The sequence below is a fragment of the Chaetodon auriga genome, chromosome 13, assembly GCF_051107435.1.
Source record: "Chaetodon auriga isolate fChaAug3 chromosome 13, fChaAug3.hap1, whole genome shotgun sequence".
NCBI classification, from domain to species: domain Eukaryota; kingdom Metazoa; phylum Chordata; class Actinopteri; order Chaetodontiformes; family Chaetodontidae; genus Chaetodon; species Chaetodon auriga.
Window position 1 is genome coordinate 17,998,310 of NC_135086.1, and position 126,013 is coordinate 18,124,322.

Genomic DNA, 126,013 nt, shown 5'->3' on the forward strand with positions numbered 1-126,013 from the left:
TCACCTGGTAATTAAGAGCACGGCTGTCGATAGGAATGTCACCCAGCCTCTTCCATTCCCCCCTGGTGGGGCTGTAAGCTTTCACCACAGGGATGTCACACACACAGATGATCTGGTCCTGAAACACGCAGGCCTTGTGAAGCTTGTCTCGTCTCAGCGAGCCACAGTGGCGCCAGCGGTTCCTCTTGGGATCATAGCAAAGCATTCTCCTTTTGTTCACCACATACAGGTGGTCATTTAGTGCCACCACCTGCATTTTACCTAAAGAATGAGGCAGAGGAGCCACAAACGTCCACTGGTTCCTCTGCACGCTGTAACACTCGACCTCCTTCAGTCTGGCATCCGTCACTGGATTTCTGCCTCCCAGGAGGTACACATGGCCGTTGAGGTAGCCCATCCCTGAGTGTATCCTCCCTAGAGGTCTCTCTGCCAACTCCTGCCAGCTGTTGAGCACAGGGTTGTACAGCCAGAAGTGTTTAGAGAGGTGGGAGGCCAGGAATAAGTTGTTTTCAGGTGTGGCACAGGCTATTAAAGACTCCATGGTGGAACGTTTGTAATCCTGACTGCTGAGGTCTTCTAAAGGAGGAGCCATGAAATACAGGTCCTCTGAATACGGATCACAGCACATGATGTTGTCGTTGGGTAGGCCGAAGAAGAGGATCATCTCTTTTGCACTGACGCCTATTCTGTGCTTTGGCGCATCCAGAGTGTCAGACATTCCACAGCCGTCCTCTGCGGACCTGTTGAAGAAAGATGCCAGGTATTTTTCAATTGCAGGCCTCGCCATGAGGCCCTCCAGGTAGCATTTGTCCTTCTCTGCAAACAGGTTCCAGCGCACACACTTCAGGGCCTGAAACACATCCTCCCTTTTCTGCGGTGCGTTGGCCTCTATCCACTGCAAAGCGGCTGAGCACACCTTCCTCTCGCAGTCCACATCCAGAGTGTTCAGCGACAGCAGCTCCTTTAACTGCATCAAATCCAGCTCACAGAGCTCCCCTCCACTGCACACCTGGCTGAAGTTCCTGGCTATGAAAGCTTGCGCGTTCTCCTTCAGCTCAGGGTTGTCGTAAGTGTCTGCAAACTTCAGCATCCCCACACAGTTGGAGAGGTCCAGCCTCCTTGTCATGAAGCTGGAGCAGGCCTTCCTGATGTACTCCAGCTGCAGCATGTTGGCCGCCGCGTACAGCCTCTGGACGTTGCTCTCCGTGATGGTCACCCTGCCCGTGTAACAGTAGTCTATGATGACAGACATGGACTCGGCGTCCACCCCGCGGATGACCACTCTCTCCTGCATGCTCTCGTTTAAGCCCCCGGTGAACATGCTTTTGAAGTAAGGGCTGGCGGCGGCGAGGACGTTGCGGCTGCACAGGAAAAGTTGGTCAATGTCACCTCTGGCCGACTCGCAGCTGTGCTCCAGCGACTCCTCCTCATCACACTCGACTCCGATAGTAACGTCTCCGAGCAGCCGACAGTCGTACAGTAGTTTCAACTCTTTCATCAAAGCCCGGGCGTGATTCACGTCCTCCAACACCTCGGGACCACTGAAGCAGCTCAGCGCCGAAGCCATTGCTGCAAGTTCAGCGGGCGATTTGCTGTTTTGCGTCGGTGAAGGTTTCGAATATCCCGCTGTCACGCGGTTAACATGCTCAATCACGAGAAGGGGTCCGTGCGCTGATGATGACACATCCGTTTAGAGAAGAAAATCAGACATATTCGGGGGAAAATACATTACCAGCGATTTAGCAGCTGAACGGTCGCCTGTGTGTCTGAAAGCCAGCAGTCCTCGGTCTGCAAGTGGTCATACTGTCGAGTTTAAATCGGACAAAATCTAAAAATTGTACATCGAGAGTCACTGCGGCAGTAGTGTCAATATATTCTTTGGTCTTTCAAGTCAATGCTGTCATCTGTTTTGAGTGTAGGAGATGGTCAGGGCTCTCGTAAAATAACACTGTCATTTGGCCGGAGTCGGTACTATTTCCGGGAGAAATATACAAAATAAAGCCCTATGTCATGTAAAAGTGATGTATGGATTCCCCTTCGTTTGACTTTATATTCAATTCAATAAAAACACTCCTTATTATTTTGACATCGGTTTTAACGTTTGCCAATTTCAATTTCTTAAATTAGTTGTTTTAACCCAAAATGAAAGAAATGTAATGTTTGACTTTGAAGGCAATCTTGCCTGACTTCCGCTCTGGCTCACTGCTAGCTCACACAACCTTGCTAAGAAAGGCTTCACCTCTTTGATTGGTTAGCGTAACTGGGTCGAACTAGTTTGGTTGATCGAGATAGGTTCAGGTCCGGGGCTGCCAATATTAAACGTGAATTATTATTATTATTATTATTATTATTATTATTATTATTATTATTATTATTATTATTATCATTATTATTATTATTATTATTATTATTATTATTATTATTAGTAGTAGTAGTAGTAGTAATAAACTAAATAATTAACACACCACATCTTGTTTGTTTAATCCACATGAAAACCAAGGTGTAGAAATGACCCATAAATTAACTTCTGTGACTGAAAAGATGAGTTAAACCCATTTGCAATTGATATTCAAGTCTGATGCCACCACCACACCTGGGATCGGTTATTTATTATTTCTCCCCTCTGGCAGACATTATAAGAACACGGTATGCCAAAACAACCAAACAAAAGGATGCCATCATACTCATGAGTAAATCATCCATCTGTCCAGCAATATGAAAAAATTCACTATACTTTTCAATTCTGCTGTAAATGAACATACACATTGCTCAGTAACAATAATGCCCTTTTATTGACAGATGTTTGTTTAAGCAGATTGAGTGAGATAAACTACAAAGAGTAACTTATTACATTAGCTGTACAATACTGATCCTTGTTCTTTGCACTACCAAGCACACCTGCATTACTTGCCTATATAAAGTAACAGGCATACTGGGACCTTACACAATTTACACAAAGAGTTGACTTTCACATACATATTATATATTTGTTGTCCATTGCTTTTATCAAATTTTTTGATACCTACTTGCCTACTTACCTATGTGTCAACATGCTTGGCCAGTAAAGTTGATTAGTAAGTAAAGTTGTTTCTTCATCAACATTTAATACATTTATTTCAAATAACTTACAGTGTGCTCTATCACCTACTATACTGTATGCTTGTAGAGTAACAAATATGGGCATAGCCACAGCTATAAGTATTTTCACCCAGTTTTAAGTATATCTACGGCTGAGGTCGTTGATCCTGCGTAGTGCGTCTTGGTTGCGGATGGTCTTGTGGACTGTGATGAGGAAGGGAAAAGCGGAGGGCAGCTCAACCCTGCGGCTCAGCTTCTGGTGACCCCAGTGGAGGCAGCGCAGCCTCTCAGCCAGGTCCCGTCTTCCTGCTCGCTCCAGTCCGTCTTGCAGCAGCTTGGTCTTATTGACCTTGTCCCATGACTTCTCATACCTGTGAATAAAGATGGACATCTGAGAGGCATTTGAGACTGATGAAGGGATCAGGAGAAAGTCAGTGATAGATACAGCACAATGGAGTTCTATCAGAGTGAGGCAATTTGTAGAAAGTTCAAAAGTCAAAGCCCATTAGAGCTTAAGTCCTGAGTATCTACCTGAAACTATAACATATGCAACTGTTTCAAATGATCCATTAATGTAGGTTTTAAATATAAAATTTTAAGCAAAATTCACAGAATGATGGGACAAACACCCCCATGATGATATCCCTATGTTGATCTTACAATATACAGTATCTGCTGCAGTATCTGACATTGACAAAATCTTACCACATCATCAAGTCAGACACACATGCACACACCCCGTACCAGCTTTCCAACATGCTCCAAGCTTGGACAGTCTTCTCTGTCGATTTGGTGTGAAATCGCCTTATCTCAGTTCTGTTGAAGCCAAGCTCATACGCCACAACCGTCCACTCAAAACCAAGTTGGCTGGAAATCTCCTGCAGCGTCTTCAGGTTAATTACAGCATCCTGAAACAAATGTTAGCGGAATATCTTTGTTGATTTAAAGTACACAAAAGTGAAAATAAAAACAAATTGCACATACCTCCTGGGCTTTGTTGGGCATTATCTCCAAAAGATCAGCAGTGCGAGTCCCACTCCGTAAATGTCTTCATAAACCTGATTTAACAAAGATAAAGATGCACAGATGTCACTGATTGCGGTATAATAAACATACATTTAGACCAAAATTCCAGATAGCAGGTAGAGATGGTCTTGACATACCCAAAGGTGCAGTCTGCTAAAATGAGCGTGGTTTGAGTGTTACTGGGGAGATTCACCATCAACATACTAATCTGTTAAACATTAGTCACTTAAGCTGCAGGAGCTCTGGTGGAGCTAACAACTGTCAGGTTAAACTACCCTCACTTGCTACCAGGTAAACAAATCTACTGTGCTGCAATTACAGACAAGTTATTGCAGTTATATTTTAGAGGACTTAATACAGATTATCAGGAGTTGTTTGCATGGATTTGTACATTTGCAGAGTGGGAGGTGATTCCTGTTGTTTTACCATGAAAGTTACACTGAGACAATTACATACCTTTACAAGGAAGGTCTGTAGCTTCACAGTTGGGCCTACAAGACAATGCGTTTGCTTTTGGAAAAATGCATTTTCAGTTGAGACAAACAGGTGACAAATGTTCTGTCTTTAGTCAAAATAAGAAGCTTCCACATGTACAGCAATGCTTTTTAAAAACACATATGGTTAACATCAATTGTGGCTTTTAAATAAACCAATAAACGCCATTCACTCAAAAAGTACAGTACTTACTTATTGTTACAGAATGTCAGCTGTCACTGTGCACAGTTGGGTAACAATGCATTAGAGTTAAACCCTGTGAGAAATACCTTTATTTTCTTGATACTTTAAACCATTAAGTGAACTATGTTCAAGACAGACAGGGGAAATAGAAAAATATTTTGAAAGGCTTTTATTCACTTTAAAAACTCACCTCCTCTTTAAATTCTTGTCATCCATAAAAAGCATCAGGGCTCTATGTGCAATATCATTGCAGCGTTTATCAAAGAACATTAAAAATCTCAGCTCTTATGTAAACAATAATCAAAAGGAAGTAGCCAAAAGATCATGTGTGCACACTTACTTTAACTGAACGTCGTATGTAAGAAACAAAGCAGATCATTTACTTCAATGTGTTAATCAGAACTCTAATCAAAAGTGCTGCGAGGTCCAGCCAATAAATATAACTGACATGAGTAACACTACTTTAACAGGCACGGGATGTAACAAATGGTTCGACTTCATATCTCACACCACAGTCTGACAAAAAATGCAAAATTAGTCAGATGAACTCATTAAAAGCATGTACAAGAGCGTGGCTTATTCTTTTCTAAGCCTTCAACCAGGGAGAAATGTTCATTCTGTCGAATGAAAGCCTTAACTATCCACAATGAAACTCAAAAAACACATATCAAAGAAGATCCAGTTTACATGTAACAACTGATTATCAGAGTATTGCCAGGTTGAGTCATCGTGGGTCAGTCTGTGTTTCAGCAGGTAGTGAAGTAACGATCCAGCCTGCTGGACCTGTACTCTTCTCAGTCACTACTTCATCCTTCAGCGAAGAGCAGTGCCTTTTACAAATGTTAACAGTCACTCTCTCTTGGGTCGCAGCCCAAGAATGGGCCCTCCTGATGGCAAACTTTTAGATCAGTCGGGTCCCATGCAGCGTTACCCTGTGCACCTCCTCAACGTCTCTTTATTTGGGTTCAGTAGCAGCCGTCTTTCCAGCTGCCATCCCTCAGGGCGCTCAGGGCAGCCAGGCTCTTTGGAGGGGTCAGCAAACTGCAGGCAGAAAGAAACAAGTCAAATGAATACATGAATGAATGAACCAAATCAAAAGATGCATTATCTGTATTTTTTCCAGCTGTGGGTAGCCCCTGCATTTCTATTGACTGTGGGAGAACAGTACATGCAAAGTGAGTGTACTTTACTGTGTCGCTATTCTAGCATGAACACCCTGCATGCTCAAAACTTAGCATAGCTAAAATTAGAATGCAGTGCAGATTTGGGACACAGCTTCAACCCAGTTTTAGAAAGCACCATGTTAAAAAGGTTTTACAGTGCAGACTGCACAGAGTGTATCTGGTCTCACCTGCGTGTGGGTTGGGTGATTTTGCTTGCACGTGGAACTCCACTTGTTCCCACAAAGGAAGATGGGCGAGGAAGGGAGCTGCGAGGGACAGCCGGTGGGTTGGTGCTGAGTTTGAGGGGCTGTGGTACCAAACTGCCGCTGAGTTTGAGGGGCTGAGGCAGCGCAGCACTGCTGGGGATGGAGTGCAGACTGACAGAGGTGGACAGGGAGGTGGAGGTGGGGCCCTGCTGCACTGTGGGGCTTACGTACGCTGTGGCTTTTAGTGGGTGTCGGGGAGTGGTGGGGAAGTTGCCCACGCTCTGGACTCTCTGACTGAGCTGCCCTGGGGAAGGAACTGAAACACAGCAAGCGAATAGTTACTGCAGATGAAAGCAAGTGGAACGTCAGTGACAGAATTACAATTACTGCATTTGGAATAGCATCGCAGTCAGAAAACAGTGCTCGACATTCAGTCATGAATAAAAATGAGCCGCGTGTGCCTGATTTATTCATAGACTTTCAGAAAAGAGTCTTACTGGAGGACTGGAGTCGAGCGAGCCCATTGGATGAGTCAAAGCTCTGGCTGCTCCGCAGGGAGGATATCGTTGGCAAGGAGGAGGGACCGTGGGAGGGTGGGTTGACGGGGGAAGCCAGACATGGAATACTGGGAACACTGGGCATGCTGGGAGCTCGGATCAGGTTGGGCATGCTTCTCCGTAGCTTGTCTACACACAAATATCAACAAACCAGATCAGGTGTTGTCGGCGTCAACTCCATTTGGAGTTTTTCACTTACATTTCCAATATTAAAGGAACAGGTTAACATTTTTGGGGAATATGGAAGTCACTGCTGTCACCAGCCACGAAATAACCCTGCACATAACCTCTTGTAAAAGCAAAACTTGCCATTTTTTTCAATTTGATTTTTGTACAAATTAAACAAACAAGATAATACATGTTAATTAGTGAGCTTGTCTTCATGATAAGCGAAGCTAACAGGATGCTAACTAACTGACTTTGCTAAGAAAGCAAATGAGCATATTTGACAAAATTTCCCAAACTATTCCCATCCCGTCCGACTTCGTTAAAAGAAGTCAAATCAGTGCCATCTCATGCTACTGACAGAAAAGAGTACACTGACACACTGACCCTCACCGAGGATGCTTTTTAAATCCTGTAACCAAGAGCACTCTTTAAATCCTTCTTGGCACATACAGAACTTGTCTGGTCAGAAATTAGGGACGCCTTGAATGTGGGTAATTCTGTTAAGATGCTTTCAGTCTGAATTGGGACATTTATATTCATTCCACTGAAAAAACCTGAAGCCTAGTCACAATGTTTTTCAGGAGGATATTTAGAGATCTCACAACTTCAAGTGAACAAGGAGCTCATTAAGCACTCACCTGTGCTATTCCTGTATGCTGTGTGTGTTTCTGTGGTCAGGCTGGAGGGTCCATGGTACTGGGAGAGTCCACTGAGTGAAAACTGAGGTGCGGCTGAGCTGCGTCTGCAGTCTCTGATACTGGAGAAGGTGTGAGAGTGGGGCAGGCTGCCCCGCTGCATAGACCCTGTGCGGAACAGCCGAGGCTGCGGAGGAGGGAGCTGGTCGTACACCTCGTCCTCCTCGTCCTCCTCCTCCAGATCCATCTCGCTGCGCCTGAGGGAGTGTAAGGAGAAGCTGGAGCTGCGACGGCTGGCTGTGGCTGAGGTAGAGGCGTAGTCCTGTCGGAGACCTGCAGGGCGACAGATCAGTGCTTTGATCCGTGGAAAAAACATCGACCTGAACCTCGTACAGTATATGATACATTTCCACGTGGAGGCGCCCCTCATCCATTATTCAGTCTCTGAATCCGGTTCAGACTGATACAGGAAAGTGTTTTTCTGAAATCTCCTGCATAATTTAACAACAAAACAACACATCTGTGACTGCAAACTGAAGTTCAACTGTTCAAAGGTCAAATATTCATCTTCAGAGCACACAGAGGCCAAATCAGGTTAAAAAAATAAGCAAAATCATTTGAAGCGACTGAATAGTGCATCCTTATTGTGGTCACCTGGTCCCACCTCCTCGAATGTGATTTTTTTTTTCTTCTATGACAGAAAGCAGAATTGTGTTGCAAACAGCACAGCACTGATGAAAAGAAAACTAAGATAATCATATATATTCAATACATACAGGTGGACAAATGCTGTTTATCTGCATGCAAACTACAGCAGCAGAATTTGCAGTGGTGACTTATTCACTTCAAACTTCAGGTCCATTTTCAGGGACGATATATGATATATGTGGTTTTCTCTGCCCCCCGTAGGGCCTTCGAGACATTCAGAAAGTCAACTCACTCTCCTCCTGAAGTCGTGCCATGACCTCCACATCTGTCATGTCCTGCAGTTTGTAACTCATCGAGATGGAGTCGTCCTCCAGCTCTGACACCCCAACCTCACTGTCCAGGGAAGACTGGGGGCTGATCGCTGCGTGCCGGCGACCCACATCTAAAAACACACACACACACACTTTCTATAGCCAAGAAAAACAGGGACGACTGCAGCGATTTGAACAACATGCATCTGATACAAGTTTAAGTGTGTATAAGTGCGGAAATGAATGGCAGAGCAGAGAGGACAGATTGTCGGCGAGGTCTTACTGTGGAGAGCGGAGTTTGATAGGAAGGTGGGCGCTCTGTCACTGAGGCTGCAGCTGGGCCTGAGCGGGAGAGTCGACTGGAGAAAAGACGGACCTGATGGTGGCAATGGGGCTTGGAAGGAGAGACACACAGCAGAGGAGAGCAAAGATTCAATCACTGATGACCAGCCGAACACTCACTTTACGACATTAGTGTTGATATAAAATATGGATGAGCAGGCAGAGGGTTGTTTTCCGGTGGAGCTTGCTTGTCTCCATCTGTCTGAGGCCATGACCTTATAATCTCTTCCCTGGAATTTGCTGTAATCTGACTGTAAACTGCAAGTAACAGGTTGTTTAAGAATCTGGGTTATGTTTATACAGTGAGCTCCGGAAGCATTTTGGAAGCAACAGATGCTTTTGGCTTTGCTGTCTTCTTAATTTGGACGTTAAATGGAGACCACAAGGTTCAAAGAAGGAGTTTAATTGGAGCAGTGAGCAATGAAGACTGTTACATCTAAAGTTTAAGAGACTTCAAATGTCAGGCCAAAATGTGAGCTAATCTGTCTTCATGAGCACATTCTTTGAAAATTTCAGTTATTTTGTTATTTGTCATTATTGTTATGTTGGATTTCAGAATGAGGGCAACAGTGGCCTGAAGGGTGGCACTGCCGGGTTGGATGGCAGGATGAAACTGGATGGGGAAAATGAAAAAGCAGCACTGTTTAGAGGCCAGCAGATCAGACTGAGGTTGTACTGGGCAGTTTCAATGTGTCACTGTGTGTAACTGTGTGAATGTGGAGACGGGCGTTTAAGAAAAGAGAGACTCAGTGAAACTACCCTGGTTCAGTAAAAATGAAAGAGATTATGCCTACTTAGAGTGTCTCTGTGAGGCTATGCTTAGCATGCTAACGTGCTCATAATGGCAATACTAACATGCAGCTCATCGTCTTAGTTTTTGAATACTAGCATGCTAACATTTGCTAATTCGCAAGTACAACTACGGCTCATGGGAATGTCATTAGTTTTGCATGTATTTGTGTACAAACAAATTGAAATTTTGCCCTAAAGACAGCACACACAACTCTGTGCAAATCCATCAAATACGTGTTGAGATATTTTACAGGGTTAGTTCAAAATGTAACCTGCTGATGGCACTGCAGGAAAAAATCAGAGGATCACCTAAAGCCTTAAGGATTCATCCTCTTGGGACCATGTATACCTCTACATCACAATTTCATGGTAATAAATGTATTCATGTTTGACATATTTCAGTCTGGACCAACATAATAAAACACAATAACAGCTTAACACTACTAATAATAACCATTTTGGCTTGAAAAGCAACTGAAATGATCAGTCGGTTGTAATGAGCTGAACTCACTGACCTCTCTTCTGTCAATCGACTAATCAATTCATTGACTCAGTTGATCGTTGCAGCAGTAAAACAAATGCCAAAATCAGCAATATTTTTTCTCTTGCAAAGGTCATCTCAATGAATGATATTGGTTCTCTAAATATTGGCCCTCTCTGATGTGTGTTAAACACACACACGATCTACAGAGACCAAGCAGTTTACTTAAGACCAGTCCGCCTAATTAAGCCACAGAACAGATTAGTGTGTATTATTGATCTGTGTAATCCTCAGAAGCCCATCAGAAGTTAGTGACTCTTAGTGGTTAGCAGGAGTTAAATGCAGGTGTAGGCACATGTTTGTGTTACCTGGGGACTCGGTTAGTGCAGCAGATTTGGTGTAAGGCAGGACGGGGCAGCTGAGGGTGGAGAGCCCCTCTATGCAGCTGTATGGACGGACGGAGGAGAGTCCTCGCCTCCGCTTAGCTAGACACAAGATCGCAGCGAAGGACATGTTAGTCTGGTTTTTTTTTTACCATGCAACACACACACACACACACACACACACACACACATACAGAGTGCATCGATTATATTTCAACACACTCTGGCCAAATGTTAATCTGCTTTTTGCAGATCAGTATTGATGTTTTAAATGATTGGGTCACAGAAGAGGCTGATGCACTAAGACGAGGTTTAGCTTACTGCTGCAGCTTATTGGGCTAAACTACAGATGTTTTTAGAGGGTTCTTAGGATAAGCAGGGATTGTGCATGTAGGCTACAACCCATTCCCAAAATTAGAATGAGATCTACTATGGTCTACTTTGGGGAAGGAAGTCACATTTATGCTGCTTAAATAACTTTTTTTTGTTGTATTAATTTTGTGGTACAACACCGTCATTACATATACTTTATTAAAGGTTTAAAGGTTATAATGGTTAAAACATAATAAAGTCTATAAATCAGTAAACTACTGATATGGAAAGCTTGATATCCTACTGATTTTGGGTTGCCAGGTTTGTCTGTCAGCTCAAATAATGTCCTTTTTAATGGCTTATTAGCAATCAGTAAAGCCTTGATAAATAACAATAAGTCACCACTTACAAACAGTGAACAGAATATGCCTTATTAGAAAGTGGTACTTATCAATGCTGCCTGGCAGTGAGTGAATTTGGTTTGGAGTGACACGACTGACATTAGATAATGTGTGTTCAGTGTGTAAACACCGCGTTCGCCCCCACTGATTGGTAGTCAGAGTGGCACACACCTGTCAGAGAGCAGCATTTGGCATTCCTGACACAATTAGGCTCAACCACTACTGGATAAAACTAGCATTCACAGCAAGTTACACAAACAACGGCTACTGAAGCTCAGAGACAAGGATGTATTCATGACCCAGAGGAGGAGAGCCAACCTTCGCTGAATACAGCTTTAGAGAGAGAAGAGGACCTTGAACCGTACTCACACACAGTAATGAACATCCAAACAAACACTAACAAACACACATTAGTGAATCACAACAGATTCACAATATGAGGATAACTGATCTCTTAACTCGTAAACTCTTCAAACCAAAGCACACACGGGGACATACACACGGTGGAAACCCGTGCATGCAGCAGTACAAGAGTCTCTTGTGCAGGCTGTTTGAGCAGTGAGTGCTGGGCAAATCGGCCTCAAAAACCCAGTTAATGTAAGCATGGTTTCTATGGCAACCATATCCCTGTGCATGAGTGTAGAAACTGTAAAGTACCAAATCTAAAACTGGGTCCAGCAGCAAACGTCCTTCAGAGGCACACTAGTATCTTTGGTAATGAAGGGTCTTTCATGTATCCTGGTTGTGTGTGATGAACATCATCTGAAATGCTGAGACACCGGGATATTGTGATAAAAACTGTATCCAGGTCTGCCATGAGTGAAGAAGCCTCCTTGACTTATAGGTTTAGTCAAATGATGTAACAATAGTCTCCATGCTGAAATGAAAATGAAAGTCTGACGGTGGTATTGCACTGATTAAATTCTATCTTCGCTCTCGTCCTACATTACTGATGATTAGAAAAAAAAAATCCAGCGAAAACCAAATTGGGCTCGTCTTCAACTGTTAAGGTGACTCAGTGAGCAGAGAAATGACAGATCTGTTCGATGTGGATGAGTCAAAGACAGCAACACCACAGGCGATCAGAAAACCTGGGTAATGTTAGAATCATGTATACAGGGAGCTTCATAACCAGGTATTAGTCTGAGCCATGTGAATGTTCAAGTATATTTTAAATATAATCAAAACCAGGACTCTAGTGTGCATGTACAGTGAACATACCCTATAGGAGCCATTTCCTAAAGTGGAGTTGGTGTATTGTTTGTAGCTAGCCAAGTTGTACATGTGGTGTCACCTCTGTGCTGTGAATAGTATAGGATATGGATAGGAACTTCCAAGGAGGTGTCAGGTGTTGCGGGGCAGTTTTGACCGTCACACAGGGTAAATAAGAGGGTGAGATACTGATGAAAATGTTGGCTTTATGATGAAATGACTCCTCTCACGGCTCCTTGCATCAACGGTTGAAAATCTGTCAGCTTTGAGCAATAAATGTACCATGTGAAGGCAGACGGAGGAACGTTTGGACTGTGTTTGTTTCAGCGGACATGCAGTACACTGAGGACACTCGGTTACTACCTCATCTGTGCCGTCAGTGGCTTTAAGTTTAGGCTTTGCCACCACATAGTCACTGAGCACCATATTCGAATGTAGTCCAAAATTTTGGAGAAAACACATATTTGAATTCTTGCTGAGAGTTAGAGAAGAAGATCGATACCACTTTCATGTCTGTCGGATCAGTATGAAGCTGGAGATAGCAGCCGGATATTTTAGCTTAGCATAAAAACAGGAAACAGTTAGCCTGGTCCTGTCAGACAGCAACAAAATCCACCTACCAGCCACTTCAAAAAAAAAAAAAAAAAAAGTAAAGATGACAATTTTTGACTTTAAGGGGGACTACATGGACTATTTAATGGGAGCAGTGGCTTTCTAGACTCTCCACCGGTTACCTGCCAGGCTAGCTGTTACCCCCTGTTTCCAGTCTTGAAGCTAAGCTAAGCTAAGATGCTGCTGGCTTCAGCTACATTTTGAACATACATGTAAGAGCAGTATCTTCTAACTCTGGGCAAGAAAGTGACTAAGCATATGCCTTAAAATATATTCCTTTAATATTTCAAAATCATGAATTTGAATTTAAAATTCAGCTTTCTCAACATTCCTTGAAAAAATTCCTTGAAAGCACGTGTATGCAGAACTACTTGCTGGTGGTGCAGTGTAATGATCATTTCACCACAGCTTTATAAGCCCCTCTGCGCTGTTTCCCACTTAACGCAGTGTAATGCCATCCAGCAGCACAGCACGAGTTCCTCCAAATGGAATGGTTTTCATATCAGCGGATTAACAAATCCCTTAAATCAATCTTAACTGTTCTCTGGAGATACTGATAAGTGTAAATGGGAGTCCTTCCAATTATCACAGAAATAATCACTCCGTGGGAAGGTGGCTGTGGTACTATAAAAGCCATAAATTTAAAGAGAGTGAGTTAAATGGTCAGAAGTTTTGGGAACCATTGAGCTGAGAGCAGAGGAACACTCCCGCCGCTCAGACAGCGCAGCAGAAATCCTGCTGCACGTGGAGACATTTTGTGGCTGAAGTGTGTCACAGCTTATGATCACATGTCAACAGCCGCAGAGACAGATGTCCAGATGTGGCCGCAGATGAAGGCTGTTAATCTGAGAGGAAAATACACTGTACCCTGGTCCAGTCTGTGACAAAGGGTCATCTTAGCCAGCTCCACCTCCGGTCCCGGGTGGTCCAGTACCTGCCTGCACCACTGGAGAGGGCTGAGGACGCTCTCACCCTGCAGCTGGGCTTTGGGACTCACATACAGCCTGGAACGCACAACATAAGCCACAGTTTAGTCCTGACACCTTTACAGCACAGGCCATATTGTTACTTTACAGAGAGATCTGAAGTCAAAGAAGGCAGAGGCTGTTTTACTGTATACCACAGAGATCTGGTGGGACGTGTTTTACAGTGGCAATATTTCTCAGGGCAGCCCATTGAGGTAAGGGCGACTTTATGACAAAGGTAAACCCATGACTGCGTACAGGGAGTCATTTTCATAAAATCCAAGTGCCAATACATCCTAAAAGTTCCTAATTTCCACAGGGAGCAACTGACATTTTACTGGCAACAACATAAACTCAGAAACCAACACTGTAAACAGAAATTCAAGCAGTGACAGCTTCACTCACAGCAGTGATGCACAGGATGTGAGTGCCACAGTGAGAAACAGGAGGGTTTAGGATGTCACCTCCTCTCATTGTGGGTAGTAGAGATTTGTAACACACAGTTAATCAGAAACTATCTGGATGATCGATTCAATGTCTCAGTCTTTTTTCAACAACAAAATGCAAAATATTCCCTGTGGCTTCAGCTTCTTATGTCTGAGGATATGTGTGCCTCAGAGAAATGGATCACTTCAGGAAACTGGACCCCCATTTTATCGGCTGCTTGCTATCAGTGGTACGTACTGTATCTGACCACTGAATGACGCGGGTGAAACAAGCTGTCTGATCTAACGTATAATGATTCTAACGTAAATCAGTAAAGCAAATCTATATGTGTGAGTGGCTGCGTTACACTGGAGTGACACACTCCTAAAATCTGACCTCACTGGGTCGTAAAAAAAAAATGATGTGTCACTCTGCATCCAAGCAGAGGAAGAAGAACCAAGACGACCTGACATTTCACTCGGCTACTGGGCCATGGTGATACGCTGACTTTGGGGTCAATTAGTTACGATAAACGGAGTGAGGGTATACTGACACAGTGGGCGAGTGCTGCGTTCGGCTGTGTGCTACATTTTCCACATCATCACACCAGATTCATAAAGCTGGAGATGGTTCAGTAGGCAGCATGTCAGTGTGTGAGCTACCTAAGTCAGCAGATACAGGCTTCAAAGTAGTTCAGCCTGGGGCTGAACACTACACACAAAGCCGAGCTGTTTGATCGCAGGCTGAAGGGGGTCATTGTTTCTAATTTCATCCTACTGCTGTCTTACTCTGAACAGATACCTATGCTGCATGCACAGTGCATTCTGGGATGCCCATAGCTTGAGTCAAATCTGTTTTTGTTCTTTTTTCCTCCTCTAAGAAGTCTCTGCCTGCCAGGGTCTGCAAGTCTGTCCCACCAGGAGATGGATCGATAGGAATCAATCAATAAGAGGGTAGCATTACACGTAATGTGGCAAAACTGTGGTGGTTGACAATCCTGTGGCCTATGAAGCATCTATCAGGGTCAGAGAAGCACAAGCTTTTCACTGTGAACTCACAAATACGAAGCTGCAATGAAGTGGCTGAGAGAAGCAGAGCAGTTTACCAGCTATCAGGCTCTCCGACAGGGAGCACGATGTTGAGGTCCAAAACATCAACCTCATCCAAAACAGTTGTGGCTCCAGCGGCGCCGCTGTCCTCCCCAGCGGCGTCAGGAGGCAGCGAGCTCGGCTGAAAATAGGCGAACGGCTCCTCCGCTGAACCTCGGGGTCCGGGGGCACACGGATGCGACTGTGTCGGGCTCGGAATGCCATATTTACTGGAGAAATTGTCACCCGGGCACGACGTACCTCCGTTCAGACACGACAACGAGGTCTGGAGATGAGGGCCGATGGAGCAATTGTTTACAGCGTTCGCTCGAGTCCGCAATTGTTCGTTTTGCTTCTCCAATTTTCGGACCAATTCCTGAAGCTTTAATACCTCCAGCTCTGCGTTGGTGATTTTATTGTTGCCATTGACGTCTGCCATCATCTGGGGGTTCAACACCTCTGCTTCCATTTGGTAAAAAGCACATTGAGAGGGGCAAAAAGCACGGCCTGCCTGCAGAGGGTCCTATTCAATCCGGAGAGGGTGTCCAGATTCCCCCGTTTGAGGCTACTATACACACACACTCTCTCTCTCTCTCTCTCTCTCTCTCTCTCTCTCTCTCTCTCTCTCTCTCACACACACACACACACACACACACACACACACACACTGATGCTGCTGCTGCTGCTCCTGGGATGATTGCACAGCCTGCATCTGATTGGTCAGCAGCTTGGAGTTAAACTCCCATCACACCACTGCTGAGGAAGTCCTCGTTATGGACGCTGTCCTCACAGTTTTGAAATACAGTGGATGGAAGCGGTATTTTTGACACTTATCAATCCGCGCCAGAATATATTTGACACCCCCCCCCCCCTTTTTTTTTGTACAAATTAGTAGCCTATGAGTGCAAACTTGAAATTCATTTCGAATATCATTATTTCACTGTAGAAATGCTGAGGTCATGTATCCATGTCCTCCCAGCACTATCCCCCATCACAGAAACCAATGGAGAAGTCTCTAAAATGGTTTGCAAAGTTATATCATTAAAAAAAAAAATCTATTAATGTAATTGTTTAGATGTCATTTCTGCTCTATTTTTCCTGAATTAAAGTCCAAATACTCTTTCAAAGACTCCATACTGTAAGGAATGCATTTCTGCTGCAGGAAAATCTAATTACTTATGAATTCATTTAAGTAACCATAAGGTAGCCTAGTCAAAGTTAGATATCGACTGTATATAGAGTCTAAAAATACTGGGACCAGCCAATAAAATAACAGCCATGTGTAATTTTATGTTGAATGTAGTCTCAACTGCCCCCAGCAGCCACTTGAGCTAGCTCTTTAGAAGTGAAAACTTAGCCCTATTGTAACAGAAGTGTATACTTAGCAAAGATTTACCTATATATATATGCACCAGACAAACATACGTAGAGATTAGTTGTTATGAAAACATTTCTGTCCATTAACCACAACTAACTGACCCTTATGTTGACTTGATGAGGATGAATACTTCTACAGCTGACTTTTTTGTTGTCTTCTTTAATTGTAGCATTTATAAATGACTTTTTTTATAGAATACGTCTAACAACGCGCGATAACACATTCTATAATACAACACTAAACTTGTGTTTTCCTATATTAAATACAATCTATTTAAATTTGAATATATCCCATTTTACTTGGTAGCATAAAGAAATTAAAAATGGTATGATTACTGTAGAATTGTAAGTAAAATTGGGGAAAGAGTTTATATTGTGAAAAAACGTCTTAACACGTGGTCCTCAGTCCTTCCTCCATTTTATACTGCTGTATTTCAATTTGTACATTTTCTGACACTAAAGTGAAAAATATTTCAGATCACCATAATTCATGAATAAAAAATGATGAATGAGTAAACAATATGAACAAAATAAAACAATTTCACTCAATTTCTTGGATAAAGATATATCGATCGCCTTTATTGCACACACAAAAAGCCCCCGGCCCAAAATATTGCAATATTTCTGATCATGTTACACACAAGATCCTCCCTGAAAGCTACAAACTTAAGAGAATATCAGAAATGCTTCCCCATATTTCTGAAATAGATACAGAAACAGCAATATCATGAAGTCAACAATACAGTTACAACTATGTTACCAAACAACTTGACTGTTAATTGTCAGCGCACCCAGATAAAGCTCTGCCAGCTTTAAAACACAGGTATAGTAGAACCCATGTCACCCAAAACACATTGATCAACAGGAATCCATTTTTATCTTTAACCACTTGTCCTCATGTCTCCAACGAAGGTTTGGGAAAACTCAGCGCCGCCACTTATCTGTGGGGGAAAATAGATATATGACCTGTTTAATTGAAGGCGTCTTCACCAAACAAAATTAACAAATACATATAAACATTCATTGGACTGTGACTTTCATGAGGATGAAGAACTGGAAGGAAACTTTTTTTTTTTACCTCTGGTGATCTCAAAGCATCTCTCACAGTGCACCGTGTGTTTGTAGATCCACAGGCTGTCCCCAGCTCTCATATGACCCAGAGTGTTCTTACACACCTGACACTGCCAAACACAAAGAAACACTCGTATGAGGGAAGAGACGCACGCTGAGCAGTCAGCTGCACAGCTGCATTCCACACAGGAGACATTGTGCCTTTTACTCCACTGCATTTATCTGACAGCTGTGGTCACTTGTTACCTTGCAGATTAAAGCCTCTAAACATCCTTACATGTGTTTTCAATGGCTTATTAGACTTTTAGTTTAGGTTCACTGTAAGTAAGGTTATTTCATGAAGGGCGACAGAAGTGAAAACTCCTTTGTAGTTGGATTTTGGGTTTGTGGGGACAGGATGCATTTTTACTGATTTAACTACAGACAGTGTAAGTATTTGCTGTACAATAGCTTGAGCAGCTACAGCAGTAAGATGCTACCTACACTTTAATGCATTAGCGGTAACAAATCAATAATTTACTTTTTTTTAAAATTATTATTCTTGTGTAGTTTTACTTAAGTAATGCATCTGAATACTTCTTTTTCATCCACAGCTTTTGTGGAAGGAGAGACTAAGCTAATCTGCTCACTTTAAAGCAGGAAGCGTGGCAGTTGATCTTCACGTCATCCAGGACCATCTTGGCATCACCGGTGAAGGGCTTACGGCAGGAGGTGCACAGGTCTTTCTCAAGCACCGTCCTGTATGGAACAGAAGTTGATTACAGTATATTAAAAGAACATTGTCATATACTCTACATTCATTAGGAGTTGTAAAGTACTTTTCCCAAGACCAAGAGAGAATGATGTCACACTTTTCCTACCTCTCAGGAGCTGCATAAACACTCTTAATGGAGGAGGTAGTGTAGACTGGATCTGTCAGGATATCATCTGACCTGCATTGAGAGTTACACAGTTATCAGTTTCTACAAGTGACAGAATCTTGCATTACTTTCACGTCATGTTTGTGCACCAATATCAAACCCAGCCATATTTAATATCATCAGATACCTGCTGTTCCTGTATGATGACGTGGTGTAGACAGTGGGACTGGTGACACTGCTGTACTCATAACTGTACAAAATAAAAAGGAACCACACATCACATCACATGAGAATATTTCTCCCTTATTTTACACTCAGAGCTCATGAAAAGAAAAATCATTATGTCTTAGTTTGCTCTGCTTCCTACCTGGAGTTTGGTCTGGAGTAAGAGTAGGGTTTACGGTCGCTGTTGTAGTCCTCACTGTGTGTGTTCAAACACACAACAGATTAGAGGTAATAGAAAGACTGCAGCCGCATTTTCATCTGGTTGGATAGACCGAGACACCCCTGCAAGAGGTGTGTGCTTGAGTGTGAGAGATGTGGATAACAGTTAAATGATTACCTGGGCGTGGTGCTGATGGTGTAGGAGGTGGTGCGAGTGGAGGGAACATCATCAGTGTACGAGCTGTAGCTGTGTGGCCAAGAGGCACAGGAATGAGTTGGACATGCTGGCAACTGAACATTTCTGCTTTATTTATGTATTTATTTGGATGTTTATTATAGTTCAGATATCATGTTATATATAATTCTAATCACAAATAGTATTTTTGTTAGACATTTTCACTATGAAGCCTGTTAAAAATAACAACATGCCCGTCCGCCTCAGCTGTACTTTGCTTTTATTACTAATTAGCGAATGTTATCATGCAAACACACTAGATCATAATTGTGAACATGGTAACATTACACATGCTTAGCATTAGCATATTAGCTTTGTCATCCAGAGCATTTTTGGCATGCTGACGTTAGCATTTAGCTCAAAGCACCATTGTGCCAAAGTCAGACCTGCCAAATCTGCCCAATACATTCAGCACAAAAAAAAAAAAAAAAAATAGTGAAAGACAAGTCAGGCCTAAACCTTTAAAAGCTAAAAAGTAGCCTTGGCCTGCAAATTTTAAAAATGCTCTTGATTAGATAGTATTTTTGTGTACATTATATAATCTGTAGATAGCTAAAATTACTCATTTGTTGGATTTCACAACAGGACTATCATGCTGTTCATACACACATTCCAACACAAAGTATTTTCTCTGTAAATAGACAATGTTCTTCAGGAGGCGTCTTAACCTCATATTATCCTAACTGCCTCTTTTAAAGGTCTGTATTGCCCAGTAATCAGCATGTTTACCTGCTGGTTCTTTTAGTTGAAGTTGGTGATGCCAGAGTTGGGCTTTCTCCTCTAAATGGCACAAAAGACAAAGCCAAAAGAAACTGGGTTAACTATACTGTACATGCAAAGCACTATTGCACAATCTGAGCCAGATTTCTTTCCAGCACTCACCCTTTGCTGCTGTCCACTGTGACTGTCTCTTTCTTTGTGATGCTGGAACTGCTGAGACAATGACAATGTGATGTTTGACTGGCAGGATAATGACACGGTTGTATGTCTTGTTAAAAGTCATTCACTGAGACGTCTCACCTCACAGGAGAAGACAGATTAGACGTAATGGATTTGGGCAGGAGGGTGTCATACAGGTCATCCTCAGCCCTGCAAACACAGCAATATTATGAATATCTGGTGCTTATGAGTGCAATCCTTCTTTTTTAAAATATATTTCTGTTTTAAAAAAAGATTGATATTGGTTTATCTTACGTAGAGGAAGTCCTTGTCGTGGTTATAGTCTTGATACCATCTCTGAATAAATAAAACATGACAAAATGTTGTCATGTGACTGTCTGGCATGCAATGTCACTGTCACTGTGTAAAAGTTGTCCTGCGGTAACTCACCCATCAGTGCTGCTTTTCACTGTCACAGTCTCAGTACTGGAGACAGTTGTTTTGCTGTCAAGAGGAAAACATACTTTATTACAGCACATACTTACTGATCATCCTTATAATTTGCTATCTAGGCTCAATGAATGAAAATATCACCTGTCTGTGGTTGACGAATCATCTCTGACAGACGAGGGGATGAGTGTGTCGAACAGCTTGTCCTCCGCTCTGCACAGCAATACAGTGGGTGCTTTTATTGCTATGAATTCACGGCTTTCAATTAAACTTTTTTTTTTTTCTAAAAAAATGCATTATTTTCGAAAAACAAAACAGAACAAAAAAAAGCAATACTGATAACATTATTGCTTTATTCTAGCTCTCTATTGTTATCCTAGCATATCCTAGAGGCATACTGAGGGGGGCACCAGGCACTGGAAGACCACACTATACACTCAAACACCAGACAGACACCAACAGGCCATCTGGGCCTCCAATCAGCCTACATGTCTCTGGAGGTGGGGATGAAAATTTGTTATGTAAGGGCTCTGTGACATTGTAGTATATATAGTTTATTGTTGAAGTCATAGTTTCAAAGGATAAGGCCAGCATTAGTCTAGATTTTGCTCTTCAGCAACAAATCACATGACACCAACAATATTTTAGTTCACTTCTCAGTAAGTATAACTTCCCAGCCCTGTCTACTCAGCCCCAAGCCATTGGACCCTGCTGAAAATGTAAATATTCATATATATTTAATTTGTTTTAAAAAGGCTCAGTAATAATTATATAATAATTTCCTTAATCAGCTGGGCACTGTAGGTTTTAGTAAACATTACTCAAAAAGGGTAAATGGTGCATTTGTTGGGGACTATTTTCAGTGGTGGACTAATACACATTTGGTACTATACTGTGTATTTATGGCAGCAGGAGGTTTTATGTGGGATTAGAGGCCTTAGCTATTTTACTTTCATCAACTTGCTTACATACTTTATATCCACAATGAAACTCACTTAGTGTCAGCGCTGCTTTGCATCGGCACAGTCTCAGTAGGGGAGAAAGCTGTTTTGCTGTGAAGAAGAAAACATATTTTATTATAGTGTATAATTACTGATTGCCTGGTGTCGTGATCAATACAAATCATTTTCTTGGCTCAGTGAATGAAAATATCACCTCTCTGTGGTTGACGAATCATCTCTGACAGACGAGGGGATGAGTGTGTCGTACAGTTTGTCCTCCGCACTGCTCACAAATACAAGTTAGATTAAAATTAAATTCTACTATGATTAAATACAGAATTTTCGATAATCCAACAATATCTTATCACATATATCCAATATAAGACAATATCTTACTCTGTATTGGTGGGAGCAGTCTCAGTCACTTTGATTGGTTTGGTGGGAGAGTATTGCGAGTATTGCGCCCTGTGCGAAAATCACAAATACATTAATGTGATAAAAGTAAAAGCAGCAGTAACACAGAATGGAAATACTCTTACTTTCAAACCTCTGCTTCACTAAACATGTATAGATATTGGAAAAACTATACATGAAAAGCATGAAAAGTAGAAGTACTTACTAAGCGACATGCTCTCTGTCAGTGTCATATCATATATATTACACCACTGGATAATCATTGCTGATGTATTTACATGTATTAACTATATAATACTGGTGCTGATGCATCAGAATCAACAGTCTAACTATGTGATATGATGATATAACACAGGGGCCATTTTCCTGCAGCATGTGTACTTACTTTTGATACTTCAAGTACATTTTTGAATGTATTGCTTTGTTTGTTAGTGTAGTATTTTTACACAGTACTGGTATGTAAGGAAAGAACTGGTGCTTAAAGAGTTCTGAGTGGTAGTATTTTTTTACCCTTTGCTTGAAGACTTGACCCGCTCAGTGAACGTCTTGGTGGGAGAAGAACTCACAGGGGATCTGCGAGAAAACCCATTTGTCATTAAAGTGACACAGACTCAATGTATGATAAGATGATAACATATTGATGCAGTGATATTCTCTACTTTATGGTTTGGGTGGTGGTGACAGGGGTCCCAGTGGTTCCATTCTTGGTGACCGGACTGGGTGTGGTGCTAAAGGAGGATTAATACAGATCAAATTAATAAATGCTGAGGCGTAGTATTTTCCTTTGTTGGTTTGTTGCAAATATTTGATGTATATCTCATTTTAGGTTCCTCCGTGTCAGTAGTCTTGGATGTGGTGACATGATAAAGAGAAAATTTACATACGTCTTGGGAGAAACTGGTTTCGGGCTTGAGTATGTGCTGCAAAGAAGAGGCAGATTATTGAGACAATTTCCTACAAATGTCACTAAGATATTGTTGCATTTCCTGTGCCATTATGGATATGCACCTTTTGGTGTAGGAGGGTGTCGTCTTGCTGGAAGGGAGGGTGCTGCCAATAGAAGAGTAGCATTAGTAAGCTACAGTGTCTTGACTTGGTTGAAGAATTAGTCAAGATTAAAGAGCGAAATCATCACAGTTCTGTACTGTGTGTCTGCAGAGGACAAAACTATTATACTGCATAAAAACAGTACCAACCTGGTCTTCGGTTCATCAAGACCTCCACTGAATCTGCAGTGACACAAATCACAGTCAAATGTCAGATTTGTATTTTTATTTTTAAGAGATATCAATTCATAAATTTGAGAGAGAACAGAGGGTTAATAAAAATTGTACCTTTTGGTGAGAGCCTGCACTGATGTTGATGTGCGTTGTGCTGGTTTGGTGGTACTTGCTTGTTCAGCCTCTGGACTATGAGCAATAGACAATATATTACAATAAGTAAATGGATTAATGACTCGGACTATTATTGCATTACACCCAGTTGTCACAGTAAACAATAGTTTCCCAACATTTTGTCCTTAATTTGAGGAAAAATTGAAAGGTTTGCCTTACCTCTGAAGATTTTCACTGGATTTGTGGTGGCTTAGAACAAATTTGCCAAAGTTTGGGTCGCGGCTGGAGGAGGGAAAAAGAAAACAAGATTAATTCAATACAACACTACAAGAGATGACTCAACGCTGCGTCTTGCAAAAGGAATGCAGAAGGAGGCTTTTTTTAAACTGAGGGTAAACTGAGATATGAATTACAAGTCACAGTTGTGGCATTTCCTCGATGTGTATGCATGTAAGCTGCTTTGTGTTTCGACCATTACGTTTAGATGACTTACTCGATGTCTTCTTCCTCATCATCCGTTTTTCTGATCCAGCTGTTGTCTTTCAGGAGATTGGTCTTGGTGCTCTTGGCTGCAAACACAACACAGGAAAACCTGAGTGCCTCCAGTTCACACATTCAAAGCAGCAGTTACACATCATTTAACCAGGCAGAGACTTAACTTAGTACAACACAGCCTTTGAAATATGCGCTAATTAACATCTCTGTTCATTTAATAATTACATTCTGTCTATTTTTTTGTGTAAATTTTGATCCTGTGCATTTCTTTATGCGCACAAACCTTTGTAGCACAGCCTCAGGAGTATGCTATTAATTTGTTATGCCTTTTATCTTTTTTACAACTTTTTTTTTTTTAACTTATTTTTTCGTATTATTTCATTTCTCTTTGTGCATTAGTCAAATCGTTTTACAGTCTGCATTTGTACTGTCTTATCATCAGCTTGGCCTGTCATCTGTAAAGCACTTTGAATCGCACTTATCAGAGGATTGGTCTGCCTCTGCTGCTCATATGCAAAGATTAAAAGGTTTTTATTTGTCACATGCTCAAACAATACTGTATGTGCACTGAAATGCAAGGCTGGAATACTCTTATGGCTGTGCTGAAAGATTAGTGTGCAATAAATAATAATGATTAGAACAAGGGGAAATAAGAACTAGAGATGAAAAGAAATCTATAAATATATGCAGTCTAACACAAGTATTACTAAACTGAATGAACATTCTGAGACAAATTTAAGCTTTGAATATCAAATCTGTTTTCTCAAATATCAGCACTACAAGAAATGTTATTCATACTATTTTATTATTTGACATATGATACTTACAGGCTGAATACCTGCTCATTTTGTAATTTCACCTGCAAGTATGAAAGAAGAAACAAAAAACAGCATACATAAAAATGACGCTACAGTTGATTAGCCACTAGATGGCGCTTTAGGCTGAGACCTTTCATACAGTACTACAGTGTGCTGAAGTCCACTCCAAAAGCTGAGTAATCACTGCTTTTCACATGCATTGTATCCTATGTCCTCCTCATACATTCTCATCAGGTTGGTTTTGTCAGTGTGTGTGAAGAAAATCAACTCTGCTCAACCCCAGACTCACTGATTAAGCCCTGAACTGGTTTGTCTTGATCTGTACTGACAAGACACACCTACCCCCTATAACACACCTTCTCCAAACACGCCATTGTCAGCAAAACAGAGGGGCGTACCGGCAACATGCCATGAGCTATTGATGATAAAGACTGTGCCCTTTCAACGACATGCGCGCTCCGGCACAAGTGCTTCCATATCAGAAACCTTAAGGCAGATGTCCAGAGCTGTGAGGGAAGTTATGATGGTAAATGCAACATTTGTCCAGTTATCGGGCACACAATGAGTGCTATTAGTCTCAAAAACAGTGTGTTTGGTGATGGGTTTGTCTGCATTATTTTGGCCTGTATGGAGTAGATTGAGGTAAAGCACTGAAACAGAACTTGTTTGGAGTTTTCTGTTGAGATTGTTGATGATTGTCAAAAATCAAATTGTTCAAGATAGATTAAGCAGAATCTCTTGTTTCTGTGTCTTGGTTCTGTGTTTTTGAGCCTTGTAAGACTGCAAGAGTTCAAAAAATTGCTCTTTAGGATTATATATTAATAATCAAAATGTATTGCCCAAGAGCACACTGCCTCTGATATCAGTTCTTATTTGTATTTCTAAAGGACACAGGCATTTCATTACAATAATAAGCTGTAGCAGATCTAGTTTGGCAGCATGGACTGAAAACTCTGCAAGGCAGACAGTGCTGTTCCAACAGGTTAGCTCTCAGAGATGCAAATTACTCATGTTTGTTACACCCTTAAATAATCCTACTTAACCATATGTTTTTGCTTCTCTTTTTCCAGAACCGTTGTACCTTAGCACAAAGCATCTTGTCTCAGCGTACTCAGTATCACACATAAAACCATTCCATTTCTGTCCAAGCACATGAATCATTACATGAAAATATTAACGTAAACTGCAACCTGACAAAGGACTGGGAAAGAGACAGGGTACGTACCTCCACAGAAAGCTCTGCGACTTCTTGTAAAGATAAGGTAAACTCTCAAGCTCAGGTCTTAACCCCTGTCTGTACGTTCAAATCACACCCTTGTCATTCCCTCTGCTTTTAACCTTAAAGGAGGAGATTCCAAGGCCACCCAAAGGCGTGGCGTCAGACAACAATCAAAGAACAGTCCTACTCTCTCTCTCACTAGATTTTTCTCTGTCAACAGCAGTCGTACCTTATTCATAATTGTTCTGCTATTTGAAGGTTGGAAAAAATGGAATTGGGTGGAGGTGCTGAAGGACCTGCAATTCAACTTAGGTGTCAAGGCAGCACAGCTGCGAAGTGGGTGTGGGATTTGTACTTCTTTATCCTACAGTAGCACTGAACCTAATGTAATATGATTTAATGGAGATCTCAATTTTTAAAGAGTTTAGGCACAATCACTGTGACATAATGCAAGTAGAACTGTAATATATCTCTATAGATCTTTGGTGGAGATACATGATTGATTTGCCACTTTAATTCAACATGAGAAACAGGTCCCTGCAAAGTATTATCCTGCATTATAAATATGTATTAATATCCTGTTGACTTTTTAATACAATACCTGCCTGACGGTGGAGTGAACAAATAACACCTGTATGCTAATAAAAGTAATGATTTTCAGTCTCAGGTTCTAGAATCAATCATCACTTGCTGAGGTCCAGCAAATGTCATAATATCTGAAATAAGGACTTATGGGTCTCACGACAGCCTTAAGTACTGAAACCTTGAATGAATCATTTACTAAATTGCAATTAGGTACATATCATTATTGAGACAAAGCCATTTGATTACCTGTTATATGTCATGGCTACAGCAGTTTAAGGAAATGTGGGACTCTTTGATAAATCATCAGAAGTGCTCATAAAACTTGAGTGACAATCACTCTTGAACTAAACGTCAGTAAATGCTGTTCATTGTCACCGTCTGTGACAGCGAGCTTCATTATAGTGGGAGTGCCGTGTTTTGGATGGCAAAAGGTATGAAAGGTGCATAGCAAGCTGGGGTGTGACAACATGATACTGAGAGGTGAACCCCTCCTAGTCAGGACTGACAGCACGAAAGGAATGCAGACATCTTTTCAATCAGCAAAGTATTAGTGTCACCAGGCCAAGTCTAATATTTAATAGAAAGATACATCAGTATCCACAAGCATGGCTGAATGTCACATTTAAAAGGAGCCAAGTCATAGAAATGAACTTTAAGCAACAAAATAATAACATTCAAGCTCAAGTTTAGCATTCTGCCATTAAGACACAGCTGGGAAGTCTTAAAGTGAAGTAATCAACAATAATCTCCAGCCCCGTTTATGGAGGCATAAATTCAAGTGGAAATGACTAACACTGGGTGGCGATAGAGCTGTACGGAAATGACAATACTGGTTGCACAACTCTATTAAAATAAATAAATAAATAAATAAATAAATAAATAAAACAAGTTGCTCAGGGCAATACATGTCCTGATCATTTGACAGGCAGTTAGTCAAAACAACTGAAATGAGTGTGACCTATTCTATTTTGGTGACTGAAAGAGATAGTAGTGAGTATGAAAGTCACACCGGCTTTGGAAACAATGTGTGTTTCATTCACACGCAGAAAAACAAAGTGACACAATAATTCTGCCCTTAGTTATGAACATCAACACGCCAACCTGTCTGGACTGCCAGTCAGAGGTGTCGTGTCAGGACGACCGATGACTCACTTTCATATCATTCCAAGTTGATCTAGACTTTTACCCCAAGCCCAGTTCCTGGACGTGTGTACACCAACTGGATTTCATCTCGGCCAGTTCAACTCACGTTTGTGACATTCTTGCCTGACCTATGGTGTCATCTTGGCCCAGATATCTCACCCCTCCTCCCTTCATTTGTCCTAACAGGACAGAGCTGAGACAACCAGGGGTGAAATGGCCTCCAGATGTGGCTGCATTTTCAGGTGACACAGTCCAACGGCAAATGTCTTTTTATAACCTTTGACCGAAAGTCCACTAAGAGAAGAAGTCCATTGATGTCAGCAGTTTGTGATCCCGCACCTCTGATTTTACAAGACACTTCAGCTGAGCTGCTTTTCATTTCCAATATTTCATACTGAAATCCCAACAGGGCTGTCCCTCAGTTTTATGTTGATAAATTCCTCTTCGGTCACATGTCATCAGTGATACATGATGGCACTCGGATACTGCGCATGGTAATCTCTGAATGTTTCCTGGGTTGCTATGAGAAGAGACTGTAGACCGACCCCTCTCTTGTCATTGGGCCATTGCAGTGCCTCACAGCCAATAAAGCACCACTAAGGCCTGTGTATATCTCTTTCTCTATTTCCCCCTCTCCCTCAACAAATGTGCACGCACATCCCCAACTACAAAAACCTGTACCACCTTTTTAAAAAGATGACATTAAATAGAAGTTGTACGTTAGGGAGAGATTCAGCAAGATGAAGCAGTTTGGACATTTTTCTTGCAAACAATGTGTTGACGAATGTACTCAGTGTGACATACATGCATGAGTGACATTTCATGCACATGTCTGTGAAGTACCTGCTGCCTCTGCTTTCTGTGTCCACCTTTGCATTGCAGCGTGTTTTGGCCTTTACTGCCATTTTGACTGATGTTAGCAAACACACAGTGACTCCTAGTTTCCCCCTGCAGTCTTCCTGCTCCTCCTGCACCCTAGATCCTGTCAGAAGCTGAAAATGTATGACTGTCATCAAAACCTGCATGTTGCATCACTGAGGCACATCAGTGTGCCTATGCAATTTGACTTTTGGGCCTAAATAAACATGCAGTGCATCTATTATCTGGAGGTAGATGGAGCAGCAAGGGCCTGCTCACTCATGAAGACCACTGTGCCTGTATCATATAACCAAAGGATGGCTGCAATTCTTGTGCAAACTCATAAGTAGTTTTAGCAGGCAATATTTCACAGTTACATAGTGGTCTCTGGAGAGGGAAGCACAGTGCTCACACTGACCATCATCCCAGCTGCTATCCATGGAGCAATACTTACTGGACTGTGAATGATAGCAGATAAGAAACTAGGGAATCAGAGGCCTAAAATAACAGTGTTTTTAAAGGTCAAGTCGGTGTTTCATGCTGATTTCAAAGCACAGAATCGCTTATAAAAGTATGTAAATGTGCCAATTTTAGATCAAACTGGGAGGGGCTCTGGATGGACCTCTATAAATTAAATGTTGAGATGCAAACTGTGGACAGTTTACAACAGCCTCGATGTGTCCGTCTACTATGTGTATTCCATCATTCTCTTCCACGATTGTGTTTAAAAATGAATTGTGTATCGGTATAAGCATACACGGGGAGGAAATTGTTCAAATAAATCAATGATAGCATCGCCCGGTTTTAGTCGTATGAAAATATCCCGGCATGCTAGCGACGCAAGACTCAGGCAGGGAGGGGAGGGATGATGGAGCTAAGATGGCAGCCCAACTGAGGGTGCTGCCTCTCTGGGGTCAAGAAATATTCAAGGAACGAATGAAACCGAAACACGACAAGGCGATCCTTGGAAATTAACGTTGACGATTCTGCTATTGCACAAGAAAATGTGTTATGGCTTGAGGAGCGATGTTTTCAGGAGACGAGCACCGTGTTGACGCTGTGGCCGGATCGGAAGACCATACGCTGTAGCTGCACCACCAGATTGGCTACAATTTGCGTTTCTAATAACCGGGGACCGTGGATGCTATTTGTGGTATTTCTGCGACTTAGAATGGACAAATAATGTGACATGTGGCGGATTTAATGACAAGTGGGTTCCATCTGATGGCTAGATATTATCTAGCTGTGATATCTTTTGTGTGATATATGCATTGTTCTCCAAAACGATGATGTGTGCTGCTGCGGCAGCGGCCGCCGGTGGAGGGATTCTGCCCTCCTCATCGCCGTCGATGGGGCTGGGTGTCAGGGTCATTTCTGGAGCAGGAGCCGATCTCTCCACCATTGGTTCGGGAATGGGTTCTTGTCCGACACCCGGAGCCCAGTCGGATTGTCGGACTCGGTACCAGCTTTTACTCTCAGGGCGAGCTCTGGCCGAAAGATACAGGCGGATTTATACCACCGCCATCAACGATAAAGAGCAAGGGATAAATCAAGGAAGGTGAGTGGCAGACGTGGAAAATATAAATATCGCAGATGCTGGTCTGTCATTTCTGGGGCTAGCTGCGCTAACGTCCGTAAGCTAACATTAACCCCTTACTTAACGGTACGTCTGTGAACATCAGCTAATGTTACACCTAAGTTAATTGTGCTACACGATTCTTGGGTTAGTCGGACTTCTGTAACATAAATCATTGTTTTGACAACAAACAACGAGCCAGGAGCTCCATAATTTGGGTGCATTTTCATGCGGGGGTCAGCTTACTGAATAGCATTTTGGCTTTGACTTCCCTAGCTTATCGGATAGTGCTAAGCTAACGTTACGTTAAGTCCAGTGTTACGCGAGCGGTTTGCGCTCTGGCTGCTCTACGCATTCAGTTATCGTTCAGCGTTGACTTACTGAAATAAAATGAATACCCACTGAGGTCACAACGACCCGAAAAAGCGCATTATTTATATCCAAAACAAGCTAGCTGGCTAACTGTCATGACAGCAGTTTGTCAATTTGTTTAGAGCAATAACGTTAGCTGCTGCCGGAGCCAGCTAAACGTAAACAAACGTGCTCCTCGTGTAATACTGACATTTTTTGTTAAACATCTTTAAACGGACACTGCTTGAGCTGTCGCCATATTTGTATCACCAAGTCTTTTAATATAATTTGTTGTAGTGAGTTGTGTGTATTTAGGCCCAGCGGCGTCACTGTTTCGACAGCTAACTAACGTTAACTGACGTTGAGGAGCATCAGCCCTTCCCCAGGTCACCTGAATGTAAACCAGCCATTTATTTTAAAAGACGCTGGAAGATAATAATGGCCAGACATTCACGTGAACGCATCATAAACACAGCGTATTGCTCTTATACACACAATAGTGGACATGCATGGGTGAGGATGTGTTGGGAGGTGGATGAACTCATTTGCTTTTCTGGCATGAGCGGGCAGTACAGTTACGTCATTCCAGTCAGTCTGTCAGGTTGTAGACTGAGAGCTGGATGATTGCAGCATCCTCCCTCACAAACTGAACTGTTCTTCTCAGCCCTACATTTACGGTGCCCAGCGTTCAGCATGGGCTGTTCAAGTGTCTGACATTACTCTCAGTGCACTCAGCCAACTCCTGAATGCACAGGTCTGTACAAGTGTGCAAGAAGGAATAAAAAAATCAGCTGGTGCATCAAGAGTTTCAATGTTATCATGCTATTTAGAACTAACATCTGATTCCAGTCTGTCTTTGTTTATGTGATAGTGAAGTGTCTTGCAGTTGTTTATGCTTAAGATGCAACTTGCACACACAGATACATACAAGCTGGAGGGAACTGTTTTGGGAGCAAGTGCCAGTCTTTTTTTTCTCTCTCTTATGGGTTTGTTGATATTTTCTTTCTATTGTAAATATCAGTGTTTGTCTGATTTTGTAGCCTGATTAATATCCTGACATCACCGCTTATGAAACAGCTGATCAGCGGCACATTTAAGATGTATTGCTTTTCTGTATTTAGTAGTGAGCAATAATGATTACCAGTTCGTGGACTGCCTTTCTGTTTTTAGGTGTTTGTGGTCCCTAGCAGTTGTCATTGGCAGCCCAATTTGCAAGTAAAATTTGACATTAAAAAGCTCCATGCAAAACACAGATTTCAGAGAGAGTTCAAAAGCATTTATGGATTTTCTGCGAAGTCAAATTACTGAGTAACAGTTTGGTGACAACAGCTACACTCTGACAGTGATAGACGTTGGCTCCTCTGTCGGGGTGAAAAAGTGAAAATGAGATCACCATTAAGACACCAGGAATGGATTTAAACAAATGCAAGGATAAACAGTTAGTTTTTTCCAACATCATGACTGGCTTGAAGAAGAATGTGTTGATGACGAGTATCTTACCTCCCGTTCTCATCACATCATCACATGTATAATGCAGTCAACATGTCTTGAATGTCATGCTGTGTGTATGCCGAAGCGTACAGTGGCCTGTGTATTGCAATACTGAGTGATCACTATGTACTTTCAGGGGAAAGAAGGCCTTGAGTAAGAAGAAACTGAAAAGGCGGCAGAAGGTGAAGTCAAAAGTAAAATCAAGAACAAAGGTAAGAGACCAGCAGCCAATTGTCCCAGAATATTACACGTGTCCTTCTGTGTAATGCTGCTATTGCTGTATTTATATTTGGATGTTGTTAATAGATATGTTCACAGGGGTTGTAAGGACAAGGCTGCATTTTACAATTGCTGTTTTTAAAACATTGCAGTATTTATTAAATTAAATTACCATGGCTCTCGACAAATACATGATACATAATACCACAGAATATATGTCCTTGATTCAAAAAGAAATTAGGATGCTGTGTAAAACATAATACAACAGAATAGGATACTTTGCTAATCCTTTTTGATGTGTACTGAATTGTCAACAGTACAAAGACAATATATTTCATGTTTTTCCTCATCAGCTTTATCGATTTTTGTGAATATCTGCTTATTCTGAATTTAATGCAACGACACGTTTCAAACAAGTTGGGTCAGGAGCAACTAAAGACTGTGAAAGATGTGGAATGCTCCAAAAACACCTGTTTGGAACATTCCACAGGTAATCAGGTTGATTGGTAACAGGTGATAGTATCATGATTGGGTATGAAAGGGGCATCCTGGAAAGACTCAGTCGATCACAAGCAAGGATGGAGAGAGGTTCACCACTTTGTGAACACATGATTGTATGAAGGAGATTACTACATGGACTCAGGAACAGTTTGGTTTTGTTTATTTGCAAATGACTGCATTCTGTTTTTGTATTTATGTTTTACTTGGCATTGCAACTTTTTTCTAATCAAGGTTGTAAATTGTTTATATTAAATGACGAGTAGATGCAATATCTATAGGGGGGCATAGTCGCACCCAACATTATTGGTACTTTTTAAAGCATTTCATAGACATCTTTAAATATCTACTACCTGATGTATTTTACGTTGTCTCTATATATTAATAAGAACAATATGGGTGACAGTTTTAATTTGCTACTGTCAGCTGGTTTGACTCTCTGCTGAATGAGTTTAACAGATTGATGATAGAATTAAGGATAATGTTCGATTCTCTGCAGTCCTGAAGGTGGTGGGCAGAAACCTTATTTTCATTGGCTGGGCTGGTCAGGTGCCAGGAAGCCTATCCACACATGAGGCTGGAGACGTGGATAGGCACAGTGTGAGACACATGGGAGTGGCTCTGGCTTGTGCATGATGGCCTGTTGCCGAGCGACCTAATATGGTCCACATCTCCACGGCAACAGTTGCCTGCCTCCATCTCCTTCATCCAAAGAGGCAACCTAGTCTTTATCAGTGGATGTGGTTGTGTTTTTGCTTGTCCCGCAGGCCTTGCATGGACAACATAGGCTAACTCGTCAATCCTCAAGTTATGGCAGCAAATATAATCCACTCACATTATATTGACTCATGTCTTTGCTGTGTTTCTCTGAGAGTGAGCGAGTAGCCTTCCCTGCGGTTGGGCTGTAAGACTGTTAGATTTAACTATATCATACTGATTTCTGTCCCAGCAGCTTGGCAAGCTAAAGCAAAAGTGATAATTGTAAAAGTAGCAGAGAGGGACAGAGGCCCTGCTGCTCTGTCACCTCAAAACTATGCCAGACAGGAAATTCAATGTACACTGGCCCAGTCGGTTCACTTCTCTTCAGGCTGACTTGGTCAGTGAGCTGATGTCCTGGAAAAGCAGAAGAAACACTAAAGAGACAGAGAGTGGAGTGGTAGGCAAGGCTGGGTGACAGGCAGGCATGATAACGTGGCCAGTTGCATGGGCAGTCATGCTTTATTTGTGTGTGTTGTACTCGTTCTAGTGCCGTCAAGCCTCTCACACCGGCACAGTCGGACAGGAGTGTGCTTTGAAAGGGTCTCTCCTTTTGTCTGCGTCATGTGAAAGTGGAGTCACAACAAAAGGCAATTTGGGTCTCATCATCCCAATAAAGATGGTGATGTAACGTGTTGTGTACGAGCAGTGCCAGGCCTTTACTCTGCAGTCTGTCACGATACCCATATTGTAGTATCTGCAGAACATTATTTGCCTCCTGTTTTTCAGCTAGTTATTCCAATTAGTGAAAGGTTAGGCAGCGAAAACCAGTTAGCTGTGATCATAATTAAAAAAGATGCAAGGACGTACCCATCCACCTTCTGCATATCTTACCTTTTTGTGGTACTGTAGATGTGTCACACTACTTTCTGTATTTAAACTGAATATTGCAGGTCATTTCTAATGCAAAATAGCTGCATGTGAACACAATTTATAGAAGACAAGACATGATTTTGTGTAGTCAAAGGCTGAGTCTGAGTAAAGACAGGCATGGTCTGTCTTTGACATCATGAGGGATCATTGGATGAATATTAAGGGTTTTAATAGTCTCTCATTACGTATTTATTCATTTGATGTGGTCACGCAAACTAGCAATCACTCCGCCTTGAGCTTCTGCTTTGGACGACAGCTTTTATTTTCCCCCCCTCATTTTTCCGCTAAGCCAGCAATCTGAAATGTGTAGCTGTCTAAGTGTGGTCAGGGTTTCTATAGCTCTCCGAAGCTCTTCGATGGCCATTAAACCAGCAGTGAAGTGCAGACCGAAACAGAAAACAGAACATCAGGTGAGCAGCATGTTTGCGTGATGGGTCGGTGCTATAACAAAGTGTGAAGAAAGCACAGAACATCAGCAGCTCATTGCATGTTTCTGTCTGCCTTTGCTAATGTGCATCCTGACGTCGCTTGAAGGTTTCAGCTTTAACGACAAGCTTCTGATGATTTGCTCAGCTTTAAATCGGGAGCTGTCAACTCTCGTTCGACCTGTCCCTTACAGTTTTCACCAGCGGCACGAAGACCTCGTTTCAGCTGCTTCATGTTCCGTTTACAAGATCAGATGTAGCGGAACATATCAGAAATTGTCGATTGTGACGAAAGGGATGTTCACCCAAAATTGAAACATCCATCGCAAACAGTCTGGAGGCGTGGAGCTGGAAAGACTTGGGTGTGTAACAGAGTGTTGAAAGATGCTGTCCAGTTGCATGATGGAAATTGCAAGATCCATCATTTTTGGAGTTAAGAAGTAAAAGTCAGGATATAATTGCTTCAGATAATGTTGTTGATGATGATGATGATAGAATTGGATTCAGCTGTGGCCTTGTGAAGGATTGTATCTGTATATTACGCTTCAAATGAGGAGCACATATCCCAGCAAATTTCTGTCATCATAGGCCTACATACAGTATCATTAATATACATTTATAACATTTTTTTATAGTCAAAGTTATATTTCAGTAAAATGCTGAAAGTGTTGTCAATCATCATCAATCTTTTTGTACATTTACTGATATATGAGGTTGGATCTAAATGTGTATTGTCCTCTCTCTTGTGTAAACATGCAGCCCAAAGTCATTTATTTGTACAAATCTGTAAGATGATTTTACCAGAATGCGTAACTGTTCCACTGCAGCTCTGCACAGTCCGGCTGAGACACTGGATATGTATGGTTAATTTATTGGATATATAACACGTCTGGCATTTGTAACAAACCAAGCCGCTTTACAATCTGTTGAAAATTCAACAAGTTATGATGATTTTAATCCTGGACAGACCTCCTGCCTCAGCATGCATGGCTTCCCCTGTGCTGCGGATCCCTAGGAATTGTGGGAATTGGTGTTGGCTGTATGGATTTTGCACAGCAGGGACATAATTTTTAAGCTCCTGATAGACTTTGTCAACCGAGGAGAATAGCGATGTGCCCTCTATGCACATGCAGGCAAACACACAAACCCCTGCCTCCTACAAACAAGCAGCTCTGACATGAAATACTCAGAATATTCGACAAATCAACCACCACAATCTTATTAGGGACCCTCCTCGTGGGTATGGGCCAGAAAGGCTGAGGTTCCTGTCTCACATGCTCAGCTGCAGCATGCAGTGTTTTGGTCTCTACTCCACCCTTTTGTTTTCCTGTCATCTCCCCAGAAACCCATTATCTCTCCTTTGCTTTATAGGTTTGGGTTATTACAGCATCTCTCTGTTTTAAATCATTTGAAATGCTCTTTCCAGGCGATGTGCCCCTTTGCGAATGCTCTGCAGTCACTTTGTGACAAATGCTGCTCCAGCAGGCAGGCAGGCAGGAGCGCCGTAGACAGTGCTCGTGGATGAGAGGGCAGCTCATATCCTCCCCACTGGTTTGAGCTGAGAATGAGTGACCTCTCTACCCAAATAGATGACATCACCTCTGTGATTGTGATGCCAAAAGCGCAACACTGCAAGAGAGGCACAGTGGATCAATAGGATTCTCTGGAGGTAGCGCAGGACTGTAGTTAAAAATGCCTTGCTCGGTGGGATGGAGAAAGCTTATCAGTTAGCTTATCACGTTTCTCTGTGGAGTGTTGTTTCTCTAATCTTAATGATTATTTGGTTGTAAGTGCTTAAGCTTTGCTGTAATGATTTTATTGTAAATTTTCCCCATCTGACTTGTCCAGCTTATTTATATTTACATGGTGCACTGGCGGTAAAACTCTTCCTCGTAGTATAAAGCAATACAATACAACACCGCCAGTAACTAAAGCCTCCCAAAATGACCATTAAAGTGGCTTTAACCAGCATTTTACAACACTCATGTATGAAATGATGATGTGAAAACAGTGTGGCAGTGCGAGAGGGGTTGCTTGTCGTGTCAAACTCCAGAGAATTATCGCTGAAATTTGCAGCTTTATAGCGAGTCTCAACTCATTGTTTCCAGTGTGAAGGCTGCTGTGAAGTGAAGGTTATTATTATTTATTCACTGAAATAAATAAAACCAAGCGTTGACTGAGTGATGCTTTCAGTTCCTCACATAAATTCACTCCTTTGGCTGAAATACATTGTTCTTTAGCTTTAGTTCTTTAGTTAACTTTGAACTCACTCTCAAATCGTAAAGGCTTTGTCTCTTCTTAGACAACTTTCTGAGACTTCCAGGTAGTAATTGAATTTTTTACTTTGTACTTTTTCGACGCACACATTAAGCAATTACCACAGTGGAGCATTTAGCAGCTAAAGAGCCGGATGTTTCCCTCTGGAGTTGGAAGAGACCAAAAACAGAGCTGAAGGACACTGAATGTTGGACCAGAGTTTGCCAGCTGGCCAGAAAACAGGGCTTCAAATGAAAGCTAATATTTCTCCCTAAGTGCCCAAAATATAAAATAGGCAACAGTCAGCTAATAACGTGATCCTATGTCAATGCTGTGTTCAAGTTTAAGTTGAAAACCGTCTGCAGTGGTTATGTAAAACGTTGGGTAAGCCATGTTGTAACAGCGATGTCTGTGTGGAGCTGATCTCGAAACACTCGCCAAGCTCAGTGTGTACAAAAGTGAGCTTCCTGAGGAGTCAAAGAAAAAGGAGGCGTCATTTCATGTCACGACTGTGTCACTGACTAGACATGAGGACAATGACAGAAACCGATTGCATAAAGCAGAACTGTGTTGAGCCGAGGTTTTACACTCCCAACCCATTGTAGTTATATAATTTTGTTTCAAGACAAACGTAACAGCGAACATCTGCCTCGAGTCCCTTAGGTTTAGATTTGGGAGCTTCTGCCTCAGATGTGATTTTCCTTGCAAAGCCAAAGAAAATCAGATGAAAAATTAGCCTACTTGTTGGGGTCGCTCGGGACTTTCTTCAGTTAGATGTGATATAGAATAGACATTGCTGTTTATAAATGAGAATCCAGCAAAAAAAAAAAAAAATATATATATATCATACTTGTGGTCACCAAGAAAAGGTTTTGCTCATCTTGCTGACCACCCACCACTCTTGTTTTTCCACAGGCTGAGAGTCTGGATGGAGCCCTCTGTGTGCCGGACATCAAGCTGCACAGCAACCCATCTGCATTCAATGTCTACTGCAACGTGCGGCACTGTGTGCTGGACTGGCAGCAGAGAGAGGCCTCCCTAGCGCTGGCTTCCAGGAGCTCGGTGCAGAGCGGCGACTCAGACAGTGAGGAGGAGGAAGAGTACCGCGAGCCAGCCGTGAAGCTGCCAAAGGTGTGAACGGGCTATAGTACTGGCTGCTTGTGTGGTGGTAGTAGTGCACAGTATCAAGGCGAGAGCCAGCCTGTGCTCTTTATCTGCAACAATCCTTCATCTCCCTGGGCTTGTATGTAGGGCACATCCTTTTTATTGTTGTAGTATTTGGAGGCACTTTAACAGAGGTTTGAAACCCCCATCCCCTCCCTCTTCTACTGTGAGCCTACTTGTTTATCTCTATTACTCAGGGCTGTCGGCTTTTATTTGAAAAGTCAACTATTTCTCGTAAAAGGCGACGTCCTTCCTGCAAATCTGAGGAGTCACCTGTTCGCTTGTCATCCAAGTGCAGCAGCAGCAGCGCCGCAAATGAGCTGAACATCAATTGTACAACATAGTTTAGGATTAGGCAACAGTGATGCCTTCACGTTATCTGAATTATGCCCTACTTTTCTTTTTCTGTCATGCACTCTGGAGGCTCACTACAACAGGACAAATGTCTATACAGTGTGACAGCACAGTTATTGTGCAGTTCTGTGTTAGCAGCGTGCATAACAGTTTCAACTTTCTGCTCACTGTCATTGGTCAAGAGGTCACAGATGGATAGGTTTAATTTTGTAAACTAGGAACGCTTTGTCCATTTTATCCTCTAAATTAAATGCCTGCTGCCGATACAATATTTTGGGGTAGTTTAGTTTAAATTTCTGCTTGAATAACACTTGTTAACAAGACATGTGTTGAGATTTTTTGCTGTGTGTGTGTGCGCGTGTACTTGTGTATTTAAAAAAAGTAACACTGACAGAGTGCCTGTAAGCCTTGGCAAAATATAATGTCAGTTACATAAATTGATCAAGCTAGAATAAGTTTTTTAGAATCACTTTTCTGTCTTTTCCAATCGGCATTGGTCTCATCTACTGTTTGTCTCTTCTGTTGTGCTTTTGTCATTGGTTATACACTGATGCTGAGCTTTCATTTCACTGTTCCAAAACAAGTTCTTCGCTGAGACAGGAAGGAACATTAAAGCATTATTTGACTCACTAACGAGCCATACTGAGAGAGAGAACGACATCCTTTTCTAGGCCAAACTCCTTTGCCTGTCTCCCTTCCCCATGCACTCCAGCGGGTCTGTCATTATTCAAAATGTTAATAGTGGATGTTGAAGCGGGAGTAACTGTACATACTGCAGCCCCCCCAGCTAAATGTAGGTTGTTTGATGAGGCCTTGCTATTTAAAGAAATCATCCACTCCAAGAATCAGTTTAGCAGTTGTTTTTCAGTTCGAGTACTACAAGCTGAAAGTAGTGGACAGAAAGTGTTTTTTGTTTTTAAAACTGCTTCTATGCACAATGTCAGTTTGTCTCATCTTCATTTGCCGTGCAAAGTGGTAATCACAGCTTACCGAGCCCGACTTGGACCGCGGTGTGACAGCATGACGTCCATTTGCTCGTAGAAACGTGTCTTTCTGTGTGTGTGCAGATCATCGGCATTGGGCTGTGTGGGGTATTTGAGCTGATTAAGGAGACTCGGTTCTCTCACCCCTCGCTGTGCCTGCGTAGCCTGCAGGCCTTGTTGGACATGCTGCAGGGACAACAGCCCGAGGGCTTTCAGACTGAGCCTCCTGATGTGCTGGGTAAGGCTGAAAAGGCGCACACATAAGAGTTTTTTCGGCACATGTGAACACAATGTATTTTCAAAAATATGTTCTTGCAACCTGATGATCATTTTGAGGCTGTAGTTAGATGCTGGTTTGTATTGGACTGCAGTATATTGTAATTTGTTTCAGATACTTTGTTCATCCTCTTTACAAATGTCTAACCTTCCCTCTGCTTCTATGCGTGCTCAGAGTCTCTTTTCCAGTTGTTGTTGGAGACCACGGTCCGGAGCACAGGACCCAATGACCCGACAGGACAGGCCATCACTGCTCTGTCCTGCGCCTGCCTCTTCAGTCTGGTCGTGGCCTGGGGTGACACCGGCAAAATCCTGCAGGCTGTCTCTGCCATCCTCACCAACAACGGCAGCCACGCCTGCCAGACGATACAGGTGATTAACCAATTTAAATTGGGCTGCATTTGGCGAACTGACTACGCTCTTCATGTTGAACTTTGCATCTCTTGGAGTAAGTTAAATACGAGTCAGCCAGTCCAAACTCTGCTTTGCACTTGGCTTGTTTTGTTATGCTCGGCTTTCCTGGCACGAGTAACTACAGATAATGAGATCTTACCTTTGTACTGACCACCTGTTCACACCACTGACTCACACTGAACAAACGTCTTTATCTCACAAGAGGAATTCCAGGTGACCCTGCTGTTTGTATTCAGTGAAGCACAAGCTGTATTGACATTGTTCTTTTATACGCAATTTGACTTGTCATGTCATCTAAACCACCTCCTTCAAGACATTTGTACCCGTCTATTATCCAAGCTTTTCCTTCAGATTAGTAAAAATGCTTTAGATCACCAAAGTGCATTTTAGAGGGGAAAAATACCCTCTGGCTCCTGCATGCATTCGCTGTGAGCAGAGAGACTCGGGAGTGTCTGGACTGCACAAATTGAGTTTTGGAAAATGTCAGGCCGCTGTTTGATTACATTACCCTTCCTGCATTCTTATGCCAATTAGCTGGTCTTCTGTTTGCTTCGATCTCTGGATCTCTAGCTTGTCCTCTCTCTCTTCTGTCTTTTTTTAAATTTCTCCCTCTTTAAAAACTAAAACTAACCTGCACAGTACATGCTTTCATGTAGGCTTTGCGACCACAAATGGTTTGCCTTTACCTGCATATGGATAAAATTCCTACACTTGACCAGGGCTGCGGAGGGATTTTATAGCCTCACACATTGATCCCCTATAGATGCAGGCCTGTGCGAGTGTGTGAGTGAGTGTGTAAGTGAATGTGTGTGTTTTTCCCGGTTGCTCATCTTTCAGGCATTGACTGGACTGTGAATCATCAGAATGGCAGGTGGGCTGACGGCCTGCACACGCCTCTGTGTTTGTTTGTGTGTGTGTTAATGGTGAGATCAGCCATGTGTGTGTTATACCCGCCATGGAAATGATGTGAGAAATATGTGTGTGTGTGAAAATGCATTCAGGTAAAATGAGAGTAAGGCGAACAGTACAGGACAGTAACTACAGTCTCAGTCAGAGAAGAACGCTCAGTAGCCAGTTCCCATCTGAAAACACACTCCATTATGTCACAGTAGAGGTTTGCCATCCTGCAATCTTCCAGCTCCTCATCTTCCTAAATCTCCCCAGGTGCCCACCATACTGAACGCGCTACAGAGGAGTGTACAGGCTGTCCTGGTGGGAAAGATTCAAATCCAGGACTGGTTTGGGAATGGCATCAAACGCGCAGCCCTGATGAACAAGTGGGTCCTGAAAGAGGTGGTCATTGACGAGGATGAGCGCTGTCTTCTACAGACTGATGGCTCCTTCCTCTACTTGCTCTGCAAGGACGGCCTCTACAAAGTGGGGTCTGGATACAGTGGCACTGTCAGGGTACGTCGCGCTCGAAGCTGCATGTTGGGTCTGCAAGGTTTATCATATAAACTGGCAACTGAGATGTATGTCTGTGTCTGATATATGCAAGAAAGTGGAGTGCTCGCAGCAGCTCTTTATCTACCCAAATGAGACACTGGTTTTAAGCCTTTATTGACTGTTGTGCACGGGATCATGTGACAAAATCAAGTTGAAACACAAAGGCACCGTATAGAGTTTGTGCCAGTTGGAGCTTGTCTGCTAGCAGCAGTAGTTTTGTGTCAGCAGTAGAGAACCATGCTAAAACACAGCCGTGATTCTGCTTTGAAACAGAAAACTCTCTCGCTTTAAAGGGATGAATGACCCGCGTTTGTAGTCGTCTGCTGTTTTTTTCATGTGCCAACACTAAATTAAGCTTTGTCGGTGTTTGTGATGGTCTGCTCATGTGCTATCAATGCCCCGCAGGGCCATGTGTACAACTCCACGTCTCGCATCAGGAATCGAAAGGAGAAGAGATCATGGCTGGGCTTTGCTCAGGTAGGTGGCTTTGAAGAAGCTTTGAGTACGTAAAATGTTCAGGTCACATTTAATCTGACAGTAGGCCTCCATGTGACTTCAGCGATGTTGGTTACTCTTCGTTAGTGGTAACTTTAGTATTGGACTCCTGAGTTTTAACAGCTGAAAACTTTATATTTGAAAGTGCTGACAGTGCGACAGGGAGACGTGTCAGACTATTTGTAACTTGTTTAAATCCAGCGTCATCTTTATCATTATCAACACTATTTTTAAGTCAGCTCTGAGGTTTACATTACAGATTGCAGATCAGCAGCAGTGTTTTTGTTGTGTTTTCAGGGGTACTTGTTGTATCGGGATGCAAGTAACCACACTATGTCAGCCATCAAGATCAACCCTGAGACTCTGGAGCATGAGGGGACTGTCATCATGCCAGGTGCAAAGAAAAAAAAAGCTGATTCAGAAATAGCTCACGGGAGTTAAGTCATCAAAATTCGGGGATATTCACCATTGCTTTGCTTCTCTTTGCAGGTCAACATTCAGACGGACAGAACATCATCTTCACGGATGGAGAGTACATCAACCAGATTGCAGCCTGTAAAGATGTAAGTTTAATGTTCCTGCTAAAGCTCCTCGTCATCGTGACTGTAACATGCATCATCTCTCCTGAGCACTTCACAAGAAGAAAGATTTTAAAGTGAAGTTTGAAAGTGAATCCCTATCAGTGAGGGAAATTCTCAGCATCTTCAGGAGGTCCCCTACGAGTCTAATTGAAGCCAGAAAAAAAATTGCCTATGTCTGCTGGAAAAGCGGTGGAGAGACTGGACTTTATTATGCCTTTATGTGCATTTATAGTCTCATAAGATTGCGGTGCTGTTAAACTCCCCACGGGCACTCAGTTGCACTCAAGAACACTCATTGGCTTGGTCATCCTGAGCTACAGCGGTTAAGTTATGGGCCGATAGAGTCACTTTCAGTCTCAGAGAGGTGTTAGTCACTGAGCTTTTTTTGCCTGTGCGTGGTCATCCCCCTTGTCATCAATTATATATACACACGAGGGCAATCAAACCATTTCCTGCTCCTCATTTCTTACCTTTTTTTTATCTAGTGCAACTGAGTAAGCTATCTTTCAATCTGTGTTGTTCCGCTCATGAAAACCAAATCTTTTGCGAGTTAAAATGAGAGTAGTCGTTCCTCTTGAACTGCCCTGTGAAGCATCTGTCACTTCCCCTGCCGTAGAGGGCCTCATCTCTCTTTGAATGGCCCTCAGCTGATCACCAGCTGTGCCACAGAAGGGGTGTAGCTGTGTCTGTGTTTCTATGCGTGTGTGTTGTGTGTATGTGGGCGTGGCAGTGAGGGCAGTGGCACCAGATGTTGATATTCTCCAGAGAGCTTAATCTCTCAAGCAGTTATCTGCATAAGCACTCCGTAATGTGAGTGGGGGAGGGGGAGATGTGCAATTCATATAGCTGCCATTGGAGCTAGCCTTCCTCCAGGATAGCAGTTTCTAGGCTAATCAAGGATAGTGTGTGTGTGTGTGTGTGTGTGTGTGTGTGTGTGTGGGTGTGGGTGTGTCGGGGGGGGGGGGGTCCTCAGAAGCTACATGCATTTTTAGTGAGCAGTCAGCAAATGCAACCACTGCACAAACCGCTTAACAGTTGAGGTGAACCACCTGAGGCACACAGTGCGGGCGTTTCAGATGCTGTGAAGAAGATGATGTGGGTAAACAATAGGAGGTCAGGGGGAAAGTCAGAGGAAGAAGGTAACATGTAGCGAAGAAAAGTCAGGGAGGTGGGGGGAACAGAGGGGCTTATTTATTGAATTGAGTGACACAAGTGCTCTACAGGGATCAAAAGCACAATAGATGAGTCTGTCATCATTACCACACAGAGGAAACCAGATCATCCCCATGCTGCCCTTCATCCTTTTTTGTGTCCCTGTTGTCTCCCAGTTATTTCATGTTGTGTGTCTCTCTCTACTCTCTTCCTTCCCTGTAAATTGTCCCTCTCAGCCACATCCCCTGTAGTCTGACTAACCCACATCTTTGGCAGTTGTATCATTGGTTATTTGCTCGGTGCTCTGCACTGAGTGCGAGCTGTCCATGGATGTCACATACTTCATGTTGTTGTTAAGCTAAATGGATAGACTTTTATCTGACGTGGCTGGGCTTTTAAGTTGTTGTATTCACTAATTTTAAAAAGTGTTTGCACAGATTTTGTATATGGTTATAATCCAAGCAGTAATCCAAACTGCATCCAGCACATTAGCTTTGAGCCTGTGGGTGGTTGGAATGGTTTACCTCGTTCCCCACCGTACAAAAACAGACACATGCATTTACAGCGTCTCATACATGCGTAGCCAAATGTTTAGAAGTCCATAATATATACGTATAATGTGTATGTCTGAAACTGTTGAACTGTTCCTTTAAGAGCTTGTTTCACTTTGATGATCACATTCAGTCAGGTGGAGTGGGGATACGTTTTCATTAAATCTGGGATTTCTTGTGTCTCAGCGTTGTTAGATGGACTCTAAACAGCACGCTGTAGCAATGTTGAGTCATCAAACTAAACCGCTTTTCCTCCTGTTGGCCCTGACTCCTGCAGGATGGTTTTGTGGTGCGGATCTATACTATGAGTTCAGACCCGGCCCTGCAGCAGGAACTGCAGCTCAAGCTGGCAAGGAAATGTCTGCACGCCTGCGGCATCTCTCTCTTTGACCTCGAGAAGGATCTGCACATCATCAGTAAGTGATACACAATATCACTATGAGGCTGTGGGTAGTGATTTTCATATGCATACATACACCTGCTTATACTGTACGTATGCGTGTCTGTGTGTCAGAGGGCATTCAAAGGAATAAAGAGGACGCATACTTCCAAACCTTGTCTCTCTGTGTATTTGTCTCTAAATAGTATGTTGTTCTCTTAGGCACTGGCTTTGATGAAGAGGCAGCATTGCTTGGAGCGGGCAGGGAGTTTGCTCTGATGAAAACTGCCTCGGGGAAGGTGAGAAGGAACATGTTCTTTGGTGGTGTACCTACAATGTTTGAGAAAAATGAAAGTTGGAACCGTTCCAGCCGCCGGGCTCTAACAGCTTTTGTCTTGCTAATGACAGGCCAGGCACTTTAGAGGGTGAACCTGGGGGAATAGACTCTAAATTAATTGTGTTTCATTGTTCTGTCTTCCTTATATCTTACACTGGTCACATGAATCCCATCGTACAAAATTAACATTCCCGTAGTTCAAAACAGCTGTATGCAGTTAGCTATTGTCAGATTTTCCTACAGTCAGGCTGTACTAAAGCACAAAAATAAGACATGTCTTCTTGTTTTGGAAATATTCAGTGGCCCTCTAAGCTAAACTGTCTTTAAATAATCCAGAATGAGGGAGCTGTGCTTGGATGTCTCATGCTCTTTGCACTGTTTATTGTGCTCTGGACGTAACTCTTGTTAGTGGTTATATGCACCCTGAGCTTATAAAGTGACGTCTGTGCTTAACTAACTGGAAGTGATTAGAGTATTTCACCCAGCTAAGCAGTGGCTCTGGCCTATAGTGTAATGTCCACTTTCAGGAAAACATATAAGGGCTTACTGCAAGTAACGGAGTTTATATAAGAGTAGAAACACAAACTTGGATATACATATTAACACATTTGAATAAAGGTAAATAGTGCAGAGGAATTGGCTCAGTGTTTGACTCTTAGACTGCAGGGTCTTCATGATTGAACCAAGTACGCCTGATCACTGTAGTAGAGCAGTGCTTTGTTGGGAAAGATAGTTCACATTTTTATTCCGACCGTGCCAGTAAGAAGAGAATGCTAACTATGTTGTTTGTTTGGGTGTGTGGAAGGTGTGGCTGGGTGTGTGTCTGCACTGTAGGTGTGGTGCACTGCGCTTCTTTTGTAGATAGTAGTCCCGTGCAGTTGCCTGTGTCTGTGTAGAGGCCTAATCTCACAGCACACTTTATCTGCAGATTACCCGAACCCAGGCCGGCTGGATGAGTAAAAATAGGAGCAGCTGACCTGTGTCTTGGCACAAAGTTCACTCATCACTTGGGCTGGAAATTATGCCAGACATGTGATATTAAGAGAAGATTCAAAGGCCGTCTGTTTATGGCTTACAGGCTTCCATTTCTCCGCATGCAGTGCTGTTTGCGATTGTGTAATTTTCAAAGTGAATGTCAGATGATTGGAGTTATAAAAATTCCCTCACCTCCAGCAGCAGACTTTGAGTGTGTACCATCCCTCTTGTTTGAATGGGTAAAGTACTACACACACAGTCTAAGGCTGTGTTCAGGCTGAAAATAGCATCAGAAAACAGAGGGTCCTCATTAAGAACACCGTTGAACTCTGTAGCAGGGTTGTTGGCTGCTACAGTGGCACCTTAAATAAGCTTTTGCCACAAGTGGACATACTGTAGATCCTTGACTCCTCAAAACTGACCACTATGAGAAGATGAAAAACCATTATTCCTGATCTTTTTTTTTTTTTCATTTTCACTCTGTTTGATCTCCTTCCCTCATCTTTCTCTCGTAGATTTACTACACAGGAAAGTACCAGAGCCTGGGTATAAAACAGGGTGGCCCGTCTGCAGGTAAATGGGTGGAACTGCCTGTTACCAAGTCCCCCAAGATTGCGCAGTTCTCTGTCGGCCATGACGGTTCTCACGCGCTGCTTGTGGCCGAAGACGGAAGTGTGTTCTTTACGGGCTCTGCCAGCAAGGGAGAGGATGGAGAGTCCAGTAAGACAGTCTCAAACTATCTGCAAAAAGTTCAACAATTCACACAGCTTCCGGTTAAAGTTCCGAAGGTCATGTCTATTTTTGTTTTTGTGTTTGTGCCTTTGCAGCTAAAAGCCGCAGACAGCCCAAGCCGTACAAGCCCAAGAAGATGATCAAATTGGAGACGAAGACAGCGGTGTACACAGCGTGTAACAATGGCAGCAGCAGCATTGTCACCAAGGATGGAGAGCTCTACATGTTTGGCAAAGATGCTATTTACAGCGACAGCACCTGTGAGTTAACTGGGACAGGGCTGTTTCAAATCCTCAGCTTCTTGTCAGTTTCTGCATGTGGATAAAGACAGATTAAAGACTTTTTAAGAATAAACATTAAGTTGTCTAAAAATATATCTCCTTTAGAAGCCATGTTATTCACTTTGATCATAATCACTATTTTCTTCTCCATAGGCCAGGTGACAGACCTGAAAGGTCACTTTGTAACTCAGGTTGCCATGGGTAAGGCCCATACGTGTGTTCTGACCAAGAGTGGTGAAGTGTGGACATTTGGCGTGAATAACAAGGGCCAGTGTGGCAGAGACACTGGATCCATGAGCCAAGCAGGGAAAAGTGAGCAGACGGAAAAACACAAACAAATACATATACCCACATGCTGTACATTGCCCTTGTACTATGCTCAATCCTGTCCGTGTGTGCATTTGTTGCAGCGTTCGGTGTGGAGAGCATGGCCACAGCCATGGATGAAGACCTGGAGGACGAGCTGGAAGAGAAGGAAGAGAAGAGCATGATGTGCCAGCCAGGCATGCACAAGTGGAAGCTGGACCAGTGTATGGTCTGCACGGTGTGTGGAGACTGCACTGGCTACGGTGCCAGCTGTGTCAGCAGTGGACGGCCAGACAGAGTACCAGGAGGGTAAGAGGACGCAAAACCTGGGAGAGGGTCACTTGTGTTTATCAGTTAATCCTGTCAGGAATCACAAAATGCTCATCTGACTGGGATGACTGGGGACGATCTTCTCAACTATGGGAATATAATATTTTTTCTACCTGTGTTTGCTCCTGTCTATTCGTCCACCAACCAGCATCTGTGGCTGTGGGTCTGGAGAGTCTGGCTGCTCGGCGTGTGGCTGTTGCAAGGCCTGTGCCAGGGAGCTGGATGGTCAAGAGGCCAGACAGAGAGGTATCTTTGATGCTGTGAAGGAGATGATTCCTCTGGACCTGCTGCTAGGTATGCCAGCTGTCATCCTACACGACGTCATGTTCTCCCTGTTTTGCTGTGTCATTCATACAATATTTACACCTTATCTGTGTCACCGCTCACACTGTTGACATTTCACTACAAATGATCAAGTCACATGCATGTTAAGCTCTCATGCACATACATATGTGATGTGATATTTCCATTTTCGGTTTGCAGTACATTGTATTCAGTCTTCAGCAGGGATGTGTGCAAGCTATATATCCATGTGAGCTATGCCAGCACATCGCTTATGCTCCACATATCATTCTATCTGTTGCATTTGCTTGGAAGCAGTGTTTCGCACACGTCGCTCATCCTTCTGTCTTTGTTGTGCAGAGTCATTGCTTCTCCATCATGTCTCCCCATCACTCATTGATGTGTGTCTTGTTTTGTTCTGCTCTGCTCTGTCTTCCCTCCTCCTCCTCCTCCTCCTCCTCCTGCATCCTGTCTGGGCTGCCTGTACCTGGGGCCTTTTGTGTTTTCAGCTGTGCCTGTCCCTCCCCCTCCAGGAGTAAACATTGAGGAGCACATTCAGATTCGTCAGGAGGAGAAACGACAGAGGATCAACCGCCGCCACAGGCTGGAGGAGGGCAGAGGTACGATCAGGCGAAACAGGATTATGGAAGGGCGGTGTGGGTTTTTTATTTTTCTTTTCTTTTTTTGCTTTATGAAGTTAAGATTTCTTTGATAGAGAATCAAACGCAGGCTCAGGGCGAGCGAGAAGGTGGGAGTGGAGGTTAGCGAATAGAGTGAAGCTACAAACAGTATGTCCACCCCTTTTTTTTAGTTTTGAGTAAGTGCTGAGTGAGCTTGGGTGTCGTGCCTTGGTGACTTCCCCCTTGCTTGTGTCTTACTTATTTTTCAGCGTGTGTGCATTGTTGTGGTGTAGTATTATCATGTGTTCTTTCCCATTTGTGAGCATTTTGCATGCATGTGAAAGTTTCTTTCTCCCCCAGGCCCCCTTGTTTTTCCTGGTCCCATTTTTATGAACCAGCGTGAGCAGGCCCTAGCCAGAATAAGACCCCTTCAGGCACTAAGGCATAAACGGGACAAGCACAAAGGTACTACGGTCTTCACTAACTCAACGGGTGCAGAGACACCCCTTTGACTCGTCTCAAAACCTGGCTGTCCCGCCCACCTCCTCTCTCACTCTCTGACGTCAGGACTCTTAAGTCGTCACCCGGTCTCATGGCAACAAACAGTGTAGCCTGTTGGCAAAGAGGACTCACTGTGACTCACAGTGGGGAAATGACTGTGAAACCTTTAGACCCGGTTAAAGACTAATCTCAGCAGGCTGCTTCCCTTTTGAATTTGATTGATTTTGTGTTGCGTTGATTATGTTAACATAGGAAAATACTGAGCTACAATAGATATTAAGCCCATTATGCTAATTCATTTTCTGGTTTAACAGTCCTAATTTTCCGAGTAGGATGCCTGCTCTGCCCACTGCTGTTGTTTAGACCAAAACAGAAATCAATGTCCTTGTCTAACTGGATTTGCCATCACTCCCATAGCAGCTGATTTGTCACTTTGTGGGTACGACTGCAGCATTACAAGCAGACGAAACGGCAGGCACTGGGGAGAGCAAGCTTTGATGAATGACAAGCTGACAAATATGACACTGAAGGAAGGAGGCAGGGTTGTTAGTTTTAAAATACATGTTTTAAATGTGAAGCATCTCATGGGAATGGCTTAGAAATCACTCACAAACATCTATGAACATGGCAGAACATTGAGCTTGTATGTTCTTAGTCTGGAGCTGACTGTTCAACCAGTGAACGTCTGATATGCAGATTATTAGTATATTTGTAGTTTACTTGTTGCTTGTTTTGTTCCCAGAATCTCAGCCCCCAAGGGTTTTTTTTCTTTCTTTCCTTTCTGAAGTTACTCCAAGGAGGACACACAATGACACTTCTGCCTTCTGAACTCTCCGTCCTGTTAACTGTATTGAGAGCAAAATACATTTTAGCCAACAAAATGTAAAACATAAAATGTCAGACACATATAAACAGTTGTTCCCCGCACAAATATAAAAAACAGCTGGTATTTCTGTTGGTAGCTTGTGCACATCTGCAGTTCTACATCTGCCTGTCAATGCTGCTGCTGCTTTTCCTGCCAATAGATGGTGCAGGTTTCAGTGGAGTTGCAGGTCTGCTGGTGGATGACACTGACTTGGCCTGATTTTGGGGGCCCAGCATTGTGCCCTTGTTGATGCTAAGCATCCATTTAACATGCATACTTTGAAAACCTTCCTTTAGAAAGTCATTGTTAAGGATAAGTGGCTTGTTTTATGTGGAAATAGTGACACCACATTGCGTTCTATTTCTGAGCAGCATTCGTTTCCTCCTTAATGTCACTTAAGAAATTGAGGCTGTTCCAGTGTGCTGAAAAACTTTCCTTTTATGGAACCGTTCATCGTGGCTGATACACAGTTGTAAGGCTAGGTTATTGGGGTACCTCCCCTGAGCATCCCTCTTCATGGTTACTCTCATGAGGACGAGTGGGTGCTCCAAACTCCCCCTCTGATAATACTGATGTTTCTGTGTGTGACTTCCCAACATGCTCCAAGTGTGCTTTGGATGTCCTTAAGAGCACCTCTTTTTTTTCACTGGAGTCCACGAGCTCAACTCGAGCTCAACTTTCTTAAACTTTCTCTTCAGCTTAATCATCCATCCCTTATGTATGTTTGGGCCATGAGCCATTTTCTGTGAAGTTCAAGCATTGGAACAAGCTGGTATCTCATCTGGTTGGCCTCACTTACGGAGGTAAACCACAATGAGCAGGTTCCTGGTCCACAAAGGTATCGACAGTCATTGTGTTTGCTGTAATGCATGGGTCTATCCAACTTTTTCCACTCACACCCACAACTGTGACCTCTTATACAGGGCTCAGGGTAAACCAGATTTCCTCTTACTTATTGAACACAGACAGATGCAAAATTATTTGCGAAACAGTCTGTCCACCTGTACTGGGACTGGTTGCCAAAAGCCTTTCTGTCATAGAGGTGTTGCTCCCTCGGTTCTCTTTCAGCATGCTTTTCCCCTTCCTCCCTGGTTTTCTTTTGAACCCTCTTTTCCCTCCAGCTCCGTTTTCCAGGACTGTGCAGAGCCATCCACCTCTGCGGTCTAACATTGCCACTAAACCTCACCCTCTTTCCCCGTTTTCTGCTCTAATGTTCTGACTGGAGTGTTTGCCTCGTAGATGGCAGCAGTGAGCGTGGAGAGAAGGACGCCAGTAAAATCACCACCTACCCCCCAGGGGCAGTGCGGTTTGACTGCGAGCTGCGAGCTGTGCAGGTCAGCTGCGGTTTTCACCACTCAGGTAAGTTAAGTTCCTTCATAGCTGGTCAGACGCCGGGATATGTTATTTTCAGACCATTTTTAAAACCGCCTAGCAAGAGTGGTTTATCTTGAAGTAGAGAAGGTGAGAAAATAACAGTCATAATAATGCTGCTTTTCAGTGGTGCTGATGGAAAACGGAGATGTCTACACGTTCGGTTACGGCCAACATGGGCAGCTCGGACACGGAGACGTCAACTCCAGGTACATCGTGACTGTTCATGAAAAAATAAAATGCAGTCTTTTATTGTAGTTTCCATGTTAAATAACAGAATGGACAGATAAGTCTAAATGTCAAGTCTGTGGATGCACAACCTAAATTAGATGTTTCTACGTGCTAGGGGTTCTCCAACTCTGGTGCAGGCCCTTCCAGGTCCCAGTGTCCAGGTGACAGCGGGCAGTAACCACACAGCGGTTCTTCTCATGGATGGGCAGGTGTTTACATTTGGCAGCTTCTCGGTAAGAAAATCATTGTCTCTGAATGTGTAATCCCCTGGTCTTTTTTTTGGTTTTTTTTCGTTAGAGGGTGCAGAATTCCCATCTGAAACGTCATGTTTTAGTAATGATGGCAGTACTTTAAATGACTGTTGATTTACACCTGTTTTGACGTAGTAGACCACAAATTGCTCTAGAGAGTGAATATATATCTCCTTGTTATTCAGAAAGGGCAGCTCGGTCGGCCCATCCTGGACATGCCCTACTGGAATGCCAAGCCATCTCCTATGCCCAACATTGGTGCCAAGTATGGACGGAAGGCTACCTGGATCGGTGCCAGCGGAGACCAGACGTTCCTGCGGATCGATGAGGCTCTTATCAACTCCCATGTCCTAGCTACTTCAGAGATCTTTGCCAGCAAACACATCATTGGCCTTGTGCCCTCCTCAGTGTCTGAGCCACCTCCATTTAAATGCTTGCTCATCAACAAAATGGATGGAAGCTGCAGGACCTTCAATGACTCTGAGCAGGAGGACCTGCAGGGATTCGGCCTGTGTCTGGACCCAGTATATGATGTCATATGGAGGTCAGTCCAGGGACTACACAGAGCAATAAACTAACTATTAATTTTGATTAATCTCTATATACATATAATGTACTACTGCTACCACTAAAGATTTAGTTAAAATGGCACACATATAAATTTTATCATCTCCACTTCCCTCATTTGGGCTTTTAGGTTCCTGCCAATCTCAAGAGAGATGCTGTGCTACAACGCAGTAATAGCTGATGCCAGGATGCCCTCTGCTACAGATCTACAGGCACGCTGCAGCATCCTTAGTCCAGAGCTTGCATTGCCCTCAGGATCACATGCCACCACTACTCGCTCTCATGGAGCCCTACACATCCTCGGTAATCCTCAGCCCTTCAGCAAAGTGTCTTTGGCTGTACTGATTTTTAATGAATGTCTCAGTGTCTTGTGAACATGTGCTGTACATGAATGCTGGAGCACCAATGGATGGACAGTGCAGACATGTGTTTCTTCAAAGCAGATGTTACCAGTGTCTAAACCCAAACAATGCACTTTCCATTCTCCCACTCATTCTCTTTCAGTTCTTGGGGAAATTGTTATGAGAGAAAGATTTGCTCCTATATCTGTGATAAAGTATTTGCAGGAATGCGTAGGTTATGAATTTGAATCAAAAAGAGAAACTAAGAGGACGTATTCTGGGTTATCCACTCAGGGTGCCTGGATACACTAGCAGCCATGCAAGAGCTTAAGATGGGTGTAGCCAGTGCAGAGGAAGAAACCCAGGCTGTGATGAAGGTCTACTCTAAGGAGGACTACAGTGTGGTGAACCGCTTTGAGAGTAAGTGGGTTCTTTGTATGGGATACATGGTAAATGATGTATGAAGTTACTGAGAGATACATTTGGCTTTTATGTGTTTTGGTTTGTAATTATATAAAGCTAGGCTAACATTTTACCTTTTAAGTCAAAGCTGCTGAATTTGTGAAACCTAAATATTCGGCTCAGACCAGTTTATCTTTCTCTTTAGTAAACAACCAAAGTGGTTAAAAATGGATAAACAACTTCTGTGTACCTTGCACAGCCTTGTTGATCCTGTGTTTGATGTTCCAGGTCACGGTGGTGGTTGGGGCTACTCGGCCCACTCTGTGGAGGCCATCCGCTTCTGTGCTGATGCAGACATCCTGCTGGGTGGGCTGGGCCTGTTCGGGGGACGAGGGGAGTACACTGCCAAGATCAAGGTGAGCTGCCTTGAGACGTTTGATTAGATTTTTTTTTTTTAGCATATATTCAATTTCAATCATTTCAGGCTTTTTTTTTTTTTTTTAAATTATAGCTGCAATTTTAGCATTAACTTGCTTTACGCCTAGACGGACACTTAATCCATAGCTTGTTCTGCTGCACATTCTCTACACTGGTATCTCAAATGTTAACCCGGTCCTGTTGCAGCTTTTTGAGCTGGGACCTGATGGGGGAGACCACGAGACAGACGGTGACCTGCTGGCTGAGACTGACGTACTGGCCTATGACTGTGCTGCCAGGTAAAGTTTATGGACTCCTTGTTTTTGCCCTTGGTTCTCTAAACAATTTCTTTTAAAGAAGTTATGTAATGATATGATCTCCATATTTGATAGTTATTCATGTTGGTCTGTCCTTTTTTAATTTTTAGGGAGAAATATGCCATGATGTTTGATGAGCCGGTGCTGCTGCAGCTGGGCTGGTGGTATGTGGCATGGGCCCGAGTGTCTGGTCCCAGCAGTGACTGTGGCTCCCATGGACAGGCTACCATTACTACTGATGATGGGTAAAAGCGATTCCACATTTATAAATCCTCGTGTATCATTCTAGCACATTTCATGTTATATAATGTTTGACTTTGAATATTGGTCACAGCCCTTTAATTTGTCTTTTTTCTCGCCCTTTAGTGTGGTCTTTCAGTTCAAAAGCTCCAAGAAGTCAAACAACGGTACGGACGTTAATGCGGGTCAAATACCACAGCTGCTTTACAGGCAAGTAAAGTTCTTTACATTCAATGAACAGTGACACGCGCTCATTTTGTCCATATGCTTGTCAAGTAATAATTTTAACTGCTTCTTCATATTTTATCGTTAGGCTTCCTTCAAATGATGGCAATGCATCGAAAGGGAAACAGCAGACCAGTGAGCCAGTCCACATCCTTAAACGCTCATTCGCTCGCACAGTCTCAGTTGTGAGTACTGTTTGGCCTCTCCTTTGTTTCTACCTGCTGGACACTATATATTTTTTTCTTTTTTACCGCGCTGTGTGACTGCTCTTACTTTGATAGATGTGTCATGCACCAATTCACCAGAAAAAATTCCTAGTATGTGTAAAAGCGTACATGGCAATAAAGCTTTTTCTGATTTTTTTTTTCTGATTCTGACTGTCCTTTCTTTCCTTTCCTTACTTTCTGCAGGAGTGTTTTGAGTCTCTGCTGAGTATCCTTCACTGGAGCTGGACCACCCTGGTTTTGGGTGTGGAGGAGCTGCGAGGCCTGAAGGGCTTCCAGTACACAGCCACCCTACTGGACCTTGAGAGACTGCGCTTTGTTGGCACGTGCTGCCTCCGTCTGCTCAGGGTCTACATCTGTGAGATCTTCCCCATTGCTGGTAGGAGCACATAGAAGTTAACTTCAGTCATGGCAATACAATGGCCCTAGATTCTGTTTATATTTCTCTGATATAAAGTAGTAAACATTTCAGTTGAGCTCCTATTTAGAGTGCAGCCTCTCATAAGATCTCACATTGTTTTCTCTCTCTGTCTTTGATTCCCAGCCAGCACCAAAGCTGTGGTGGAGGAGTCGAGCAAGCTGGCAGAATGCGTGGGAAAGACACGCAGCCTGCTGAAGAAGATCCTGTCAGAAGGCATGGACAACTGCCTGACCAAGCTGGACAACGACCCCCAGGGCTACTTGTCTCAGCCTTTAACCCTGCTGGAAGCTGTACTGCAGGAGTGCCACAACACCTTCACTGCCTGCTTCCACTCTTTCTACCCAACCCCAGCTCTGCAGTGGGCCTGCCTCTGTGACCTGCTCAACTGCCTGGACCAGGTCAGTAACAGCAGACTGTCTCATTGTACTTCTGAATGAGTTTCCTAAACAATCTTGTCTTTGTTGTTAAATGAACATTGTGGAAAGTTTCAGAGGTTGATTCTTGTCCTCCATGTTTTTTTTTTAGGACATTGCCGAAGCCAACTTTCGAACATCCAGCAGCCGTCTGCTGGCGGCCGTAATGTCAGCCCTGTGCAACACCTCGGTCAAGTTGACATCCATCCTGCCCATCGCCTACGACGGGGAAGTGCTGTTGCGTTCGCTGGTCAAACAAGTCAGCACAGAGAATGACTCTGCCCTCGCTCACCGCTTCCCTCTGCTGGTGGCTCACATGGAGAAACTAAGCCATGTGAGTTTTTGCACGTCATGTACTATAAATCAGGTCTCCTCACCTCAAAATGGTGGACATGGGTGCTTATGGGTTTGGTTGGTGACCCAGGAAATGTCTGATGGATGGAGAACATATTGCCATCTTGTTATTGCCATATTGTATTCTCATCTGAATACCTAAAAAACAATCACAAGAGTAATATCATACTAATATCATACATACTTTTGCTGTCTTTTACCCCTATAGACGGAGGAGAACCTCATGGGCATGACCAGTTTCCGAGAGGTGCTGGAGAAGATGCTGGTGATCGTGGTTCTGCCGGTGAGGAAGAGTTTGAGGAAAGAGGTGGAGCTGTTCTCTCCACACCTGGTCTCCAACACCTGTGGTCTGCTGGCCTCCATAGTCTCTGAGCTCACCGCCTCTGCCCTCGGCTCTGAGGTAACCAAACTCACACTCAAGCAGCCAAACAAACACACAGAAGGCATGTATGTGGGACCACAGGACCCATCTTTGGCAAACAAATACCCAAACCCAGCGTCCTTTAAACAGATTGTATTTTAAGAACCTAAGCACAGCTGCCATCTGTAGCGTCTTTTTGCTCACCTCTGTGGTGTCATGTTGTCGTCATTGCCCTCTGTCATGTTCATTTTCCAACAGATTGGATCACAGTCGAATCTGCACCCAATTCTGTCAGAATCATCACAGTTCAGCTTTGCATATTTGTAGTTTAGATCTGGTCATCCTTTGTCTTTCCTCCGTCCTCGTGCCACGTATTGTTGTCAAACTGACTTTTCATAGTTGCTGCCTGTGAGTGGAACAAGGTGTTTTTACTGTTGCCAGAAAACAATAACAGAAAGGGTGGAATTAGAATTAGTTGTTGTTTTTTACGATATGTTGAGTCATTATGTGGGTGGGATAGATACTTTCACACTCTTCATTTAATTAACATCACTCTCTGCTCACACGCGTACCCCGTGTTCTGCAGTCGGGACTTAAAGCTCCCGTTGCCTTGGTAACCAGCACTAGACGGCAGCCCTCGCCGCCACTGTTTTTCTCCCCAGTCTGTTGTCAGGGAAACAACTGTTCCTCCCCAGAGCACCTGGATGGGTCCCTCTGCAGTTGTGTCTGGCTCTCTGTAGTCAGCAGGCTGACATAAATAGTAACAGTTTGTATTACTTAACACACCACAAACACAAGATGTTTTTCTTTCAGTTTATTTCAGACAGCATCTCTTTTAAAGATATTCTGTTTTTGTCTCAAAATAAAATACTTTCTGACCTTCACATTCACATGACGTCCATCACATGTACAGCATTTTATGTAATTAAATACTTTTTTATGTTTATCCTCAATATTGACATAATTCAGTGGAGGATATAGAACATGGTTTTACTGTTTGCTGTAAAACTTTGACGGATTCCTCCTCAAATGTGTTACTCAGTGTGGTTATGCAATCAGTTAGAGATGTTTGGCTGCGTCTCTGATCGTGTACTTACTTTTCAGGTTGATGGACTGAACTCGCTGCATTCCGTTAAAGCGTCTCCCAACCGGTTCACCAAAACGAGCCAGGGCCGGAGCTGGAACACAGGCAATGGCTCTCCAGATGCCATCTGTCTGACGGTGGACAAGCCAGGTGTTGTGCTGGTGGGCGTCTGCGTCTACGGAGGAGGGGGCATCCATGAGTATGAACTGGAGGTGTTGGCAGATGATGTAAGTGATGAGAATTTTTAGCTTTTATTGTATTAGATTTTATGTGTTTTCTGGCGTCGCTGGAGTCATTTTCAGCCGTTTATTTTTGCACCTTTTGTTCCCTCGACCTTCAGGCACAGACAGAGCACCCAGGAGACTCAGCACATTCCCACAGATGGACATCTCTGGAGCTGGTGAAGGGCACCTACAGCACCGATGATTCCCCCAGTGATATTTCTGAGATTCGCCTGGACAAGGCTGTGCCACTCAAGGTACCTGGGATCTAGAGAAATAATACATGCCAATGACTTTCTGTTGAGATACAGATGTTCAGACATGCTGTAACTATTTTCTGACTTCATACACTTGTTTGCTGGTTTTGGTTACAGTGCGCATTGTCTCACTAATGAAGTTATTGTGTTGCAGGAGGGTGTGAAGTATGCTGTCCGATTGCGAAACTACGGCAGCCGGACAGCTAATGGGGATGGAGGGATGACCACAGTGCAGTGCTCTGATGGCGTGTCCTTCACCTTCAGCACCTGCAGCTTGAGTAGCAATGGGACCAACCAGACCAGAGGACAGATCCCACAGATTCTCTATTACAGGTAAACACAGAAGAACATTTTGTAATGTCCCGTCTATGAAGTATTTCTTCTTTTTTTTCCTGATTTGAGTTGTTCTTGTGGCTGAAGGAGTGAGTATGACGGGGATCTCCAGTCTCAGCTACTGAGCAAAGCCAATGAGGAGGACAAGAACTGTAGCAGAGCTCTGTCTGTGGTCAGTGCTGTGGTCAGAGCTGCAAAGGACCTGCTTCACAGAGCTTTTGCTGTCGATGGTAAGCATGACAAACTTGTACCTGGTAGCTGCTATAGAGCCCCTTATATTGAATTTGGATCATATGTGTTTAACCTTTGTCCTTTATGGCCTCCAGTGGATGATATTCCTGAGCTATTAAGTTCCTCCAGCCTATTCTCCATGCTCCTGCCCCTTATCCTGGCCTATATTGGCCCTGTGGCTGCATCTGTCCCCAAGGTGAGAGGTCAAACCAGGATAGCAAACCCTTCATCTTGAGTTATTCAGTCGTCTCTCCTTGTGCTGAAATGCCTCCTCTTTGCTTATCCAGGCTGCTGTTGAGGTCTTTGGACTTGTTCAGGAGCTGTTACCTGCTGTCTCTGCCCTCAACCAAAAATATGCCCCACCCACCTTCAATCCCAACCAGTCAACAGACAGCACGACTGGCAACCAGCCTGAGCAGGGCCTGTCAGCTTGTACCACCTCCAACCACTACTCAGTAATCGAGAGCGACCACCCTTACAAGCAAGCTGGCGTCACACAGTACAGGGTAAGCTGTCCTTAGGCATGCTAACTGTTTTGCAACTAACTTACATCTGAAACAGTAAGAGAAACATATAATTTAAACTAATGTTGCTCTGTCTCACCTTGCCTTAGGTATCGTTCCCAGACTGTGTCCGCTGGACCACCATCGAGTTTGATCCACAGTGTGGCACCGCTCAGCCAGAGGACGTCCTTCGCCTGCTCATCCCCAGCCGCACCCTTCACCTGTCCAGCCTCGGGGGCAAACCTTTGATCCATGATACCATCAACACGTGGACTGAGCTCAAGAAATTCTCAGGCTCCACGGGCTGGCCAACCACTGTCCTTGTGCTGCCAGGTAAGAGAGGGAGAATGAGGAATGATCAGTGAGGTACGAGCAGTGTTGGTTTGACAAGAACAGAATCACAATAACATTCTAATGCATCTAATTCAGTGCATTAATGTGTTACATGTGAGCGCTCCAGCAGTGTTTATGATGAAACATGTAGTGTGGTGTAGCAGTGACAGCAGTCTAAACCCAACAGTTATTCTTGCAACCTAGTTGTAGTTCATTGATCTTAATTGTTCCCACATGTGCTTTCATCACAATCTTAATGACTCTGTACTGAGCCACCTGCCACAGCAGCCAGCCATTAGTTTACCAACGATTACCTTCAGAGCTCTGCTCACCTGTCTCTCTTTTCCTCTTCTGTTTTTCTGTCCTCTTCGCTTTCAGGAAATGAAATTCTGTTCTCACTGGAAACAGCCTCAGACTACGTGAAAGATGAGAAAGCTTGCTTTTATGGCTTCAAGTGTGTGGCTGTGGGATATGAATTCAACCCTGGTCCTGATGAGGTACAGACAGACAGACAGCCCTCCATCTTTCTGTATTGTGTCTTAGCTCTCGTGACTGTGCTGCACTTTGCATGTCATCTTTAAAATGTTAAGTTTGTACTTGGTCTGTGGTGGAAAAAGTCTTGAATGTTACCTTCCTGACAAAGCATTATGGACATTTCAGGGTACCATCCTGCTTGAGAAAGAGTTAGCCTACCTGGGCAGTGTGTGTGCTGCAGCTCTGATGAAAAAAGACCTGGCCCTCCCCATAGGTATGGAAACAGTGAATGAGGGATTTCACTGGTGCTGTTATGAATAATGGACTTTCCTAGTAATTGTATGTAACTGCTGGGAGCAAATTAATGTTGTGTAACATCTTGAGTAAATGATTCATCTGTTACTCCGATCTTTTTTTAATTTGAGGTAATGAATTGGAGGAGGATCTTGAGATTCTTGAGGAAGCGTCTCTTCAGGTGAGGCTTCTCTTTAATTCAGAGATATTCTTTCAGGCTTGTTGTGGTGTCGTGAAAGGGATCTTTTAAAAAATCTCTTGATTTTTATTTCCGTTGACCTTATCCAGGTGTGTAAGTCCCACTCAGGGATCCTGGGGAAGGGTCTGGCCTTGTCTCACTCCCCCACCATCCTGGAGGCCCTGGAGGGAAACCTGCCCCTGCACCTTCAAACCAATGAGCACTCGTTCCTTGAGGACTTCATCACCTGTGTGCAGAACTCAAGTGGAGGACGTCTGGCCAGGTCTGTCTCTGCCAATTTTACTTACCTGACAAGAGCAAAATATGAACTGCGCACTTTCCATTTTGAAATATGTGTTGGTTGTAAATTTCCCATTCATCCCCTCATTCTACATGAATAATTTACCACCCTGTGTCTCTCCTTTCGTTCTTTTTACCCATCCAGGTGGCTGCAGCCAGACTCCTATGCAGACCCCCAGAAGACATCTCTCATCCTGAACAAAGACGACATACGCTGTGGATGGCCAGCGACTGTGGTTGTACAGACCAAAGACCAGTATGGAGATGTGGTGCATGTTCCTAACATGAAGGTCAGGATTATTGATTCATATTTTATTAAACTGAACGTGACAGATATCCAGAGTGTGTCAGTTGTATTCATTATCCTTCCAGTGTAACACACCTCTGACTTGTTTCTTCTCTCTTAAATGTCTAGGTGGAGGTGAAGGCGGTCCCTGTTTCACAGAAGAAGTCGATGCAGCCTGAGAATGTGAAGAAGCTGCAGCGGCTACCTGGAAGCTCCTCACCTTCGTCTTCTGGCCCTGATCTAACCTTTGGTGGTTTGCCGATGCCCAAGCTGGAGGCCACGTACGAGCCCATGATTGTGAAAGAGGCTCGATACATTGCTATTACCATGATGAAGGTTAGTCTCAGAACTCACTTGTTCACATTAAGAAGGCTGCAGATGCTTCACAAGGGGGAGCCATTTGGTCATGATCAGATCCGTTATGTGCCGACCTGTGGCCCCTGTTGGAAATGCAAGCAATGGCAGTTTAGGATTCAGCATTTTTAATAGCTACTGTTTTTTTGTTTTTGCACTTGCATTACATATTTTACCAATGTAGGTAAATTAGAATAATTAAAAGGAAGAATTACAAAATAAAACTACAGTTTTCATTTAGGGAACATCAAAATGCTTCCTGTTTCTGTAATTGTAACTGCACTATATCTTGGTAGACCAGTGTTTTTGTTGTTACCCTCATACTTGTACCCCCTGTCTTTCTCAGGCATATGAAAACTACTCATTTGAAGAGCTGCGCTTTGCTTCCCCCACCCCAAAGAGGTAAGTGAGGTAATGCAGTAACAAAACGCGCCATCCAGTGAGATACAGTCTACTTATTGATCATTTCCCGTCCAGACCCAGTGAAAACATGCTGATTCGTGCCAACACGGATGGAACCTACAGCGCCAACTGGACTCCGGGAGCTGTAGGCCTCTACACAATCCACGTCACCATTGATGGCATTGAAATAGGTATGTCATCAGAGCAGCCTGTTGGTCCTCTGAGTTATTTCCCACTCAGAAAATAGACCTTTACACCCACCAAGTAACGTAAGACAATGCTGCTGCTACACATTGTCATACATATGGAAACTGAAAGGCCTTCAGAGTGGACAGTGAACTGCTGGCTTACAATGCTGAGCTGTTAATGGTCTTTTCTTTTAGATGCTGGTTTGGAGGTGGAAGTCAAAGACCCTCCCAAAGGCATGATACCACCTGGCACTCAGATGGTCAAACCAAAGGCTGAACCTCAGCCTAGCAAGGTGAGCGTTTTGTTTTGATGAACCGACAGGGGCATGAACATGCACATAAACACACCTTTGAACCGCATGCATGCTTTCAATAACCCATCAAATACTACTCAACAGAGACCAGAAACAGTTTGTCCTGTTTTATTTACCTGTCAGTACTAATTGTAGCTATATCCGCTTAAACCAAACTCTTGGACATGATCAGTGAAACCAGGAGCTCCCTGTAATGTGAAAGTGTTGCGAGTATTGTCCGTCCGTTCACCTCTTTGTTTTGGTTTGCTGGTCTGACAAACAAAACAAATGCTGGTCCATAGAAAGCAATGGACACAAAAAGGATCTAATATAAACCAATGAACAAATGTGCACATTTGGCGAGGCAGAGAGCGGCCTTTACATTTGTGATAAGAAAGAAGACTCCAGTGTGATGTTGCTTTACTTGTTGAATGAGCAAATGACCACGTGCTTGTGAATACATTGCACATAATATCACATGGTCGTGTTCTGTATTAAAGCTGATTATTGATAGTTTGTTGTCATATCATTTTTCCACTGCATCTTAGCCTTGTCATCTATTCTTTTTTAAATATGAGTAATAATCACTCAAACAAGTCATTGGCAATTACTTCAGATGCCTCAACCCGTGTTGCTAACGACGTACGACCACTTTCCAAGTTTCCAGGTGGAACTCGCTCGCTTGTGCACTTTGGTTCCGACTTGTGCATCAGTCCACATACCGTGTAGTCTGCATGCAATTGCATGCACCAAACCGTGGCCCCCTCTACGGTGGCGGTTCAGCACGAATACTCAAACAGTTGCAGCTCTGCTCATAATGCATCAAACTGACATTAGGCATGTTGGGCTAAGCCTCATTTTGTGAAACTTATGGTATTTTGGTTTGGAATCCTTAATGGAGAGACACGCTAAAGTCTGTTCCATGGGTTTCCATGCACCAGTATAAATGTAGATAGAGAAAGCAAGTGTAAGGCTAACTTCATCCAGCTGGTGCTGCTGAAAATAGAGCTCCTACAACTCCTCATCTTTCGCCGTTTCTCTGTGTGTACTTGGAAGCAGCCTCTGTGTGGGTTAACGCATGCAGTCTCCCACTGTCAACTTGTCCTGCTTCCTCTTCTTTCTCCTCCTGCTGCACTTCTTGTCTTTTTATTTTTTCTTTCTATTCTTTGCTCCTGCCGCTCACGGTCTCCATCTCCCCTCTGCTTCTCTCAGGTCCGCAAATTTGTGTCCAAGGACAGCGCAGGCCTGCGTGTGCGTAGTCACCCCTCCCTGCAGAGTGAACAGATAGGCATAGTGCATGTCAATGGCACCATCACTTTCATTGACGAGGTAATTGACTCAAGACCAGGTAGAATTATGCTATATAAGTATACTAGCTGGGGCACTATCCACTTTTATTCTATTTCCAGTAAAGATACAATCATAAGCATCGCAATCCTAAACTTTTTTTTTTGTCTAGATTAGTTTTAAGCAGTTTTGAGTCCTCTTTGATGGCTTCTATGTCTTATGTGTTATTACCTCTCTAAATAACTACTTTCTTTCAAAGCTTATGAATTTGTTGCTCTTAGTTTATTTTGCTTCATACTCTTGCAAAGCACTCTGAGGCTACATGAAAGGCTTGAATGCCTGCAGCATAAATCCAAAGGATGTGATGCATTTAAATCCATTATTAATTACAATCATAGCACTCACAGCGTTGACTCAAAGACTGTGCTGTAATGCAACACACTTTTAGTATGTTTGCCAGTCCTGCACAACACCTACATTCCCACCCTGAAGTAACAGCACTAGCAGCGTTTCCTGTATGTCCCACCTGCACTCCGCTGTAACCTCAGTTTACTCTCCTCTAATTAGACTTGAGACTTTCCTGCAGCCTCAGAAGTGTTGTGTGTGTGTGTGTGTGTATGTGTGAAGGCGCTGCCCATCCTGTTTCCATAGTAACAGGACGGCATGGCTCTGCTCTGTTGCTTGTTTTCCCCATAGATCCACAATGATGATGGTGTGTGGCTCAGGCTCAATGATGAAACAGTAAAGAAGTATGTTCCCAGCATGAATGGGTACACTGAAGCCTGGTGCCTGTCTTTTAACCAGCACCTGGGCAGGAGCCTACTGGTCCCAGCCGACGTAAGTAGAAGAAGGCCTGCTGAGCAGTTTGTCTCACTTTAATAACGACAGAGGCTCCTGTGCTGTTCATTTGGGGAAAAGCTCAGAGGTCATCTTTGCTGTTGAACAATAATGTCTCTTTCAAGGACTCTAGTGTTTGGCACCCGCTCCCCAAATGTACTCGAAGCATGGTAAATTGAGAACTTCATCAGAGTATAACTGCTGGGGTGTTCTCTTGCATGAAACACCTTTTTGAGCAACACTGACTATGAATCTTTCACTAACACACTGTGCAGTAGGACAGGAGCTGGGAGCGTGCATGCATTAACTCATGTTGAAAACACGAAAGTTGACCATCATGTGTTTAGTTAGATGCAACACTTGTAAATGCTCACATGCATAGTTAATATGTTTAGTGCATTCAAGTGAACCCCAATGCAGGAATTGACAGACAATGAAAAAGGTAGTAAAGGAGCAATTTCATCCTGTGCTAAAGTTGGTTGGTCTGCACTGTTCAGTCTTCTTTTCCTCATTGCCTCTCACTCACGGTTCATAAACACTCACACACCCAGCATGTGATAATGAAGGGCTCTCTCACATTTTGCTCCATGCCACAAAAACCGCCATAGTATGCAACAGAAGCAAATGAGGAATGTGACCTGGTAGAATTTAAGACGTGAACATTGCAGTAGCTTTCACAAAGTATGTGAACGATCAGATGTTAACTTCCGGGTGGTTTTCTGTCATGAAGCAATCACTGGTCCACAGAAAGTTCCCGTGGGAAGTTGTACCTCTATTGCTCTACAATTCCACCTTTGCATTGGGATGCTTTAGGTGCTAGGAGGCTTTCATGTAAGGTCTCTGTCTGAACAGCATGACACACTACATCATCCAAGTGGGGAATTTTTTTGGAAGTTTCTCCTCCATATGTCTTTCATTTGGTCAGAGATTTGGAAACTGTGGTGTTTGGAGTGAACGTTCAATTATTTTCTGACCCCTGCAAACTGGGTTTTGTATTTTTTTTGATGCATTTGACCCTGACACTTCCTGCAAAGTGTTCAAACATTTGACTGGCTCTGCCTGTATTTGCTGTTCCTCATGGCCCCCTTTTTATCACTAACTGGCCTGTTTGACACCGGACAGATTCTGTCCTCTCTTCTCCACCTTGTCAAGTAACCTGTGGTGCTGGAAAACCAGAGGAGCCAAGCCAGAAACTTTTTTTTTCTTCCAAAAAAATACATGAGCGTCTTCCCCCATCCTGTTCTCTCTCCTCTCTCGAGTTGTCTACTGTTTCTTGACTGTCTCACGATTTGTTGCTCAGAATGTCTTTAACGCTAGCCAAGGAGTCAGGGATATCGGCTTTTTGTCGTGGACCCCCTTAACTATATTCCCGCCACAGGTGAGTTGTATGAAGGAGGGATAAATAGCTTGACTGCCCCATAGGTTATCTGTTACTCTACTTGTCCTCTTGAACCCCTTGTGACTTTGTAGTCTTCTCACAGTGCTACAATCAGGCATAAGAGGTCGAACCACAGTTGCATGGTTGTTTTGTTTAATTTTGACAGTACAGTATAGTCTGTCAGCGGCTACTGTCCCATAGACTCCTGCAGTGATCACATTTTGGATTTTTTTAAAGTAATTGCTGTTCAAGCTTGTGTGTTGCATGGGGTTGAAGATACTAATGTCCAGTCTGTTGCATGAGGTCTTGTTTGAAAGGCTTGTGATCAAAATTCCTGTGTCCTTGTGTGCCATAGCATGCTTCCCTTCAGACTGTGTGAAAATACGTGAACATTCCACTTAATATGAGTTGATCCATGGTCTGTTGGTCATTTATCGACATCACTGCAGTATTGAATGGATGTTGAATTCATATGTTGTATCTACTGCGAGTACCTGGATCTTCAGTTGTATTAAAACCTTTGGAGTGTATGTACACTACATGCATTTTATTTAGTTTTGGAGTATAACGTGCTGTTGTTGAGGATGAAATTCTGTATAGGTTTTCTGTTATCCATGTCACGTGACATCTACAGCTCTGATTTAAAAAACAAAAGGTACGCTGTTGAAAACATAAATAGAAAGGACTGCAGTAACATGCTAATCCTTTGACATATACTCAGTTGAAAATGGCACAAAGACAATATATTTAATGTTGTACCTCATCAGCTTCATTGATTTTTGTAAATATCTGCTTATTCTGAATTTGATGCAGCAACATGTTTCAAACAAGTTGGGACAGGAGCAACTAAAGACTGGGAAAGATGTGGAATGCTCCAAAAACACCTGTTTGGAACATTCCACAGGTAAACAGGTTGATTGGTAACAGGTGATAGTATCATGATTGGGTATGAAAGGGGCATCCTGGAAAGACTCAGTCGATCACAAGCAAGGATGGAGAGAAGTTCACCACTTTGTGAACACATGATTGTATAAAGGAGATTAATACATGGACTCAGGAACACTTTGTTTTCAGTTTGTTTTCAGATTATTGCATTCTGTGTTTATGTTTTACACAGTGTCCCAACTTTTTTGAAATCGGTTTGTGGTGTTCGGCCTGTGGAAGTAGTTTAAAGACAGTATGAATAGTTTTAAGGAAACAAACTTATTTGCTTTCTGCAGAGAGTTAGATTAGACTGATACCACTCTCATGTTTGTCCAGTAAACATATAATACTACACACAGCTGCTGGTTAGCTTAGCTTAGCATAAAGACTGGAAACAGGGACCGCTAGCTTGACTGACGTTTGTAATACAATTCATCTGCCAACATCTGGAAGGTTCACTAATTCACACATTATATCTGTTTTGTGTAAGTCACACAAAACTGAAGTGTGAAAACAGTTAATTTGTCAAAAGCAGTAACAACAAAACTCACAGAACTTTAAACAGCCAGACGGAAAACGTTCTCACTCATCACACCTCTGGAAACTGCAAATGGTTGTTTTCATGTTTAGGTTCTTGAATGATTGAGATCGAGAGAACAATATATAACAGCTGTTTCTAGTCATACCAGCCATATGAGAGTAGTATCAATCGTCTTGTTAAACTCTTGGCAAGAAAGCAAATAGTTCCCAAAGTGCCTGTTGCTTTAAGACTTTGAAGACCACACAGCACATGTCCAGGTGTCCCCTGACTTATAAGTGCCTGATATGAGAAAAAACCAAGGGTCCATAGCATAAAAGCCCCTTTCCACCCTGCGACAGTGCTAACCGTGGCTCTTCACCGTAGTGTTTCAGCACTTGGTAGTCTGAACCTTGTCTTGTGTTTTTTCCAGCCTGTTGTTGTGGTGTTACTGTTCTTCGCCTCTAATCCATGCTCTTACCTCTTGCAGGAGATCAGGGGCCAATCGGAGGAGAACGTAAAGGAGGTGAGCAGCTGCCCTTCCCACGAGGCCCCCATTCGGGTGCAGAACAGGGCAGGGCAGGGCGGCGGCCCGGGGCTTTATAAGGTAGTGAAGACTGGCCCCTCTGGTCACAACATCAGAAGCTGTCCAAACCTTAGGGGTATCCCCATTGGAATGTTAGTTCTTGGCAACAAGGTCAAGGCCATAGGCGAGGTACGCACTCACCCCAAATAATGCAATGTGTTTTTTGTGGCAGGATATGATTAAATCAGTCTGTTTAGATCACGTAATGTAATGTAGCTCTTGTTAGTGGATTTTGGCCTTCATTCTCAGAAGGGATGTGATCTCTCTGTCTAACGGGAATACATCAGGTGCTTCTGGGTGTGGGTGTGTGTCCTGTATCTTTCCGCTCATTGAGGTCTTATCAACTCCTGTGGCTGCAACATTTTTTGCGTGCTTCCTGACTTACTAATTTCAGTTTTATAAATCCATTGCAGTTTCAGGGTGTCATACTCAGCTGCCTCAAGGCCTCCCAGTGGAAGTCTGATCACTCAATGCTGGAGCCTTTCTGTGCCTTGACTGCATCTTTCTTGCACTTTTAACAGTCCTGTCAATAACTTGGTACTTTGAATTGTCTAAATTTCCTCTGGCTTGGTGATGAATGGAGCCTCCACTCTTTTGGATATGACCTGTCGTTGGCTGCTGTGGTGTGTCATGCTGTTCAATAGTTTCCTCTCTGAATCTGTACTGGAATGCCTTGTCTGGATCTGAGGGGTGCAGCCTGCACATACTAATACTTCCATCTATGTCTGTTTTTCCAAAATGATAATATTTCAGGGAATTGAGAAAAAACAACCTCATGCATTTACCTTTCAATAAGCTACCCCTTTCTTATAGTAAGTTTTTTTTTTAATTTTAGCTACATCAGTTTTGTCCCGCAGTGTCTGCTGATACACAAAATCAAATTCATGTGATCTACTGCTGTGGATTTTGTATGTTTCAATCAGATGAATTGAATGTTTGCATGTTAGTGATCTACTGTAGTGGAGTTTGTGTCCTGGTTTTGTCTGTGCATTGATAACGTGGATGGACTGCGGTTGATGGCTGTGACTGTTTTTTCTGATAGATGAGGGTTGACAGAGTGTGTGAATATGCTGTGTGTGTGTGTGTGTGAGACAGGTTTTTAAGTGTGTGAGTATGGATAAAGAGTGTTGTTTGTATATCAGGTGGTCAACTCAGAGGGGACCTGGGTACAGCTGGATAAGAACAGTGTAGTGGAGTTTTGTGAGAGTGATGAAGGAGAGGCCTGGTCACTGGCCAGAGACCGCGGTGGAAATCAGTACCTTCGCCACGATGATGGTAAGCCACGCTCACTGGGGAAAACTTGTGAACCTCAAAATGTGACGAATCGTAAGACAACGTCATTTCATTTGCTCTTCTAGAACAAGCATTGCTTGAGCAGGGGGCCCAGACCCCACCGCCCAGCCCTTTCTCTGTGCAGGCCTTCAACAGAGCCACAACCTCAAATGGAGCGCAGGGCTTTGACTATGGCATCTCCAACAACAAAGGTGAGGTCAGCTTGGTGTACAGTGGGTTTATATCACTTTGCTTTAAACATCCACTCTGTGCTGTCCATTTCCTTTTTAAGTCCTCAGGCTTTTGCCAAAGATAACTGATGTATTCCTCACCTCTGACTTCACTCTGCACCCTTGTCTTGACTACACTCTGTTTGACATCTCCACATGCTTTGGAGACTTTTCTCATCAGCACATTACCCTTTTTAGTTGTTGAAACGTAGACATTTTCACCATCTTTGGTTATGCAGTTGCATCACAATAAGAAGTACATTTTCCCTTTTTATTCAAAAAAAGAGGGAATTTCAAATCACTCCACCTTATACCACTCCAATTTATAGCAGCACATTCACAAGGTATATGTGACCCTGTCTGGCTCAGTCAGTGTCTTTAAAATGTACAGATGCTGTCAGCCACTGATTTGTCATCTCTTTTTATTTCTGCATGCTTATTATTACGTCTACTGTTGTTATTTCATGCCTAACATCTCTGCAATGTCAGGCATATGCCTGTGTGTGTGTCTGTGTGTGTGAGTGTGTGTGTGTGCGCATGGGCCAGTCAATGTGCTTTTGTTCATTTGGATTACTATAGGGTCAGTTTAGTTGGGGCACTGTGGGCTAGCCCGACACCAGTAATTGGCCCTGAACACATGTCTGTGATTTCACTCTTTCACCCGTTGTTGCCTTAGATTAACCTCTTAGAAAACATTTGATCATTTCCATAATTGTTGTTTTCTTAAAGATATGCTTGAATACTGAAAACATCACCTGAATGAACTCCATCAGTTCTGCTCCACCATCAAAGATCGGCTGGCCCCAAATATGTCTGTGTATCTTTCTGCCTGAAAATCACGCTGACGCTGTGTCAATTGTCTTTCAAACGGCTTACCTCTTCCTGCTTGAAAAGGGAGGCTTTACACTTTGTTGGGTGGATCACAAATCTGATTGCCTTTAACTTTCCTCCTGCTGTGCTGAATGTAAATCTGTTTAGGCCTTACTCCAGTCTGGAGGGTGATGGAAATGCACTCTGTTTGCTATGCAGAATGCTAACAAGCCTTCTGTGGCTGCAAATGTTTCTGATGAGAAGAAAGATTCATTCATTGTCACTCTGGCTGCATAAGCACAGGCAAGACCCTGTAAGAGCTGCTTGCACAGGCTGCTTATTGATGTGGTGACACCTGGGAGAATTAAAGTCTCTGTGACATGAAGAGATGGATGTGTTTTTACTTTTTCAGCATTTGGTCTTTTCCCCATCTCCTCTGGAGGTAGATAGAGCAATCAGAAAGCACTTCTGAACTCTCAGATGCTTCTTGGTTGCATTTTCGTTGAATTCTTTTTTTTCACCAGATGACTGATCTGCTCCTAAATGCATAAATTTAAGTATTAGAAGGGTAAACACATGTGTCCTGCAGAGTAACCACTCCAAACAGTGAACTACCACAAGCATGTTTGATGTTTGTGCAGGCCCTTTGATCGCTGCAGGCCTTTGCAACTCCGGGACAACGTGGTCGCCCCTGCTGAACCTCCTACTGGAAGGTTTGGATCTCTGGCCACCTGTGTGATGGATCCATCATGCTGTGAGGCAGCATTACAAATGGATCATCTTCAGACTGGTCAGCTTGATATGGCGGCCTGTGCCAAAAGCTCTTTGAGCAAGTTGGAGAACAGCCTCATTGATAGGTCTCTCAGGCTGCAATGATCAGTCATGGCGGTTGATTTCCCCATCTCAGCTTCACTGAAGCAGCCATTTCTGGCTTTAACAACTGATGAAATGGCAACAAATATAAACTCCAGGCTTCAAAATGTCTCCTCCGAAACCTGCATTGCAGGTTTTCTAGAATCTGTGCTCAAAACTACATAGTGACTGTGTTTTGTATCTGGTTGTGTCGAGTAGAGCTGTAACAATCCATCAGTTAACTATTAAATTAATCGATAACGTCAGCTCGGGTTTAGGGAAACACAGATCAGTGTTTTTCACCATTTTCTGGCATTCTATAGACCAAACAACTCATCGATCGATCGGGTCAACAGTCGGCACATTAATAGACAATAAGTGTCAAGACAGTGGGAGACTTTTGAATGATTACTGATGCAGTGTCAGCTCAATACACAAAATTTCTGGTGAGGAGACCCCTCTCTGCCCCGCCCTCTCCTGCATACATCCTTTCCCCAAATAGAGCTGTGAAATGGGAGGAGCCGCTGGTTCTGGAAGTATTTTTCAACACCCTGTTTGAAAGTTTTATGCTAATGATATTATGAAATTGCCAATACTCTGCAACATAGAACGAAAAAAAAATCCTTTAACGTGCTTTTTAATTTGATTAAAACAAAATCAAATAATGCCACCCTACGCTAAGTTGTCAGCCGATTTAAATGATATGTGAACCTCAGACTGTAGATCATTCTATGAAATTAGATTGCGTTTTTTTGGCTGTTACAGCAGCTTGTCCTGTGTTCTCCTTTGAGAAACAATCAGAAACCAAAAGTGAGAAACTGCAGCACATTAAATGGCATGTCTAAACTTCCCTACAAATGTCACTTCAGTGCAGTTAAATGCTGACGTGGTATTTACTCTTCAATACCACCAGCAGTTTGTTTCCTTTGCGACACTCAGCTGCTGTCAGTGAAACGCTGACGCTCCCCTCCAGCTGATATTTCAGATATTTCCCTAAAGTCCTTTTTTTTCAATTTTAATGATAAAAAACAAGTAACAATAAATAAATAAAAATGTGTTGACGTAATTTTTGTGTACAATGAATATGTGATCATAAATAGTGCAGTATCCCTGAGCTGCAGCTGACATTGCTCTGGAGAAGAAGCCCGTCAGAGCTGTAACCAGTCTTCTAGCATCGTCTATACAGAAAACGAATAAGACTTTAACTTCTGGGACCCCAGTAGCTCAAAATCACTCCTCCCATTTCGTGCATCTGTTGCATTGTGGGAGATGACTGTATGACTGATAGAAAGTAAACTCTTAATGATCCCCACCCCCCTTTGGAAACCTCAAACCATAGCATAAGCTCTAGTTTTTCCCCATCCTCTGTCTCCATGTTTGCAGGTGACCGGTTGAGTGCCATACTGAATTCCATTCAGTCTGGGCCCTTCCTCTCAGCAGCTCCCTCCTCCTCCGTATTTGAGCAAGCCGCCCAACCTCCCTCCTCCTCCTCCCTTGTCCACAGCCCATTTGTGTTTGGACAATCCCCCTCCCAACTGTCTCAGCCACAACCACAGCTTCTGAGTAAGTCTGTCCTGCTTTCTGACAGCGCTTGCTTGCACAGGTGTTGATCCTTTTCCTCCCAGCTTTTTGTTTTCCTGATTTGTTCTTGTTGTGATTTGTTAGGATTTTCTGGGGAGGGCAGGAGCGATGTGTGACACATAACAGTGCAGTTATGTTTTACAGTGCAGAAATATCCTTAACAAGCCAACGTGTCTATTATTCAATGTTTAAATCTTGTTTCCAAAAAACAATCCGAGTTACACCATCGACAGGTATTTTCAATTGTTTTTGAAAACAAGATTTCAAACTTAAATACTAGACTAAACGTCTTGTTAAAAGGTATATTTTTGCCATGTGCTAAGCTAAGCTAATAAGCTGAGTTGCTTATTTTTCTGCTTGCTCTCTTGCTAAGTCGGCTTTTTCTTCTGTTCCTCATCGCCTTCCTTGCTGCTTTCACTTCAGATCTGCATTTTTCCATCCTTTATTAACAACTTGTTTCATTTTCTGACTCAACCAGCCCAGAGCTTCACTGCAGATATAAACAACAGTAGTCTAAATAGCTTTGAGTCTACAAAACTCCTAGAATTTTCAGCCCCATCACATTATTACATATAACACCCACTAATAGCTTGTACTTAAAATACAAAATACTACAATTTAAGATAGAAGATCTTCAACCAGGATCCAGAATATCTGATTGTACCTTTCAGCCTGTATAGCTTTCCTTCTTCCTGTTGGTCTTTTCCTCTCTGTTGCTACTTTCTCTCTACTTGTGGTATTTTTTTTTTTTTTTTGTATGTGGTTGTCTATTCCTTGCGGAGCCCAGGATTGGTCTTGGAGAAAGGAAAAAAAAAAAAAAACAACTCAATTTTGTGTGTGCATGAAATGAAATTGTGCTCTCAAGTTAGCATACAGGTAATTTCTCACCTTCTTGCCATCAGCCTTATTGTCCTTCACACCCACTGTGGATCACTGGGATCTCTTGGTTTGAGATGTGTGGATGTACTTTGGAATTTGGCTGTTAAAAACAATGCTGTGTTATCTTCGAGATATTTTGAACCTAGTTTACAGGATAACAGACTGTTTTGCCATAAACACTTTGATGATAATGAGGATTCTTGGAGCGTTTCATCAGTGTTTTCTTTGTCGTCTTCTTCAAACTTCCTGCTGACTCAATGTGGCCCTTTAAAGTCTGCTGTCCTCCACAAGAACAGTGATATTAGATTGAGAGCACAAACTGCTAGATAATGTGAACAACACCTCCAGGGCTCTGTAATTTCTCTTTTCCTCTTACGTAACTGTTTCTCTCTTCATGTCTCTCAGTTTCTCTACATCTCTGTCGATCTTCCCATCACTTTAACGTGTTGTCCTTTTGCCTCTTTCTATTTCAAGTTCTTGACTTGACCCCATTGCCTCTTTATGCTTTCTTCCTTTCTCTCTGCGGTGGCCCCCTTGCATTCCATGCCCTGTTCGTTTACCTGCTCCACTGTTTTCCGCTGTAGATGGTTCATCACGCAGCCTTGCTTCTCGCGAGCGTGTGCACAAAAGCAGTGTGTCCGTGGCTGGGCATGGTACTGCTCTCTCATCTGTCGCTCTAAGGCAAAAGGGTGGGTAATCACAGCATGCATGCCTCCCTCCGACTCAACAGAGGGTGGGTAGCAGTTCAATAAAAAACACAGTCTGTTCTGTGAGGAGCAAAGGGTTTGATATGTTAGCGTGTGAAAGATATTTTGGTTAGTGTCAACTTTAGAAACTGTGGCCCTAAAGCAGGACATGGCTAAACACAATATTCTAATAAAGAGGAAAAATTGAAGTGGCATAATAAACACATATGAATATTAGTTTAAAGTTGCATTTAAGAATACGTGGACCTTAAATTCTATTAGGTCGCAGGGTGTTTTTCGTTACTGCCACATGGCATATTAAAGTTTCCACTCTTAAGTTATCACTCAGGCTAGATCCAATTAGGAGAGGTCCCAGGACTGGGCTGGAATCCAACTTTCATCAGCTTTTCCATGGTCCACAAGCCATCTTCATCCATATCAGAGTTTGTCTGGTACAGTAATAGACAAACAAAGCTGTGGGAGAAACACCCAGCTAGTAAAGTAAAAGTTTGCTTTTCAGAAAACATCACTCACTGTTGTCATTTGCTTTAAAAGGTATAACATCTTTCACTTTTGAGACTTACATTGTCTGTCTTTCTGCTCTTCATTTCATTTGACCTTATTTTCAACATTACTTTCTTTTTCACTCAGGTCTTGAGCGTTGTGCTTAGAGTTAAATTGTTACACTCTCACCAATGATTTAGTCCTCTTTTGTAGCGTAACTGTGTTTGAATTATTAACATTTAGGTGAGCGAGGGAACCTGATGCCTGGTGCACGCCCGATGTCCCCAGCCTCCAAACACCGCCAGGAGAATCGCTCGCCCAAGCAGGAGAGTCGCGGAAGCCGCTCATTGGAACAGAGCAGGATCAAGACAGGGGAGGGTGGACTCTCAGCCAGTGAGGCCCTCATCCTGCGGTCAGACACAGCCAAACTGAGGTCTGACTCTCACAGCCGCTCTCATTCGCCCAATCACAACACTCTGCAGGCCCTAAAGGCAGATGGGAGAACCCCAGGACTTCGAGCTGAGTCACCGAACCCTGGCTCTCGCTCCTCCTCCCCGAAACAAAAAGGCTCCTCCTCCGGCAGGTCGAGTCCCTCCAGCACCTCCTCCTCCCAGCACTCCTCTTCAACCCACCATGACAAGAACCTCCCTCCTAAAGTTAGCCCTTCCTCCAAAGCCCGGCTGGACCCTCCCAGAGAGAGGTCCAAATCAGATTCGTACACTTTGGACCCAGACACGCTTAGAAAGAAGAAGATTCCGCTCACAGAGCCACTTAGGGGCAGGTCCACCTCTCCCAAACCTAAACTGTCTCCTAAAGATCCAAACAAAGGAGTCATCAGTAATGCAGAGAACCGCGTTCCTTCTCCTCATGTGACCCAAGAGAACCTCCACAGTGAAGTGGTGGAGGTGTGCACCTCCAGTGCTCTCCTCTCCAACGAAGATGCCAATGATGAGAATGCTGAGGTCCGTAATGCCGAGGAGGGATCATGCAAGGTGCACTTTAGCATTGGCAAAGCCCCTGTCAAAGAGGAAATAGAAAGCCGCTCTTCACCCAAAGTCAGTCGCAAAACCTCCAGTCGACACACGCGCCCTAAGAAGGACAAATCTGGGCCTCTGTTTAAAGGTGAGAGTACATCAAGGGTCACAGAGCCTGCCAAACAGGCCATGTCACCCTCTGTGGCTGAATGTGCGCGAGCAGTCTTTGCAGCATTCCTGTGGCATGAGGGTATTGTCCACGATGCCATGGCCTGCTCTTCCTTCCTCAAGTTCAACCCAGACTTAACCAAAGAGCACGCCCCCATCCGCAGCTCCCTGGGGGGACAGGGTGCTGAGGAGAAGGAGAGCAAGTTAAAGAACCGCCACTCCTTAGAGATTTCCTCTGCACTTAACATGTTTAATATTGCTCCACATGGGCCGGACATCTCCAAAATGGGAAGCATCAACAAAAATAAGGTGCTGTCCATGCTGAAAGAGCCTCCACTGCCAGAGAAGTGTGAAGACGGCAAAGGAGATGCCATTTCCTATGAGGCAACTTCTCATCCCTCTATGAGAGCAAAGTCAATCTTACCGTTAACATTACAACATCTGGTGGCATTCTGGGAGGACATCTCTATGGCCACCATCAAGGCAGCCACTCAGAACATGATCTTCCCCAGTCCTGGGTCCAGTGCCATCCTGAAAAAGAAGGAGCATGAGAAAGACAGTAAAAAGTCAAAGAAGGAGAAGAAGAAAAGGGAGAAGGCAGAGGTGCGCCCAAGAGGCAATCTGTTTGGAGAGATGGCACAGCTCGCCATGGGTGGACCAGAGAAAGACACCATCTGTGAACTGTGCGGGGAATCTCACCCTTACCCTGTCACCTACCATATGAGACAGGCTCACCCAGGTAAGAACACAGGGACTTCTGGTTAGAGTTTAGTTTAGTAATTTTTAATAAAGGAATGAGTCATTCAAATAGCCTCTTTGTATGTCAACTTCACAAAACTGTTTGACTTAGAGTTTGTATCAAAATGTACTTTAACGTCGCTCCTTGGTATTCCTGTGGCAGGCTGTGGACGCTATGCTGGAGGCCAGGGCTACAACAGCATTGGCCACTTCTGTGGTGGTTGGGCTGGGAACTGTGGTGATGGAGGCATAGGAGGCAGCACCTGGTATCTGGTGTGTGATCGCTGTCGGGAAAAATACCTGAGAGAGAAACAGACTGCCGCTAGGGAAAAGGTAGCCTACTGCTGCAAGGCTTTAGTGCTGGAATGTGTGTCCATGAGGCATTGTCAGCTTTTTATATCATACTGACTTCAAAACCGGTCTGCATGTTCTTTGCCAGGTGAAGCAATCCAGGAAGAAACCTCTTCAGGTGAAGACTCCAAGGGCACTGCCCACTATGGAGGCCCACCAGGTGATTCGGGCAAACGCTTTGTTCCTGCTGTCCCTCAGCAGTGCTGCAGAGCCCAGCATGCTGTGCCACCACCCTCCCCGGCCCCTGCACTCCCAGCTGCTTCCCAGCCTCAAGGAGGGCGTCTCGGACGAACTCCCCAATAAAATGGGCTGCCTCTACCTTCAGACACTAGCTAGGTAGGTAACAGCTCAGTTGATAACAGGTTATCGTTTATAGTTCAGAAAAACTGAGGGTACCATGTGCTTGTTTAATGATTTGAGTCTCACTACTTCTCTACTCTCATCCCTCAGGCAACACACTGAGAACTTTGGAGCGTACCAAGATGATAACCTCTTCCAAGATGAGATGAGGTATTTGCGCTCAACATCTGTTCCTGCGCCCTACATTTCAGTCACCCCTGACGCCTGCCCCAATGTGTTTGAGGAACCAGAGAGCAACATGAAATCAATGCCCCCCAGGTTTTTAGTTGCTTCCAATTTTCCTTATTAGCCAATACATTTCTATACATTGTTACAGAAAAAAACATGCGTGCTAGCACTTTATTTAAACTCTGAATGGTTGGTATCCATCTACTCTCTTTTAGTCTTGAGACCAGTCCAATCACAGACAGTGACACGGCGAAGCGTACAGTGTTTCAGAGGTCTTACTCAGTCGTAGCATCTGAGTATGACAAGCAGCACTCACCCTCTCCAGCCCGGGTCAAAGCTGTGCCCAGACGCAGGGTCCATAGTGGTGATGCAGGTAATAATACGTAATCATTTGAGAAGTGATGACTGATACGCAAGGCAAAGTGATGCATCATCTGTAACATCAACCTATTCTGTCCTCTATACAGAGGTGGGATCATCCCTGTTGCGGCACCCATCTCCTGAGCTATCGAGGCTGATCTCAGCCCACGGCTCCCTCAGTAAGGGGGAGAGGAACTTCCAATGGCCTGTCCTGGCTTTTGTTATCCAGCACCATGACCTGGAGGGCCTGGAGGTGGCCATGAGGCATGCACTGAGGAAGTCTGCCTGCAGGGTGTTTGCCATGGAGGTACAGATGTTTAGGCTGCAATTGCTCTCTGAACCTCAGAACTTGCATTAATTATTACTACTTCTATTGTGTGACTTGGGGTTAAAGGCATTTAGTTGGTTTGATATTGATAGTTAAACAGGTAGATACTTAACTAGCTGAAGAAAATGCACTACTGACTTAGCATGATCTTCTCTTGATGTCACTTTCAGGCATTCAACTGGCTGCTGTGCAATGTGATCCAGACCACCTCCCTGCACGACATCCTTTGGCATTTTGTAGCATCTCTCACCCCATCACCATTTGAACCTGAGGATGAGGAAGATGATGAGAACAAGGGCAACAAAGAAATTGTGGAACAGGTAATGAGTGCTTAAATGTCTGACAACATACAGCATAACCTTTGCTTTGTTGTTGCATCTTGTAATTAAAACATCTTTCTGCGCCCTACAGGAAAGAGACCTTGGCGTTTGTGAACATCCTCTGTCAGACATTGTCATTGCAGGGGAGGCAGCTCATCCGCTCCCCCACACCTTCCACCGCCTCCTTCAGACCATCTCTGACCTCATGATGTCACTTCCTAGTGGCAGCTCACTTCAGCAGATGGCACTTAGGTACGGTTTCCGAATGACAACAACCCACAAACAAACATTTTTAAATTGTTTCACTTCAAATCATACTGACTCATGGGTAATGTCCTCAATCCTAGTATTGTGCATTGTGGTGTTATTGTCAACATTAAGTTGGCCAACAGTAATTTACATCATACTTGGAATTTTCACGATATTGCATATTATGGGAAAGTAACTTCTTGATTTATTCTTCTAGATGCTGGAGTCTCAAGTTCAAGCAGTCTGACCATCAGTTCCTCCACCAGAGCAACGTTTTCCATCACATCAACAATATCTTGTCCAAGTCAGATGATGGAGACAGTGAGGAGAGCTTCAACATCAGTGTGCAGTCAGGCTACGAAGCGATGAGCCAGGCAAGAACACAACCACTTATTTATTTACTTGCACATCAGGTCTGTCTTCTGTTGGTCAGCACAGATTGAACCAACAGTAAGGGTCCCATTGTTTGTTATGCATCTGTGTTTATGACATGCACTAACCTGGCACTGACATATCTGTGTGTGATAACAGGATCTCTGCCTGGTGACCTGTCTGAAGGATCTGACCAGTGTAGTAGATATCAAGACCTCCAGTCGTCCAGCCATGATTGGCAGCCTGACCGATGGCTCAACAGAGACCTTCTGGGAATCTGGAGATGAGGACAAGAACAAAACCAAGAGCATCACCATCAGTTGTGTGAAAGGCATTAATGCCTCCAATGTGTCTGTTCATGTGGACAACTCCAGAGACATCGGGGTAAGGGAGCAACAGTACACCAGGCATTTATGTGTTTGGGGGATAAAATACTGCTTCTTGTATAATAAATGCATAATTAAGGCCATGATGGTAATGATGATGATAATGTATGTATAAGAGCTGTCTGATGGATTTCAGTGAAATACATTTTTCTTCTGTCACATCCACAGAACAAAGTCACATCAGTGACATTCCTATGTGGAAAAGCAATAGAGGACCTCTGCAGAATCAAGCAGGTATATGACCAGTGTAATATGTGAGATGTTCAATGGGTTATTTTCATGGGGGGCACCTTGGTTGATCTTGAATTACAATACAATACAGATTTACATGCACATGTGGCAGAACAGTGTGAACATCCTGATGTCTTTTCATCCAAGGTTGACCTGGACTCGCGTCACATGGGCTGGGTGACAAGTGAGCTTCCTGGAGGGGATCATCTTGTGATCAAGGTGGAACTGAAAGGTCCGGAGAACACCCTGAGGGTGCGCCAGGTGAAGGTCCTCGGTTGGAAAGAGGGCGAGAGCATCAAGATCCTGGGACAGATCTCAGCCAGCATGGCCCAGCAGAAGAACTGTGAAGCTGAGACTCTCCGAGTGTTTCGCCTCATCACCTCACAGGTCTGTCTAACTGCTCCATGCATGCTGCTATTACTTTTCTGTACTGTATGTTTTGCAAATATTCGGTGCAAATTGCTGGAGCCTCTTGGAAATTTTGTCTTGTTTCTACTTTGTTGTGTAAATTTAGGTCTTTGGAAAACTGATCTGTGGAGATGCAGAGCCGACTCCAGAGCAGGAGGAGAAAAACCTACTTTCCTCACCTGAGGGAGAAGACAAGGTCTGTATTGTCACATTATGACAAATGTTCACATTAATTGACTGAAAAATTCATGACCTTCAGCCTAATATCTAACATTTTTTTGTTTTTTCTGAATAGGTGCCATCTGACGCAGACCTTAAAGAGCACATGGTGGGAATCATTTTCAGCAGGAGCAAACTGACCAACCTCCAGAAGCAGGTAAATAGTCAATTCCTCAAACCATTCACCAAGATGAGATGTTACAAACTCAGCCCTCTGATGCCCTCTAATGGGTGTATTTATTACCAGGTGTGTGCGCACATAGTCCAGGCCATTCGTATGGAAGCCACACGGGTGAGGGAGGAGTGGGAGCACGCCATCTCCAGCAAAGAGAACGCCAACTCGCAGCCCAGTGACGATGACGCCTCCTCAGATGCCTACTGCTTTGAGCTCCTGTCCATGGTTCTGGCTCTGAGTGGCTCCAACGTGGGCCGCCAATACCTAGCTCAGCAGCTTACACTCATGCAAGACCTGTTTTCTCTGCTGCACACGGCTTCCCCAAGAGTACAGAGACAGGTGGGCGAGGGCACACGCATCTAGAGATTCAGTCATGTTGCATTTTGGTGTGTAAAGGAGTTTTCTTGTAAACAAACAGATTTATGTTTGCATTGACTGTGGCCTGTTGCTATGTTTCTTGCCACATTACCGCCACTAACTGTCAGTCAGTGGAATAGGATGAAACTGGCAGCAGTAAAATATTTTGTGTTGCCTGTGCACTCGCATGCATGCATGTGTGTCTGTTTGTTCACCAGACTGATCAGATTGATCTGATTTGATAACCTCTAACCGTCATCTCAGGTCACATCACTGCTACGACGCGTCCTTCCAGAGGTCACACCAGTGCGACTTGCCAGCATCATTGGGGTGAAGGCTCTGCCACCAGCAGACATCAGTGACATCATCCACTCCACAGAAAAGGGTGACTGGAACAAGCTCTGCATCCTTGACATGTTCCTGGGCTGCATCGCAAAAGCCCTCACTGTGCAGCTGAAAGCCAAAGGCACCACCATCTCTGGCACTGCCGGCATGGCTGCTGGCAAAGGGGTCACCACTGTCACGCTGCCCATGATCTTCAACTCCAGGTGAGTTAGTTTCTGCCAGGCCTCCAAAATTTGGGATTTTGACAGTTTGTGGTAAGTGGCAGTTACCTTTGATTTTTATGCTTATGCTCCTCTCTGTTATGCACAGCTACATCCGCAGAGGGGAGAGCCACTGGTGGATGAAAGGCTCCACTCCCCCTCAGATAGCAGAGATCATCATAAAGCTGGTCAAAGACATGGCAGCTGTAAGTTCCTATTGTTTCATTCTATCTGTCCTTTTAACTCTCTGTGGGCCTAATTTCATATGGAACCATCTTCATCCTTTCAACTTAAATTTCATGCTTTCATGTATTGTTGCACTGGGAAAAGCACCTCTAAGATGGTCATTTGCCATTTTTAGGGCCACCTGTCAGATTCTTGGTCCAGAGTCACCAAAAATGCAATAGCTGAGACCATCATAGCACTGACCAAAATGGAGGAGGAGCATCGATCTCCTGTGCGCTGTATTGCCACCACGAGGGTAAGGACTGAAATGTCATTGTACTTACAGTACGTGTCTATGTTTGAAAATACTTGATATTAATTAATCATATACTATTTTCCCTTCTGTTCATTAGCTGTGGCTGGCCTTAGCTTCGCTGTGTGTGCTGGACCAGGACCACGTTGACAGGCTGTCCTCTGGTCGCTGGATGGGCAAAGATGGGCAGCAGAAGCAGATGGTGAGAAAGATTTAAAAGGCTAAGAGCTGCACTGTGTGAAAATATCTGACAGATTATCAAAAGAATGACCAATTAATTTCCTCCTCTTCTGTCCACAGCCTATGTGTGACAACCATGATGATGGTGAGACAGCAGCCATCATCCTGTGTAACATGTGTGGAAACCTATGCACTGACTGCGACCGCTTCCTCCACCTGCACCGACGCACACGCTCTCACCAGAGACAGGTTAGCATGGCGATTCTTCCAGTCGTGTTAGCTGCTGATGAGTTGCATAATATGAAGCATTTTATTAAAGGAATATGGGGTAGAATGAGCTTGTGTTAATCTTGCTTTTATGGTTGCTTTCAGGTGTTCAAGGAGGAAGAGGAGGCCATAAAGGTGGATCTCCATGAAGGCTGCGGGAGGACCAAGCTCTTCTGGCTAATGGCTCTGGCTGACTCTAAGACTATGAAGGCTATGGTGGAGTTCAGAGAGCACACAGGTAATAGAGCATACCACTGTGTTTCTCTTGACTGTGACTATATGACTTGGCCCATCACATATATTTCTGCTCTGATGTCTGATGTGTATTTTTTTTTTTTTTTTGTACAGGTAAACCAGCCTCCAGCAGCTCAGATGCCTGCAGGTTCTGTGGTACGAGGAATGGAACAGAGCTGTCTGCAGTGGGCAGTGTCTGCTCAGACCCAGACTGCCAGGTACTTAGCATCAACTATTAGCAAGAAGACTTGCACACTTATTATCTGGCTGTCTAGGACTCAATATGGTTTTTCTCTAAAAATCGAAAGGATGTGATGTTATGAGTGGTTAATGCAAGCTAATTGATTCAGACTGCCTGGGCTGGTGGCTGGTAAATTGGCTAGCTTGCCATCTGCAAATTACTTTATCAGTGAACGTTACGAAGCAACCAGCGCTAGAGCTTTGCAGTGTAGCAAAGTTACAGCTAGCTGGCTCATCTTAGGTAGCTCACTCGCTAACGTCTCTATAGTACAATGGCTAGTACTGTGGCTCCTAAGCCTCACCAGTTTCTCCTGTTGTCTCCCTCAGGAGTACGCTAAACTGGCCTGCAGTAAAACCCATCCTTGTGGACACCCCTGTGGAGGAGTCAAGAATGAGGACAGCTGCCTTCCATGTCTGCATGGCTGCGACAAGAACACTGGCTGTCTGAAACAGGATGCAGATGACATGTGTATGATCTGCTTCACGGAGGCTCTCTCTGCTGCTCCAGCAGTACAGGTAGCTCTAAATGTCAGTTTCCAGCATTAGCTGAAAGAGTTTCTCTTCAAGATTTTCTCATGTAATGTTTCACTGGTTTTTGTGTCTTCAGCTGGACTGCACTCATGTGTTCCACCTTCAGTGTACTCGTCGTGTGCTTGAAAATCGCTGGCTTGGGCCCCGAATCACGTTTGGGTTCATGTTGTGTCCCATTTGTAAGGTAAGATGTTACGTGAGCCTCTCTGATTGAAGAGATTAACCTAGCAACAAAGAGGCAGACTGTGACTGCTGTCTTTTTTGTGACGTGACACTGACACCATCAGAACCCTCTTTTAGACACAGGCTCGTTTGTTTCATTGTTTCCCTCCAGAACAAAATCAATCACTCGGTGATCAAGGACCTGCTTGACCCAATTAAAGAGCTCTATGAGGATGTGAGGAGAAAGGCTCTGATGAGGCTGGAGTATGAGGGGCTACACAAGAGCGAGGCAATAACTACACCAGGAGCACGTTTCCACAACGACCCTGCAGGCTTTGCCATGAACAGATATGCATACTATGTCTGCTACAAGTGCAAGAAGGTACCATATGAACTATAAAGTCATTGTTTTTTCATTTAAATGTCATTTAGGGATTTGAAAATTAATGGTTGGCTGTATTTTCAGGCCTATTTTGGGGGAGAGGCTCGCTGCGATGCAGAGGCAGGACAAGGAGATGACTACGACCCCAGCGAGCTGATCTGTGGAGCGTGCTCAGATGTCTCAAGGGCTCAGGTGGGTGAACCTGGCGTTACTATGACCAGTTTAAAGGAATAGTTTATCATTTTGGAAAATACACTTATTCTTTTTCCTGCTCAGGCATTGTGCTGTGTGGAATAGAGACATGTGATTTCAAACATATATGATTTAAGAAGTTTTAAATAATATGATAATACTGTTTCTTCAACTTGTTCTTTTGCTTTCTTTTTCTTTGTGAATATTAGAGTCTCTGATCACATAAACCATTCATCCATAGATTAAAGTGCAGACCTTCAGTATGTTCCCTTTTCCTTTGTTTTAAGGTGTGTAGTTTTACCAGCATAAATCCTGTCACTGACCACATTTTCTCTTGGTAGCTCAGCATGACAACATGTCATTGGTGGCAAAGGTTGTGAGTTCAAGACCCAGATACAGAATGAACATCTCCAGCCAACTTAGGCCATTGTGCTGTATGAATTAGACACAGGACTTTATTTTTGGTCCAGGCAGCTCTGCTGATGGACCCTCCTGTATTTCTCATTTGTCTTCCTCCTCCTCCTCCTCTTTATTTCATCTTCTCCTTCTTCCTCCTCAAAATGGCCCCGAGTCACTGCTGCACAGCAGCAATAATTCATGTGTATTTTTCACCAGATGTGCTCCAAGCATGGCACAGACTTCCTGGAGTATAAATGCCGGTACTGCTGCTCTGTGGCTGTTTTCTTCTGCTTTGGCACCACACACTTCTGCAACGCCTGCCATGATGACTTCCAGAGGATGACCAGTGTCCCCAAAGAGGAACTCCCCCATTGTCCTGCAGGTGCTTAGCGATTCTGTTGACTGCACTCTTCTGGAAAATGTTCAATTCTTCAGAGTGCACATGGCTGTCAGGAAATACCAGGCAAAAATAACTGTGTGAAAAAAAACTAAGTGACGTGTTGTTTTTGTCCTTTCTGTCACAGGGCCCAAAGGCAAGCAGCTGGAGGGTACCGAGTGCCCTTTGCATGTGGTTCACCCCCCAACGGGGGAGGAGTTTGCACTGGGCTGTGGCGTGTGCAGAAATGCCCACACCTTCTAAACAACAAGACTTTTACTGAAAACCAGTTTGTCTACTGTGATTTCTGGCTGCTGTTGAAGCCCAGCCGTCAAACTCGGCTCTTGCATTGTCAAGTCTCCTGGACACTGGACCAGGTTTCTGCTCTACGTCAAGAGTCCTCAGGTCCGCTCTTCTACCAACATCAGTATCCAAGCTCTGCTACGAACACGAGCTGCGACTCCTTGGGATTCAGAGTAACCTGAATGGGGGGAAAAGAACAATAGAATTTTAAAAAAGAAGAAAAAAAAGAAAATAACTTGTGACGTGTTTGCATGCGGCCGTTGTATCCCCTCGGCTTCTATAGACGTTGCACACCTCCTGATCACTGAAGTGTAACAGATTAAACATTGAATATGAAATAAATTTGCTTAAAGGCAACTGTGGATCAGCGTGGGTTTAAAAAAAAAAAGGAACAGGCGGTATTTCCAGCTTCCTAACTATAAATTTAAAACATTGTTGTATGTAAACTTTTTTTCGTAATCTTGTACAGTATTCTCCACTGTCAAGTGCATCATGGGTTGACGGACAAAAAAAAAAGATAAGTTGGTGGATAAGACTGTTAAGAATATTATGTTTGGGAGGAAAATAGTGTACGATTTATCTAATCTTGTATATAATGATACTATTCAAAATAGCTGTATTCCGAAGTTGCTACTCTTCACTTCAGTTTTGTTTGATATTCTGGGTTATGTTTTGAGCCAGAACTTTTAATGAAGTGCAATACTGGGTGTGCCTCCTATTTTGCAGCTGTTTAACCTATGGAATGTATGTCAATAAAGCCACTGTACATTTTTATACAGTAGACAGTCGTAATTCCCCCTCTTCTAAGTGTGAAATCTCTTCTGTTGTCTGGAAATAAGAAGGAGGAGCCTGGCGCCTGCAGTGAATAAAGCTGGATGTAAATCCTATTTGTAGCTCTGTCAAAAAAAAAAGTACCAAATCCAACAGTAATACAAAAACAAACAAAAAACCTCGCAGTGAGACTGATTACAGCTGAAAGATTTGAGGGGCCAGTCTTCACACCAAATAAAATTGTGCACCTGTAATGCTTTTCCCTAGTAGGAGGCAGGGGGATTGGGGGTCAGGGGAACAGAGTGTGGAAAAAAAAGCAGCTGCTGTTATATAAAAAAAAGCTTAATACTTGTGAATCTGCTCTGTAATATCTGTGGTGGATGGAGTTGAATGGTAATAAACCAGGTTCTCTGTTTCGCAAAGTACACACGTGTCCTTTTTCAATGAGTGGTGACAGATCAGTTAAATTGTCTACTGCTGACCTCTGATTTGTTTATATTGAAGACATGGCGGTAACCGATCTAGCTAAAGACTTCAATGATTCCTGTGTGCATCATTTCTTTAAATAGAAAAATAAAAAGTTTGAAACTCTTGTGCATTTCAGCAGAGACTGGAAAAATATGAGGATGTCTTACTCTGCCTTTTATTTCTTGGTGTCAACCTGCACAACTAGTCAAGTCTCACTGAATGGCAAAAGAAACTGCTGGCCTATAATATCTGTGTGAGGGCAACATGACGCGTGTACTGTCTGCCGTGTAAACGTCCAGGGCTGTGTTTATTGCGGTTTGTCGTTTACATGGTCATACTCATAATATGTACAAACCAAAATTATTTTACAGGTGAATTTCCACAAACAAACCAAATGAATCTTATTTTATTCTAGACACCTATGTCTCATCTTATTCTTCTTAAAGTGAAACGCTTCAGTCGCGTTAGCAAATAACAAGACAAGATATGTGTATATTTTTTGATCATCGGGTGAGTCATCAGTCGAACAGAGACGATCTTTACCAACAGCCATTTCGCATTGCATTTCCCATGGTGCACCGCTGCTGTCACAACAACACTTCGCCATTTCAGGTGTGGGGGGACCGTATCTCCCGCGAAGGAATTGGGTCATCGGAGCGGAGGAGCCAGGTTCTGGCCGTTTCTTCACTGAAAACATCTCTCACCTAAACGGCTGGGTTATTGTTCTCCGATGCGTGTTATTTGGTTGGTGCGAATGAGTTTTTCCAGCGTGGGCCCGGGCTGAAGTGTCACAGCAGTTGTCGGATTTTCCTGCTAAAAGCTAGCCAGCTAGCTGAGTGTAAACAACAAGGTACGATGGGTGGCCAAGCTTGGCTAGCTGTGTTGTGGTTGAATTAGCAAATATCACAGAATGAAATGTGCTGTGGGTCATTCTGTAAATAAAGACTTGAATATTAACCGCATGGGTAAGATACTATTTGGAGGCAGAGTCCTGCCACGAAGTTGCTTTATTGCTACCGTAGATTACAAAGTAATCTCATCCAACGTGAACTCTAGCTAGCTAAGCTAAGCTAGCCGTAAGTTACCTTACATTGTCACAGTAACTTGGCGAGTAAAGTAAACGATTTCATGTTCACTCGATTTAACCTGAGCGTTGTTGCAACTAGGCATGTTGCACCGTGAGCTGTTAATACAGCTTTTAATATCAATATATCGATGGCTACCTGCTTCAGTTTGGCCTCCAGCTAATGTAGCGTAACGTTGGATCATAACAGACACGTTTCTTCTGAAATAAACAATAACGTCACGTTATTAAATAATCGAATACCAAACAACTATTTGTTGAAGTACAGTCAAATACGTGATGCTGCAATATATTACAATGAAAAAGTACAGTAATATATTTATTGTATAGCAGGATATTAGAATCTTAAAGGGTCTGTGTAATCATTTTGTGACATGAAATCTGTAAAACCCATGTCACACAAAAAGTTTTAACTTGTGTAGTGCTGGATCTATGAAGGTTGGGATCAGTCAGGCTATTCAAGTCCCCTGCCAGAATGAGTACGTGTATCTGTTATAGAAAGTGGGAATAGATTGGTGTTTGGAACAAGCATCCCAAAGCTCAGTGACTGTTCTGCTTTGTGCTTCACGTTTTGTCGAGGTTAAACTGAATGGACTTATTAATCAGTATAATTTTATTGTGTTGTTGAATAGCTGTGTGTTGGGCCGTGCTGCCAGGTAACAAGTTTGTCACTGCCATTGCTCAGGATGAAGAGGATGAAAGGAGGAGAGGAGGGCAGCAACGGCTCCTCCAGTAACAGCCCACCAGAGATTTGCAAGAAGGTGCGGAAGCAGACGAGCGAGGAGTCTGAGGTAGTGGCGGCCAGTGGGTCGCCGGCCAGTGACTGGGCACGACTGCCTCAGGAACTGCTGCTACACATCTTCCAGTACCTTCCGCTGCTGGATCGGGCTTATGCCTCTCAGGTGTGCCGCGGGTGGAACCAGGCTTTCCACATGCCCGAGTTGTGGAGATGTTTTGAGTTTGAGCTTAACCAGCCGGCCAGCTCTTACCTGAAAGCCACACATCCAGACCTCATCAAACAGATCATAAAGAGGCACTCCAACCACCTGCAGTATGTCAGCTTCAAGGTAATGGTGTCAAAATATGTTTCCTGATTAACCGTGTAACAGCATTTGGCTAAAACGTTTCTATGTTCCTGAAATGACATTCGAACTTTGTTTGTACTTGGCAGGTGGACAGTAGTACAGAGTCTGCAGAGGCAGCATGTGACATCCTTTCCCAGTTGGTGAATTGCTCACTGAAGACCTTGGGGCTCATCTCTACAGCCAGGCCCAGTTTCATGGAGGTTCCAAAGGTATAATTCACATAAACAAGAGGGGTCTGGGTCTTTATAGTGTTCTGTTCTTCAGTTTTACAAGGAACATCAAAGGAATTTAACTTGCTAGTGTCTTTCCATATTGCTCTTAAAGCTGAGGCAGAGGATGTCAATAATTGGTGAACAGCATAGATTTGTGTTCTCTTCTCATCTGAGGATCGAGCTGAAAAGCAGTATTTGTTCTCATGCATGGCAAAGGACAAGATTGTAATCAATTCCAAGGCCTCCTAAGGGCACAGGATGTTATTTTTAAGCTTTATGTTTTCGTTCTGAGCGCACACTGAGATTCTTACTATGAACTGATGAAAATGATACTGCCCTGGGAAGCTGTCACCAGTCATCATCACTGAAACTTGAAACCTTCACACACACGTCTACAGTCCTTGTGTCCCCACGTTCTCTATATCCGGGTTTTGACGAATTTTGTTTTAAGGTCAACAGAAACTTTGCATACCTAAGAGACATTGTCTGTCGCTACAGGAAGGAAATAATGAAAGTGCTGTGCTTGCCTTTTCTCACTCGTCCTGCGCAGACGTTTATCTCTTTGGTTGCAAAATTATTAGAAACACTTTTCAGTATAATGCAGGACAGTTAAACAGCATCACAAACTACAGGCTCCAAAGTTACTGTAGAGTTAGGTATGCTCCTCTCTAAAGCAGCTGTAACCAAAACTGACTCACAGTTTTTGTTGCAGTGCTGATATATTAGACTACATTAGGTTTAGCTAGGTGTACATAAGTAGTCTGCAGCCAGATAGAGGTCTGTTGTCAGTTGTTCAGCAGGCAGCCTATACTGGAGGAACCCATTGTCCAAATATTTACATTTACTATGTGTTGTAATCCAGGTACAGCTGAGTGTAAGGTGGATCATGCACTGATCACACTAAAGAGTAATTGTTCAGTTAACAGTTGTTGCCCAGTCTGAGGAGGCAGAGAGTGCGACAGCAAGTGCACCCAGACAATGGGTGCAACACCTTGTAGCACTTCATTCTCACCATGTTTAACTTGTTTGCTTCATTTCCAGATCAGACATGTCTCAAATCATATACTGGTCATGAATTACAGGCTGAACGGGCTTGCATGACAAACAGAGTTTCCCTATTTTTAAACTTGCAGTGCATTAACTTGGAAATGCTATAAATGTATTCATCTAAATGTATTAATGTTAGTCTGTTATTGTTTATTATACTTTGATGAACTAGTGAATCTGAGTCACTCGTTTTTGCTTATATCCATGGCACCAATCTTTGTGTATTTTTGTGTGACTAGAACAAAAATGAATGTGACAGTGCACAGTACATGTATGCACCATCATTCTAAATATATATTATTCAGATATCGCCATCAAAAGCTAAGACCTGTGATCTTCTGGTGACTTCTAAAAAGTTCTCTCTGGCTCTGACAGTGTTCTAATTCATAGTGCCGTCTTTGTCCTTCCACAGTCTCATTTCATCTCAGCTCTGACTGTGGTGTTCGTCAACTCCAAATCACTGTCTTCGCTCAAGATTGACGACACCCCAGTGGATGATCCATCACTGAAGGTGCTGGTGGCCAACAACAGTGACACCCTGAAACTGCTGAAGATGAGCAGCTGCCCTCACGTCTCCCCAGCAGGTACAGTGTTTCAGTGCTTGAGCTGAGAGGAAGTAGCCCTGTCATGTTTTTTTTGTATGTTTGTTTTGCTTGGTTTTTATTGTGGTCATTGAATGACATTCAATGCAAAATACTGTCAAGCATTGCCTATGTTTGCCTTTCAGTCAAATGATTCTGACTTCCTTTTTTGAGTCATAAAGCTGTAAGTGTTTCCATTCAGTCAGCGGTTACTTGGAGCCTGTAATTTTCTTGTCTGCCCTCATTCAGTTTTGTGTTTTTGCCGGACGTAGCATGATGTGTTATGAATGTTTTGTGGTTATCCTGTTTCTCTTTCTTGCGCGCATTTTCCTGGAACTGTTTTTAATTTTTAGCTATGATAGTGATTAAACTGCAACTCATCTGGCAAATACATAGTTTTTATTGCTTATGAGCAATGTTCAATGTGTTTTCAGGAGTTCTTTGCCCTTTTTTAGAAAATTATAATTCTGATCTGTCCATATTTGCAGGGATCCTGTGTGTGGCAGACCAGTGTCATGGGCTGAGAGAGCTAGCCCTTAACTACCACCTCTTGAGTGATGAACTCCTGCTGGCCCTCTCCTCAGAGAAACACGTCCACCTGGAACACTTGCGGATCGACGTGGTGAGTGAGAACCCCGGTCAGCACTTCCACACCATCAAGAAGAGCAGCTGGGACGCCATGGTGCGGCACTCACCCAAATTCAACCTGGTCATGTACTTCTTCCTCTATGAGGACGAGTTCGGCCCTTTCTTTAACGAGGAGATCCCTGTCACGCACCTCTACTTTGGTCGCTCGGTCAGTAAGGAGGTCTTGGGCCGCGTTGGCCTTCACTGCCCTCGTCTAGTGGAGCTGGTGGTGTGCGCCAACGGCCTGCGTCCCCTGGACGAGGAGCTGATCCGCATCGCGAAGCACTGCACCCAGCTGTCAGCCATCGGCTTGGGCGAGTGTGAGGTTTCCTGTAGCGCGTTTGTGGAGTTTGTCAAGATGTGTGGCCGGAGGCTTTCCCAGCTGTCCATCATGGAAGAGGTGCTGATTCCAGATCACAAATACACCCTGGATGAGATCCACTGGGAGGTTTCGAAGCACCTGGGCCGTGTCTGGTTCCCAGACATGATGCCGACCTGGTAAAATGAAGCCAAGGAGGCACACAGAGTTCAGTACGTCAAGTTTGTGGTGTGGAAAATTCATCTCCTCCGTGTTTGCATTGAAAAGCCTTTACATGCTCAACTACAGTGGAGTGTTGGGAGTGGTGTGCAGGGCAGGGATGTCAGCACCTGACGGCTATACAATGTTATCATGGCATGCAAATACCACATAGATGTCTGCCTGTTAGCTTCAGAATGGACAGTGGAATCCTGCTTTGCCTAATCTGCAGACAGACCTCAGCAGGCTGGCTTCTTCACATGTTAAACAGTCAGCACACAGACCAGTGCAGGTGGAATTATTTGACAAAAAAGCAATGTTTTTATAACTGCAAGTAGAGTTATATGGACATTGTCACCTGCTTATGATGATCTGTATGAGAAATGTCTGTGTGTGTGTGTGTGTGTGTGAGTGTGAGTGTGAGTGCGCGTGAGTGTGTGTTTTAATGTTTTTTTTAACATTGTGGAGTAATTTGGGAGGATTAGGTGCACAATTGCATGTCGTTACACTACCACTTGGCCTACTTAAATCCTGTCTGAGATAGCAGCTCTACACTAACAAAATATGGCATTGGAGGTTTCCAAATGGCTGCACTTATATGTACATAGTTTGTGACAGAAGGTGTTAGGGGTAGTCAAGGTGGGGTGGGGGATTCACTTAATTTTGCAGTGGCTGGGTCGTACACCTAACTTTAAACTAATTTAAACATAAACAACAGCAGTAGAGTTGACGTAATTCTTTTCCTCCTGGCCATGCATCTAAAGAGAATCTGTGATCGTGGAAAATGCTAGAAGTCGGCCAGGAGAGAAACCGAAATTTGTACAAAGGTCTCCGCCTTTGAGACATGAAGGTGTACAGTCTTGATCGATGTCAGAGATTTTTTATTTTCTCCGGGTTATGCAGACTTTCTTTCTTTGCTGCATCGCACATCAATTGGCTTGACAATGTAATTCCTCCGTTTTGTATCAAGAAGGTTTCTGTACAGTCATAGATTTCGTAAGCACCTTAGATGAACACCAAATGACAGTTAGGACAAGTCCTACTGTCCTAATGAAAGCAAAGAAACAATCTTTATAACGCTCCAATTTTTCTTAGTTGGACCCAGATTTAATGATGATTATTTACACTGTGCTCGGGCTCTGTTGATTCAGACACCAAGGACGGCATATTGAAGTAATACTGAAGAAAGAAATGGAAACAAGTCTATGTAAATATAGATAGTGCACAGAAATGTCTGAATTTGGAGGTAGATATTGGTGAGTATCTAACCTCCGTGATCAGATTGGTTCATAGCGATTCTGTAGGTTAGTCTCTGCGGCTATTAGCTTGCAATGCACGCTGGGAATGCAGAACTCACCATTTGTGTTTCTCAGGTGTATTAAATGATATTTTTTAAAATAGGTTTCATTTATATCTTCTGCTATTTGCCTGTTTAAGCTCTAAACCTGTCGTGAATATCTGCCCTCTTGTTAGCCCGCGTTTGCTCTGCATCGTGTTGCCACACCGTACACACAGGAGAGGAAGCAATATTCATGTTGTCATTACAGACCCTGTCTTTGCAGATACAGCTAGTGCTCCTGTCCAAAACATCCATTCATTTCAGTCGAGAGAGATTTGGCAAGTCAGATGAGTGAAACAAACTTTTTTTCCTTTAAGAAGGAAGTCAAATGCATCTGTATATAAAACGCTGTGTGTTTGATTATTATGAATAGAAATGTACTTATTTCTTTATTCGCCCTCTGTCAGGGTTTGAAGTTTCCTTAACCAACGGCTCGTGTCTTTTATAAAACCGTAGTGCGAGTTATCCTTTGCTAGATGGATCTTTTTCATACTGTAGTCACTAGAGAAGATGAGCTGTGTAATTTATTGATATGGACTTTGCTTTTGTAATGAACTTGTGTTATTCAGTTATGCAGAAGAAGCAATCATCATAACCAGCAAGCTGACCAGCAGGAGATTAGGTTTTTTTGGTTTGGACACTTTCACCTCTGTCACTATGATTTTGTTGCATGCAGGTGGTCCAAAAGAGGGGTTTTGTCTTAAACTTTCTGGCAGGACAGTGGCACTAAAATCTGGCCTGGCTGTCTCCCTCCATCATTACCAGAGTCCTTCAGCCATCTTTGAGATTTCAGAAATGAAAATGTGAAGGTTAGTTTTACATCAGGAGAAAACTAACTGGGAAGAAAAGATTGTAAAAAATCAGCAGAAACAGCTAGAAGCTTGACCAAACCATGAGAAATTGCTCAAAATCAAACATAAATTGACAAAATGTGTATTTTCATAAAAAAGCTTAAGTTATGTGGTGAAAAAACCTTTGGACGACACTGCATGTCAACAGGATCTGTAGATATCCAGATTTAGAGTTTTTTTTTTTCCCCCCAGACTTCATCCCTGTTGATCACGTCATCTTAGACATAGCACAGACTAAAACTGTCACATTTCATGCAGGAAGTGCAAACGCTTCTTCTCACTATTAGATTGAACTAACATCATCTACTGACAGTCTTGGTCTCTTATCACTGAACTTGATTCCTGTGCTTATAGCCTGTGCTCATGTACATCAGCATCTCACTGGTGCAGCAACATATCTCCTGGTTATGTTTCAGAATTTGTGCAGTGCATCAAACGGTTGCAGTGACAGCAGCTCCAAAGTGAAGGTTGTGTCTCAATACTCTACTGGTTTTAATTATCTTCCTGTTGTGTTTTTTGGAAAATTCAGCTGGTAAATCCATCGATTTGAACCTCATTTGTTGAGAGAGTCCTCCAGTAAGTTCTGTTAGGAGTAAACTGGTGTTGACAGTACTGTCCTTTAGTTCTGCTTCTGTATGGCAAATGCTTTGTCTACTTTGCTTTACTGGTCACCTGTCTTGAAATAAAAATGATTGTTTTAGACATGTGATCCTATACCAGTAATAAAAATTTGTGAATGTACTCTTTGCATGTGTCATTTCATCATTTCCAAACACATACTCTCACCTGTTACCAATGAACCTGCTTACCTGTGGAATGCTCCAAACAGGTGTTTTTGGAGCCCTCTTGCAGCCCCCAGATCATCATGATAAGGTGCCCTCTCTGGTGGCCCAATGTGAAAGGAAACATGATGCAGCCCCCCACCCATATGTTGCTCTTTAAGAGGAGACAACGTGATGCTTCAAGGATGCACACGTGTGTTTTGATGAGAAACACTGAATGTTTGTTTAAAACCCAGCAGGGCACCTTTAACTGAGCAAACTCCATCTGCTTATGAAGATCACGTGACATGATTGAAAGCTCCAGAACATCCAGACACGGCTCTCCCAGCTACATTGTCAGCCCAACTTTGAACTCCAACAACTACTTTGATTATAGATGAATGGTTGAAAACATTTGCTGAGTTTGAATTCAAACAACTGAAGAGTTGCTGCTTTTCTCCGTTTTTTATTGTCTTTGTTAATGTCTTTGTCTTTTGGACAGTCTTTTAATCAAGAAGTAAGAAACAGAAACAAAAACACAATCATTATTAATGAAAAGAATTATTATTTGCAGCCATCGATGAAAACATTGTAGTAAAAGTTTTAGGTTAAGGCAAAGGCACCTCTTCAAATGTGATCTGCACATAAGGAGGCTTCATCGGCAGATGCCAGTACTCAAAGTTGTAGTAGAGGTAGAAGCTCTTATCCAACACCACCTTTTTGTAAGCCTCCAACAGACTGATGGCAAAGTCTATAAATGACTGGTGTGGTCTGAATGTGTGGTAAAATTTATAGATGTCCACTGCCAGGTTCTTCAGAGCAGGCTGTCCAAATATGGCGCTGTCGTTGCCGAGGAAGGTGGGCTCTCCGCTGTACAGGTAGATCTTGGTGTAATTGGTTTGAGTTCTGCTGGACAGTTTGGCTCCCAGCTCAGTCAGTTTCCTGTATGTGCGGTGGACAAACTGGGAACAGTCGTAGGACTCGAACCACACGGTGGCATTGGGGCTGGGATCAGAGCGAACTGTCCATGTCTCATAGTAGATCCCAGTCTCGTTGTCATCCTGGACCCACTGCGCCATGTCATTGAACTGGGTTCCTGGTCAAGGAAAGAATAAAAACATTGAAAGTATAAAATTCTGTTTATATTTTCTGTTGGCCTCTATGAGCAAAGCTCCATGATTACAAGTCTTACCTGTGATCTCTCCCAGTTTCTCCAAGGTGCCATTTTGTGACCAGTGTAAGTCATCGATGCCTTCAAAGAAGCAGGCGGCTCCCTGGTTGCACCAGAAAGGTGCCGGCACCTCCGGTCTGAGGTGAGGGAAGGTGCAGTTACCCAGCTGAAAGAGCTCGTACCACTCCATGGTGTAGTTGGCCCCAGTGTCTGAGCTGCTGAACCCAATGGCATCATGCATGATATGCTGTGAATCAGAGACATTACAGAGGCTCTCTGTCAGTGAAGGGTGTGCAGCTGTGTTTCCATAAATAAAGTCACAAGTTGCACTTCCATTTCAACAGCCTGTGTCAGATATGACCTGTTTTACCATCTGCAGCAACACAGACGTATCATCATCTCAGTTTAAGAGGATATAATTGAATCTAAATATCAACAACACAAAGAAAATCTGTGCTAAAGATGGTATTTAAATCAAGAGGTTTAATGTACTTACAAATTTCCCCAGCAAATCTCCATACTTGAATTCCCACACAGGTGTTTGCAGTCGGTAAACTGAGATGACGTCGCTGTCTCTCATGTAGGGGATGCGTCCATCTCGGTCTCCAGTGGGACAGAATGGGTAGAGAGCTTCACAGTAAGAGTCCGCAGCAGGCCGGTGATCAAACCGTCTGTTGATGACACGAGGAAAGCCGGCCATGTCAGCACAAAAGGAGAGTTTATACCACAGCAAAAGCTTTTCTGTAACACGATTAGCCACCATTAAGTCTCTGTGGTCCCTTTTCAGTTCAGATTAGACCACCTCTTATCCAATAAGGTCTTAAATAATTCCATGAAAATGTTTCAGAAATCTGAAAAATGCCAATAATTAGTCCCTGCAGTCCATATGATGCATTCCAGGTTTGATCAATTCCAGCATTTCATGAAACTTGAACACCCTCAGGAAAGATTTGGAAGTTAAAAAGAGGTGACTTAGGTAAAATGATGTCTCTGTCTCCTCTTAAAATTCATTACATAGATTAAGAAATGTTAACGTGATTTCTGCTGTTCAGTAAAGACTGCACTGTATCAATCAACCAATCATCCTTACTGTCATTACCTTCAAAATAAGAAACAATACTTAGAACTGTGGTCTTTAGTACTGTTGTTGCACAAAATACTACGATATCAAGTTGAAGACTCGGTGCATCTCACGTCTCTAAAATGACATTTGTCATATGTTCATAAAGCGAGATGGTCCAAAGCCCAGAGTTTCCAAAGTCATGTGAACGCACCAGCAATAACTCGGTTAACTGGTTTCAGATCAGCTAAAGGTGCGCTGTTACTGAGTTCGTGAATGTCACTCGTGTTTGAAATTCACACTTCACAGATGAAGTAAAACAAAACATCGACATTTGGCTTGACTTGGAGAGAAACGAAGAAGATAATAAACCATGACACTTTTTATCTCCTATCTGTCACATGACTCCACGCTCCAGAGCAGAATGAGCATGGAGAGTTTACCGTCTTCATACCTGTAGGGGACGGGCCACTGCTGCTGTCCACCATCCCTGAGCTGAGCGACAACATGAAGACAGAGAAGCAGCTTTAAACACACAACAGCCTCCGCGTGAGTCATGCTGCAGATTCAAAAACAGACGAAAAGGCCGAAGATAGGAAGTTACTCTTCGCATGATCCTTCCTCTCTGAACCCACTTCCTCAGTACAGGTCACATGGTTTTGTTGATGATACGCAATCACATGACAAGAGTTACTCGTCAACTTTACGTTGTGCAAAATGTGGAAATAAGTTTAGAAATAAATGTATGTATGTATAAATGAATTAATAAAGAAATAAATCGGAGAAATATACTATATATTTATTCATTCATTTATTTATTTTATCAACATTTTTATTTTAGCAGTTTATTCTTAATTTATCGTGCTTTTGCCTTTTATTTACCTGTTTTTAACTATCTATTTCTCATGTCACTTTTTTTAATAATTAAAAAAAAAAAAATAGATAACAAAAAACAAAGCAAACATACAAAAAAATTATCCCTAATTTGAATTCTGATGAAATGTTTAACTAAGCAAAAGAACTACCTGTCCAAATAAATACAATTTAATTTCATATCAAATTAAATTGATCAATATTTATTGGTTTTATGGATCAGTTCCAACTTATTAAATTACTGCAGAAGTTATACATGTTACATTTTATTCTTTTTGAGCAAGTCACATTTTTTATTTTCATTTTTAGTTTTAAAATCTATTTCAAAAAACCCATCCAACCCACCAAACACAAGAGCCTTTTCAGAATCTGCACCTAAATGATCCCTCTTCATATTATTTGATTTTACAAAGCATGTCACTAGAGCAAATCACATTAAGTTCTGAGAAAACATCAAACGAAAAGCTGAAACTAGAAGAAAGTAGGGAAGAAGAAGAAGAAGAAGAAGAAGAAGAAGAAGAAGAAGAAGAAGAAGAAGAAGAAGAACTTAACGCGGTGAAGCTGCAGTGCTCCTTTGTATACAGTAGATGGCGCCAACGGTCCGAGACGCCTGATTCAAACCACCGTTCAGCCCCGAAGAAGAAGACAGCGTCCGTCCTCTCCGCTGACAGGCCGCCATGCTCACCCTGCTGCACCACTGTGGTCGTAAGTTGGTGACTGTCAGGACAGTTCAGGCATTAAACAAAAGTTACTACACGACGCAGATGGGGAAGCGCGTGGCCGTGGTGTTGGCGGGCTGCGGAGTTTACGATGGCAGTGAGATCCACGAAGCCTCCGCTGTTTTGGTCCACCTGAGCAGAGGAGGTGCAAATGTAAGTTAGACAGCTCTGCTCGGCAGGTGCTGCTGATACTGCGTGCTGTGTCGTGTGTGTGAGAGAAACAGACAGTCTGCAGCCTCTCATCACTGGTGTAATGTGACCATAGAGGAGGACAGTCACTGCTTTACTGTCAAAGAGTTACACACTCATGGTGGCCTGCACACAAACTGCCATCCACACTGATGCACTGATTAAGTTACACATATTTTATGCTTTTCAACGATAAGTTCACATTTTTCCTGTTGGTGTTGAAGCAATACACACATGCCCACATGTACATCAGTCATTGTAATTGTACCTCCTGACCATACTGACCCTGAAGAGTTCCCGTCTCACTGTTATTCCAGTGATGTTACTGTCCTTCTGCCACAGCTCAGCAAGGACACACTTTCCAGGAAAGAGTTTATACTTTCTGTCGCTGTTTTTATGTTCATTTGTTAATTATCTGTCTTTTTTTATGTCAAGGACTTAGTGCAAGTCATTTATTTACTGTAAAACACTTTGAGCTGCAGTGTGAAAGGTGCTATACAAGTAAAGTTTATTATTGTTGTTGTAAAAACTTGAATTGACTAACTGAGAGTGTTGACTCCTCATTTTAGTTCTAGTGCTTAAACGGTAATAGAATTTATCAATTCTGTTGATAGCTTGTTGACTTCAATTGTAATCATTTCTTATTCGTAAGTTATTTATTCAGCAAAAATGCAAAATGTTCTCTGGGTCCAGCTGCTCCAATGAGAGAATTGGCTCCCCCCCACCCCATTTTAAATGTCTTTGTTCATTAGCTAACATGTGATGGCTATTTTTTTCCTCTTAATTCAAATTTTATAGTTTCTAGGAGCTAAAGATCAGTTGTGGTCTGAAAGGGTGTTTGGTATATTTTTTTTATATTCGTGAAATGAGAGTCCTCACCTTTGCTTTTTCCACTGCAGGTGAACATGTTTGCCCCCAACATTGACCAGATGCATGTGGTGAATCACCTGAAAGGCGAGCCGTCTGAGGAGAAGAGAAATGTGTTGGTGGAGAGCGCAAGACTGGCCCGTGGAAACATCCAGGACCTGTCTAAACTCAGTGTCAAGGACCATGACGCCATTATATTCCCAGGTTTGGTCACAACAGCCCCACAGCCTGCTCCCTTACTCATCTCATCTTGTGTTATTGTGTGATTCCTTTGTTGATTCTGTCAGACTGTAACGTTTTTGCTGTGTCTTGTAGGTGGTTTTGGGGCAGCGAAGAACCTCTGTACATGGGCCGTACAGGGGAAGGACTGCTCTGTGAATGACGAGGTCAAGGCCGTGCTGCAGGCGTTCCACGGAGAGGGCAAACCCATCGGCCTCTGCTGCATCTCACCCGTCCTGGCTGCCAAGGTGTTCCCTGGCTGTGAGGTCACCGTCGGCGTCGAGAAGGATGATAAGTGAGTCTAACCCGCCTGAGCACGTACTGTTTTTTGTATGTGACAAATTCATGCAGCTAAACATTGTGCGTTTGCTCTCAGGTACCCCGACACCACTGGCACTGCAGCGGCCATAGGCGAGTTGGGCTGCAAGCATGTGAGTAAGAGTGTCAGCGAGAGCCACGTGGACGGGAAGAACAAGCTGGTCACCACCTCTGCCTTCATGTGCAACGCCCCGATACACGAGATATTCGACGGAATCGGAGCGATGGTGCAGGACGTGCTGAAACTGGCTTGATTCTACCGGCGCTCAAAAGAAAGGGGAAACGGAAAGAAAAGAATGGGGGGATGTCGTTTCAGTGAGCGTAACAGTGGCTGCCTGCTGAACTGAGATGAATAGAAAGTTATGTTAAAGTAACTCCCTGATCAGAATCACTTCCAGATACATTTGTTGTAGTAATGTGCACTATGCTCTGATTTATTTAGCTAAAGTCTGTGTTTGACTCAATCTTACTGGGTTGTGCTCTGTAGCAGTGGATCAGTCTCATGATGCCACAGTTGATCACATTATAGAAAAGCAGCAGCTGGTGTGGTGTAAAAAAAAAAAAGCAATAAAACATAAAAGTTCATCTTTCAGTTCACTTTATTTCCAGTATAAAATATTTACATTATGATATTCTTGTGCAGGTTTAAAATGTGAAATGACTTCACACACGTTAACACCCTTTGTCTTCATCAAACAATCACAGAAACCTTGAGCTGCATGATTACTCGTGTTGACTGCTTGTCATCCTCAGATATGAACCCAAGGCTGAGCTGTCTCTCACTCTCTCCATGTTTCCTATCACATCAATCACGCCCTCCACCCCCTCTGTGCACAGCACTGTTGAAGCATGACTGCTGAACTTCTCCACTAAGTCCTCTTGACTCAGCGGCTTCCTCCAGTGGCCGTAAAAGGTATCACATCTGGCCACAAAACTCTGCCCCTGATCTGTTTCTACCTCCACCTCGCAGTACATCTTGTCAAAGCTGGGCAGGTTAACTTCGGGGGTCTCCACCTTGACTTTGGACAAGAGTTCCTTCAGAGCGGGCCGGTTAATCTGAGCTTCACTGTAGGAAGACACCGTCACTTTGTTGTCCAGCAGGGCGGAGCAGGCGTTGAACTGGAATGAGTGCCTGGCTTGGTGCTCTGTGGTGGGTAAGGGGCAGTTGACGTACTTGGATGGAGGCACTCGAAGTGTGATCTGCCTGATCTGGCTGAGGTCAAAGTTCCCGACTGTGTTTTCAAGCTTTGCGCGGGCTGCCAGCGCCGCATCCACAACCCAGTGCATCCCCAGATGAGCAGGGATGCGCTTGAAGGCCACGTCCTGATCTTCCAGAATCCACTTAAAGTCACTAGAATCTGGCATCGCTGAAGGACTGTAGTCCCTGTAGTAAACCCTGAACCCGCAGTCCATATCCAGGATGGCTGGATTGCCCTCCAGACCCATCTGGGCCAGCTGAGCGGCCTCCAGGCCTCTCCGAGCAGCATTTCCAATATGGAGAGGTTTGGTTTGTGTGGCCGCGTTGGCCAAGGGGGCCCCAGCAGAGGAGGCTGCGATAGCCAGAGCGTGACTACACTGTGCAGGGGACAGACCCAGGAGCTTAGCCGAGGCTGCAGCACTACCCATCACCCCGACAACGCTGGGAGGGTGGAATCTGAGAGCGTCGGGAGAGATGACCAAACGTTAGGATCTATGTGATTGTTTAAAGTTGTTAGAGCTGAAATGATTAGCTGATTAATCGATTGGCTGGCTTATTATAATAATCATTAGCTGGTGCATGAGTTCTGATAATGTTCTTCCTCTTTTTTTCACACAGATTTCTACTTTTTTGCCCGACGTTTAAGACGTCTGTCTAATGGAAGATTACAGCATTCCAAAATTCTGTTTGGAAAAACTTCACAGCAGCTTGCTTTTTTAAATAATCCACATACTTTGCTGTGAATTTTTTTTTGATTGGAACTACTTTCTGCTGAAAACTGCTGACAGTGAGGTGTATGGATTATTGAGATAGGGACACTTTCTGGAGACAGACGTTGCCAGCTGAGTTCTTTAAATGTAATATTTCAGCGCTTTAAGAACCACAAACTATAATCCACTCATCAGCTCCACCTCCATCTGCATGGCTAGATACTACACCACTAGATGTAGGTGTTGCACTTGTAATTTGGGTGAATCAACCCTTTAACACTCAACTATTTCCAGAGTACATTAACTTAAAGTTGGACTAAAGATCTGTGCATTAACTTGGTCCAGAACACTCTGATGTTGGTTAATATCATGAACTGTCTCACCTTTCAGGGATGTTGTAGGCCTCTCTGGAGAACCTCATGAGTCTGCCCTGCACCTCGATGCCAACATTGAAGGCCAGCAGCAGGTCTAGACCAGAGGGCCGGCTGGGCAGTGACTCTGTGAGGGCCTGCAGGGCCGGTAGCACAGCTCCTGAGGGATGAGTAGCAGGGTGCCAAGTATCGTCAAAGTCCATGGAGTGAACCTGTTACCAGACGTGAAAGAATCGATCACCAGAAGTTCAACCGGCCACCATATCGTGTTTATATTTGCTATATATTATCATCCATCTATTTGACGGAGCTTACCGCGATGCCATTGACAAATGCAGCGTAATGAGGAGGAAGAGTTATCTGTGATTTGCCCCAAACACTGCTCCTCTCGACAGACGTGAACGACTGCAATCAGACAAATTAACATGAGGATACATGTGCATTTAATTATAGATGTTCAGCGGAGACATTTCCCAATTTCCAGCAAACAGAATAATGAACAAATAGCAGCATAAAAGGGATTAGATCAACTAATAGGCTTATTGAAAAAGTACAGGAAGTGGACTATTAATGTAAACAAGGAAATGAGTCACAAACAGTGCACAATAGTGGGTCAGACCGATTCAATTAGTAGTGCTTGTCAGGTGTAAAAGAACTTTAACAATCAGTGACTAAGTATTTCAGTTTAATATCAACACAGACAACTTCAAATAAAGAAAGACTTGGTGATGGTCACACACTGGCACTCAGGGATATAGTGGATATATAAAGGTATGGGAAGCAGTTCACTGTACCTGACTGTACTTGAGAGCCTTGTTGAAGACAGCTGTCCTGGTTCCTAACAGGCCAACACCCAGGGTGTCCAGCATCATCCTTTTGCTCCGGTTAATCACACCATCTGTCAGCCGCGTGGTGTTGAGGGCATGGATAGCAGCTCCAAAGCTCTCTGTAATACCCTGGAAAGGTGAAACTCTGCAATGTGAACCTCTCCACAGACAGTACATTTGTAAAGGATCAAACCAGGCAAAGAAGTTAAAATATGCAGCATCTATTTGTCTCTAAATGTGAAAATGCTCTTTAAAAATCCAATCTAATTTAGTGAAATACTGAGAAACTCTAATCAAAAAAATGTCTAAATATGAAAAAAAAAACAAAAAAAAACAAACAGCAATACCTTGCGTAGCATTGTTGCAGATCAACAATGTCTTCAAGTGACAAAACATCCAAGTACATTCGTCTTTTATAGTGATTTCACTCTCCGAAGGCTGGTCTTCCAAATTTCCAAAGTGGCAAAAAAACCACCATGATGAGAAGTAGGCACTTTCACAATGACTGGACAGCGTCCTTGATCCATTTTTCCTGACTTTAAACATACTGGAATCTCTCGTTTTTGCTTTGTTTTAATTACAAATGCTGGAGCTCCAAAGCTAAATGTAGCTTCAGATATTAAAGAAGTTTAAACCACCCTGGTTGTCTCTGAGACAGAAAGGTTAAAGCTTATTTAAAAAAAAAGAAAAAAAGAAAAAAAAAGCACACCATAAAGTCATCACAGTGAACCCACGCCTGTGTTTTTGTTGCCTGTAGCAAGCCTCCTAACTTCCACTCTCAGTTTCTTTTTGACATGACAAACGATGGAAATTCATCTCTCTGCAATGGGAAGTTTTGGACAGGGAAATGACCCATTTCAACCAAATCACTCATGATAATCACATGACAAAGAGATGTCTGTGTTCAAACTGCTGGGGAAAAAAAAGGGAGAACAATCCAGCTGTGGTGTTAAAAAAAGTCAATGGTGACAAAACAGCCATAGGCTGGTAAATGAGGAGGATCAGAGTGAGGCTGTCAGCGCATATGACTGTAGAAGCAGCTGATTACTGGAATTTGCCAAAATGACAACATTTAAATGGCTCTTATGAGCAGTGACAGAGGTCATCAGAACTGTTCTGTGTTGTTGATAATGTTATGCAGTTTATATAAAAATACAGTAATACACCAAATATCACATAAATGGATGCACAGTAATTTACTGGCTAGCAGAGGTGGTGTTTCCGTGTGTCTCTGTGTGTATAATGGGTATCAAAACTTTGTCCCAGTTCTGAGGGATCCCTCCTGTCTGTCCCCACAGTCACAGAATGAGAAGTTCTCTCCTATCTGTGCACAAAAAGCCGGTCTCCTCACAGTTAAACGTTACATTATAGGGCTCAGACTGGGCTTCTGGTGAGGGGCAGAGTTAAGTGAAGGGTTGGTTTGTTAGGCTCATAGTGGTTGTGGTTTGTCTTGAGTAAGACTTCAGGGAATGAATGTCAGGCAGAAGTTGATGCAACGTCTCCTTTGGCGATAAAAGGAGAGTCCCTGCTGCAGCGAGAGTCCCTGCTGCAGCGAGCTGACTGCAAGCACCAGTTTGAATTTTAAACTCTGAGAGTGAGCATTACTGGCAGAACTCACTTCTTCAAAGGGCTGTTTCAGGGTTAAGACTCTCTCTCCCCTTTCTCTCTCTCTCTCTGTGTGTGTGTGTGTGTGTGTGTGTGTGTGTGTGTGTGTTAGACAGCTGCATTTCCATCAGAGTTGCAATGGGTGTCACTCTTTCCATATTTTCCAGCCATTTCTTGATTTCAAGGCTGGAATCACTCTCAGCAGCTGTGAGGTTTCTGATTTTGTGTCTTCTGTGAGAATATGTAAAAATTCTAATGTAACAGAGTTGTTTTTTTTTTTTCTTTCCTTGATTAAACAGTCATCGGGGGTAAACTACATTTATATTTATACCAAACAGGGCAGGAGAAGAAGCAATTGCATATAATCAAACGTGGATGCTTGCTTCAAGTGAGGCTGGAGGACCACATATGGATTTGCTCTGCATTTCTCTCTGACACACACACACACACACACACACACACACACACGCACGCACGCACACAGAGAGGAGGAGAGAGCACAGGCTCTCACGCGGGGCCGCTTACAGTTTGGGCAGGACAGTCATTTTATAGTTAAATGTCAGTTTAGCAGACAAACCCCCTCCCATCACGCACGCGCCCTCACGCACGTGGCAAGCCAAGGCTTCATAAACAAGGCGCTGCCGGTGTGTTGCTCAGTGTTCCCACTGATCCCACATCAGTGCAGAAGATGGCTCTGGCCGACACGGAGCGCGGAGTGTCCACCTGCGGAGACTCGGGCTCCCCGTTTTCAGAGATTATCGAGCTGAATGTCGGCGGCCAGGTTTACGTTACCAGACATAAAACTCTCATCGCCGTGCCAGACTCGCTGCTGTGGAACATGTTCAGCAAGAAGTCACCCAAGGAGTTGGCGAGAGACAGCAAGGGGCGCTTCTTCCTGGACAGGGACGGGTTCTTGTTCCGCTACATCTTAGATTATCTCCGAGACCTCAACTTGGTCCTGCCGGACTACTTCCCCGAGAAAAGTCGACTGCAGAGGGAGGCTGACTTTTTCCAGCTGCGGGACCTTGCCAAACGCCTCAGCCCCCGGGTGAGTAAGGACAACTCAATCAGCGAGGAGATTAGCCAGAGTGACACGGAGGAAGGCGCGCAGCAGTGCGGCTCCTCCGGCGGCGTGGAGACTTTACGCACCATGTCGGTCAGCGGGGCCATGCGCTCCCCATCACTGGACTCCAGAAAGTCGGGCTATATCACGGTGGGATACCGCGGTTCGTACACCATTGGCAGAGACATCCAAACCGACGCCAAATTCAGGAGAGTGGCGCGCATCACGGTTTGCGGGAAGACGTCTCTGGCCAAAGAAGTGTTTGGGGACACGCTGAATGAGAGCAGAGACCCGGACAGGCCCCCGGAGAGATACACGTCCCGCTACTATCTGAAGTATAATTTTCTAGAGCAGGCGTTTGACAAGCTGACAGAGGCGGGCTTCCACATGGTGGCCTGCAGCTCCACAGGCACCTGCGCCTACACCAGCAATGATCCAAACGAGGACAAAATCTGGACAAGCTACACTGAATATGTCTTCTGTCGGGAATAACAAACACAAACATGTCGGGTTGATGTAAATAGACATTTCATAATATACAGGGGATGTCTTTAGGAAGTATTGCATTTTCTGTGTTGAATGGCGAGTGACTGCAAACGTATTGCTCCATAGTATTATCTCTTCTGTGGTTAAACCAGAGACACAAAATGCCCCAAAGGAGATCCTCCACAAACGAGTCTGATGGGAGAAGATTCAGAAATTTGGATATTCAGAGTAAGCGGAGCATCATTTGAGTCGACACACCCATCCAGAGCTCCTACTGCGTGGAAAACACCAACAAAATGCCACCATCTCCATCTCTTAGATCTGCATGTGAATGTTTCAGTCATATCTGACTCAGTGCTGTGTGAACTGAGCAGGATCCAAGAACAGACAAGCAGCAATTAGTATTCAGTGTCATTGTAACTTCTAGGCTTGCTTGATCACATGTTTGGCCAAGTTTTGTATTATCTAGTAGGTTCTTCTAGCAGTTCTATCACTGACATGACTGTAAGTGTATGTGCTTGCTTGGTAGAGTTGTATTTGTTAAACCTGTTGAGATGAAATAAAATCTTCTACTCTGCCATTCTCAGCCCTTTGCCAGTCATCCTATCGTCTTCTTAACATCCGCACAAAGTGCACAGAACGACAAAGTAGTGGCATTCATCTGCCTCCAGCCTTTTAAACTGTACTCAGTGGGGAATCAAAGAGTCAGCCTCAAAGAGAGATGCCCTACCCAGGAACCTCAGGCCGTCATGCCACTGAAGCTGCCAGCTCAACAAACTCTGTCACACTGTTTCAACCCAGAAGAAGCTACACAGGACTGAAATATGAGTGGCAGCAATGTGTCTGTACTTGTCACTGTGTTTACGTCTGACTTACAGAAACCCTGACCCTGACCACGGCTCTGACTAGTCTGTCCCTCGCATTTCAAAGCATTGTGTCTATTTTCTATTCAACTTCGCCCTGTTATTAAATGACACAGGCAGAAAACCGCCACATCTGAATATAGTTAGCATGTAAATATTCCAGGAGGATCCGTTTCCACCTATCTATTTTGTCACACAAATTCAGATGCATGCCGTGTGGATGCAAATAGTGCAGCTGTGCACACATGATGTCATTATCATTTCAAGTGTAAATAATGAAAGGGTCCAGCTGCACACAAATAGGAGGGTCCAGTCTGCCAGGGACTCTGGATGAATGGAGAGTGGGTTGGTGCACCTCTGCTGGGAGAATTATTTGACTGCGCAGTGTACCGCCAGCCCTGGATTATGTTCTTCATTCAGACATGAAAAACATGGCCTTACATTTGCAGCCACTGGTGGGATTATAGCACACCAAGGGGCTGATAGACCGGGGGCAGTGACGTAACCTCTGTGGGGGTCCGGTGACATCCTCCCAGAGGGAACATCTTTGGGTTTTCGTGTGCTAAATACATCAGTCTGGTTCAATTTGTCCTGACAGGAACAAAACAGACATGAGCAACAGTCATCTGTTCAGGGATCATAGTGGACACATAAATGACTCAAAGTAGGTTTAAAAACTGGTCATTTTTATCAAGAAGCCTTTTTCAGTTAAGACAGCTACAGCAGGAAAAGCACAGGTGTAAAAAATAATCTAATGATGGCTGAATTCCACTTAGATGGCTCTGTCTCAGGATACTAGTGTTGGGCACTGTCACAGGGTCATGGCTCACTGGGATACTTGAATAGAACAGAGCCATTGTTAATATCATTAGTAACTGTCATGATACCAGAATTTAAACCTCCCATTCACACATTCTTATGTTCTTTTTAATGCTTTCAACATTATTTATTTCTTTTTTTCCCCCCTCTTATGTTGCTCCACGTGTGAACACAGTACAGTGGTTGAATGACAGCCACAGATTGAGGATCAGCTGATTTTCTTCCCCTTTTATTCATCTGTGCAGCCTTAAATTGAAAATCTGACTGTAGTTTTTTATGATACTGTTGAATGCATAATAGCCCTGCAATCGGCTGGCGACCGGTTCAGGGTGTACCCCGCCTCTCGCCCATTGCTAGCTGGGATAGGCTCCAGCCCCCCGCAACCCCGAAATGGGATGCGCGGGTATAGAAGATGAATGAATGAATGAATGAATGCATAATTAACTAATTAAAGAAAGTGTGGAAGTTCAGATACGTTTGACAACCTCAGTAACACCTGTGCTTTTCTCTTCAGTGACAAATTGAAACACCTGGTGTGAAAAAGGCCTAAATTGGTAGCTGCTACCTCTAAAAACACTGAAGTTGGCTTCCTTTATAAACACATTAACAGTAGGTCAGCAAGTAACTTAAAAATGGACCTGAGAAACACTGTAAATTTGGGCTTGGGCCTCTGACAAGAACTTTTAAAAACAGTACATCAGTGGACAGAGAAGAGAAAGAATTGTTGTGCCCTGCAGCTTTGTGTCAGTGCTGGCCTAAATTGGATTTCCCGATACGTGTCGTGAGTCAAGCGAGGGGGTTTGGGGAAGCATGCTTTATTTAAAGACCTAGATTGGCTCTATTATTTGTTTCAGTATTTCAACAAACGTTGAGATTTACTGGTGGCTTCTTTGAGTCGGGCTCACAGAATGACACAGGCCGACATGCGACAGTGTAAATGAGTGGGCAGGTTTGACTGCGTGATCCAGATGGGTGACACGGCGCAGAAGCAGCAGCTGCAGTAACTGAGACGACTCCTCACAGACATCTGCAGTAATATCACCCTTGATAGACTCAAATGTATCTGGCAAGACAAATCAATAGCCAAGACATTGTCACACGCCTTCATATATGTAAATTATTCTTTGTGTATTGGGAAGGTCCAGACAGATAAACAGATAAAACAATCAGGACAAACACAAGATGTCTGATGAAATGCGTCCAAACAGTTCCATTTTTGATGGATTCAAAGGAATGAACACATGTTGTGATCTTGAGATTTGAATTTCAATAAGTTCCCTGCCAAACCTGGCATGGTCCAGCTCTCTGCAGACTTTGATAATATTCAAATCTGAAAACAGGCTCAAGAGCTTATATTACATTTCTTTGATGTTTACACACCAGACCAATAATTACTCTGCTGCTGTCTGGACCCGCTTTCATTGGCCCAAATGCAGGGAAACACCCTGGATCAGTCACCAGTCTGTCACAGATATCAACCTGCAAACAATCACTGACTCACACCCACACTGACACACACAGTACATCAGGACAATTTAGAGTCTCCGCTTGCACGTCTCTGGACTGTGGGAGGAAGCCCACTCGAACATGTGCAGCAAAAGCTGCCATTTACTGCGGAACACATCGTTCAAGCTGTTGCAACACATGCAGTTGCAATCTCATTGTGCACTTAAATGGAAACATTTCAGCCAGTTTAGGGAGAGCAGGTTTTTATACCTCCCGCGGGACGCTTGTTATCTGTAATTTAAAATTAAATGATAAGCAATCCCAAACGTGAGTCCGTTTAGATTAAAGACATTTGGGTTTTACTCATTTCCACTGCAGTTTTGCTCACATGTATCTTTACTCTCGTAATGCTTCATTCAGGGTAGACTTCTCTCTTCTTTTTAGTGGTAGTCAGAGATATTTAATGGGCAATTATTTGGATATACTAGTCACAGTATCTGGCAGCAAATGCATTGCTATGTGTATTTCTTATCGACCTGTACTGCTTAATAACTGCTCGAGAGGGAAAACAAAGAACACAGAGCAGAACAAGCAACATGACTGCAGTTGGTACTGATGCTGCTAATTGTGAGAAGAAATAAAGGAGTGATGGGAATGTTCTAACGTTATACTGCACATAGTATAATATATTAAACATGATTGAGTTACTCACAATTACTTATTGTTGCCATGGCTGTGCAACCTTTCAGTAAAGTGGAAATGCAATAAATGGGTTGGCAGGTTTTTCACAGTGAGTGATGATGGGATAACAAAGAACAAAAGACGGAAGCTGTGAGACAAAGTGAGTCAAGGACTGAAGGAAAACAGCAAGATTGAGAGAAAATTAGATTTTGGTTGTCAAACAGTGTCACTGTTCTCTCTATTCAAACATGTTTATGTCTATTTGTAATATTTGGTCTCCTCTCTTCCCCTCTGTGCGCATGCTCCACATGGAGCTCCCTGACATGAACCTCAGCACATCAGCACTGTTTGAATTCCATGCATGGGTCCAGGATGTGCATCAGCTTCCTGAGTTATTTTAGATCAAAGTCGGTTTCATTAGTGCATCACAACAGTGACTCCAGACCAAAGGCTTCATTATTCTAATTAAATTCTGAGTCAGAAATACATTTTGAACTTGACTTCACAACAGGGGACATGCATCAGTCAGTATTCTTAGGAGTATAACTCCCGCTGTTATGTGAAAGCACAACATTACAGTGTTATATGGGGTAAAAAGGCTCAGTGAGTATGGTGTTGGATGATCTAAACATTTTTAAGCACAGTAAAATGTGCTGCACTTTTTCAGAATGTTGACATCTTGTTAGAAAACTCCATCATCTACTTTTGCTGGCAGTGACAGTAGTTACACAAACACAGACGATGCACTTACGGTATAAAACCAGCACTGCTGTAGCGTGCTCTGTTGTTACGGTTGCTCCCTGCTTGAACTCTGGCAAATCAATCATTGCTGCTTGACATAAAACACATCACTACTGGTGCACCAGTGAGAGAATGCTGTCATAGACACCAGATTTAAAAAGTATTAGTGATAGTAAGGATTATTCGTGTGGTTCAGAGGGCAAAGGTGCAGCAGCTCGAGTCACTGTCGCCACCATGTGTGTATGTGCTCTCATTGGGATGAAAGACCTAAGTTACAAGCACAAACAAAATTATTAGATAAAATATGAGACAAATACGTCCTGCTGAGTCTTAGGTACGATGTTGCCATCAGATATACTGCTGATATTCTTGTAATGTCAGACTAAGCTTATCACACATATGGCAAATGATGCTGCTGACAGTGCATTGCACTGAAAATTGATTTTCATAAAAGTTTCTAATGTGCACGGCCCTTTTATTTTAGACTCCTTTCATTTTAGTCTTCTGCTAGATGATTGCAATTGTCATCATTTGCGATCAGCAGCATCCAGACTAATGTGATGCGTCCTGATCACCTGAGCTTACATGCTGCTCTATCCATTCATGGGGCCATTAAGCCTCCCACCTTTCATGCCAGCTGCGTTCTTTTGAAAATTACAGTCATCAAATAGAAAATGCTCTTTCCACTTGTATAAAAGCTGACTTGGGACCACTCGTCTCACATGGAGGCCTTTCATTTGAGTGTTCTCTGCATTTCTAGGGTTATTGCAAATCAGATGTTCTTTTAAGCAAGCGAGCCATTTGTTATCTCCTTGATGTTCTGAGCAGTTTTAATGCCTTTTGTGGCTGTGCCTGATTGCACATAGCCTGTTCTATATTTGATCCCTGCACCAAAAACTGGTAACGTTTTGTACAAAAAAGCAGTTTTGATCCTTTGCAAAATAATCTGAACTAAAATACTGCTTTTCTTTATTCATGAGGAGGCATATGTTTTTTCTTCTCCGCTGTGGGAACAGTAAGAAGTACAACATACTTTTAATGGCGTATGTAATGTCACATCATGTATAGTACAATGTTAGAAGTGTTTCTCTGTCCTAGCTGAATCTGGGAGGTTGTTACAGTTGTCTGAGTCACCCTGTGAGAGCAGAATTAGTCCACAATGACAGGGTTGCACGCATGCGGTCCAGTGGTATTCACATGAATTCAGAGGATTTGGTTTTTGCAGCCATTGGTCGAGTTTTGGGTTTTCCACATCTGGCTTGGTTTTGAGAAGACGCCTTTCTGCGTATAGGAGACCAAATTACATGGTGCAGTCGCATGAAAAATCACTCTGAAAGGGCGAAGTATCAAATTAGATGCTTACGTCTGCGTTCAGAAATAGGTTTGATTAATGTATTGATGTGTTTACTCTGGACAGAAGTGTAAAGCAGAATCAGTTGAAATTATGGGAATAATTGCAGCAACTGCTTTGTATGAACTCATACAGCACAATACAGGGTAATTACTGCACGATCAGGGAGCAGGCAATTAATTCTGAACAATTCATTTGTTTTCCTCAGAAAGTCCAACTTTAACAGCCTTTAACAGCTTCTCTCAAATGTTCCTTCAACAACAATCTCGGCGCAATTAAAGGACTGTACTCAATACATGTAATACATGGCAGGAATAATTTAAATTATAGGCTTGAACATGAACCACAGCATCTCGGGTTTCTTTTACAGCCTCCTCTTTAGCCATTAAAGTTCACTTGATAAACAACATTCACAATGTATCGAGTAAGTGCACTCCATTTTAAGTGATGTGAACTTAACATAAGAATCCTCACGCTGTTGTTTTTGTCTTATGAAAAGTATTTATGCAATAAAATTTGAAAGGATTTCCACTAGTTTCTCAGCTCTAGAGAAGAATAATGGCTCGACACAACCATTTCTGCAAGTCACTGGACTGAACCCTGACTGTGCTTTTGCCATTTCGTGTCGAGAGTTATAAGAGAAGATCACCACTCTCATGCCTATACAGCAAATACGGAGCTGGAGCCAGCAGCTGGTTAGCTTAGCTTAGCATAACAACTGAAAACTGGCTATTACAGCTGTAACTTCTCTTGTCTCTGCTGGTTGCCTGGCAGCTGCTCCTGGCCAAGCAATATTCCGAATAACCAAAGGAAAACATGGTGAACTGTGGTATCTATACTTTTTTTTTTTTTGTACAAATTACATATATTAGATTTTGTGACCTTTGGACCAAGCCAGGATAGATGTATCATTCACTTTCAAAAATGCAGAAGTATTCCTTGAAACCAAACTCAGTGGGATTCATTTGGTGTAAAGTAGCTAAACTAATTACTTAATCCATGTTGAGCCTGAGCTCTTGCACACTACACTGCAAATTGGATTTGGATCAATGAATGTATATTAGGACATTTAGAGATCATTTTATATTGTAGAAGTTTTCTGGAAAATACAAAAAGCATGCAGACAAAAAATGACCCTCTGCTGTAATGTGGTGGAGTTGACAAAGATTCAGATTATTCCTTTGGTACTGATTACAAATACTTTCAGTCATGTTATGCTGCCAAAGTCTTCTTAATTCCTTCTAAAGTGCAACCAACATTCAGAAGCTGGTTTTGGTTTTCATGCAAAGGAAGCACTTTGAGACATATCATTATTATGTGATTACGTTTTGTTTGAGTTTGCACATTTCTTCTTGGCCAGAATGCTGAGGACAGAAATTTCCTCAAAAGCCAACAGATTCAAACTGATTATTTGTGGTCTGAAATAAATGCAGTCCAACAACAATTTAGTCTAAAATACTCTGAGGACATTATTTGTATTTGCACATGTAAGATCTAACTTTGAAAGAAAAGCACAATCACAGCCCTGTCTCTTCCTATGAGGAGAATGCAATATATGAGGAGATACTGGTACTATTTCCATTTTAACGTGAATTCAAGTGTTTTTTTTCTTTTGGCAGGACTGCTGTTATCAATGTCCTCTCCACTAAAAATAGTCAGACTGAGCCGCAAGAGCTGTCATTCATAGAAAACCATGCATTGTTGAGTTATGTCTGAAGCCAGTGAACAATTCAAATCTGTCAGAAAGGGCCAATTTGTTGTACTTTTCTCTCAGTGCGTATCTCATATTTCTGCACAAACCTTTGTCCTCTTCTCTCTCGTTTTTTATTGAATGCCCATTCTCCCTTGTACTTTCAAATTAAAATGAGAAAACATAAAACATATAGTTTAAGGGAGCAAGGGTAGACCAATTAGGATCATCTTATCAATTTACTTTTCTTAACTCCCTCTAACGTCATCATCAAAACGAAAAGGCACAGGTGTTCTCCAACCTACAATAGATACAAGTCATTAAACATTAAGAGGATATGAGTCTCAAGGCTGCAAATAACAACAGCACTCTCAGAAGCTGATACAACCGCAGAGACAGCTGTGGTGTTCAGATAAAAGAAATAAATGTCTGTATCTGCCATATCAGATTCAAAGCAAGAATTGGTGGAAAAAAAAACATTATGTACACAGCATTTCACAAGTGATTTCATCCAGCTTTGAGCTGTGCTGCATTGCTCATCTGCACACTGGCTGTCTGACAATCCTCTTTTTGTAGCAGGAGAATAAACACTGGAGGAGTTGATGGAAGCCCCTACAGATATTATGTAACATGCTAAATCAATATCAGCCAACAGGGACACTATGGAGGTACATGATGCTTCTTTTGGGTGTTTTTTCCCTTTAATTTTTCCGCTTATACTAAAAGAGAAATAATAGTTCTCTCTGAGGAGCTGCATCACGCTGACAGACATGCAGGAGATATCCATCAGACCCAGCATTAACGGAGGGAAATGTCAGCAGCACAGAACTAAAGCATGAGCTGTGCAGGAAGTCCGTGGTGTGATATGTGTGATCACAGCAATGACTGTTCCCATGTTCAGGAGTGAGCACAGTGAGGATGTAGCGTGGAGAGCTATAGAAAAACTGGCTTAGCAAACACCAAACATCTAACATCTGCGGGACTCTTTTCTGACAGATGTCTGCCTTCTCTGCAGAACTTGTTTACAGGTTAAAGCTTGATTAGATAACTAGGTCGAATAATCTTCCTCTACTGCAAACAGCTTTTAATGTTCAGACATGGCATATGTGTAAAGGCAAATGAAAGTCTTCCTTTGTTCTGGAAATTAACATGACATGGCTTGTGTCGGTTACCAAGGATTTAAAAGCTTATCATCTGCCTTAAAATCCTGTCATGGACACACTTAAGCAAAAATGCAAATACATCAACTCATCAGCGTTGCAGTTTTTGATAGAGATGCAGAGAGACGAGTGTCTGTTTGACGGAAAATACAAATCAAATGTTCTGCCACTGGAGCTTCAACCTTGAGGCGAAGCTTAGACTGCATGCTCTGGCAAGCATCAGTGGAGTTATTTTGATGCTAGAAAAGCATCATGCCAGAGAACAACTTTTGAAAATATATTTTGGATGGCATGTTACATATAACTGCTGCAACAATCCTACAAAAGGCATGTGAGCATGCATTTCTGCCTTTTCAATGTCAACCTTCAAAAATCCCTTGCCCTTTTCACAAACAGTTCTGCAAACTCATTGGTTGGGATGCAACATGGTGAATGACAACAGCCTGTGCCTTTGAATCTGTCTGTGAATACCTATAAATGGTAGTGTGACCTGGGAAAGAATAACTGAAACACTTCATTGGGAGCTGTGGAGTTTATTTTCAGTGAATCCCACATCCCGTAAGTATTCACTAGCACACAAAATGTGCAATAATCCGCAACTGAGTATAGTGCCCAATAACATTTGTTCAAAACCTAGCTGTTTAAGGACATTTCTAAGCCTTTGAAAAAAAAGAAAAGGTCCGTGTCAGGCATTGTGAAACTAGGCCACCCTCATGAGAAGTGTGCTACTGGAACTAGACATAGATGCACTAGAGTAGAAAACCTGGAACCAAACAAGCAACCCTAGAGAGAAGGGGAACAGGAAGAGGATGTGGGATAACTGGATGCTTCGAAACCCAACATCTAGACTAACAATGAAACAACTGCTAGCTCAGTGTTCCATATCTGCAAACGGCAACTAGAGATTTGTGAGGTACGACAGCAATGCTACGGCAAGGGGGAGCCAGGACGACAGGTCAGAGGGGAGGTACGATGATCCTCCCAACACGCCGAGATTGGGTACCAAGCCCCACCAACCGGCAACTGACCTGAGATTGAAGATCATAGCTAAGCAAAGCACCCGGCACACCCAGACTTTGACTACTGTGTGATAAATTACCCTCTGAAAGTCTGCTTGAAGATGTGAATGCAGCAGTATGAACTATCCCTACTAGGACCATTACAGAGACCAATCAGCTGATGTGCACCTCAGCAACAGCAATTCTAGAGATGCTCATCTGTAAGATGAACAGCATGAACAGCCACAAGGAGCAATATGCCCCACGGAGAAGGAGGCTAGAAGGAAAGATCAAGTTAGTCAACTCTCAGAACTCCAGAAAGGTGTTTGGAAGACAAGCACTCCCAGGACGCACCAACAACGGGCCCTTACTAGATAATGTGAATACGTAATATGAAGTAAATATTTCTGTCATGATGAGAATGTATTTATATGCTTTTTATTTGAACAGTTGTTCAATTTCATCTACAAGCTGCTTTTTACATGGCCAGGTTGACCTGCTTGTTGTGTTACTTGCTTTACAATGTTTTACTGTTACCCTAGATGTTGTTTTGTGTCATATTTGTTGGAAATGTTTAAGAACAAAACAAAACATAACTAAATAAAATAAAATAAATGCTTCTGCATCATTTTGATTGAAGAGACTGTTTCCTTCCCTTTTGTAAAATGTTGACATTTTTTATTAGAAAGGATTCCAAAATTGAATTATACTTAATGAAAATCACTACATTTGGAACATAATTACATTGTCAAGTCCTGCCTATTATACTGTCAAGACTTCAGAGGGTTTCCTGACTCACCACACAAGGTGTTGGTTGTTATTCTCAAACAGAGCTGACCCGACTCTCAAAGAGAAACATTTAACTGTGCGTCAATCTTGGACATTAATGCAGAAGGCTCAGCAGTCTGCCATTTATATATTGACTCTGATTCAATATTTTCTCCTGTTTACGAAGACGTTTTTCACTCGGATCCCCCACAGTGCATCAGAAAAGCAGCCTGGCTCTGTCAGACCAGTGAACTGCCTGACTATGATAAAGTGCTGCTAAAACATTGATTGCCACATCTAAATCCCAAATGAAGCCATCACTAATGCATGGTTGTGTTTTACCAGCAGCCAAAACTAAAGTGTCAGAACTTTAATCTCTGCTAAGAGCTCATTATTATGTGACGTGGTAGCAGGTTGGAAGTCTTGTAAGTGACTGCTGTAAAAAAAAAAAAAAAAACATCTCTGTGGAAATGCCAGTAAGTTTAGAGGGTTGATCATGACGTGGCAGCGTCTCCTTCATCATTTCAACTGGATCAAATTCAAATGGTGGATTAGAGGAGATGGTGGGAAGTGAAAGATTTAAGAGCACTGGGAAAAAGCTGCCAGTTTAGATTTCACTCTTTATTGGAGGGGCTGCTGTGCCAAGAGCGCCAAAATTTCTAAATTATTTTATTTATTGACATGCTTGTTGACTATGAGTTTATTGCTCGGTGCATTAATTATCTTGAATCCAGGTTTAATGGCACGAGCTTTAGATGACTCATTAAGACGTTCCCTGGCTGTAAATAATTGTTTCTCACTGATGTTCGCAGATCACATTGTGGCTTGTGACAACAGTGCGACAGGTGGCCTGTGGAGTTGCACTCAGTACATTCCTTTTTCACCACCAAGCACTGATCACACTGAGACAGGTGACATTTAAACGACACTGCGGTCATTCAGGGAGACTTTTCTGGAAATGTAAAGGTCACATGGTGCCAGGGTGGCAGAAAATACCAACAATATGTCAGCTGCTTGTTTTTCAGGGAGGCAGTGATGACCTGACTATAGGTTCTTTTCTGTTGGTTGAATCTGGGTTGAAATCATTGTAGTTTCACTGTCAAACATCCTGGTAATAAAATAACTTGGTGGTTGCAAGATCAATATGAGTGGTCACAATATAATTAACAACACAGAATGTAGCAAAAAAACATCTATTTCTGCTGCATTTATGCCGGAATCAGCCTGCACAAAAGGACAATTGGGCATCTGTACTCATGTAGTACTCATGTCGGGGGATTAGCTCAAATGGTAGAGCGCTCGCTTAGCATGCGAGAGGTAGCGGGATCGATGCCCGCATCCTCCAAGAAGACTTTGGGTGGCACGGTGGAACAGTGGCAACACTGTCGCCTCACAGCAAGAAGGTCTTTTGCTGTGAGGAAAAAGGCCTTTCTGTGTGGAGTTTGCATGTTCTCCCCGTGTTCACCTGGGGTATCCTCCATAAAAAAATATACCCCCACTAAAAAACATGCAAGAAGTTCACCACCTGACCGATGGTGACGAAAGGAACTGGGTCCCCGGGCGCCGGTTGGATGGCAGCCCACCGCTCCTGGTTTGCCGCGGAGGAAGGACGACCAGGATGGGTTAAAGGCGGAAGTCAAATTTCACCAGTGCATGGCGTGTGTGGGCATGATATGGCATGTATCTGTGTGACAAATAAAGGGGATTGTCCCTCTGATTCTCCTTAGAGTGACATGCTGAATGACCTGTCCTGTAGCGTCTGGGACAACAAAAGGTGGGACAACGAAAGAGAGGAAAAGTTTGTTGAGCTGTGGCACCTAACTGTGGGAATATCCTTATCATTCCTAATTCCAGAAGATGAAGTAGCCTGTTTGATGTGGCCAACACGGCCAAGTCTGCTCCTTGTAGAATAAACTGTATTGTATTGTATAAACTGTATTGTTTACGGCTGAATTTTATTGTTCCTGTGACTTACCTTTTATTGCTTTTTGTCAGTTTGGAGCCTCCGTAAACCAGTGATGAGGCATGTGCAGTTTCACTTGAATAGGTCACAAGCCACAAAGTGTGAGAACCACTTTTCCTCGAGCAGCTTTTCTCCGTGTGCCGCCTCGTTAACCCCTACCGGGAATCAATTGTGTCTGTCAGTCTTCACAATTTTCAGGTCCATTTGGTCAATAGAACAACTCTACTGGACCAGGTTTTTATATTCTACCCTGTACAATCAATTACTACTCAGACATCATGTTCTTTTCTTCATCACTTACATCTGCCTTCTGTTCTTGCCTTTGTTGTTTTCCACTCACCTAAGTGGGCCTTGAAGAGTGTGATTTCACAGAAGGTCCGCTGACTGCTGGGAACCCTGACTGGTCACAGAGAAAAACATCAATATGTCGTAGGAAAGATAACACAAAGGGACAGACGTGTGCTAGTTCTGAAGTTAGTTATTGGAGTTTGGCCCGCTGATCAACAGTCAGCGGCAGCAGAAGCAGCAACAGTAGTGCCAAACAGCTCCTGGAAGTAATGGGAAAGGGAAAGATGAGCTGATTCACTTTGAGTGAATGTTTTCACATGTGACCCTCTGTGTGAATTGAACTCTCATTAGGTGAGTGAATCTGTCAAACCTTTACACCATTCTCTTGTACGGTCCTTTTGACTTTGGTTGCATTGAGGCTGTTTCATTTCTGTGCGTATGTGTATTTCGAGCAGTGATCTGCCAGCCCAGCCGGCTTTGACACTGAGGACCCTCTGGTTGGCCCCCTTCGCCGTTGTTTGTCTGGTGCTGGAATGTGTGTGTGGCTCCTGGAGGAATAGCTGTCCTCAGTACAAGGTGCAGTCTGCACCCTGGCACTGTTTAATTGCTGACAACAGCTCAACTAGAGGAGACAGTTGGTGAAATTAATATCCACTCCTAACTGGCTGACCCGTGTGCTGTGCAGTTCACCCTTACAATTAATGCTTGCTCAAATTGGTAAGGATGTCAATTGAATTCACAGGGACCTAATTACCGGCCTCTGTTTCCTAGCACAATTCTTTCAGAGTGTTGTAGGCAATTATGTTATTTCATTTCCTCTTTTTTCTTCAAATTGCTATATTCAGGTTATATCGCTGCCCTAAATTATTAATGTTAGCTTTATGGCAAAGATTTCCACCAGCCATGTTTTGTCAGCATTGTTGTTGTAATTCAGAATTGCTTTAGCAGTCCTGCTTGTCTTTTTTCCTTTAAAAGGGGTAAGTGATCCTGTAAGGAAGCTCACCAAGTTTCTAAATGCACATGCCGTTGTATTATCAAAGGGAAATACTTTTCCTCTATTTGAACATGTCTCCCGGTATATCCTTTGGTACTTACAAGGAATCATTTCAGTTAGAGAAAGTCTTGATCCTCTTTCAGCCATGAAATATTGATTAAAAACAGCAGAGTGATAAGTCACAGATACGACTTTGAAATGCAGAGGTGGGTGAATTCATTACAGTGAGTCACCCAGGACCAAATCCTGCTGCAGCGACATCATTATCAGCAGTGTGCAATGATATCATGTGTTCTGCAGTCAGCCTTCTCATTGGCTCATGGTGAGACATTTATGCTGATTTAAATTACAGGTATAATAAGAGCTGACTGGAACTTGGCTGTCTCCTTTAATGCCATTGGGGAACAAGAACAATTATATAAAAGAAATTATGTAATGGCATAATGATAGTGCCAGCAAATGAGGAAAGCAATTGACACCCTCATCAGCACCTAAGAGCATTTATAGTACAGCTTGGTAATATCTCCACACATACTGAATATTGTAGGTTGATTTGCCTGCTTTAAACATGACTGATGGATCAGGATATTGATGGACTTCATGGCCAAACCTGTTTGAAGATGAAAGAAGAAAACTTTTCGCTGGTGCAACTGAATGAAAGAAATCCCACTTGTGGGTCAAAGAGGATCTATTCTATCCTGCATTTTATTTCCTCTTTTTCAGTCTTCGCAGAGAGCAGATGTGTCTGTACTCAAACCGTGCTCTGATCTCCAAGAGCAGAAGAGGAGCAGAGCAACAGGGTTTCCTGTCAGCCTCCCACCAGCCCCATACAGGACTGAGGTGAGCAGCCAGCCTCTCCCAGGGTGGATCTTCTGCCTCATCCTGCTCACTTTGCAAGCTAATCTCCCCCTACCTGGGCAGCCATTGACCCAATGCAAGACATTCTGTATGTAGGATAATGCCAGATGGGACAGCACATTAGTGGTATTGATTACCTATTAGATTGAGGAGGGTTTGTCAGGAAGACCGAGGGTGGTGTCTTGGAGGAAATGCAGCCTACAACAGCTGTGTTCCAGCTGGTGAATCACCAGATAGCTGCTTTAGCATGGCCTACAGTTGAAAAAACAAATCAACCCTCTCGAATCAGAGTTAAATCTGTCTCCATAGTAGAGGTCAACAGCTGCTGCTCCTCAGTCAGGAAATCAGGCTGGCTGGGAGAGATTACTAAAGGGCACAGGAGGATTAATGAGCACAAAAAAGATGTGAGATGAAAGAACATACAAACACAACAATACACTATCTACTGATCCACCTTTAATGTTCCCTGCTCTGCTCCAACCCATTCACAATGAAGAAAATGTACTGTTATCACTTGGCTTGGCAGTAACTGTAAATTTAACATACATTAAACTGTCAATTACGTGACTTTTATGGCGTCACATAATTTTTTCAGTGTTTTAAAGAGATAGTTTGGAAAAAATGCACATCGATTCCACTCACATATCTGTGCATTCAGTGTAAGGCTACAGTGGCAGCTGCTTATCTTAGCTAAGCATAAAGACTGGAAACATCTAACTGTCTGTAGGTAACAAAATCAGACTACCAGCACCTCCAAAGCTCACAATTAGCACTTTTACCTTGCATGTTTATTTGCACATAAAAACCAAAACGTAAAAACATCGATATGTGGTTTTAGAGGGAGACTATGTGCTGGACTGCTTCTTGGCTGGGAGCAGTGAATTCCTGGAGTCTTGTTGCCACCACGAGGTTACCAGACATCCACCAAGGAATTCATAAAGTTGCTGCACCCATCCAAGAAATAGCCTGGCGCATTGCCTCCCCTGTAAAACCACAAACTGATATTGTTACAATAGCTTTTGGATAAAGCAAGCGACATATAACATGTTAATTAGTGAGCTCTAGAGGTGCTCGTAGGTTGATGGTTTTCCTTTAGACAGGGTCAGGCAAGCTGTTTCCAGTCTTTATGTAAAGCTAAGATAAGTGGATTTATATTAAATGTACAGAATAAGAGTATTTTCAGGAAACAAACAAACTAAAGCAGACAAATCCTTCTGAAAAATTTGTGTGTCTTATGTGAAGTCTCGCTTGGTGGAAATGTAATTCAAGTTATTTCCACCACCAGTGAGAAAGCTTGAAATAGTTGTTATGGTTCATGTGAAGCCATAAAGAGCCAAAGTCCTTAGAAATCAGCCAGTGGTTTTGAGAAACATGCTCAGTCTAACATCCTCAAGTGGCTTGCATTACAATGAGAAGCGGGTGTTTATCAAAAACTGCCCGGCTTAGTGGTGACGTTAATTAAGAAAAAGGATTATTCTCCAAAATAATTTGAGCAGAACCACAGGAATGTGGCACCTCACAAACTCATATCACAAGGAGACGATTCACTTGTAGCTGGAAGATGTTTTGGTTTGCTGATTGCCAGACAGCAGAGGTTGTGAAAACTGTTAATATCTAATTAAAGATATAAAATCACAGAGGCTCTCAAGCCTGAAACATCGCATCAATGGTAACCATGGCAACAATGAGGCTGTTTTGTGAGCTGTCAAGACTGAATGTGGTGAAAATTAGTTTTGTAAACCCATAGATAGGTATAATAGCTAGCAGGAAGCAGAACCTGTAGGCCACTACGTGTCAGAGAAACACGTCGCATTTCACAATGAAGAATGTGTCACTTATGACACAAATCACGTAGTTTGTGTGAAATGTCAGTGGAAGTGAAATTTGTACCACAGCAGCAGAACTGTTAAGGATCTAAAGGCTTTAAACCCTGACAGTGACTCCTCCACAGGTCCAGTGTTGTTCTATACACAGACACTATGGCACATGTATGATGCATGGAACAGAGCTGATCCCCTCTGCTCAAACCGCTTCATTCGTTTTGCTCCTAAGGACATAAAGTATCAGCTCAGGAGAGCATGAAATTGAGTTTAGAGACAAATGGGAGTAAGTGATGTTCCCATGCTAACCTAGAGCAAACACCCAGGCCATTAGCAAGTTAACAAGCCAAACACGCTAATAAGCAAAACTCTTCTCTTTGCTTTGTGAACGACTTCGGAGCACTTAGGCGGTTTAATGATGAACAGAGGTAATGGCTGGACGGCAAACAGACAAGGATACAGCCAGGAGGCAACTGGTGGTCACTTTGTTTCCCAACTGTGGAATCTGATGGCTATCGACATGAAAGCATGCAGAGCTCAAAGGAACTTTCAAAAGTAAAGTGACTTCGCCTGGCCCTCAGCTGGATGTTCTTCCTGGGTGTTTTAGCAACATTGAAATATGACGTTAACGTGACATTTGTGTACATAGTGTACATTCAGTAGCTCTATATATCTTAAAAATTGAGAATAGTAAGTCAACTAAGTCTGAAAGTCACTGGTTACTAGTGGAAGTCCTGTTGTAGTGCAGACACTGATGACTGCAGTGTAGTTTAGACAACATAATCTCAAGGACATGAATTCATCAGAGAGTGTAGTTTGCACATGCACAGCCAGACTTTAACTGAGACACAAATGAGACAAGGTGTGCTGGCTAATAAAATACAGCAGAGAGGACAGGATTTACCTTTGCTCCTGAGGTGGAAAGTTTTTAATTCAGCTTTGCGTACATTGGAGCAATGGCAAAGGTTTGGCATTTATATTAAATTAACAAGGATATGAGAGGAATTGGAACTGAATTCTCCACAGAGAGCCTCGAGAATGTCAATATGAATGATGGGCATTCATCCAAAACAAACAAATTGTCAAACAGTGATTTAGGAGCCACGGCTCTGGAGGAATCTCTAAGGGGTACCCTGTTCCAGCTCCAGTTCCAGCTTCATTCCCCCTGGGCCTGCAGTCAAGTGTGAAGCAGATAGCAGCTGGCGTATCAACGTCCCATACGCCTGGGACTTCAGGGCAAAAGCCTTAGAAAGATGAACTCACCCTTTTGCAGCCTTAAAGTCCAAATTAAATTACAGACAGCAGTCAGACAGTAGAAAATCAGAGAAATAAGGTTTTTTTTTAAATAAAGCAAGTATTAAGACTTCCGTCAACCTCATGGATGTGCAGCATTCTGCTAATATTATGCTCCTTTACTGTCTCTTCTTCACGATGAGTGCAGCTGAGGTCATGTCATGTCAGAGACTGTCAGGACCGTTTCTTCTCATTGATGTCCATTTTCATTCTTTGTATGTAGATGGCACAGGCACAAAGCCAACTCCAGTGTTGCCGTCATGAAAATTGTTAATATCAATATATTCACAATAGCTCAGCTCCTCTGTTATAGCACGAACAAAACAAGAGGCTTACAGTGCAGGAAATGATGGGTTCTAGAAAGCTATTCACCATACAGTAATTACAGCTCTGCAAGGGAGATAATGACATTGAATGGACCACAAACAAAAGACTGGACTCAGCTTCACGTTCTAGTGGTGCTTTTCAGATGAAGTATTGCTCGTTTGCAGCAGTGGTGACATCAAGTTCCATCTTGACTGGCCTGCAGCCTTTTCGGGAGTCTATTCTCTCCACAGTCTGGACACACAAAGTCAGGGCAATGAGAAAATTCAGCGAGTCAAGAGATTGAGGATGAGGAAGGATCTGTGCTTTAATTGCTAGAAGCCAATACAACTTGGTTGCATTATACAGGTTAATGGCAGTTCAAATTCAAAATCTATGTAGCTCTTATTACAGCAATTATTTTCTCTCCCTTTTGATTTCTTACAATTAATAAGGTCAGAAAGAACTGATTCTCATGCACTCAACATTGTGTGGGCCAGACACAGAGAGGACAGAACAAGACAGATAATCACAGGAAATAATATAATTCCTATTTACAAGAATTTAGTTTTACGTGTTTCCTGTTTTGGTGGCTGGATCTTCCCACAAGATAGACAACCAACAAGAAAAGAAAGCAAGAAAACTGTCTTCCCAGGAGGGCAGAGACATATATAACTTCACAAAGTAAAGATGACACACAGCATGTCCGACCATGGGCCATAAATACACTTTGAGAACGTCAGTATATGTTACAAATGTCTGAGATGAAAGGGTAGAGGCTTGACATCAGTCAAAGTCAAAACCAGACGCACTCTGTGGTAGATACTCTGTGTTAGGTACGCCTGGGGGGAAGAACGCATTTTACTGTTATACTGCTGTCTAAAAATGTACACACACATGGTGAAGATGACTTGTGTGTCAGGCAGCAGAGTCACCATCAGGCACATAAAGTGCTGCTTTGTGTAAGTGACGTCTGCTGCTCTGAAAAGATGCACTGAAAAAAAAAACACATGCCTGAAACGTGTGTGTCATCAGTCTGGTCTTTACGCGTCATGAAAGGAACGCTTCACACAAACCAGAAGCTTCAAAAGAGCAAATAAGTTCTGATTCTGAAATGGAACAACTTGATCTTACTTCCTGTGTTAACTCTGGTTTAAGAGCTTTTCAGGCCAGAGAAAGGAAGAAATACAATCTGATCCATCTCCTGCTTCAACAGCAAATCCGGAAAAAAAAGAAAAATCCCTTATTTCATCCATTATGCTGCATTATCTTTCACTGACCGTAGCTGTAGGGATAATCCTAAGAACGAGTCTAACTGAGCTGTTGAAAAAAGCTTCTGACTTTATGATAGAGTGGGCAGCCTACTCCCATTGACATCTACATCTATAGATGTATAATATCCTATATATTTAATTAAGGCTGTAAAAGAACAGAGAGGCACATTTGAGGGGCGGTTTGAGTTGTGCTTGTATGAATGAATATATATATATATATAACATATATAATATGTTAAACCTGCAATAACTGATGTTTTGAACAATCAATCCCACATCCCACAGTTACAGAGCAGCATTATCAGTCCTGTAGAGGTTTGTGTCTGGCCAATTGATGAATGCAAGTCCAGTATTCACTCTCTTTTAGCTCTGTTTTGGTCTTCATCAACTCCAGAGGGAAACATCTGCCTCTTTGAGCCGCTAAATGTTCCACTACCTTCGCCAGCTCATCACTAACTCTGTCTGCTGTTCGGTGCTGAGCAGCTGTTGTACAGTGGGCCTTTAGAACTTTTCCTGTTGCTGCTTAAAATGAGGGCGGTGAGACTGAACCAAAACAGTTGAGTTGCGGCTGGACCGTTAAACAATGAACTGAAACTTGCTATAAATCACTGTAAAGCCGAGTGGAGCCACAGATAATCTCTGTAAAATCATCATGACGAGTGGCAATGTCAATTATTGCTGCTCTAAGCTGTATCTTAATAAGCAGGCTCTCTCAGTCTGTATCCATCACTGTTAAAACACTAACCACGTCTGGCAGTCTTTATCCTGATTTTTCTATCTGTTAGTTAATCATTCCTGTAAAACATGACCCACTGCATTATCTGGGCTGTCAAAACCTGGCAAACAAATTCTCTGTTACACTGAGCTGAACATTTGCCATTACATAATCTGCATAACAGACCATTCTGCCTAAAGTGGTTAGAGTTCCACAAAAATATCCTATTTCAGGAAAAATAAAAGGAAGGATTAGAACAAAGCAGATGAATCCACAAATGAACTGCATTCA

The 126,013-nt window shown here is 43.2% G+C and overlaps 10 protein-coding genes and 1 non-coding gene across 26 annotated transcripts in view; 5 read left to right on the forward strand and 6 right to left on the reverse strand.

The window, feature by feature from the left end:
* kbtbd7 (kelch repeat and BTB (POZ) domain containing 7) overlaps positions 1-1,924 on the reverse strand; it is a 4,351-nt gene extending 2,427 nt beyond the window's left edge. Inside the window, exon 1 of the mRNA XM_076747655.1 lies at positions 1-1,924. This exon is cut by the window's left edge and continues 1,078 nt beyond it. Coding sequence (XP_076603770.1) covers positions 1-1,567 — 1,567 coding nt within the window. The 5' untranslated portion in view covers positions 1,568-1,924.
* A 1,110-nt stretch (positions 1,925-3,034) lies between these two features.
* Positions 3,035-4,806, reverse strand: LOC143330781 (uncharacterized). The gene is made up of 4 exons (XM_076747543.1): positions 4,561-4,806; positions 4,063-4,136; positions 3,823-3,986; positions 3,035-3,449 (listed from the first exon to the last, which is right to left on the reverse strand). Exons 2-4 carry the CDS (start codon positions 4,081-4,083, stop codon positions 3,215-3,217), a joined length of 420 nt encoding a protein of 139 aa, XP_076603658.1. The 5' UTR covers positions 4,084-4,136; positions 4,561-4,806; the 3' UTR covers positions 3,035-3,214.
* Positions 4,807-4,934: 128 nt separating this feature from the next.
* On the reverse strand, positions 4,935-16,179 carry slain1a (SLAIN motif family, member 1a). The gene is made up of 9 exons (XM_076747542.1): positions 15,502-16,179; positions 13,873-14,009; positions 10,454-10,570; positions 8,754-8,864; positions 8,452-8,601; positions 7,515-7,844; positions 6,649-6,837; positions 6,134-6,467; positions 4,935-5,823 (listed from the first exon to the last, which is right to left on the reverse strand). Exons 1-9 carry the CDS (start codon positions 15,951-15,953, stop codon positions 5,748-5,750), a joined length of 1,896 nt encoding a protein of 631 aa, XP_076603657.1. The 5' UTR covers positions 15,954-16,179; the 3' UTR covers positions 4,935-5,747.
* Positions 16,180-17,440: 1,261 nt separating this feature from the next.
* scel (sciellin) lies at positions 17,441-26,040 on the reverse strand. Of its 2 annotated transcripts, none has more exons than XM_076747202.1 (26): positions 25,968-26,040; positions 24,752-24,783; positions 23,923-23,998; positions 23,649-23,711; positions 23,430-23,504; positions 23,292-23,324; positions 23,104-23,145; positions 22,980-23,015; positions 22,755-22,823; positions 22,606-22,668; positions 22,078-22,146; positions 21,896-21,964; positions 21,736-21,792; positions 20,885-20,953; positions 20,741-20,794; positions 20,606-20,647; positions 20,432-20,500; positions 20,294-20,341; positions 20,141-20,191; positions 19,355-19,423; positions 19,160-19,213; positions 18,980-19,042; positions 18,793-18,864; positions 18,562-18,670; positions 17,940-18,042; positions 17,441-17,802 (listed from the first exon to the last, which is right to left on the reverse strand). In XM_076747202.1, the coding sequence occupies exons 2-26, from the start codon at positions 24,768-24,770 to the stop codon at positions 17,786-17,788; spliced, it is 1,491 nt and encodes a 496-aa protein (XP_076603317.1). In that variant the 5' UTR covers positions 24,771-24,783; positions 25,968-26,040; the 3' UTR covers positions 17,441-17,785. The 2 variants fall into 2 exon arrangements, with proteins under 2 accessions (XP_076603317.1, XP_076603316.1); XM_076747201.1 differs by having other exon boundaries at positions 20,294-20,344.
* Positions 26,041-29,394: 3,354 nt separating this feature from the next.
* Positions 29,395-85,874, forward strand: mycbp2 (MYC binding protein 2). Of its 15 annotated transcripts, none has more exons than XM_076746818.1 (84): positions 29,395-30,105; positions 32,102-32,177; positions 37,908-38,123; positions 39,578-39,731; positions 39,945-40,141; positions 41,348-41,590; positions 42,035-42,106; positions 42,422-42,518; positions 42,614-42,687; positions 44,686-44,824; positions 45,010-45,086; positions 46,615-46,819; positions 46,927-47,091; positions 47,266-47,424; positions 47,523-47,727; positions 47,897-48,042; positions 48,540-48,650; positions 49,011-49,115; positions 51,256-51,375; positions 51,515-51,596; positions 51,734-51,851; positions 52,055-52,413; positions 52,567-52,739; positions 53,072-53,197; positions 53,468-53,595; positions 53,804-53,895; positions 54,024-54,158; positions 54,280-54,363; positions 54,467-54,563; positions 54,789-54,981; positions 55,147-55,421; positions 55,549-55,770; positions 55,999-56,190; positions 57,256-57,462; positions 57,576-57,713; positions 57,868-58,046; positions 58,134-58,276; positions 58,373-58,473; positions 58,565-58,783; positions 58,891-59,113; positions 59,492-59,610; positions 59,774-59,861; positions 60,013-60,062; positions 60,170-60,342; positions 60,505-60,649; positions 60,775-60,981; positions 61,346-61,401; positions 61,477-61,592; positions 61,785-61,882; positions 63,095-63,211; positions 63,866-64,006; positions 65,307-65,384; positions 67,316-67,540; positions 68,554-68,686; positions 68,770-68,895; positions 71,959-72,138; positions 74,469-76,106; positions 76,269-76,438; positions 76,545-76,792; positions 76,907-77,074; positions 77,200-77,357; positions 77,452-77,651; positions 77,843-77,992; positions 78,084-78,244; positions 78,459-78,615; positions 78,773-78,997; positions 79,168-79,233; positions 79,378-79,617; positions 79,745-79,834; positions 79,934-80,014; positions 80,105-80,371; positions 80,654-80,937; positions 81,044-81,140; positions 81,296-81,415; positions 81,513-81,614; positions 81,713-81,841; positions 81,965-82,097; positions 82,208-82,311; positions 82,661-82,849; positions 82,941-83,048; positions 83,199-83,408; positions 83,493-83,600; positions 84,216-84,381; positions 84,524-85,874. In XM_076746818.1, the coding sequence occupies exons 1-84, from the start codon at positions 29,834-29,836 to the stop codon at positions 84,637-84,639; spliced, it is 14,256 nt and encodes a 4,751-aa protein (XP_076602933.1). In that variant the 5' UTR covers positions 29,395-29,833; the 3' UTR covers positions 84,640-85,874. The 15 variants fall into 15 exon arrangements, with proteins under 15 accessions (XP_076602933.1, XP_076602935.1, XP_076602938.1 ...); XM_076746820.1 differs by lacking the exon at positions 71,959-72,138 and adding an exon at positions 73,620-73,724; XM_076746823.1 differs by having other exon boundaries at positions 67,316-67,432.
* A 632-nt stretch (positions 85,875-86,506) lies between these two features.
* On the forward strand, positions 86,507-94,001 carry fbxl3a (F-box and leucine-rich repeat protein 3a). Its single transcript, XM_076746766.1, has 5 exons — positions 86,507-86,767; positions 87,687-88,068; positions 88,173-88,295; positions 89,758-89,929; positions 90,415-94,001. Exons 2-5 carry the CDS (start codon positions 87,688-87,690, stop codon positions 91,053-91,055), a joined length of 1,317 nt encoding a protein of 438 aa, XP_076602881.1. The 5' UTR covers positions 86,507-86,767; position 87,687; the 3' UTR covers positions 91,056-94,001.
* Positions 94,002-94,471: 470 nt separating this feature from the next.
* cln5 (CLN5 lysosomal BMP synthase) lies at positions 94,472-96,896 on the reverse strand. Its single transcript, XM_076747126.1, has 4 exons — positions 96,707-96,896; positions 95,689-95,863; positions 95,214-95,439; positions 94,472-95,117 (listed from the first exon to the last, which is right to left on the reverse strand). Exons 1-4 carry the CDS (start codon positions 96,808-96,810, stop codon positions 94,630-94,632), a joined length of 993 nt encoding a protein of 330 aa, XP_076603241.1. The 5' UTR covers positions 96,811-96,896; the 3' UTR covers positions 94,472-94,629.
* An 867-nt stretch (positions 96,897-97,763) lies between these two features.
* LOC143330534 (glutamine amidotransferase-like class 1 domain-containing protein 3, mitochondrial) lies at positions 97,764-100,022 on the forward strand. The gene is made up of 4 exons (XM_076747194.1): positions 97,764-97,997; positions 98,933-99,104; positions 99,216-99,414; positions 99,496-100,022. Exons 1-4 carry the CDS (start codon positions 97,803-97,805, stop codon positions 99,689-99,691), a joined length of 762 nt encoding a protein of 253 aa, XP_076603309.1. The 5' UTR covers positions 97,764-97,802; the 3' UTR covers positions 99,692-100,022.
* Positions 100,023-100,038: 16 nt separating this feature from the next.
* On the reverse strand, positions 100,039-102,972 carry acod1 (aconitate decarboxylase 1). The gene is made up of 5 exons (XM_076747192.1): positions 102,891-102,972; positions 102,511-102,672; positions 102,032-102,121; positions 101,729-101,928; positions 100,039-101,091 (listed from the first exon to the last, which is right to left on the reverse strand). The coding sequence occupies exons 1-5, from the start codon at positions 102,900-102,902 to the stop codon at positions 100,161-100,163; spliced, it is 1,395 nt and encodes a 464-aa protein (XP_076603307.1). The 5' UTR covers positions 102,903-102,972; the 3' UTR covers positions 100,039-100,160.
* Positions 102,973-104,506: 1,534 nt separating this feature from the next.
* Positions 104,507-106,283, forward strand: kctd12.1 (potassium channel tetramerisation domain containing 12.1). The gene has a single exon (XM_076747193.1). It carries the CDS (start codon positions 104,837-104,839, stop codon positions 105,701-105,703), a length of 867 nt encoding a protein of 288 aa, XP_076603308.1. The 5' UTR covers positions 104,507-104,836; the 3' UTR covers positions 105,704-106,283.
* An 11,203-nt stretch (positions 106,284-117,486) lies between these two features.
* On the forward strand, positions 117,487-117,559 carry trnaa-agc (transfer RNA alanine (anticodon AGC)). The gene has a single exon. It is a non-coding gene; the product is annotated as a tRNA-Ala (tRNA).
* Positions 117,560-126,013: the final 8,454 nt, after the last annotated feature.

Excerpts from the sequence above, each read along its gene's own strand:
- LOC143330534 (XM_076747194.1), top strand. The coding sequence starts at position 97,803 with ATGCTCACCCTGCTGCACCACTGTGGTCGTAAGTTGGTGACTGTCAGG. Across the intron at positions 97,998-98,932 it reads TGAGCAGAGGAGGTGCAAAT|GTGAACATGTTTGCCCCCAA; the intron begins GTAAGTTAGACA and ends TTTCCACTGCAG. Across the intron at positions 99,415-99,495 it reads GGCGTCGAGAAGGATGATAA|GTACCCCGACACCACTGGCA; the intron begins GTGAGTCTAACC and ends GTTTGCTCTCAG.
- kctd12.1 (XM_076747193.1), top strand. The coding sequence starts at position 104,837 with ATGGCTCTGGCCGACACGGAGCGCGGAGTGTCCACCTGCGGAGACTCG.
- mycbp2 (XM_076746818.1), top strand. The coding sequence starts at position 29,834 with ATGATGTGTGCTGCTGCGGCAGCGGCCGCCGGTGGAGGGATTCTGCCC. Across the intron at positions 67,541-68,553 it reads AGGTCAAGGCCATAGGCGAG|GTGGTCAACTCAGAGGGGAC; the intron begins GTACGCACTCAC and ends TTTGTATATCAG. Across the intron at positions 80,938-81,043 it reads CCCATGATCTTCAACTCCAG|CTACATCCGCAGAGGGGAGA; the intron begins GTGAGTTAGTTT and ends TGTTATGCACAG.
- LOC143330781 (XM_076747543.1), bottom strand. The coding sequence starts at position 4,083 with ATGCCCAACAAAGCCCAGGAG. Across the intron at positions 3,987-4,062 it reads TGCCCAACAAAGCCCAGGAG|GATGCTGTAATTAACCTGAA; the intron begins GTATGTGCAATT and ends CATTTGTTTCAG. Across the intron at positions 3,450-3,822 it reads TGGAGCATGTTGGAAAGCTG|GTATGAGAAGTCATGGGACA; the intron begins GTACGGGGTGTG and ends CTTTATTCACAG.
- cln5 (XM_076747126.1), bottom strand. The coding sequence starts at position 96,810 with ATGACTCACGCGGAGGCTGTTGTGTGTTTAAAGCTGCTTCTCTGTCTT. Across the intron at positions 95,864-96,706 it reads CAGTGGCCCGTCCCCTACAG|ACGGTTTGATCACCGGCCTG; the intron begins GTATGAAGACGG and ends TGTCATCAACAG. Across the intron at positions 95,440-95,688 it reads GAGATTTGCTGGGGAAATTT|CATATCATGCATGATGCCAT; the intron begins GTAAGTACATTA and ends TCTGATTCACAG.
- slain1a (XM_076747542.1), bottom strand. The coding sequence starts at position 15,953 with ATGGAAGCAGAGGTGTTGAACCCCCAGATGATGGCAGACGTCAATGGC. Across the intron at positions 14,010-15,501 it reads GTCGGAGAGCCTGATAGCTG|GCTGTATGTGAGTCCCAAAG; the intron begins GTAAACTGCTCT and ends TGTGCGTTCCAG. Across the intron at positions 7,845-8,451 it reads GGCACGACTTCAGGAGGAGA|GTCTCCGACAGGACTACGCC; the intron begins GTGAGTTGACTT and ends GTCGCCCTGCAG.
- scel (XM_076747201.1), bottom strand. Across the intron at positions 22,147-22,605 it reads GTCAAGTCTTCAAGCAAAGG|GGCGCAATACTCGCAATACT; the intron begins GTAAAAAAATAC and ends ATTTTCGCACAG. Across the intron at positions 21,965-22,077 it reads ACTGCTCCCACCAATACAGA|TGCGGAGGACAAACTGTACG; the intron begins GTAAGATATTGT and ends ATTTGTGAGCAG.
- fbxl3a (XM_076746766.1), top strand. The coding sequence starts at position 87,688 with ATGAAGAGGATGAAAGGAGGAGAGGAGGGCAGCAACGGCTCCTCCAGT. Across the intron at positions 88,296-89,757 it reads GTTTCATGGAGGTTCCAAAG|TCTCATTTCATCTCAGCTCT; the intron begins GTATAATTCACA and ends GTCCTTCCACAG. Across the intron at positions 89,930-90,414 it reads CCCTCACGTCTCCCCAGCAG|GGATCCTGTGTGTGGCAGAC; the intron begins GTACAGTGTTTC and ends CCATATTTGCAG.
- acod1 (XM_076747192.1), bottom strand. Across the intron at positions 102,122-102,510 it reads AGGCTCTCAAGTACAGTCAG|TCGTTCACGTCTGTCGAGAG; the intron begins GTACAGTGAACT and ends GTCTGATTGCAG. Across the intron at positions 101,092-101,728 it reads GCCTACAACATCCCTGAAAG|ATTCCACCCTCCCAGCGTTG; the intron begins GTGAGACAGTTC and ends CGACGCTCTCAG.